Source organism: Dama dama, chromosome 25, assembly GCF_033118175.1.
Source record: "Dama dama isolate Ldn47 chromosome 25, ASM3311817v1, whole genome shotgun sequence".
Lineage (NCBI taxonomy): Eukaryota > Metazoa > Chordata > Mammalia > Artiodactyla > Cervidae > Dama > Dama dama.
Window position 1 is genome coordinate 76,135,640 of NC_083705.1, and position 137,519 is coordinate 76,273,158.

Consider the following 137,519-nt stretch of genomic DNA (forward strand, 5'->3'; position numbering starts at 1 on the left):
AAGAAGCAAATGAGCTGGTGAGGAGGCCCTGGGCAGGCAGGGATGGCCACCGGGCCAGCGCTGAAGGACTCACCCCGAGGGGACAGGCGGGCAGTGGCAGTCCCCTGGCCAGCGCTGAAGGACTCACCCCGAGGGGCAGACGGCTGGTCGGTTGGAGAGTGGCTTCCAGGGTGTGGACAGCACCCTGGCAGGAGGGCCAGCTGCCAGGACAGCCCGGCCCTGGGATCCCGGGATGGGGACCGTGGGGCTGGGGGCAGACGCCCCGGGCAGCCTCTCCACCTGCAGCTGGTGCGTGCCCACAGCCCAGTGCCCTTGGCAGAGCCGGGCAGAGGCAGACTAGGCCTGTGGGGAGGCCGCCCGGCTCAGGACACGCCCTGGGCAGAAGCGTGGGGTCGGGGGACGACTCAGGACCAGCTCAGGGCGCCAAGGAAGAGCCCCAGCTGGCCAGCCTCCTCGCCCACACCTGGCCCGGTCCCAAAGTCATTCCACCCGCCCCCAGGTGCCGCTGTTTTTAATGTGCCTTCTACGGAGCAGCAAGACCCGTTAGATGTTGGAGACAAAGCTATGGAGAAGATGTCCCCGCAGCAGTGGCCTTGCACAGCCCGTCCCACCGGGAGAGGCTGTCCAGGGTCCCTGGGGCCCTTCACATGCCCGCTCTCAGGACTGGGGAGAGGTGGCCGCTCTGTGTCTCGTGGGGCCTGGAGTTCATGCAACTGTAGGCCCTTTCTTAGAGATTCCCAGCTGGTGCTAGCAGTGAAAAAACATGCCTGCCAATGCAGGAGACGTAAGAGACGCAGGTTCAATATGTGAGTAGGGGAGATCCCCTGGAGAAGGGAATGGCAACCCACTCCAGTGTTCTTACCTGGAGAATCCCATGGATGGAGGAGCCTGAGTTCCTTGGACTGCAAGGAGATCCAACCAGTCCATCCTAAAGGAAATCAGTCCTGAATATTCATTGGAAGGAATGCTGCTGAAGCTGAAGCTCCAGTCCTTTGGCCCCCTGATGGGAAGAGCTGACCCATTGGAAAAGACCCTGATGCTGAGAAAGATTGAGAGCCAGAGGAGAAGGGGGTGACAGAGGATGAGATGGTTGGATGGCATCACCGACTCAATGGACATGAGTTTGAATAAACTCCAGGAGATTGTGAAGGACAGCGAAGCCTGGTGTGCTGCAGTCCATGGGGTCACAAGGAGTCAGACACAGCTGAGCAACTGAACAACAATGCACTTTCTCTAAAGAAAAAAGTATAAAATTATAACAATAGATGAGGGATGACACTGAACATTTGTTAAAAGTGAGCAAAGGAAGAGTGGTGCTTCACAAACATTTTAAAGCCGCAGGACAAGGTCTGAATGAAGGAGGAGCCTCCCATCCTGGGCCACAGGCCCTCCATCCCGCTGGGGCACCCCCGGGCCACAGAGGCCCCGAGCCCAGCCAGGCCACGGTCACAACAGTTCAGGGAAGCTTCCTTCTGCCTCGAGTGTCCTGGGGAAGGGCTGCCCTCTGACCTCAGCTGTGCGACCTTCTTACCTGGTCTCAGATTCCAGCTCGGCCAGGTCCCGGGTGCCTGCGGGCAGCAGAGAGTGCCTGCTTGGATCTTCGTCCTTGGGGGCGCATCACAGAGGCCCACATGGGTCTGGGGATTGGGAGTGAGGAGGTCCTGCAGCAAGCGGGACCTCACCTGGGGAGGGGGCGCCCCCCAGGGCCCCCATACTGCAGAGGACGCTCTGCAAGAGGAGGGGAGAGGGGCCCTGATGCCTGAGGGTGACGGTGCCCAGCACCCTGGGTACGGACGGTGTCCCGGGCTGATGGACACGAGCGCCTCCCGGGGAGGCTGTGCCAGTGGGGTGGGCCCCGGGCAGAGGCCGGATCCTCGGGGCTGGCCCCACGGCTTCCTGGCTGAAGGAGGAGGAAGAGGGCTTGCTTCTCCGACTCAGGCGCGCCCTCACCGCGTGGACGGTTAACACGCAGCTTTCGGCACAGGACGGCATTGTCGTCACGGCAGGGAAGACCTCTGACCCCCTGCAGCCCCCTCACGTGCTCCGAGGCCCACTCCCCTCTGCCCACCGGGGACCCCGGCCCTTACGAGGCCTTCAGGTCCTTCCTCTCAATCTCCTCAAGCTCAGTCCCCAAGGGAGGGTTGGACCCCTGGGTCTGGCGCCAGCAGCCGGCTTGGGGGTAACCCCATGTCTCCCATGTCTGCCCGCTCCATCTTCCTCTCTGGGGCTGTGTCTTCTCTGTGAACCCCGTCATCCGCCCTGTATCATTCCATCCGTGTCCCACAGCCAGACCAGACCTCCGAGCATCCCTTTCAGGCCTGGCGGAGAGGAAGCTCACTAGCTCTGAGGATCTGAAAGGGACCAGAGGCAACCTGAGTATCCCTGACGGTAACAAAGCGGTGATGTGGTGACACAGAAGATGAGATTGTGGCGGAAACGTGCGGATCCAAGACGCCGTGGGCTGTTGCACAGTTGATCGAATGAGAACCTGCAACACGAATCAAATGGTGACATGTCCACAGACTTTGTCTTCGATGGAATCTCTTGTCACTAGAAACTTTCTTTACTGCTGAGCTAAAAGAGTTTTTTTAAGGATTAAGAGAAAGATTTAGGTTGGAGCCTGAGAAATGTGTCGTATACAGCACAGAGGTGCTGACAAGCAAAGAGGAAATGGCAAGGATGTCACAAGGGTGGACACAGCTCGGCCCCTCTCACGGGGTCTCTACATTTGAACTTCGGAGACACTACAGGATACTCTAACGTCCTCTGCGGCCCCAAGGGTCCCGTCACCGGCCCGTCACCCGATGACAGGCTCCCTGCAGGAAGCCCTCGGGCCCAGGTGGTGGCCCGTCTCCAGGCCCTGACCCTGAAGATGTAATTGCTTAGACAACAGCAAGCCCCTGCTCTACATCCTTGTAATTCAGACTCACTGGGCACCCTCTGGGGGTGTGGGGAGACGCACTGCATTTCCCAGCACGGGAACCCCGTTTCACGCTTCACGCCCGTGAGGTTTGGCAGTGACTGCAGAAACGCCTGGGGGAGCAGACCGGGGCTGCACCTGCCCGTGCTTCAGAGGCCGGGGCCTGTCACCACGGCCCCGTCTGGATCCTGCAGGGATTCTTCATGGATGCTCAGGCACGTGGGACGCGGATCCTTAACCCCGGGTCACGCTGGGCACCCCGACGCGCTGCATGCCAGGAGTGAGAAAAGGCTGTAAACCGTTTGGCTGAAGTCACTTCATGAATCATCAACGTGACGGTTTAGAACAGTAAGCGACTCGTGAACACTTCATGAGTCCCTGTGCTGCTGTGCCCGGCGTTTCCCCAGATTTCCTGTTAAAAAGGAAAAAGACAGAGGACCTTACTGCCCACCTCATTGGATTCAGGGTCACGTGATTTCAGACGTGGAGGTGACTCTGGACACCCCGCCCCCGCCCCTGGGGTCACTTCCTCAGGGCAGGACCATTCACTTAGTGATTTCCTCCTTTGTGAGCCTCCCGGCAGTCATCACAGAGCAGGCAAGCAGAGAGGCAGCCCTCCCCACATCCAGCCCCAGAGAGCAGGGCCGGAGCCAGGATCCAGGCAGACCTGAGCCCCTGCCACTGCCGACAGAGCACAGCGTCCGTCAGTCACGCGTGTGAACCAACAGCTGAGAGTAAAAGTCCACGTCCCATTCAGAGACGGGAAACCAGCGCGATCTAAGCTGATAATCAGTTCAGTTCAGTAGCTCAGTCGTGTCCGACTCTTTGCGACCCCATGGACTGCAGCACGCCAGGCCTCCCTGTCCATCACCAACTCCCGGAGTTTGCTCAAACTCATGTCCATTGAGTCTGTGATGCCATCCAGCCATCTCATCCTCTGTGGTCCCCTTCTCCTCCTGCCCTCAATCTTTCCCAGCATCAAGGTCTTTCCCACTGAGTCAGTTCTTCACATCAGGTGACCAAACTATTGGAGTTTCAGCTTCAACATCAGTCCTTTCAGTGAACACCCAGGACTGATTTCCTTTAGGATGGACTGGTTGGATCTCCTTGCAGTCCAAAGGACTCTCAAGAGTCTTCTCCAACACCACAGTTCAAAAGCATCAATTCTTCAGTGCTCAGCCTTCTTTATAGTCCAACTCTCACATCCATACATGACTACTGGAAAAACCATAGCCTTGATTAGATGGACCTTTATTAGGAAAGTAATGTCTCTGCTTTTTAATATGTTAACTTCTTCCCTGGTAGCTCAGACAGTAAAGCATCTGCCTTCAATGCGGGCGACCTGGGTTCGATCCCTGGGTTGGGAAGATCCTCTGGAGAAGGAAATGGCAACCCACTCCAGTACTCTTGCCTGGAAAATTCCATCGATGGAGGAGCCTGGTAGGCTACAGTCCATGGGAACGCAAAGAGTCGGAAACAACTGAACAATTTCACTTCATTTCAGGTTGGTCATAACTTTTCTTCCAAGGAGCAAGTGTGTTTTAATTTCATGGCTGCAGTCACTATCTGTAGTGATTTTGGAGCCCCCTAAAATAATAATAATATGAATAACTTTATAAAAAGACGGCAGAACATCAACCCGACTGATTTCTGAGAGGCTACGGTGTAGACACGGACCGTGGTAATGAGCACTGGGCAGCTCCCAAGCCAAACACAGGCCATGATCTTCCACCTTAGGAGAAAAAAACGTCCATGCAGTCGGCGCAATGCATGAGAAAGACTGGGCTTCAGGCTTAGGTGCGGGGGTGGCTCCGGCTTCTGCCCACCCTAACAGCTCCGTTCACCACCAGCTTCCCTGGAGCGCAGCCTTTCCCGAGCTTCCACATGAAGACGCTACTTGCAGAAAGAACCCTGAGACACAGCCTCTCACGGACCCCGTCCGCTTGTCCAAGGCTCCCCTCGTGGCAGAGGCCTGCACCCCAACTCTCGGGCGGTGGGAGGCCGGGCTGGCAGCCTCGTTTCCGAAGCCCGAGTTGGCGAGGAGAGTCACATGTCTAAGTCCTGTCCCTGTGCTCACGTGCTGGGGATGGGCATCCAGAGAAACACGTGCGTGTCGCACAATGACAAACCCAAACTGAAAACAGAGCCTGGAGGGCACCTGGGCAGGGCGGGACCCGTGGGACCCCGTGCGAACATGGCAGAGTCGTTTGCTCAGAGAGAAGGTGGGAGATGCGCGGGGGCAAGCCCCACACCGCGTCTCCTGTGGAACAGAGACTTTCTCCTAAATACATGGTGTCGGCGCCGCTTACCCCAGCAGTGGAGTCAGTAGCAAAAGTCACATCTGACTTCCCACAAAACCCCTTCTGCCGTCTAGGACCCAACTCTCGGAGAACTGGGGCCGACTCCCTAAGCTTCATGAAGCGCTGGACGCTGCGTTTTCCTCTCCTGATCGAGACAAACCTGCCGAGAATGCAGGGGCTGCTCCTGCCCACCCGAGCGCCTGCTGCTACATGACAGGAGCGCTGGGGCTGGCAGACCAGCCGGACGGGACCTCGGGGGCTTCAGAGGTCCTGCTGCGCCAGGCGCCTTCCAGACCCTTCCAGCTGCCCTCACTCAGGCCTCACAGAACCCCGCAGAAGGGTTCAACCTCATCCCTACTTCACAGACGAGGAAGGACAGGGAGGCGGGGGGGTCCTCCCCAGGTCAGGGCAGACCCCACGCTGCTGTCTCTTCACGGCAGAGAATGTAACGCCTGTGATTGAGAAAGACTGGGGACTTGTGTCAGCTTGTCCCTGCAGTGGAGTCACCACTGGTTACGAGAGGGTTTCCGGGATAATTCTTTAATTCTGAACCTGGGTTGGGGGAGGTGACTCGCTGAGACCGAGGCCAGAAGGCAACCCTGCCCCTGTCGGGAGGGTCTGCCCTGGTCGAGCAGACTGACACGGCTGGCTGCCGGGGAAGCCTCCTGTGCAGCCTGAGGACGACGACAGCAGAAGGACTGGGTTTGCAGCACCTGCTCTAGATGGAGGCCACTCTCAAATCACAAGACAACATGGAATGTGTGCGGCTTCAACTGACTAAACGCACTTTCCGGCAACCCGGGCTGCTTACCCGGTCACACGCTCAAAGCCCTGACTCAGAAGTCCTTCTCAAACACGGGAGTCACTTTCCACCTCTTGTCTCAGGAGCCACACCCCCTCTAATGAGTCTTGACGATCAAGAGGCTCATAGAAGCCCTCTGCTCCAGGTCAAGTTCCCAGCTTAGCAATTTAAGTGCTGAGAATGGGAACCCGGATCCCGCTGTGACCGACACCCCAATGTCAAGGAGCCAGCTCGGGAGATGTTCTGGGACCAAGTGCTTCTGCTCAGCAGGACACCCTGTTTGCTGAAGCAAGAGCCTCTTGTACCAAGTGAAGTCCAGGGCCGCCATGGGCGCCAGTGCACTGGAGAGGGGAGTACAGAGGGTGGCGTGCGCAGGTACAGGCGTGCACAGGTACAGGCGTGTGCAGGCACAGGCATGCACAGGTACAGGCGTGCACAGGTACAGGTACAGGCGTGTGCAGGCACAGGCGTGTGCAGGTACAGGCGTGCACAGGTACAGGTACAGGCGTGTGCAGGTACAGGTACAAGCGTGTGCAGGTACAGGCGTGCACAGGTACAGGTACAGGCGTGTGCAGGTACAGGCGTGTGCAGGTACAGGTACAAGCGTGTGCAGGTACAGGCGTGTGCAGGCACAGGTTGTGAGCAGCACGTGCAGGGTGCACCTGCGCCCACTCCTCCAGGCTGAGAAGGGAATACGGCTCCACCACATGTGCAAGAGGCCTTGCTGAGGACTGGACGCCCCACACTCATGTGCCCTCGAGAAGAGTACAGGAAGGGCGGGGGCCAGCTTGCATGGACCCCACCTCCACCCTCTGGGCCTGAGTGGACGGCGTCCTCACCTCCTGACTCACTGCCCTCCTCCTGGGCCTCTTTCCAGACTTCCTCAAGAGTCCACTCCTCCTCCAAGAACTCCCTGACCCTCCAGCAGAAGATGCTTCTCCCTTCCTCAAGTTTCTGGACCTTTCCGGCACCTCTTTCCCCCATGCACCTGCTGGGCCCACCTGTGACAATGCAGGTGTTACCCCCACTGGGGGCAGACCCACATTCACACCCCAGGCTCCCCCTCCCAGCCAGAGCTTAGGACCTACTAAGTGCTAGTTAGATCAAGAGTATGAAGATACGTGTCACTGCACCTTCCAGAAGAAACTTTCCAGGTCTCCAAGTGAGACTATTCTCTTTCAAACAATATTATATAACCAAAATATCTCAGGAGCTGAGAGCAAAGGAGGCATATTTCTTTGAGGAATATCTCCTGAAGCCTGACAGTGTTCTAGACCTTTGAAGTGAATAAAAAGGTTCAGGAGATGTCAGACCACCCAGGGAAGGAGGCCCTCCTGAAGGAGAGTAGGGTGGTCTTTGGGGAGTGAAGTGGTGTGGGAAGGGGTGACAGAAGCCAGGCCAGAAGGTCTTACAGGAACTGGGAAGAGAAACAACAAGGGGATTGGAGAGGAAGCAGGAGAAGTCATGTTCAGAGGGGCTTAAGGGGCTTCTACATCAATACACAAAGATCAATACCTAAATCTATGTCCACACAGAAAAGATCAAAAACACATCTCATGGGTTTTGCTTAGGCTTCATTTCTGTGTGTGTGGTTTGTTTGTTTGTTTGTTTGTTTTTGGCCTGGGTTTTTTTTAGTCCAAGCATCTATATTCATTAGGATTAAGTTTATGTGCAAGTAACAGAAAAATCCCAAACAATAACTTCAAGAAAGAAGCTTACTTTTTCCCACAACCATAACTGCCAGCAGTAGCCACAGAAGATTGGGAGCATCCTTCATGTGGTCCAGGACTTGGGTTTCTTCTCTCAGATTGGTCTGCTAGCATGCAAAAAATTGTTTCATGTCCCAATATGGATGCTGTGGCTCCAGCCATTACACTCACCTTCCAACCAGGAGGAAAGCACCCTCTCATTACATTCACCCTTCAAGTTCCACAAATCTTGTGCTTGCATCCCATCTGCTGCCAGAGCTTATAGTGATCACAGCTAACTGGCAGGTAGGCCAGGGAATGCAGTCTTTACCCTGGCTGGCCAAGCTTCCCTCTGAAACGTCTGTGTTCTATTGCTAAGGAGCTGAGGATAGGTGTGGTCTGGCCTCTGCCCCCTCCTCACAGTGAATCGCCTCCTTCAGGAACATACCCTTCTTCTGAAACGTGAGGTCTCTCTTTGCAACTTCGACTATAAAAATATTTCGACACAGTATTTCTCGATGCCAACTGGAAAGAAATACTGTAAGCAATTTTTTCATAAAAGATCACTCCTTTGAGAATATGTTTTCATATTTTGCTTTTTTTGACATTTTGGGAAGCAAAATTACATGCAAACATTTGTTCTGCAATTGCAATGTGTGAAGAAGCTGTGCCTCTGAGTTTCAAAATCTAGTTTGCGCCGAGGCCCACAGAAGAGAGCCTCATCTCGGCTCAGGTTCCAAACTGAGGCGCACTTGCTCAGTGCCAAAAAATGGAACAGGTGATGCTGCTAAGGGGGAGGGTGTGGTGATGACAAGACAAATTCCCAGGGCCCTGCGTCTCTGAGAAAGAGGCTTCTGATCGCCAGCTGCAGCATCAGCGTCACCCCACATGGGCTGTAAGTGCTCACCTGAATATTAAATGACAGCTGAAAACTACACATAAGATGTAGCATCGTGTCAAGTATCCAGATCCTGACTTGAGGTCCAGGGTCTTTATCTTTGAGGAAAACGGTCTTGTCTGGAATCTGCGTGCTGTAGAGGCAGGACCTCTCCCTGGAAGGCCACCAGGGACAGGTGACTGCAGGACACAGACCACCATGGCACATCCGCTGGAGGAAGCAGCTTCGGCCTTCACCGGCCCTGGCTCGGATCTCAGCCACCGTCTCTTGGGCTGCGATTTTCGTGTCTGTGAAATGGCTCTGACCTGGTCCAGGTGAGAGGTACGTGGAGGAGGGGCGGGCAGGAAAGAGAGGCCAGGAGGGATGAGGGAGACTGAGGAAGGTGCTGTCGGGGTGGACAAGGCGGGAGGCATGCCAGCCCAGGGAGAGTGCGCAGACACTCCAGGGGCATGTGGGGGCCGGAGCGGGAAAGCTGAGGAGGAGCAGAGTCAGTGGAGAGATGCGCTCGAACGTCCAGGCGCTGAGGGCTCGGGGTGGGCCAAGTGGGCGGCGGGAGCGGCTCTGGGAGGGCAGGCAGTGCTTTCAGGGTGCTCCCGGGTGGAGCCGCTCCAGCCCATGGGGCCCACAGTCCAGAGAAGGCGCCTCCGCCACCCTGCCGCCTCCAGAGGTCTCGGGATTGCCCAGGTACCAGGGAACAGCCAAGCTGCGGGCACCAAACCAGTACAGCGGGACCGAGACACTGGTCAGGCTGGCAGCCCCTGGGCAGCCCGGCTCTGCCCGAGACAGAGGCTTCCCGGGCCCGTCCTTATCGCCGCCAGGTCTGCGGGGTAGGAAGGGCCCGAAGGCCGTCCACCCAGAACCTAGGAAACACCGAGGGAGCTGTGTTTTTTCAAGGAGACATCAGCTAACATCAGTTCCTTAGTGCACAAAAGCAGTATTTTCCTTGTGTTTCCATGTTGGATTGTGCTGAGACTGAAATGAGTACAGAGAAAACGGCTGTCTCCACCGAGCACTAGACGCTCGCAGATGTGTGCGAGAATTCTCGGCTGGCTGATGTTTATCAGCCTCCTGTGTTGACAGGTGTCAGTCCCCAAATAGGTAATATTTTCTTTTCTTCCTTCAGATTGCATCAGTGTCAAGTTGAATAAGAAAGCACAACAGGGGCTCCTTCAGGGCCTTAGAAGCCCACCCGCCCACACCGTCCCCTTCTGCCCCCTGCCCTGGGGAGGGGTCCTGGGGAGGGAGGTCCCGTGGCTCTCGGGGGGGTTTTTGCCACCCAGACACCTCCTCACTCTGAACATACCAAGGAATGGATGGCCAGTGGGTGCCCGGGGCAGCTCCGGCGGGTGAGATACGTGGTTTGGAGAAACCAGAAACACTGCCATGAGCCGGGTGGCTGGGCACGTTATGGTCGGACATGTACGGAAAACGCTCCCAAAGGGATCACTGGGCAAAGGGAGCAGGGAGAAAGTGTTTGGGGGGGAGCTGTGGTGACCCCAGGCCCCAGAGCAGGAGGGGCCCCCAGACCCACGGCAGAGCTCATCCAGGGGTGGCGCATCCCATGACTCCGAGCCGCCTTCGCGGGGCCGGTGCCGGAAGGTCGCTTTGGGGCACGGTCGTCTTTGCTGAGCAGCTTCCACTGAGGTGACCACGCCCAACCTACAGGCAAGGAACCCCGAGCCTGACCTCGGCTGGTGACGGAGGGGCCGGCCTGAGGGGCCACGCAGAGCCAACACAGGCTGTATTCCACCCTTAACATCTATTCATGCATTTTGTCAAAAATCCCCCGAGATTAGCTGGCTGCAGTGGGCTGGACTGTCCCTCCCCCCACCCCCTACCCCCTCAGAACGCCGTATCCAGGTCCTGACACCCGGTACCCTGGGAGAAGTGTGACCTTATTTAGAAACAGTGTCTTTGCAGATGTAATTAAAGTAAGACCTCAAGATAAGACCCCCCTGGGTTTAGAGAGAGCCATACATCAATGACTGGAGTCTTTCTAAGAGATTGGAGACCCACAGACACTACCCTACAGCTATAAAGGAAACTGAATCCAAGCTAAAAAACTCGCAGAAAGGAGGCGGAACACCCGGAGGACTTCACGGAAAATTCCCCCAAACTTTTAAAGAAGAGATGACGCCGGCTCCATACAAATGCTTCCAGAATTTCCAGAGACCTGAAAACCCTGTCGAAAGGCTGGCGTCACTCTGATCCCAAACCCAGACATGGACGTTACAGGAAAGGAGGCAACAGCATTTGTGAATATGGATACAAATCTTTAAAATGTCTGTGAACAGAAGCCAACAGTGTAAGAAAAGGACTGTATGTCAGCCTGTGCGGGGAAAGACAGCGCTGTCCACCGTCACCACATCTACCCAAAGTCACACTCATGAGCCCAACAGTGAGAGAGGAAGACAAGAAAGGGAGGAGTGAAACTGTCCTCATTTGCAGAGAACGTGATCGTCTGTTTAGAAAAACAGAGCCTATGAAGAAGATGCTAGAACCTGCGAGTTAATCTAGTTATATCATGACACAGAATCTGTACGAGCAATATATTGTGTTCCTATGCACTAGCAACAACAATCAAGATGGACATTCTCCAACAAGCATTTCCTGTATAACAGGGAACTGTGTTCAATATCTTGTTTTGTTGTTCAGTCGCTTAACTGTGTCCTGCTCTTTGCAACCCCATGGACTGCAGCACACCAGGTTTCCCTGGAGTTGGCTCAAATTCATGTCCAATGAGTCGGTGATGCTGTCTAACCACCTCATCCTCTGTTGCCCTCTTCTCCTTTTGCCTTCAGTCTTTCCCAGCATCAGGGTCTTTTACAGTGAGTCAGCTCTTCGCATCAGGTGGCCAAGTATTAAAGCTTCAGCTTCAGCATCAGTCCTTCCAATGAATATTCAGTGTTGATTTCCTTTAGCATTGACTGGTTTGATCTCCTTGCTCCAAGGGACTCTCAAGGGTCTTCTCCAGCAACACAGTCTGAAGGCATCAATTCTTCAATTATTGGGGAAAAAATCGGAAACTAACACAATATTGTACATCAGCTACTGTTGTTGTTCACTCAGTCACGATGGGTGATGTCACCCAGACAATCCCGAAACAGAAGCACAGGTGTGCGGTGGACTGCTGACAAAGATACAAAGGCAGGTCTGTGGGGAAAGGACAGCCTCTACAACAAATCAAACGGAATCACGTATGCCATGTGCAAAAACATGAACCATCTCGCATCACACAAAAAACGAGCTCACGGGGACTTTCCCGGGTGCCCAGTGGTTAGGGACCTGCCGTGCAATACAGGGGTCTTGGGTTTGAACCCTGAGCGGGAAAATAAGGTCCCTGTTAAGCACAGACATTTTTAGGTATGACATCAAAATGCAAGATTCACTTAAAAATGACGGATTTAAAAATAAAACAACAACAACCATGAAGGACAGAACTCAAAATAAGAATAAATATGATCAAGCAGGGGCTGTCCAGAAAAACAAGGTTGCTTTAAGGTTGGAATATCAACCCCTTTAATTCAGTATATTAGGAGGACTAAGGAGAAAAGATATGATAGATCTTTGACAAAATGACAAAAATTCTCAGCCCGCTCCAGCTGGGACTAGAAAGGAACATCCTGGACTTTACTGAAGGTGGCCATGAAAACCCGCGGCTGAGGTAGAGATGGGACGCGTTTCCCAAGACTGTCAACAAGGCCCCACTGCTGCTCAGCATCGCAACCTGACGCCACAGTCAGTGAGGTGACAGAAAATAAGAACAGAGGGCGCCCTGTTTGGAGGGGAACGTAAAACTGCCTCGACTCACAGGGAGCATGGCCGGGAACGGGGAAGTCCTGCAAACACGCCGTCAGAGCTGGGCAGTGAACTCACCAAGGGAGAAGCGCACAGATTAAACACGCAGACGTCAGCTGCACTTCGTTATACTGTCTGCGCACTCGCAGGGACCGAAATTAAAGTGCAGCCCCAGCTGGGGCTTCCTTGGTGGCCCAGTGGTTAGGACCCGGCGCCATCACTGCCAGGGCCCAGATTCATCTGTGCTCTGAGAACTAGGATCTCACAAGCTGCAAAGGGCAGTCAAGAAAAAAAGAAAAGAAAAGAAAGTCCCATTTACAAGGGCATCAAAACATAAAACACTTCGGGCAGAATTAGAAAAACATAGGCAAGACCTATAAGTGATAAGCAAAAGTTATAAAACACTGCTGAGAAAAATTAAAGAAAACCTAAATCAATGACATATATACCATGTTCAGGGACAGACAACAGTATTACTCAGATATTGATTTCCCCAGATTAATCAGTAGATTCAACAAAAATCTCATCAAAAACCCCCAGCAGATGTTTTGAGACATTAACAAATTGATTGTAACATTTATAAAGGAAGTGAAAGGCTCTGGAAGAGGGAAAACAACCCTGACAAAGAGGAACAAGGTTGCAGGACCCACGTGATCTAATTTCAAGACTTACCACCACGCTCCAGTGATCAAGGCAATGTGATGTTAGCAAAGGTTGTCGGCGTACAGGTAAACGGGACATGGGGTCCAGAAATGAACCTCAGATTCACGCCAAAAGTTGCCAAGGTGAGTCAAAGGGACAGGCACGGTCTCATCAAGAAATGGTGCTGGATACCCCGAGAGAAAAAAACATAAGCGTCTGCCTCCATCCTCTCCACAGGGCCTCACAGGATAGCAAAGCATGATCCATCAAAGACACACATAAAAAGGCTTCATCAAAATTCAAAGCATCCTTTTTGAAGAACGTTGTTGATACTCAGAAACCACGCCAACGCTCAGGGACTCACTGCTTCTTGTGAAGCTGTGGTTTTCCTGGGAGGTTTGTGCCCTGCAGAGGCTGGAGTCCCTCACTCAGCTGTGACGGTGGGGGAGTGGGGGGCTGCAGGAACCCCCACAGGGCCCCTGACTAACCTCACTCAATCTTCAAGGTCAACAGTCAGTACTGTTCCTTCGTGAGTCAGGAACAATTAGAAAAACGAATAAGAAACAAGATTCCTTTACTTTACAACTGCAAAATTACAACATATCCAGGAATCAGTCTAAGAAAATGCAGAATCTTTATGTAGAAAAAATTTATATGCTATCAAAAAATTAAAAGAAGACCAATATAAATGGAAGAATAATCATACTGTTGAAAGATAATGCTTCAAGTTGCAAAGGGTCTGTATCTTTTGCATTAATTGTCTTTTAATACAGATACTTTGATGTCTTGTGGAGAAAGAAATGGCAACCTACTTCAATATTCTTGCCTGGAAAATACCCTGGGCAGAGAAGCCTGGCGGGCTACAGTCCACAGGGTCGCAAGAGCTGGACACGACTGAGCGGCTCAGCACACTTTGATGTCTCGGGGCCCGGCTGACCCTGAAGGACCACCCTTAGGGCTACTTCCGTGGGGTCATCCTTCCAATGCAGCCGGGCCAAGCCAGAGCCCACACCCAGCCCTCCGCCACGGAGCTCAGACTCGCGGCCGCTGTCACAGCCAGCGACAGTCCACCGGGAAGCGCCAGGACCCAGGGAAGTGACCCACGCCAGCCAACTCTGAGCCTGTTCACCCCACCCGGCCCGTGCCTGCCCACGGGCACCACGAGGGAGGGGCTGGCCCTCACTTTCTCCTCGCCCTCAGCCTCCTGAGCAGCTTCCCCGGGGCCCTGAGGCTTGTCACCACTCCTGTCTCCGGGGACCCCCGGGCCACGCTTCTTCCTCCAAGCCTGTCTTCCTGCATCTGTGTATCTTACCAAGTAAAAGACAAAGTCCAGGTCCCCTTATAACACATTCTTACCAAAGTAATATAAACACTTCATGCAATTCAAAACAAAACTGTCAGTGGGAGTTTTGGGTGACTGCATAAACTGATTCTATGTTGTTCCAAAGCTAAGTCCTGTCCCACTCTTTGCGACCCCACGGGCTGCAGCACACCACGCTTCCCTGTCTTTCACCATCTCCTGGACTTTGTTCAAACTCAAGTCCATTGAGTCAGTGATGCCATCCAACTGTCTCATCCTCTGTCACCCTCTTCTCCTCCTGCCCTTGATCTTTCCCAACATAAAGGTTTTTCCAATGAATCAGCTCTTCCAATCAGATGGCCAAAGTATTGGAGCATCACCTTAAGCATCATTCCTTTCAATGAATATTCAGAACTGATTTCATTTAGGATTGACTGGTTTGATCTCCTTGCAGTCCAAGGGACTCTCAAGAGTCTTCTCCAACACCACAGTTCAAAAGCATCAATTCTTCAGCACTCAGCTTTCCCAACTCTCACATCCATACATGACCACTGGAAAAACCACAGCTCTGACAACAGGGACCTTTATCGGCAAAGCAATGTCTCTGCTTTTTAATACACTGTCCAGGTTTGTCCTAGCTTTTCTTCCAAGGAGTAAGCACCTTTTAATTTTGTGGCTGTAGTCATGAAACCGATTCTATATTTGGATGGAAAAACTAAGTTCTATGAATCATTAAGACAGCTCTTCTTTTTTAATTTGGCTGCACTGGGTCTCAGTCGTAGCACATGGGATCTTCATTGCATCACTGGGGATCTCTCGCCGTGACGTGCAGGCTCAGAGGTTGCGTGCAGGCTTAGCTGCTCTGCAGCAGGTGGGATCTGTTTCCCCACCAGGGATCGAACCTGTGTACCCTGCATTGGAAGGCGGATATTTAACCAGTGGATAGTCAGGGAAGTCCCGAGACAGTTCTTGAAACATCAAGTGGAATTCCTCCTACTGGGGACCACAGAAAGAGAGACTAGAACAGTGTGGAACCAGCACAGGAACAAGCCAACGTGGTAAAATAGAGCATCCAGAAATAGCTTTATATAGACACTTCTGTTCGTACCCAAAGCAGGACAACAGTAGGAGAGACTGATCAATGGTGTTGAGGGTATCCGCGTTCCAGGCGGAAAAGAAAAACCTGTAAATGGGTTAGAAACAACCCCGAAGGGCAGAACTAAAAACAAACATTGGAACAAAATGAAAGGACCTCTCTTCCTCTTCCTTAAATAACTCTAGAATTCAAAACATAAACAAACCCCCACCCCCACCCCACCCCCCAGGAACAGGCAAGGCCCGAGTGCGCTCGGTGGACCTGGAGCCAGAGGTGGATCGCCTCCGTCTCCAGCCCGAGCAGGCACGAGCAGGCAGCGGCAGGACGGAGCTGCGTCCCCGGAGCACAGCCAGCGCCCCTGGGTCCGAGGGTCCTGGAGGTCCCAGGCGACGGGCTTCAGTGGTTCAAGGACACACCAGGCGGTTTCACCAAAACCAAGAAGCGAGGGCCCAAAGATAGTTGAGGCTTTTCTTCCTCGTCCACTGAAAGGAACTGCTGTAACTGCCCACCAAGAGCAGCTTCTCCCGACCAAGCTTCTGCAAACTTCCACCACACCATGAGAATCAGAGCCCACCTGGGAGCAACCATTGTGAGCTGGCGAGCTTCCCGGCCCCCGCCCCAGCCCCACCCAGTTCCCAGCTCCCTCACGGGGGACCCTCACCCCCAGAGGCTCCCCCCAACCCCTTCCCCTGATCTGGGACTCTTCAGGGTTTCCACCTCCCCTGTATGGGGCTGGCTTTCTGCCTCCTCCCAGACCTTCCCCAGGGAGCCTAACCCCCTGGATCCTGACCCCCCTCCCCAGGCCTCCACCTCCTGCCTGCTCCTCCAGCCAAGCTTCCCCACTGCCCACCGCAGGCGGGTCTCCACCGTATCGACAACCACGGAGTGGCCATCCCAGCTCTATCTTGGCCGGTCCTCCCAAGGGGATGACCCCAGACTCACGCCTCAGTCCCCAGCACAGCTCTCCTGGAGGGCGGCCCTCCACCCTCCCCAGCCACTCGGGGCCAGCAGGCTTCGGCCTGTGATCAACAGGAATGCGCCTCCGCTCCCTTCCCCTCTGCCTGCCCAGACCCTTGCACCGTCCCACCAGCCGTCCCTGCCGTCAGAATAACCGGCAACTTAATGTCCAGGAGGTCAGCAGAGGGCTGATGGCCTCAGAGTTTCCCGTGTCCAGCAGCACACCAGGTCCAGCATGGCGCCCAGGGCTTTTGTGTGGTCAGTCACTGCTCCACTGGCCTCTCACAGGTGTGACTCCTGAGATTCTGAGGAGTGGTCACTCAGCCAGGGGAGGCGTGAGGCTTCGGAGAAGCCTGGACCCAAACTGCACTTTGCCTCCTGTACTAACAACTCCTGTAGGACACCAGAGACTTCAGGGGGGGATCCCCTCCCCCCAGCGTCTCTCCATGGAAACACAGAAGGGCCTTCAGTCGGCGAGTCTTCACCACGTCACCTGGTGACAGCATCCGCTGGGTCATCAGAGGGCCGACCACTCCCTGACTCACCGCCCAGACCCAGAGTGGCCCGGAGCCCGGGCCTTTGCAGAAGGCCAGCCAGGCGGGGCTGTGGTTTCAGGCATCCACATGCCCGCTGGTCCTTCCTCATCGCGCACCCACCGCCTGGCCCTCTCCATCTCCTGCTGTCTGGGCCGCAAGGACGGACCGGCAGAAATGCAGCTGTTCCTGACACTAAGGGTCTGTGGCGACTTTGAAATGTATAGATTCTGAACAGAGTGTACTTTGCATTTACCCCAGTTAGCACTGCGCCCACCATGAACCAGGGACCCCAGTGTCCCCTCTTCACCCACAAGGTCATGCCAAGAACTAGAGTCATTACCCCCTTCTCGAACCACTGGGTCCGAGTCAGCAAGCGCCTGGACCCTGTGATCGGAGTGGACCCCAGGCGTCTCGGATGAGGCCTGCCCTTCGGGGCTGCTGGTCCCCAGCCCAGAGCTAGGCAGGCAGGATCAAGCAGCGCAGCGGGGCGCATCTGAGGAGGACCGGGGTCTTCGGCGGGCATGCGGCGGACCTCACACGCGCGGCCTTGGCAGGCCCGGCCCAGCGGTGTTCCTCAGGGTCCGAGCGGACAGCCCGGAGGCTCGGCGCCCCCAGCCCGGGGAGCGAGCGCCGGCCGCGCCGGCCGCCCCCACGTGGCTGCACGGCGCCTCCTCTCCCGGCCGCGCCCCGGTGGGCGCCCTGAGCAGCGGAAGGGGACAACGTGGCGGGGACCCAGGGGGCGCGTCCCTGTGGTCCCGCCGCCGCGACGGGCTCTCGGCCAGGGCCTCGGCGCCGCTCGGGACCCGCCCCCAGCGGTTCGGTGAGCCAACCGGGAGCTGGGCCCCGGGCGCCGAGCGGGGCGCCGGGGTGGCCTCTGGGCGCCCGCGGGGCGGGGCCAGCACACGCCCCTCCCCGGCCCGCCCGCCCCTCGCCCCCCGCCCCGCCCGCCCACGTCATGCAGGCTCCCCTCCCGCGCCTGCGCGGCCGCGCGCCCGGCCCGCTCCAGCCGCCGCGCATCCTCGCCCCGCGCCCCGCGCCCCGCGCCCTGCTCCGCACCCGGCCCGGCGCCCCGCTCCCCTCGCGGCGGGCGGCGCGGCCATGAGGCTCCGGGGACGCGATCCTCGCGCCGCCCCCTCCTCCAGCGCGGGGGCCGGCGACGCGCGGAGGCAGGCGCCCCCGGGGCGGAACCCCTTCGTGCACGAGCTGCGTTTGGGCGCCCTGCAGAAGGCCCAGGTGGGTGTCCGCCGTGAGCCCAGGCCGCCCCGGGCCCGGGGCCGCGCCGAGGCTCAGTGATGCGCGGCCGGAGAGGGCCGGGAGGGGGACCTTGGGCGCGGCCCAGCAGCGCGCTCCCCGGGGCCCGCGACCGCCACCCTTCCCTGCGACCCGCAGGGCTCATCCCCCGCCGTCCGCGCCCCATCCCCGGTTCCCGCCACCGGCGCCTGGAACCTGGCTCCGCATCCCCCTTCCCCAGGTCCCCGCACCCGGCTCGTCCCCCTTTCCCCGATCCCTGGACACCCCCGTACCCCTTTTCCCTGGGCCCTGCACCCCGGCCTCGGAGCCACTCCTCGGTGGGTGGACGCCGCGCGGTCCCCCTTCCGGGCGCCCACTCCCGCCGCGTGCAGGCCCCGCGCCGGACCGGAGCGGCTCCCCCTGGATGTGAGTTTGTCACTTGATGCGCTTCGTGTGTGGGGACCTCGCTGGTCCCCAGAGTCAGTGCAGCAGCGGTGGGGGCGGACTCTGGGGTCCTGGGGTAACTAGCAGAGGGGTTTGGGGGGGGGGGTTTCTGGCCTGCCCCGGTTCCAAGTTGTTCTGGGGGATCCTGGTGCTTGTCTGGGGCCTGAATGGGTTACACACAAGCAGGTCCAGCCTGGTGAACAGTCCAGGCGCCTGCTCTCTGCATGCTCTGCCTGTGGGCTGCTCTAGCCCTGACTGGGGGGGCGCTCGGGGGTGCCCCTCACCATCGGTCCTGCCTTCCCCCGCCCCTGACCTGGCGGGCTGCTTCTCTGCCCTGGTGGGACCTCCGAGTGGACCGTGCGGACTCTGCTTGTGAGCTGTGTGTGCCTGTCTGTAGGACTGCTCACAGGCCGGCCTGTCTGTGACTCCAGAACTACCAGTAGGAGGAGCAGAGAGTTCCTGGCTGTCCCCGGTGATCTAGCTGGTGGGGAGCACGCCTCCATCGTGACAGAGCTTTTTGTGGGGAGATTGGGGTTTTTAACGTGTAGGGTAATTCATCTGAAGTAATGTTAAAGTGAAAAGTTCTTGAAGGCAGTCTAAGGTGGTCATTTCCCCAGACACCTGCCTTTTTCTCTAAGTGCCAATTCGGCGGGCCTGGTGATTGTCAGTGGGGCAGAAACCGGCAGATTGCAGGTGGGGTCGGGGAGGGGACAGAGCGGCAGTCCTCCTGGTGACGTGAAGGGACAGAGCTGTCCCCGCTGGCTCTGGGGCCTGTGCCTGCCCTTGTGGGTCCCTGGCGCCTCCCTCTGGGAGTTCTGGGGTGAAGTGGCCCCCTAGGAGGGAGTCCCCTCCGCCCTGGGGGGCCTCCTCCCTGTCCCTGCTGGCTGCCCCGTTCCCACAGGTGCCCAGAGGACAGCTCTGTGCTGACCGGGACTGTGCTCGCCGCCCCCCGTGGGGTGGGGGATTCCCCGCGAGAGCCAGCTGGCTGTTGAGGGGCAGAGGTGAGCACCATGGGCCCCGGAGGCTCCGGCCTGGCCCTTCTCCCCGGCGTGTGGCTGACGTCCGGGAAGAGCAGGCGGGCCGTGTTCTCACCTCCGGGCAGGGCAGGCATCCTTGGTGCGTCCCTGGTTGCCAGGCAGGGTTGGGACCGAGTCTGTGTTTCTGTCCAGAGGCCTGCGGCGCCAGGCCCGATGCGGGGTGTGCGGTCCACGGACCGTCCCCGTGCCAGTCCGCGGAAACGGTCTGCTTTCCGCCAGCGGTGTTCCACACGGCTCTTCCCCTTCGTGTGCTTACTTGTGGTAGAGTTTGCAGAGCCGACTGGCCTGTCCGCGCAAGGGCAGCCTTCCTCTCCAATTCAGCACGTAAACAGATCCCTCGATGTCCGAGACAACCCAGGGCCGCTCGGAAGCTCGCCTCCCTTCATCCTGAGTTGGGACCGACCAGTCTGGCGCCTGTGTTTACCTGTTGGCCTTTGCTGGGGGGGGGGGAGGGGCTGCTGCCTGTCTGGGGATTAATGACCCCTGCGCCCATCTGTCATTTAACGGCAGATTTAGTGAGGAGCTTAAGCATCTCTTAGGATGGAAAACAGCAAGTTGAGATCCGAGAGCTGTGACTCGTGGGCCGTCAGGCCCTCGCGCGGAGATGGTGTTGCTTCGCAGTCGGGCAGTGGTCTTTTGCACCTGCCCCCAGGTCTGGGGACTTCCCGCTGGAAGCCCCAGGCGAGCACGCCCCGCAGCTCTGATACTTCCCCATTTCTGAGCCCCTGCGCCGGTGTTGCGGAGAGTTTACTTCCTGGACGGCAGTCTGGTTTCCCGAACACCCTGGAACTGGGCCCCAGGGGTCACCAGGAGGGTGAGTCCAGGGCCAGGCCTGTCTGGGGGCCCTGCGTGCAGCCTGATCACCCAGGAGCGGGTGGTCTTGGTCTGGTAACAGAGCAACAGCAGGTATCTGGGGGCTCGTCTGGATGCAGCGTTAGTTGGGGGGGCCCCTCAGGGAGGGGAGCGGGGACACTCCACTCACCGGAGGTCTGATTCATATCTACGGTGGCCCCCGTGCCCCGCCCCCACAGGCACACAGACCAGGCCCCACCCTCTCCCCCAAGTCTGGGTGCTCCTTGCAGGAGCTGCCCCCACCCTGGGCAACCCTTCCTCCAGCCCCTCCTGGGACCCCCAGGCCCTGCCTGGTTGGGGCGGAGAGGATGGGTGAATGAGGAGGTGGCCTGGCCCGAAGCCCGTGTTCTCAGGGGACTGGTGATACAGCAGCTGGGAGAGAGGGCTGGGGGCCCCCTGGGAGTGCATGTGTCCCGGGGCAGGACCAGGCTGGTCCCCTGGGGGTTGGAGAGGCTCGGCCCTGAGGCCCCGTCACCTTCTGACAACAAGGAGCACGGCCCTGAGACCCGAGCAGGTGAACAGTCGGGCTGTGTGCCCTCCTCCAGGCTCGGCCCTGAGGCCCCCCTTAATCTTCTGACGACCAGGAGCGCGGCCCTGGGACCCAGGCAGGTGAAGAGTCAGGCCGTGTCCCTGCATCCAGGCGAGGGGCCGAGGCCAGGCCCCATGCTGTCCGTGGATTCCAGGCCACGTGCGCTGGCTCTGGGCAGATGTCTGACCTGCCCACTTTCTCCTCCGACCTGCCGGGAGCCTCCTGTGACCCGAGCGTCATTTTCTGCAAGGGTCTGCACTGAAGCTGAGCTGTGGTTAACGATGAGGAGTGAGGAGGGGCTTCAGGGTGGCGGGCCTCCTCCGTTCTTTTGTTTGGTTATGCTGGGTCTTGGTTGCAGCCGGTGGGATCGTGTTCCCCACCCGGGGATGGAACCCAGGCCCCCTGCATGGGGAGCATGGAATCTTAGCCTCTGGACCACCAGGGACATCCCGGGGCTTCTCCATAGTCATGCTACTCTGTCCTGGCAACATGCACGCGGACACAGTCTTCTCTCACCCCCGCTCTCATCTCTGAGCGCTAAGCTAAGCACAGTCAGCCTCACTGCTCCTTTAAAAAGCGGGGTTTTGTCCCCAGGAGTGGACCCCACCCGCCTCTCCCCACAGGCAGGACCGTCCGAGGAGGTGCCCAGGCTGTGGTGCCCGGTGTTCTCAGCAGGGCCCCCACAAGCCCCTGTCACCTGGCTGGACCTGCCCCCCACCCTGGGGCCGTCACCACACGGACAGGACAGGGCCCGCGTCCCCAGCAGCCCGGCCCGAGCGGAGTTCTCGTGTGTTTGCTGCGGCCTCAGGGCTGGGGTTTCTGAGTCCCGTAAGCCCCTCTTCTCGGTGCGAGTTACTCCGGAAGGAGCCCAGAGGCAAGTGTGTGTCAGGAAACCCCTTGTTGAAACGTGGTCCCGCTGTGTTCCCTGGAAGCCCACCTCGCCGCCCCGCCACCCATGCCCCTTTGCAGTGTCTGCTCATTCACACAGTGCTCTGAGTTTAGTCCACCTTCCAACCTGTGAGCCAGTGTGTGTGTGTGTGTGTGTGTGTGTCACCGTGGCCGAGCGCCCCCCTCACTGCGATCTCAGCCTCCCCCCAGGCCTCTGGGCCTCCCCTGGGCCTCCGGGGCTCCCTCCTTGGGCATAGTGTCCTGGGCGGTGCTTGGCACGGTTCCTGGGCAGGGGGTGTGTCCGGCGGCCTGGGGCCTTAAGAGTCCTTGTTTCCGTCTCGGAGCCGGAGGAGTGACTTCTTTTCCCTAAAACATGAGTTGTTTAAACACTGTTTTCTGGACCCTCCCATCCTGGGGGGAAGGGGACACACAGCCGGGCTTTGCCGCAGGGGGCTGCACTTGGGGTCCTGAGGTCCGGAGCGGGTCGCCTGGCTGGCCCCAGCCCTGGCCACCCTTGGAGCCCACGCTTGCAGGGCAGCCTCGGTGCCAGGACCACAGGGTGCTGACGGGCTGGGCCAGCCTGGGGTGGGGGCCTCTCCTCTGGGGTCCGTTTGCCCCCCAGGCCAGCCCTGGAGGACGACAGTCCCTCGTCCAGAGCAAGCGGCACGACCCCCCTCCGTAGCAGTGGTTGTTTCTCCCCAGCGGGGAGTCCGTGGTCACTGCTGCACCTGTGACTCTCGACCTGCACCCTGCCCCGGCCCGCAGGTCCCTCCAGCTGGACGCCTGTTCCCCCCTCCCACCAGCTCACCTCATTCTGCTGGTCAGGGGGCCTGCGACCACCCAGCGTGAAGCAGCCATGTGGGACGTGGGAGCCCGCTCCCCCCAGTTTCCCCACTGCCCCCAGAGGAATGGCTGCCTGGCGGGGGTCAGGCTGCCCGAAACCCTCCTCCCGCTGCCGTGGCCGGGGCCCCAGTGCGCCCAGCGGGCAAGGCGTTGCTGCAGCCAAGGGGGCCGAGCGGGGACGTGGGGGGTCTGTCTGCTACTGGGAAGTCCCCGCCTGGGGGTCACCTGCAGCCGGAGGAGGGGTCCCGCCGCTGCGATCAGAGCCAGGATGTGGTTGGGGGAAACTCCTTGCAGTTGGGGGTGGGGGCAGGATGTGGGCCTGGACCCAGAAATTTGGTTCGGGGCCTCTCCAGCCCCGAGATGTGGGGGTGGGGTTGAGCTGGGAGGTCCTGGCAGGGAGGCTCCGGGTACCTGAGGGCGGGTTGGTGTAGGACGTGCCCAGCCAGGAGCCCAGGACCCAGGGTAGGGGGGCTCCCACCCCTGCCCTCCTGCTCTGGGCAGGGATTTGCTAAACAGGCGAAACCCGCAGGAAAGGCTGCAGGTCCAGAACCTCGAGATTCTTTTCCTCAAACCCCGAAGTAAGGGCCCCGCAGAGCAGGCGTGTCCCACGGCACCCCTGAGATGATGGGGGAGGGGGGGCTGGTCCGAGCTTGTCAGGCCCCTCCTCTGCAGGCGGCTCTGTTGCTGGGCTGTCTCCGCACCCCCATCCCCACCCCCCCCATTCCCACGGCTCCTGCCGCTGCTGGCCACCTGCCAGGGCACCCACTCCCGACCGTAAAAGTGTGGAAGGTGTGTCCTTAGAGCCCCAAGGGCAGGGACACCGTCAGGGCCTCATAGGTTGGTAAGCACGGCCTCCGGCGCTCAGACCCCAAAGTGCCCCAGCTCCCCCCAGCCCCCTGCTCCCGTCCCCTCAGGGGGACGATCCCCGAGGCTGCGGGACACCCTGGGCCAGAGCTTCTGACATGTCTGTGAGACATGCAGCCTCCTGCATCCATTTCTGCAGGTGAGGCCATGGACCTGTGATTCCAGGGCGTCCTGGTCGCACCAGCCAGCCGCCTGTAGAAGCAGGTCAGTGGCCTCTGCGTCTCTGAGCCCCGTCTCTGGGGGACTGTCGGGTCCAGGAAGCCGGCCAGCCTTCCTGCCCCTGCCCGCCCGCCCTCCTGGGCACGGGCGATGCGGGGTGCTGGGCTCGGGGGACCGGGCAGCCGCAGGAGGGCTTCAGCCGGGGGTTGGCTTCACTGCAAATGTCACGCCCAGAGGGGGCAGGAGCTGAGGTCACAGTCACCAGGGCCTTGGGATGCAGGGGTCCTGAGAACCCATAGGAGCTGAGATTTTGTGCAGAACTTGAGTTGGGAGAGGAAGGAGAAGGCCCGAGGAGGGTGCAGGCAGAGCCTGGAGGCCAGGCCCATGGGGGCCCTGCCCACCCACTGGCCCACCCGCTCCTCCAGGCCCAGCCCCACATGGAGAGTTCTCCCCTTGCTCCTCACATACTTCCTTCCATCTCTGCTTAAATCCCACCCGTTATTATTGTAGAGAGCTTTCTCAGCTGCCCTGGAGACACGAGTCCACGTGGCAGGCGGCTGGCTCACGGTGGCCCCAGGGTTCGCTCCTGCGCAGGCTCCCGTGTCCCGAGCCCTCCAGCCTGGCCCAAGGGCTCTGCCAGCCCCTCCGTGCCTCCAGAGCTGCCGTCTCTGCTGCAGTCCCCTGGACAGCCCCAGCAGTCCCACCACGCTGACTGCAGACCCTGGGGTTGCTTTCCTGACTCCTTTCCCCATGGACCGTGGGCCCTGCTGCCCCCGGCTGCCCATGGGGTCCGGGAACTCAGGACCTGTATGCGCCAGCCCTCTGAAACCATCGTTTTGGGGCCATGGACCAGAGGGGCAGGATCAGCAGATGTGAAGGTGTGACCCCCTCGCCCCAGACCAGTGGCCGGGGCTGCAGAGTCTCACACTTCGGGGTCTGATCCCCCAGAGAAACGTACGATGGCCAGGGCTGCCCCCACAGCGACCCCACCATCAGCTGTCACGTGGCAGGAGGGGCGCGTGTGGTCGTCCGGGAAAGCCGCTCTGTGGTCTTCTCTCCTGTGGGACAGGTTTGTAAACTCCGTGAATTACTGAAAGACACCCGTTCTGTGGAAGCCTGCAGCCTGGGCGATCCGCGCTAAGATTTGAGTTGAAAGCTCTTGAATAGAGTGACTGGGATGGTGGGGAAGCTGAGCCTGCCTGAGGGTTTGAAAGAAAAAATAGCTCTTTTAGAAAAGCTATATTTAATTTTAGATTTGAGTGGGAGAGCTCAGAAGAAACAGCTTCTGTACACAGTCAGCATGGGCTCTGAGAGGAGAGTTTTCCCAAGTGGAGGCACAGGTTATCCCCATAGACACACAGCGGGGAGGAAAACCCGAGGTCAGAAGACACTCACACCTTAGTAAGAAAAAGACGGTGAACCCAGTGTGAGTTTGGGCACAGGATTTACCTCCATAGCAGACCCCAGAGGAAGCCCAGATCCCAGCAAGCATAAGGTGCCCCCTCAGCAGGGGGCGGGACTGGGATCCCTGGACCCCACTGGCCCTCCCACCCACCCTCGCTTACTGCTGACCTTGGGCCTCTGGCCACACTCGGCGTTTTGTTCGACAGTAAAGGGGAGCCTTATCTGGAGGTCAGATGTGTGTGTGATGAGGTACAGCCAACAGCCTGGGTCCAGACTGCCAGCTCTTTCTGTTTCACTTTTGCTTTCACGTGTTTGAACTATTCGAGTTACTTGTGAGGACTGCTTGTTTGCTATTTGAAAGCAGGATATGGTTTGAACTGGAAGGCATTTTACATTTAATAAAGGTGTTTTTACAGACGGGGCAGGCAGAGGGGAGGCGTCTCCAGGCCGGTTTGCTGGGTTTGCGCCTCACTGTCGGGTCCCCCACTGATGCTCCTCCTTTGCTGCTGTGAATTCGGGGGCCTGGGGGTGGGCAGTGCCAGCTGGTGGGACCTGGGACACCTCTGTCACTGTGCCTCCTCGCAGGAGAACAGTGAGGTTAGCAGACGTGTCGCTCTTCTCTCGCCGCTGCGTCCAGCAGATGAGTGTTTCCGAGGCTTTGCCCACCTCCTGCCCCGCAAGGCTGGGTGCAGCCCAAAGCTGCCAGGGCATCAGTGTTGCCTTGGCACTTTTAGCATCTTCTGTCCGCTCTAAATCAGGAGTCTCAAAGACAGCTGGCTTTATCATTTTTGATTTGTTTCTTTTTTAGTATAAAGCAAAAGTGTTAGTTGCTCAATCATGTCAGACTCTTTGCAACCCCATGGACTGTAGCCCGCCAGGCTCCTCTGTCCATGGAATTCTCCAGGCAAGACTGGAGTGAGTAGCCATTCTCTTCTCCATGGGATCTTCTCGAGCCAGGGATTGAACCCGTCTCCTGTGTTACAGGTAGATTGTTTACCATCTGAGCCACCAGGGAAGCCCTTTTTATTATGAGTAGCAGCAAAAAAAAAAAAAGGTGATTTCCAGATAAGGCTCCTGTGTCTGTCCTGCGTGCCTCGGAGATCTTTGTGCAGAATTTGCGAGTCTCGTATCTAATCTGCTCCTCTCGGGACAGCCTGAAGGTGCCCATGACCAGCTCCCGGGGAAGCACATGCCAGCCCCAAAATCCACGGCTCCCTTGCCTTCAGCACTGACCCCTAATCCCTGCTTCTTTCCGGGGGTGACCTCTGCCCAGACCACAGCCCATCCATGTGGGGGGTGGCAGGTGACTCCTCCGGTGTTTGGACAAGGGCAGGTCTGGCCCCTCACCCTCTGGGGGTCTGGCACGGCCCTTCCCTGGAGCTGATGGGTGCGGGGGTCGGCAGCCCCTGTGGCACTTTGGGGAAGGCACCCCCTGGGGAGGTACCAGCCTAGGGGAGGGGACCTGGGGCCCAAGGGTGACTGCAGCCCCGCATACAGGGCAGGGAGGGGTCTGGGCTGCACCTTGGTGTTGGGGGGATGGGATTCTGAATTTGGGGACGGAGCTGGGAGGGGTAGGAAAGAAAGGTATCAAATATGATGCCCAAGTGTGTGTCTGAGGAGCCGGCGGGGCGGGGGGCCCTAGGATGCTGGTTTGGGGCGGGTTTCCAGCGACCCTGTTGATGCCTCTGGAGCCCAGGGCAGCTGGGACGGCAGTGTGGGGACATGGTCCCCGTCAGGCCCACGTCCTGGACGCGCGAGTGCTTGCTGGAGGGAGGGGTCCTGTCCTGGGCTCCCTGGGCGGCCGCTCCTCAGACCCCGGCTTGGCTCTGACCAGCCTCCCTGGCTGGCCTCAGCCTCCCTGCCTGTCAGAGCCCGCACACTGTGGGTGCTTAACCCTGAGGGTGGCCCACACTCCGCCTGCCTGGACCCGCCTCTGAGCCCCGCTCCCCCGGCAGCCTGAGTGCTGGGTGGGGCCAGGCCTGCTTGCCTGCTTCGCACACGTGGTGCCCGGGCCGTGTGGGAGGGGGCTGACTGGGGGAGGCTGGTGTGTTTCTGAGCCGCGTCCTGGCGTCCCTCGAGCTGGTGAGCTGCCGCTGCGGCCCCCCTACCTGTCCTGGATTTCCTGGCCGGGAGCTGGGTGGGGTTGCCCGGCTCCTGTGTCGTGGGGCCCTGTCCTCCTGGGCTCGGGGAGACCCCAGGTCAGAACGCCTTCTGCCCTCCACGCCTTGGATCCGAGCATCCTGGAGGCGGTCCCAGTGTGCCCCCGGCCCCCATGTTGCCTGTGCAGGTAGCAGCCCCATTCATCCAGGCTTCACCTGCCCCCACCCCGGGCCCCCCGGCCAGGAGGGGTTGGCGCCCTCCCTGCATGTCCACTGAGGTCTGCCATCCTTGGAAACACCAGTCCAGGCTGTGAAGTCGTCCAGCTGGCTTGCAGAGTCAGTCCTGTTTCGTCTCTTACCCGTTCCCCCAAGTGTCACGTCGGGGGGTGTCCTCTGAGGCCCATGTAGCTGGTAGCTCTTCCCCGGTCTGGTCCCTGGCATCCGTCACGCAGGTGACCTTTGGTGCACCTGGCCCGGTGCTGCCCCCGAGGTCTCACCTGCTGCACAAAGGCCCCAGGGTCCTCAAGCCCGGGGCCCGGGCCTGAGCTGTTGCTCCGGGAGCCCTAGGAACACGTGGCCCCAGCTTTCCGCTCAGCGTCCACAGCGAGGCTGCGCTTTGGCCGTGTGAGTCCAGGGCCAGCGTGTCTGTGGTCCACACCCACCTGTTGGCTCGTGGACCCGACCCACCGCCCGAGGATGGTCTGTGGTGCCTGCGGGCGGATTGAGTGCCCGGTACGTCAGCTTCTATTTCTGTCGCGTGCCGCTCAGAACCACTGAGAGCAGAGATAAGGGCCGGGGACGTGGGCGCAGGGCCAGCTTCCGCAGCCAGCGGGCCTGCGTGTGGTCTTGCTGATGTTTTCCTCTCATCGCGGGAGGAGTGCTTTGCCCTCCAGCCTCTTGGAGGTGCGTTTCCCTTGGGATGGCAGGATTTCCCCACGCGGTCACGGCCAGCGCTGGGTGGGAAGAGGCCTTTGGGAGGGTCTGCCGTGCCCGCGGGTCAGCGCGCTGACGGGCGTCTGGAGCAGCACCGGCCCCCCTGTGCATCCTGACACGTGTCCTGTCAGGGTCCCATGCGCTGACTGGGGTCCCCGGGGGGGGCAGGTGCTGGAGGACACAGCCCACATGGTGCTCTGGGGCCCGCCCTCCCCAGGAGAGGGCGCAGGTCTCTGCAGAGATCTTGTCTCGTCGGTAGTACGTGGGTGCTTCCACGCTGGTTTTGCAACACAAGGCACTTGGGCCAGCTTGCACGTGGGTGATGCCAGTGACCCCGGCGGCCTGGGTTGGGGGGAGTGCTCCTCGGGCTGGTCTGAGCTGGGCGTTGGGACTGTGGGTGCTGCACTTGGAGAGCTCCGGACCCGTGGGTTCCACACACTCGCTGTGAGCTGGAGAGCGTTTTCCATCCAGAACGAACGTTGTCACTTTCATGGTTCTTACCACGGGCCGTTTGAAACACACAGCCAGTGTTTTTGCTTGGGCGACCGAATCGAAGCGCCGCAGGGGAGTGGCTTCAACAGCAGGAGTTTGTCCCTCCCCACTCTCGAGGCTGGAAGCGGAGATCCAGGGTTGTAGGGTTGGTTTCTCCCGAGGCTTCTCCCATGGGTGTGGCGGTCAGCTGTCTTTCCCTGTCCTCACATGCTTGACCTGTGCGCATCTGCATCCTGCCTGCCAGTCACGTGAGATTAGGGCCACCCCCGTGACCGTGTTTACCTTAATCTCTTCTTTAAAGACCGAGCTCCAAAGACAGTCACATTGTAAGGTGCTAGGGGTCACAGCTCAGCCCCTAACACCCCCCGCCTCCACACCCCCCATTGATGGCCTTTCTGGACCCACTGACCCCGCCCCCTCCAGCAGTGATCTGGAAGCGGTGCCCAGGTGTCATTGCGCCCGTAAAGATCCCGCGTGTATCCGCATCTCAAGGACAAGGACGTCCAGCGGCCACCGTGCGGGCGGTGTCACCCTTGAAGGCACGGTCCGCTCCTTGGCACTGGGGGCTGGCGCTGGGCTCGGCCAGCAGGCGCCCGGTGCTGGCTCTGGGCTGCGACTGCACGGCCCGCACCCACACGCACACTCTGATCAGAGGGTTTGGTTTTTTTCCCTGCGCTTGTTTGGGGTGTCTGTGTTTGCTGCTCTGTCCTGTCTTCCGTATCTTCTGGAAGCCGGTGGCCTGACCTAGAGCTGGAGGGCTTCCATTTCTGTCAGGCTTTCAGGCTGGTCTGCCTCTGAGCAGGACCCTCGGCCGTGTGGCCGTCCCTGGAGGGAGGGCTCTGGACGCACATGCCAGCCCCTTGTGGGCACGCCCCGCCCACCCCTCGGCTGGTGCCACAATCAGAAATGAGTCTCCTAGAGTCACCCAAAGGCAGTCGGTGAGGCTGGGGTGCGTGTGTGTGGATGTGGGCCTGTGCCTGTGTGGTTCCCCCCACACGTGGACTGTTCCTGTGTTCCTGTGGCTCCATCTGCGTGGGGCCCTGGGTCCTTTTGGTGGGAAGCGGAGCCCCGGGCCTGGACAGGTCACCACCGGGACCCGCTGTGCCGGGGGACTCACGGCGAAGTGTGCTGGCTGAGAGCGGGCGGTGCGCCTGCCGCTCTGGGTTAAACGGCTGACTGACCACATGGACGTGCTGGGAGCATGCACGCCCACGTCTGTTCTTGTTGAGCCCATTTTGTTTTGTTTTTCTTTTTTACACCAAAACCATTTTTTGTCGGGGTGTAGCCACTTAACAGTGTTGTTCAGGCGAACAGTGAAGGGACTCAGCCATACGTATCCACGTATCCATCCTCCCCCAAGTCCCGCTCCCACCCAAGCTGGCACGTAACATTGAGCAGAGTCCCACGTGCTGTGCGGTAGGTCTCTGTTGGTGATCCGTTTTAAATACAGCAGCATGTACATGACACTGGGACAGTTTCTCCTGAGCAGCCTCTGATAGTTCCCGCCAAGTAGGTCAGCCCAGGACCCTGAGTGCCTCCCTCGTATGGCCCTCAAGAAGGGTGACCACAAAGGCGGCCTGCCACTTTTGAGGATAGTGGGCTCCTGATGATGGCGGCGGGGAGAGACTGTGGGCTGCGCCTCAGGAGGGAGGCGGGTCCCAGCTTCTCAGGAAGCCAGGCGCTCCTGCACCTGTGGGCTCCGGAGGTGCCCGCCTCCACCAGGCAATCTTCACAGCCCAGCGTGCTTCCTGCCCCCCCAACCCTCCACGGAGCCCGGGTGGGTCTGCACCTCAGGCCACGTTCCCTCTGCACCTGCCTGTCCTCCTCTGTGGGTGGGGGCTGTGTGGTCACTCACACGTCCTCTTCCTGCTGGCTGCAGAGCTCAGACGCCAGGCCCGTGTCTCCTCAGGCACACAGAGTGGGCGCAGGGTGCATTCTCCGGGGGGCAGACATGGTCCCGCGTCACGTCCATGAGAGTGACCGGTGAGCCCTGTTGCGTTCAGGACGCTCTCTGCTCATTAACCAGCAACTTCAGCAGTGGCGCTTGTCCCAGCTTTGGGGCTGCCCCTCCAGGCCTGGTCATCACCGTCTGTCGGTCCAGATGGACTGGGCTGCTGCCTCCGAGCCCCTTTCAGCTGCAGTCCTCAAAGGCCTGAGCTGTGTCGTTCCTCTCTGTCACTTGGAGGAGCAGCCGTCCTGGGTGTGGCTGCGCCGTCTAGGCGTGTCGCTGTGCACCCGTGAGCGCGCTGAGCGTGATGGCCCCCACAGCCCCTGTCCACCGCCGCTGTCTGCTCGCGCTCTGGCACAGGCAGCAGCTTGAGGGTCCATTTGTGGGGACACACAGGGGACTCTCCAGGGACCCAACCGTCTGCACCCTGGAGGGGCTGGCAGCACAGGACGTAGGAGGAAAAGGTTCGCAGCACAGTCCCTGGCAGGCCCTGGACTGTCTCCTGGACAGGCAGCCCAAGAGGTGGGGCCAGTGATCAAGAGGCGGGGCCAGCGGCCGAGGAGGCGGGGCCAGGCAGCCCAAGAGGTGGGGCCAGTGATCAAGAGGCGGGGCCAGTGGCCGAGGAGGCGAGGCCAGGCAGCCTGAGAGGCGGGGCCAGACAGCCCAAGAGGCGGGGCCAGTGGCCGAGGAGGCGGGGCCAGGCAGCCCAAGAGGTGGGGCCAGTGATCAAGAGGCGGGGCCAGTGGCCGAGGAGGCGAGGCCAGGCAGCCTGAGAGGCGGGGCCAGACAGCCCAAGAGGCGGGGCCAGTGGCCGAGGAGGCGAGGCCAGGCAGCCCAAGAGGCGGGGCCAGTGGCCGAGGAGGCGGGGCCAGGCAACCCAAGAGGTGGGGCCAGTGATCAAGAGGCGGGGCCAGTGGCCGAGGAGGCGAGGCCAGGCAGCCCAAGAGGCGGGGCCAGTGGCCGAGGAGGCGGGGCCAGGCAGCCCAAGAGGTGGGGCCAGTGATCAAGAGGCGGGGCCAGTGGCCGAGGAGGCGAGGCCAGGCAGCCCGAGAGGCGGGGGCAGTAGCTGAGGAAGCGGGCGTCTGCCTTCTATTTCTCTGTAACGAAGTTACAAGATAATAGCAAGGGTGCAAAAGGATATAATATTTAACCTAAATTTTAACGGGAAGGAAAGGCTATGTTTTAAAACTAGTGGGGTTGAATTTAAGTACTTATAGAAAGTAGCGTTCTCTGTGTGAATTGGGGGAGATAAGGTATTTCTGAAAATAATGCTCCAGGCTCTTCCCTCAAGAAGTTAGAACAGCAGAGTAAACACGAGTGGAAGAGAGAGGCGCCTGTGAGATCCAGAGTTCATACGGCTGAATGGTCACAGCAGAGACGAGGGACAAGCTGCACGGGTGGTTCTGTGAGCAGGTTAGTAGAGGAGGGGCGAGTGTGTCCTCTCAGCCTGAAACGTCTTAGAAGCACAAACCACGCGAACCACACACCGGGGATCAGGGCAGGGCTCGTGTAACTCCAGGGCAGCGGCTACACGCGATGACCCTGACGGTGAATGACGGGAAATCCACTGGAAAGAGCACCTGCCAAGGACCCGCAGAAACTTCCTCCCAGGTGAAAACGCTGAAATAACTCCAGAAAGTGGGAAATCCAGGTAAACAATTTGAAAGCATGGGAGCAGCCATCAGAAAGCTCCGTAGGAATTCCCCCAACAAGGTGGGCTTTGGTTACGGAGTACGAGTTACCATGTGCAAGTTACTGTGCTTGCTTTGTTGTTATGAACAGAGAGCGGGGAGGTGAGGAGGTAAAGTGAAAAGGCCATTAATCTTGCAGACATCTCCTGGAAGGGCCAGTCGTGGGGAAGGCTATGTTAATTCCTTCCTTCCTGTAGCCTTCCACAGGTGGGCAGGGTTACACGAGTCAGGCCTTTATGTGTGGACAGAATCCTTTTAGTGAACAAAAGCAACAGGAAGCAAAGGTTAAAATAATAAAACAGATCCAACGGGGTGTCAGGATTGGCTCCCGTAAGCAGCACGTGGAGATGGCCCACACCGGCTGCGGGCAGTATAGGCCACTTGTGGCTGTTGGGCACCCGGAACATGGCATGTGTGATTGAGATGCGCTGTGTCTGGATCCCCGGACATGACGGGAGAGAAAGTAAAGTGGCTCATGCACACTTTGTCCTGAGTGCCTCCTCAGATGATGGAATTTCAGGGGTGTTGGCTTAAATTAACTGCGTTTTGAACTGATTTCATCACCTTTGTGTTTTTAAATGCAAGAGAAAGTAAAATGAGACAGATGGCTTGTGTTGTATTCCTGCCGGGAAGCGCTGGCCTTGATGGAGACCCCAGGAATCAGGGAAGGTGGCAGAGACCAGTGGGGGCGGGGGGTGGGGGCGCGGCAGTGAGCAGCTCAGACTTGGATCTCTTCCTGCCTCTTCTGTCTCCTGTGTGCCAAACCCACATATCTCATTTGTATATTCTTGTAAATCATCAAAAACTGCACCTGTTGCTCATGAGGCTCTGCGAGTCTTAAGTCTTTTCATCACTCCGCCCCCTCCCCATTTTCTAATCAGGCCCCCTGAAATCAAGTTCATCACAAAACTCACTGGTCCTGAGCATCCCCTTCCCCTCGCCACGTGGATCCAGAGCGTCTTTTGTGCAGAAGCACTGGACCTCCCGCACAGCTGCCCATCCACTCGGCCCTTCCTGACTCAGCCTCCACTGACCCCGTGTGTCCACCCTGACTGCTCCCCCCAGGCTTGTGGCTGTCCCCCTCACCTGCAGAGCCTCCCCTCCCCACAAGCCCCAGCCAGCCTTTCCTGTGTCCTCTGGACCAGACCTGTGGCCTTGGACGCCCCATCCCTGCTGGGCCTTCCTCCCATCCCTGACTTCTTGGGGCTGGGAAGTCCCCGGGTCCCCCTCTTCTTGCGGTCTAAGCCCTCTTCTGGCGGCTCTGTGCCTCCTATGGCATGTAAATGTGCCCATGTTGGGGTGCTGAGAGCAGGGGGCTCCAGCGGGCTGTCTGTTGGGATGGGCGGGACCGGGAGTGGGTGGGCTGTCTGCTGGGAGTGGGCGGGGCTGTGTGCTGGGATGGGCGGGGCCGGGAGTGGATAGGCTGTGTGCTGGGAGTGGGTGGGGCTGGGAGTGGGCGGGGCTGTGTGCTAGGATGGGCAGGGCCGGGAGTGGGTGGAGCTGGGAGTGGGCGGGGATGTCTGCTGGGGTGGGCGGGGCCGGGAGTGGGTAGGCTGTGTGCTGGGATGGGCGGGGCCGGGGTGGGCAGGGCTGTGTGCTGGGATGGGCGGGGCCGGGAGTGGGTGGACTGTCTGCTGGGAGTGGGCGGGGCTGTGTGCTGGGATGGGCAGGGCCGGGAGTGGGTGGGGCTGGGAGTGGATAGGCTGTGTGCTGGGAGTGGGCGGGGCCGGGAGTGGGTGGGCTGTCTGCTGGGAGTGGGCGGGGCTGTGTGCAGGGATGGGCGGGGCCGTCTGCTGGGAGTAGGTGGGGCTGGGAGTCGGCAGGGTGCCCATCTCCAGGTCGTCCCCTCGGCAGGCAGCTGGGGCAGGGCAGGCCTGGCGTGAGGAGCCCGGGGACAGCCCCCCAGTGACCGTGCCCTGTCCGCAGGTCGCCGTCTTGACGCTGACGCTCTTCCCTGTCCGGCTGCTGGTCGCCCTCCTCATGATGCTGCTCGCCTGGCCCCTGGCGCTCGTGTCTTCGCTGGGACCAGGCGGGCAGGAACCGGAGCAGCCGCCGGTGTTGTGGCGGAGGTGAGTCCGAGTCTGCGGGGGCTCCGGGGCAGTGGGGGTGTCGCAGGGCCGTTTCTCCGTGGCTCAGTCCTCTTCCCCGTCCCGGCACAGGCCACCTTCCCCCGCTGCGCCCCTGCCGCTCCTACTCGGAGGCTCCTTCCAGGACTCCGCGAGCCACTTAACCTCTGTGCGGTGTCCTGAGCACAGGCTCCCGCGTGTTTCCTGCCCGCAGCCCTCGAGGCCGCGTGTGGGCTTGCTGCCCAGGTCTGCTCTCTGCTTTTACACCATGGACGGTGATAAACCATGGCTTCATGTAGATGGACGTGTAAATGCAGCTTAACTAAAGCTCCCACAGGGATCCAGCAAAACAAAATGAAGTCACAGCCTTTTCTTGTGTTAAATACCTAAGGCTGTTCCTTAACTCTCTTTGCTGGTCTTCCCTGGGGGTTCCCAGCCTGCAGTGTCTGAGCCACAGGTTTGATCCCTGGGTGGGGAAGATCCCCGGAGGAGGAAGTGGCAACCCACTCCAGTATTCTTGCCTGGAGAATCCCATGGACAGAGGAGCCTGGTGGACTACAGTCCTTGGGGTCACAAAGAGTGGGACAGAGCGAACACATGCAAAAGCTATTCCTTAACTAACTCTTCACTGTTAGTGAAGGAAAACAAGCCAGTGGAAGGATTTTCCTGGGTGTTTTCAGTGTCTTAGAAGACACTGTTCCTGTTAAAACCAAGGTGTTCACAACCTGCTGTGTCTATATCTCTGATCCATCCTGAGGGCCCTGGGATGGTTTATTCAAAACAGATTTGTTATTAGTTTTATCATTAATTAATAATAAAAATGTTACTAGTTTAGACGAGCCCACAGCCCCAACGTGCCGCCACCTGTTCTATGAATGAGGTTTTATTGGGACGCAGTGCTGCCCACTCATTTCTGCACCAGCCCAGGCTGCTGCCCTGCACTGAGGATTCCTGTGTCCGAGCCCAAGGGCCCACACGGCCTCAGGTGCCTGCTGCCCCGCCCCTAAGATTTACAGACCAGCTCAAGGCCCTCCTCTCTCTCCCGCTGTCTGATGATGCCCTAAGAGACTGCGAAATTGGTGTCTCTCCTGGGCCTTGGTTCCCCACTGCCCACGCGCCATGGTCAGAGCAGCAGTTACCACGTGCAGGGCAGAGAAAGCCGGTTGCTAGTCCAGGGTTTTCTGAGCCGTGGATGAGCACCACGCCTGGGGGACGCCTCACCCCCCTCGCGGCATTTCTCATCCGCAGACCGTCCCCAGTTTCTAGTGAACCGTGGTTATTCTTCCTCCCTTGAAACCGGAGGCAGGTGTGGCCAGCTCCACAGGTGTGTCCCAGCACATCTGGGCCTCGGAGACTGCCTGGTGTCACGGAGCTCTCCAGAATGAATGAGCAGGTCCGTGAGTGAGCGAGCAAGGGCGAACGAGAGCGAACCAGAGGGGGACAAGGGACCAGGCTTTCTAATCTCTTTGGAAATCATACTTTACCTTGAGAGTTTTTTTTAACTAAAGTATGAGGGAGTAGGGAGTGAAAGTCGCTCAGTCATGTCCGACTCTTTGTGACCCCATGGACTACACAGTCCATAGAATTCTCCAGGCCAGGATACTGGAGTAGGTAGCCTTTCCCTTCTCCAGGGGAGCTTCCCAACCCAGGGATTGAACCCAGGTGAATTTGGTACCAAATGTATAGTCGAGGAAAATAAATCCAGGCCAAAAAGGAATCAGAATTTCAGTTTCTCTGGATTGAAAACCTACAGAAACCAGAGATCTTGTAGTTTTTACCCAGAAGGAGTGATTTGATAAAAGTATCTTTATTCCCTGTTTCCTTCCTCCACCCAGGCTGGGCTCCTTTCCCTCCTGTTCTCACTTCGCACGGCCTCCGAGTCTGTCTTTTCACATAGGTGACTCGGGGCTCCTTGCATTTCCCTATTCTGACTCCCTGTGGCTTTTCTTGTCTGCAGTGATGCACTTGATCTCATCGGGTGATAAGTGGACCACAGCCAAGTTTAGTTCCAGCAGCCCACTTCACAGAAGCATCGTGTGTGTGTGTGTGTGTGTGTGTGTGTGAAGCATCGTGTGTGTGTGTGTGTGAGAGAGAGAGAGAGAGAGAGAGAGAGAGAGACAGGCCCATGATGTGCCCCACGTGCAGAGACATGGGGTGGTTTCACGGGAGGTCTGGGTGTTCACGTCCACAGAGACTGAGCATCGTTCTGAAGGTATGCCTGTGTGTGTGCACGAGTGTGTACAAATGCGTGTTTGTGTGTATGCATGTGTGCATGTGCATACACGTGTTCGTGTACTGGCATGTACCCCAGCAGCACGCATACCTACCTTGTGTGGCTCTTCTACCGTGGCCTCCATCGCCCAGGGAAGGAGTCGGGTGCTCTGGGCCTATTGGGGTCAGAACCCAGCCCTGAGGGGTGCCAGGTGGCTGGCAGGTCTGGGGCCCCGGCTGGGCAAGGGTGGCGGTCAGGGTCACCATGGGCTTCCCTCACACATGACTTCTTGAGGTCACCTGCATATCCGCCTGCTGTGAGAGGTCTGACCTTTCCTTCCTGTATTGTCTTTTTCCGTTTTATGGAATTTCCAGTTTTATGTTGCCTTTTACCAAAAGAATGATGAGCCCTGAGTGTAGCCTCAAAATTCTCTGTCCCCAAGGTCCCGAGGCTGCGGCCTGGGGGTCGCTGTCCCCTCGGGACCCGGGGCCCTGACCCCAGCTGGTGCCTGTCCCTCTGCTGTTCTCTCGGGCGTGGTCTGCATTCCCTGGGCCTGTTTTCTTTTTGTTTGTTTGTTTTTCATCCAAGATTTTCTGGAGTACCGGATTCTTATCTCAGAAAGAAGATGCACGGAAGGAGCTCGTTCCGTTTGTGTCTGGAAGTGTCTTTATTCTGCTCTGTGTGTTGGTGGGTGTTGAGTTAGGTGTAGAACTGACTCAGCGCTTTCGTGACACGCTGCTACCTGCAGCTTAGATGCTAGAAGCCCACCTGTTCCTCTCTGGAAAGTTTCGAAGTCTCTGTTATTGGAAATTTGGAAACTTTTGAAAGGAGATTGCATGAATCTTTTTTTTTTTTTCTTTAACAAAGTGCGTTCTGGTCAGCGCCTTGACGTGGTGCTGGGAGTCTGTGCCCGCCTTCAATCTGAGAAGCTGTTTTCTTGGTGTCTTATAGTTCTGTCCTGGCTTTTTCTGGCATGTTCTGGGAGGTTCCCTCTCCATTTTCCAGCCTTTCTGAGGAGCTGACATTTCTGCAGGAGACATTGGATTTTCACACATGCTTTGTTTTTCTTGTCCTCTGGACGATTTCAGAGCACCCTGGCTCCATAATGTACTGACATGTGTGGGTCTCTTCTGATGCCTGCCCTGGGGTCTCCTCGGACCTTCCTCTTCCGCCCACACATCCGAGTCTAAGGTGTCTCCCTATGTGGGGAAGGGAGGACGGTGGGGGCGAGGGCGGGTCCCTGCCCTTGTAGATCTGCCCCCCGGCCCCCTCTCTGGAATGGCTCTGCATCTCCAGTGTGAACGGTGCCCTTGCCTCAGGAACGGGGTGCTGGCGCCAGCTGGGGTCGGCGTTGCCCCTGACAGGGTGTGGGAGGCAAGGCGCTGTCCCCGACGGCCACGCTTCTGTTGCAGGGTCGTGGACGTGCTGCTCAAGGCCATCATGCGCACCATGTGGTTTGCGGGCGGCTTCCACCACGTGGCCGTGAAGGGGCGGCGGGCACTGCCCACCGAGGCCGCCATCCTCGCCCTGGCTCCACACTCCTCCTACTTCGACGCCATCCCTGTCACCATGACGATGTCTTCCGTCGTGATGAAGGCAGAGAGCAGAGACATCCCCATATGGGGAAGTAAGTGAGCCCCCCATCCCGCTGGGGGAGTGAGCCCCATCCTGCTGGGAGAGTGACCCCCATCCTGCTGGAGAGAGTGACAGCCCCCAACCTGCTGGGGAGTGAACCCCCTGCTCGGGGAGTGAGCCCCCATCCTCCTGGGAGAGTGACCCCCATCCTGCTGGGGGAGTGACCCCCATCCTGCTGGGGGAGTGACCCCCCATCCTGCTGGGGTAGTGAGCCCCATCCTCCTGGGAGAGAGAGCCCCATCCCACTGGGAGAGTGACCCCCCCATCCTGCTGGGAGCGAGTGACCCCCCATCCTGCTGGGGTAGTGACCCCAATCTTGCTGGGGTAGTGAGCCCCATCCCACTGGGAGAGTGACCCCCCATCCTGCAGGGAGTCGGTGAGCCCCACCCCCTCAATCCTGCTGGGAGACTGCCCCCCATCCTGGTGGGAGTGCTGAGCCCCCCCTCCCCATCCTGGGGGCACTGACACCTGCCCTGCTGGCTGGTCCAGGTCACGTGACGGCAGACACGTCTGCACAGGTCCCACCCCCGTGAGCTAGGCCCTGGACCTTGACCTCTGTGTTATGATTTCTTTTGATATTACTGTGGTTTTCATTTTTTATTAGCACACAAGTACCCTCAACTGTGAGGTGTTAAAGCGCTCCTTCAAGCTCTAACACAGCGTGTTGCCCTTGGCTCACAGAAGCGCTGGAAGCTGGGGCTAGCTCAGTGCCCGTGCCGGGGGTAGCTGCTGGGCTGTACCAGTCGGTGGGCTCACTGCCTCATCCTTCTGGGTGGTTCCACCAGACCTCCCTTTCTCCCCATGGCCCTTTTTAGCAGCGTCAGGAATAATCAGTGAGGAAGGATGAAATAGTGTCAATTGCATGAAAAAGCAAACTGTTTCAAGACATGTGACAAAATGTCACTGAGATGCGCTTAGATTTTTTGAGTGCCATGGACCCAACTAGGTAGAATTTTATTCTTTTTAAAAATGTTTTCTTTTCAGTTTTGTAAGACGTCCAGGAAATAAAGGTCATGAAACATTATTATTTACAAATAGCAAAAATACTCAGAAAAGAAGCTCACAGCCCATCTTGGGCCCCATGAGGGGTGGCCCTAGGGCAGAGCAGGTGGAAACCGACCACTGTGGCCTCACCAGCCCGGGAGGGTAACCGACTTCCACGGCCTCCACTTGCCGTCAGGTCAGATTTTCTCTCCTGAGAAGTACTTCCCACCTTTAAATCCTTATTCAAGGACCAGCGTGTTGGTTGTCACCATCAGCTTTGGTCGTGGGAGTCCTGAGTGCGCTCCTGCCCCCACAAACACACACTCTCACACACACACACTCTCACACACTCACATTCTCACACTCACACACTCACATTCTCACACACACACACTCATACGCACACATTCTCACACTCAAACACACACTCAAACTCTCACACTGACACAGTCACACACATTCTCACACACATTCTCACACTCACACACATTCTCACACTCACACACACTCTCACACACACTCACACACTCACACTCTCACCCCCACACACTCTCACACACTCACACCCACACAAACACACACTCTCACACACACTCAAACTCTCACACTCACACAGTCACACACACATTCTCACTCACACACTCACACACACACTCACACACACATTCTCACACACATACACACTCGCACATACACAGTCACACACACACACACTCATACACTCTCTCACACACACACACTCACACACATACTCTTAACTCACACACTCACACACACACACTCTCGCACACACACTCACTCTCACACAGTCACACACACACACACAGTCACACACACACTCACACACAGACACATACTCTCACACACACACTTGCTGGGGGCTGAGAATGGAGTCTGCTTCTTTTGTTTTTAACCACGCCGCTTGCAGGGTTTAGCTCCCTGACCAGGGATTAAGCCCATGTCCTCGGCGGTGACAGCACAGAACTTTGACCTCTGGACCCCAGGGAACCCCTAAGAAGGGTCTCTGTGTCCTGGAATGGGGACCGAGCACCGCGGAGCCTGGGGTTTAAAATGACAGGAACGTGTGTTCGCTCATCGTTCTGGGGGCCAGACTCCAAAACCCAGGTCTCAGCAGGCTGGTCTCAAAGGAGAACCCATCCCAGGCCCCCCTCCGGTGTCCGCTGTCCTTGCCCTCCTGGGCGAACCCGGCTGTGGCCATGTCCCCTCGCCCTTGTCTCCGTCGTCACCTGGCCATCTGTCCTCCTCACGAGGACACCAGTCCTTGAGCAGGGCTCACCCTGTGCAGTGTGACCTCATCTTGACTTGGCCACATCTGCAGAGGTCCTGTTTCCCAGGAAAGTCAGCTACGGGTCTAAGGAGGTCAGCTGCAGACCCAGGGAGGTCAGCCACAGGCCCAGGGAGGTCAGCTGCGGGTCCAGAGAGATCACCCATAGGCCCAGGGAGGTCAGCTATGGGCGCAGAGAGGTCACCACAGGCCCAGGGAAGTCAGCCACGGGTCCATGGAGGTCAGCTATGGGCCCAGAGAGGTCAGCTGTGGACCCAGGGAGGTCAGATATGGGCGCAGAGAGGTCACCACAGGCCCAGAGAGGTCAGCCACAGGTCCAGGGAGGTCAGCTGTGAGTCTAGAGAGATCACCCATAGGCCCAGGGAGGTCACCGCGGGCCCGGGGAGGTCGGCCGTGGACCTGGGCTCTCTGGCTCTTCCATCAGTGACGCAGGTGACCGAGGGCTCTCCAGTCCGGCGGGTCAGCCCGTCGTCTGTCTCTCTCCCGCCTTGTCGTCTGTGGCCCGCAGGTGGTGGGGCTCCCAGTCAGTGCCGTCCCTGCTCCCTTGTGGCCGGCACAGCCCGCGGGGAACCTCCGGGGGGATCACCATGCCACAAGCCGCCCCCACCGACCCCACCCTCCACAAGCGCCCCGCCCTCTCTTTCAGCTCTGATAAAGTACATACGGCCGGTGTTCGTGTCCCGGGCAGACCAGGACTCCCGCAGGAAGACGGTGGAGGAAATTAGGAAGCGGGCGCAGTCCGGCGGGAAGTGGCCACAGGTGGGCTGCCTTGCTGTGTCCTGCACGGATTTACTCTGAAAGACCTGAACATAGGGGTCAGAGGGGAAAGAGAAACCTGAGAGCCAGAACGTGACTTCCCTGGAGACTGGGTTCATTGTGTTTCACATTATTTTTGATAAGTGCAAGCCTAAGAATGTGCTTGTATATCAGGTATTTTTGGTTCTGGCATTTTAAAAATAAGAAATGGGGGAAAATAATTTTCACACGCATCTGAAGTTCCCAAGTAATCTTTTAAGTTCTCCGTCAGAAACAGCTGACTGGCCTGTCTCTGGAGTCAGCGGCCTCGTGCCTGAGTAGGGCACTGGGCTGTGTCCACTTGCTTCTTAAAGCTCTGAGCTTGCCTGGCACGCTTTGGTTCCCTCGAGGCACCAGGAAGGCTGGCCTGGGCAGCATCCTCGGCCAGAGGCAGCCGTGGGTGCGGTGTGACCCCTGCTGTGTACACATGTAGTTTTTCTTTTCTATTGAGCCAACCTCGAGAAGCCGGAGCCCCACAGGACTCTCTGGGTTCTGGCTGCTCAGAAAACAGTGACAGCCTTGCTGTGGCCCCCTGCCCATGGACGAGCAACCCCTGGAGGGCTGTGCTTCCAGGGTCCCGGCTGCCACCCACCCCCAAGCATGGCATGACCCTGCCTCCTCCATTCAGCTCACCTGCCTGACCCAGGGTTGGACCAGCCCCCTGGAGCTGGTCTTTCCTCCAGGGCCCAGGGTTGAAAGCAGCGTTATGGGCTGTATTTTCCAGCACGTGGGGGAAGTTAGCTTCCATCCCCCTGCTGGGAGTCAGTACGAGTCAGAGAGATGGGAGATTCCGGTGACAAGGCGTTACCTTTGCTGCTGGTTCTGAGGGTGTCTGCATTGTTGGCCCGGCCCTGGTCCACGAGGCCCCGTCCTCAGCCTCACGCTTCCCATCCGTGCGCCTCTGTCCTGCCTGTGCCGTGGGCTGGTCCGTGTCTGTTCCACGCGGCAGCTCTGGAGGGCACTGTGCGTCCTGCCACTGGGAGACGTGTGCTGTTTGTGTGTCTGCGTTGCTTCCAGATTTTAGTAAAACCAGCAGTCAGAGGGGGAATTCACGAATGCTTCTGTCTGCCTCTTACCTTTCTCCACTGAATGTGATTGAAGTGCCTGAACTATTTCAGGCCCAGAAGCAGCAGGTTGGGAAGTTGGCCCCTGAACCGGCCCTTTGATGCTGAAGTTTTTTTTTTTCCCTCTCATTTCAAGATAATGATTTTTCCAGAAGGCACCTGTACCAATAGGACGTGCTTAATCACCTTCAAGCCTGGTATGTAGTGCCTTAATTATCTTTCTGTCTCTGCGAGAAGGTGGGGAAGGCCCTCACTCCCAGCAAAGTGCCTCAGCCCAGAGGTGTTCTCATATCTGTCTCCTGCGACCCTGGGGTTTGGTCTGAGTGTCCATGGCCAGCCCCCAGTGACCTCTGACCGAGAAGCCCACTCTGTGCTGAGACCCTCCCTGGCCGTACGGGCGGGGACTTGCCGCCACAGAGATGAGACGTATCCCTTCTCCATCCGCAGGTGCGTTCATCCCAGGGGTTCCCGTCCAGCCCGTGGTTTTGCGGTACCCGAACAAACTGGTGAGTGCATTCTCCTGGGCACACAGGTCCAGCGAGTGTCCTGGGCCTGAGAACGGCCTGGTGTTCCAGAGCGTTCCCCCGCACTCGCTCCTGAAGCCCTGCTCTTGTGGGTCAGAGTCCTGGCCCGTCCTTGAGCCGGACCCGTGGGTATGAGACCCCCCCCACCAGGTCTCCTCAGCATCTCTGCCACCCAGTTCACACTCAGGACATTTTAAAACTAAGTCCCGAAGGCTAGAGAGCAGGAGGGAGCGGGGTTAGCCGCCTCCGCTCTCGGTCCTCCGGGGGCACAAGCGCCCTCTTGACGGTGCTCTTGGCAGAGCCCAGCTCGGCTTCCAGGGTGAGCCCCGGACGAGGCCTCAGGCCCCGGTGCCCGTGGGCGCCTCTCCCCGGCCACCCCATCTGTAACCCGCCCTGCCCCAGGCTGCATCCTGCCTCTGCAGGGGTGTGCAGCTCTGGGGTCCCTGCCTGCCTGGTGCTGGCTGTGAGAACCTCCCTGGGGGACCCAAGGTGTATTCGCTCACACGAGCTCCCTTGGGAGCTTTGTCACGACAGGTCATGGCAGGGGGCGGGGGGCTGGTTCAGATGTGGCGGGATCCGTCTGACGTCTGTGGGCCCCAGAGGCTTTCAGCGCCCCTGCTTCCGAGCTGGGCCCGTGGGCCCCAGGTCTGTACGCTGACCCCGTGCCCGCCAGTGTAGACAGACCCGGTGTCTGAACGCCCGTAGAGCCGGCAGCCACGTGGGCTGGTGCAGCCGTCCTTACAGCCCTGAAGAGGCTCGCCCCTTGGTCTGTTTCTGAGAATGAGGATCTGTCACCGGCCTGTAGAGCTCTAGATTTCCCCCTCTCCAGTTTGTTCCATCGGCTCGTTTGAAGCAGGGCGCTGGGCGGCTCTGGGAGGAGGGGGGTCGCAGGGATGAGGGGCTCTGTCAGGACTCACAGCTCCTCTCCTGCCCCCAGGACACCATCACATGGACATGGCGAGGCCCGGGAGCGTAAGTCAGAGCCCACGCTGTCCTCCCCCCAGGCGCCACCGAGCCGCTTACTTTAGGGGTCGCCGCGCCGGCCGGCAGTTCAACCTGGCTGCCCGAGGCGGCCTTCCCCACACCGGGGATCCTGGGACTGAAGTTGATGGTCCTCCCCCCGGCGGGAGGGGAATGGATTCCTCTTCCCACCTGCGTCTGTCAGCTCGCTGGTTGAGCACACAGCTTGACCCCGGAAAGGAAGGGGGTGCACGGGGGCCTGGGCACCGGTGTGTGCTGGTGTTGGGGGGTGGGGGGGCGGCCCTCCCAGGGCCCCTGGCCTGCCCGAGTGGCGGAGGTGGCATCGCCAAGGCTGAAGGGTGGAGTGGGAGGTGAGGAGCCGGGGGGAGCTGGGAGAGAGTCTGGGAATGGGGGTCCTTCAGGTTCCTGGCGAGCTGGGCTTGGAGCGGGCCGTGAAGAGGTGGACAGTGGTAGGGGTGCCACGACCTCGGGCCTGGGGGCCCTGGAGGGGCCGGATGTTGGGGAGACGAGGCGTCCTGAGCCGGAGGCCAAGCAGGGAGTGCGGCCTCGGGTCGCGGCAGGCCGGCGTGGGCGTCTCTGAGGCGCTCAGCCTTGTCCTCAGGGCTGCATTCCCCGTTGAGATTCAGGCCCAGGAAGGCTCAGCGCCTCCTGGAGACCAGCCTGCTCAGGGGTGCCCTCTGCAGGGGAGCGGGGCGTGGAGACCCGGCATCAGAGCTGCAGGGAATTGAGACTTCACCATGCTGTAAATTTGTTCATGTTTAAGGTTGAAAATCCTGTGGCTGACGCTGTGCCAGTTTCACAATCAAGTGGAAATTGAGGTTTGTCCGGATGCGGCGTCCACAGCATCGCGTCGGAGTCTGTGCTGACGTGATGTTTCGCGGTGTCCTGTTGTGCGTGTTATTGCAATGTTGCGTTATGTCATGTTAGGGTCTCCATAGACAGTGTTACCAGGTTGAGGTCTACAGAGATACGATGTTACATCGGGATCTCTACGGGCATGATATTATACTTGATGCTGGTGTCTCTAGGAGGTTACAGGTTATCTGTCTTGCTTTGAACGCTCCATTTCTCATGGCTTCGTAGAGGGCTTCCCAGTGGTTCAGTCAATTTGTGTCTCTTGTATGACCTTTTATCCATTCAGATAGCATTTTAAATATCCGCAGGAAGCTAAGCCCCTTGTTCCCTTATTATGGTTAGCGTAGCTTGACAGCATATAAAGTTTGCACACAAGCAGTTAATGATTCTCTTGACTTACACTTTCACCTGATGCTGACGTGGCTGGCATCGTGCTGCTGAACTTATCACACTCTTGCCCTCTGTTGAATGCCCGGTCAGACCAGGCAAACTGCCCACGAGTCTTCAGCCCGTCTCCAAAGTCCCAGTACCCGTGCTCTCTGCTCAGATAAACATGCCACATTCATGCAGCCTGTAAATTTAATCATGAGGAATAGAGTCTGTTTTCTTAAAAGTGGAATTCACTTGCTACTCCTACATCTGAAAAATGAAAGACTAGTCTTACACAGCATAAAGCTTTTCATTTGTAGAGTAACGCTGAATTTACACATGATCCCAGCCTTCAGCCAGGCTTTCCACTTCAGCAGAAATAAGCCACTTAATAAAGAGCTGAGCTGAAAGGGCCATGGCCCGAGTCCAGGGGCGGCCGGCCCACAGCCCAGGGGGTTTGCTGTGGCTCGTCTGCTGGTGGCCGGGAGGCAGCGGTGGGGCAAGTCTCCGGGGAGGATGCTCTGTTTCAGCCTGGTTTCTAATTTTAAGAGTTGAAACTGTGTGGCTTTGTGACGCCGCTCTGAACTCCTTCCTGTGTCACTCTACAAGATGCCAGTGCTGAGGTCGAACTGCTGCAACTTGCAGAGTTTTTAAAAAGGTAGCAGTGAGAGCCTAGAGCCTTTCCTACGATGGAGCCTGGCCCAAGGCGTGGGACTTACGTACATAAAACACCGTGAGCTTCAGTCACACAGAGACCCGAGTTCCTGGGGCGATTTATCATGCAGTAGCTGTCCAAAAGCTGCTGAGAGCCTCTCAGATGAAACACGAAACTGAGACCATGAGGAATGGGAGCACATGTGTGATTCTTCTGCATCTAAAGACGGAGCCCCCGGGTGAAGTTACCGCACCAAGCCCTGACTCCTGTGTCGAGGGAGTGGTGCTCCTGCTGAGGCAAGGCAGTTTGGGAGTGTGCACACGTGTGTGGGTGTGGGTGTCTGTGTGTGTGCACACGTGCACCTGCTTGAGCAGGAGTGACAAGTCCAGACGATTCCAGCGGAAGGTGCTCTGCCAGGGTGGAGGTCGCGTTGTGGCGGTGATGGTGGAGGGGGGAGTCCACGCTCGTGCCGGTGACCGGCTTCTCTGTACGTGCAGTTCCTTCCGGTGTACACGCCCTCGGAGGAGGAGAGGAAGGACCCCAACCTGTACGCCAGCAACGTGCGCCGCGTGATGGCCGAGTGAGTGAGCCCCGCGCCGCCCCCGCCCCCCAGCGCCGCCGGGTCGGCGCTCCGTGGACGCCCCAGCGCCCGCGGCCTCCCCGGCTCTCATCACTCGGTGACCTTGTCCCCGGCGTCCTGGCCTCGCTGGGGACCAGCCGGCAGCCGGGGCGGGCGATGGGTTTGAACCAGCCTGGTCGAGCGTCAGCCAGAGTGTGCTTGGCCGCACGCTCTGTCTCCCCGTCCTGTTGGCGGACGTTTCTGCTTGTTCAGCCTTCAGAGGATGGGTCATTGCCCCCGAATTCTCTGCATTGCAGCCATCGCTGTGAGCCAGCAGTGCCCGCGGGGCTGTGTCCGTGCGTGCGCGTGGAGACGGGCAGCGGGGCCGTGGTCACGAGCGCACGGGAGGGCCTGGGCTGGCACGTCCTGGCTGCCCTCCTCCTGGAGAGCAGTCCTGAGGTTCTTCCTCCGCAGAGCGCGGGTTTTGTGCAGTTAATCCCGTGGCGCTTAGAGGACGGTGTGCCTGCAACCAGGAGCATGCCCGCCTGAGTTTCCCTGCAGCCCCTGGCTGGTTTCGGGCCCTGGCAGCCTCACCCCAACCCAGGCGTTCAGCCTGCCCACACGCCTCAGAGCCTTCAGCACTGGGAGCAGAGTCTGGGGGGGACACGCCCCCCACCCCGACCCCCGACGCTGACTCTGGGACACAGAGCCGCCAGGCAGCAGGAGGCGCTCGACTCTCAGCTTTTGGGAGGTCAGGGCAGTGAGGGACCCTGATCAGCCCCTGGACAGATATACTCTCCACAGAGTCAGAGGCCTGACAGTTTGGGTGTGATTGTTGTTTTTTTTTTTTTTAGTTTATATTCAGTAAATTAGCTATTAAAAATCTTAAGTACGTACCCTAAGGAAACTCCTGTGTTGTCATACGGTCCGTGTTGGCTCAGTGGAAAAGGACAGATACCCATCGGGTCCTGTCTCGCCTCACGGCTGCAGGAGGATTCCAGAACCGTGAGGGTCCCACCCAGGGTCCCACAGGCTTTGCAGGCAGCCTGGGGACCCTCCGGACCTGCAGCAGCTCTGGCTCCTCTCCCAACACGGCCAGACCTGAGTGCTCTTTAGGGGAGTTCAGCAGCCGCAGAATGGAGCCTTCAGAGTCATTGCCATGGCAACCAGGAACCACAGCCATATCCTCATACCTGCCAGGGACTGGGTCCAGGGCCCTCAGAGACCAAAGTCCAGGGAGGCTCACGCGCCTCGTGTGTGATGGCCTCGCATGCTGCCCCTGTGTCCTCGGATGTGGAACCTTGGATCCGGAGGGCCGACTGTCCCGCCGAGACGAGCGAAAGCCCCCTCGGTTACAGAGACAGGGTTGGCGGGGTCGTTCTCCATACCTGGCAAATTTCCTACTGTGAATGCACTTTCCATAAACGTCAGGAGGAGGCTGCTTTCCATGGAATCTGAGACAGCCTGTGGCATGACCGGGTCCTGCCTCCCTCTGACCCCAGGGCGGTGCCAGCCTGGAGAGCAGGGTGTTCTGCACCCCGAGGGCGGCTTCCTGTCCCTGAAGGCGCCAGATGCGGGCTCCGTCCCTCATGGGAGGAACTGCCGAGGCACCAGGCTGACCCGCGGCTGGGCAGCCCCAGGCCCCAAGTCACTGACGTGTGGGGTCAGCTATTCAGCCTTTGTGTTTAGTGCCGAGTGTGGTACTTCCTGTCATTGCTGTTATTTTGTATTTTGGCTCACTGCTTGGCGCTCGGGATGGTTCCCTGACTAGCAATCGACCCCAGACCTCTGCAGTGAAAGCGCCAAGTCCTAACCTCTAGGCTACCTGGGAGCTCCCCGGATATGCTCTACACACCTCGGCATCCAGAGCACTCAGCGCCCAGTGGCTCCTGTTAAAGGCTCCTACGTGGGGGTGGTGGGTGTTTGCGGGCTCCGTGGGCACCTCATCCCATCCTGCAGGCTTAGGGGCGCCCAGGGGGAGGGTCAGGGCCTCCGACCTCCCTCCAGGCCCAGCTTAGGACCCTCCAGATGTGGCTTCTGGGGGGACCGACAGGAGGGGCCTCACTCCGGCGGGGCTGGGGGCAGGCCTGCGGCTTTTCCCCGCATCACTCCCAGGTGGGAACGGCCGAGGGAAGCCGAGTCTGCCACGCGCCACTGGGTGGACGGGGCCGCCTGTGTCCTTAGCCCCAGGACAGGGAAAGTGGGACTTTGCCAGTGTTCTCTGCATGGCCCTCCATCTGAGCCGGCTGGGCTCCTTCCAGGCCCAGCGCTTACGCCAGAGGACTCATGGGGTGCTGCCTGCCCCGCCTCCTAGGCCGGGGGGTGGGGGTCCCCCAGAGCAGCTCGTCCCCTCACACGTGCGTGTGCCCTCATCCGGCCTTCACACCCTTCTGATGCTGCGGGGCTTTGCCCCCCGATTCCTTTCTCGCAGCTGAGTGCCGGCACACCCCGAGCCGCGCGGACACACTGGGGCCTTTGCCTGGGGAAGCCGCCCATTTCTCCAGCACCCCTGCGCCCCGCGTCTCACCCAGGGGGTCGTTCCTGTTCTTGGGGGGCTGGTTCTCTCCATGACTCTCCCCTCCACCCTGACCACCACCTGTATTCTTATCAGCTTCTACTTTTAATGTGTAACTAAAGCTTCACTGAGGCTGCAGAATGTGGAAACCTAAGCAGAAGTGCCACTTAGGGTGCAGACAGCTTGGGTTGTGTGGAGGGCAGTCTTTTGTTAAAAATGGACGCATTCGGGGGACAGACCGCTCCAGGGCGCCGCGCCCACGGGTCCCAGAGCAGGAAGCAGGACGTCTGAGTCGGCAGGCCTCGCTGTCGCGTGGGTCTCCGCCGCCAGAGCTGAGCGTGCGAGAGGGGCCGAGACCCTGGGCCTCTGCGTGTGACGCTGCTCTTTGGCCGCTCCCTCCCTGGGAAAGCCCCCCTGTTGCCCGGAGGGCAGCTGACCCGGCCCCTCCTCTCCCACAGGGCCCTGGGCGTCTCCGTGACCGACTACACGTTTGAGGACTGCCAGCTGGCCCTGGCGGAAGGCCAGCTCCGTCTCCCCGCCGACACCTGTCTTCTGGAGTTTGCCCGGCTGCTCAGGGGTCTGGGGTGAGTTCCCTGGTCCTCGCTGGCGGGCGCTGAGTCGAGGAGGCTGTCTCTCAGGCACCTGGGACAAAGGAGACCGTTCAGAGGGCACAGGCTTCATGTGGGCCCCGCAGGGTCCCCACCCGGGTACTGATGACAAACCCAGAGGTCACAGGCGGAAGCCAGTTGAAATGATTAACGGTGCTCTTTCTGAGGTTTGGGTTATTTTTTCTTTTTTGAAATGCCAGCATCATTCCACACAACTGTCTTAAACCCTGAATGGCTGGCCTGACTGTCTCTTTATGGACAGCCTCCCCGCCCCCAGCCCCGCCCCGCATCCTAGGAGGGCCGGTCCCAGGGTGGGCCCGTGCACCGTGGGGTCCCAAAGCTTGGGGTCGGGGGCACAGTTGGCCCTCAGTCTTCTAGACAAGCCCCTTTTCCCGAGGACTGACTGCTGCTCTGTCTATGAATCATCTTCAGGGTTTGCTGGGTCTTAAGACATAAAGCTTCCATTTTCAGCATTCTGTGACTTTATTGAAAACAATCCTCCCCTCATTTTTTTTCTTTAGACTAAAGCCAGAAAAACTTGAACAGGATCTGGACAGGCATGCAGAAAGTGCCAGAATGAAGCAGGGCAGGAGGGTGACGCTCCCTGAGTTCGCAGCACAGCTGGGGGTCCCTGAGTCCGAGTCGCTGGAGGACCTGTTCTCCCTGTTTGATGAGGTAGGGGTGGCGGAGGACAGCTGGTTTTCCCTGGGGGCAATTTTGGAAGCAAAGGAGAGACCAGCCTTTGTTGCCCATCTTCCTAGCCACCCTGTCTTTTGGAGTGTTTTGTCCTGTGCTGTCAAGTGCAAATAGAAATTTGGCTTTTAAGTCAATGTTTGTTGGCAAGCACGCCTGTAGTTGGGAGAATTGAAGCAGGTCGCTCAAAGACCCCTGAGTCCATGTGTGCCCTCGGGAGGTGGCGGGGCCCTTGCTAACGGTGTCTGTCCCCAGGGTGGCGGCGGGGAGGTGGACCTACGCGAGTACGTGGTCGCCCTGTCTGTCGTCTGCCGGCCGGCCCGGACCCTGGACACCATCCAGCTGGCGTTCAAGGCAAGTGCGGCGATTCTGCGACCTTAACATGACATGTGGGGTCGGGGAGACACGGGGTTGTCCAACCTGTGAGACACTTTGTAGTCCCTTAGGATGTTGGGGAACTTATTCGTGCGCCGGCTCTTTTCACGTGAGTGTGTACCAGCCATTGCTTGTAAAAAGGCCCAGAAGCGCCTCTGCCCGGTTCCTCCTAGACGAGAGCCCCGCTCACCTTCCCGAGTCCTGCTGGTGCCGAGCAGGACCGCTGGGCCATCTCTCCCCACACAGCCTCCCTGTCAGCCCACTGACTGGAGGGAAGCAGGGCTTCGGGGCTGAAGAGCCACCAGCCCCAGTGTGACTCCGGGCCAGTCTGCTCACGAGGCGGGCAGTGAGTCTGGCAGGCAGGGAAGGGTCATGCTGGGGTCCTGGCCCACCTGGATCCAGCCAGCGGCCCTGAAGGCCGCTCTTGGGGTCAGTCTGCTAGGATGGAGCGAGGCAGGCCTTGCCCGCCGAGAGACAGGCGCCATCTCACACTAGCGAGACTCACAGGCACCTGCTGTGTGTAGGTCCGGGGAGCCCTGTCCCTCGCTGGTGGGGAACGCCGTCTCTGCCTTCCAGCCCCAGCAGGCCTTTCCCACGGCTGGGAGGGACCCCACAGCGCAGGGTGGCTCCACCAGTCCGGGCAGAGGAGTTGACGGGCAGCATCAGTGCTTGGTGGACCAAGACCAGGAAAACCCGTCCTCGTTCTCTGGCCTCAGCGGGCACCTCTCGGGGCCCATCGCTCCTGTGCCAGCCCCGCCCCGTTGGGCGGCCCCGCGGCAGCTTCACTGACATGGCTGGGTAGAATCTGCCGTCACGATGGCGGCTGGTGGGGGGGCGGGCGACCTGCTTTCAGCACAGCAGCTGAGCACGAGCATGAACTGCTAGGGCGTCCACCCCGGGGCCAGATGCACGGCCGAGGGCGGCAGGGCTGCCTGAGCAGCTGACCTGAGGGTCCCGGTGGTTCTCCGCAATGGCCTCCCCTGCAGGGACTGCCCCTCCCAGGCTCCCCAGAAAGTGGGCGGCCCCTGTGTCTGGCATCCCTACAGGGTGCCCGCGTGTCCTGCTCGTGTGGACGGCCTACTCCACCTGAGGTCGACGACCCACAGGCTCCGCCTCCGTCCCCACCCACAGCCCAGGATTGGGGCGTGTGTGAGCAGGTGCGGGGCAGGCAGCCCTGAGATGTGATGAGGAGGGTCTGCGAGGTGCCCTGCCCGGGGATGCGGACACGCCTGTGCCTGTCCCCCTGGGCTGATGGTTGAGACGCAGCATTATGGCGGAGTTCAGGCTCCCAGAGGCCCTCGCCAGTGCTCGCAGGCAGCGTAACGTACTTCTGGGTCCCTTGTCTCCACCTTCTCTACTACCGTCATCGATTCAGTTCAGTCGCTCAGTCGTGTCCAACTCTGCGACCCTGTGAATCGCAGCACGCCAGGCCTCCCTGTCCATCACCAACTCCCGGAATTTACTCAAACCCATGTCTATCGAGTCAGTGATGCCATCCAGCCATCTCATCCTCTGTCGTCCCCTTCTCCTCCTGACTTCAGTCTTTCCCAGCATCAGGGTCTTTTCAAATGAGTCAGCTCTTCGCATGAGGTGGCCAAATATTGGAGTTTCAGCTTCAGCATCAGTCCTTCCAATGAACACCCAGGACTGATCTCCTTTAGGAAGGACTGGTTGGATCTCCTTGCAGTCCAAGGGACTCTTCACGAGTCTTCTCCAACCCCACTGTCCGAAAGCATCAATTCTTCGGTGCCCAGCTTTCCTTATGGTCATCATCATGTGAAACTGCAGATACGGTCGTGGTACAAACCCCACCAGCTCAGGAAGGTGAGGGGGGCAACCCGGGGCCTGGTCCTCCCGTCACAAGTCCAGTGCCTCCTGGCCTTTCTCAGACAGACGGCAGGGTCATCTCGGGACGCAGAGACAGAAGTCCCCTCGCTTTCGGCATCACAGCTTCAGGCCTCAGGCCCGCTGGTCCCCCTGCAGCAGCTCTGAGCGCTGGTGGGTGCGAGGCGCCCGCGGGCCGGGCTGGACTGTGGGGGTCTGGAGGCTGCAGAGAGGTTTGTCTGCAGGTGGTCTGGTCTGACGCATATAAAGAGCGAGATACGAGGGGACTAGGCCAGGGGCGGAGCGGGCTGGGCCCCGGGAGCGGTGGAGGCGGCCCTCCAACACAGAAGCGCCTGGCAGCGGGTCTCCCACCTGCGGAAGGCTGTGTGAGCGGGTGGCCGGCTCGTATCGCTGACAAAAGCCAGTGAGCCCCTGGGGGCGCCGGGCAGGGCCCGAGCTTTGCCTGACCCAAGGAGCAGGCGTCCTGCCCCGGGGAGCCCGCCTCCAGGCAGGAGGGTAGAGTGGACGCTCCAGAGGTTGTGGGGTCCAGGAGCAGCTGGGCCTGGGGGCCCCTGGGTCACAGTGGGGAGCTGAGCCCACAGGCAGCACGGGGACCCCCAGCTCTGCTGCAGCCCCGGTCAGCCTCGGGGGTCAGGGGGCCTCCTCCAGAACCAGGCGGGAGGGGCGTCGGGAAGGTCGGCTGCAGAGGGACGGCGGCTGCAGGCGGGTCTCAGCCCAGTGTAACCAGGGCTATGGCTGCACCGGCCCGTGTGGCCTCACTGATTGCAAGGCACCCACAGTGATGACCGTCAGGGGGCGCCCACAGCGATGACCGTCAGGGAACCTCGAGAGGACAGGCCCATCACCCTCAGGTCCTGGAGGGCCCATGGCGCGGGTATAGCCAAGTCACAGGGAGAGAATGGGTCAGGCTCTGCCTTTGTGGGGGGTAAGGATGGGGCCTGGGGCTTGGGGATTCATTCTTCAGCGGTGAATTCAAAGCCGAAGGGGGAAGTTAGAGGAGGGAGAGGGGGTCACTGCAGTGGTCCGCTGTGTGGGTCACCAGGGCTCCTTGGAAGGGACCTCGGGGGCTGAGGGCCGGCCTAGCTCCTCACCCTGCGGTTTTGCCAGTGACCACGTGTCACGGCCGTGGTGTGTTCACCCAGGGGAACGTCTGAAGCGGGCGCCTTGCAGGCACCTGCCGAATGCCAGGCGATTGCGCTGCAGTGCCCGGAGCACCGTGTCTGGTGGATTTAAGACATAAGAGCGGGGAACTGAAGGCCCGAGGGTTGGGTCGTGGAGCTGGGCGCCAACCGTCCAGACTCTGTGGGCTCTAGTGGTCCCGACCCTATGGGGTCCGGCCCAGTCCAAGAACAGGAGCAGTCCGGGGCCGTGGGGCAGATGTACGGGTCACAGGACGCCCGCCCCGCCCCGCAGATGTACGGGTCACAGGACGGCAGCGTCGACGAGCACGCCCTGTCCAGCATCCTCAAGACCGCCTTGGGGGTGGCCGAGCTGACGGTGACCGACCTCTTCCGGGCCATAGACCAAGAACGGAAGGGCAGGATCGCGTTTGGTGAGTGGCCGGGAGCCGGGGAGGACACCCCCGTGCGAGGTGGGGCGCCCCACTCCCCTGCCCCGCCCCGAAACCGGGCAGGGCTGCGGCGGGGCTCCCTGTCTCCTCCGCGGGCGGTTAACGGGCTCGTTCCGCGTCTGGCCATGAAGCAGATGCCCTCCCCAGCGTCTGCCGGGCGGAGATCAGAAGGTCCCTGGGGCCAGGAGGGGTTCCGCCCTGACGCCTAGGGCACCTCCTCTCCGGGGGGCTTGGCCCTGGCACCTGTTGCCACACACGGTGGGACAGCTGCGCGCCTCAGGCGGGAACCCACCCGGGGACGAGGCCTGGGCTGCAAGGGCAGCAGGAGCCTCCGAGGGTGGCGGGCTCATCAGAGGATGAGCGGTAATCTCCCTGAGATAAGAGCAGAGTTTGCTCAGGAAAGGTCATCGTGCGCCTCTTGTTTGGCTGTGTTTTTAAATCACAGCCAAATGTCAGGAGGAGCCGCCGGGCCTCGCTTTGGCTGCGCACGCCTGCGGTAAAGGGGCCACGCCTCGCGGGGAGCAGGGGCTGTCGCGGCTCTGAGCCCCCGAACTGCAGACCCCGTGGAGGCTGTTCCCATCAGCCGAGGGAGCACGGGCGCTTCTCTTCAGCCTCCTGGAGCCTGCGGCGCCCCGACCCGGGGCTCAGAGCATCGCCGCGCCCCCAGGGTGCCCCACCCCGAAGCTGGGACCCAGAGTCACCGGGAGACACAGCGCAGGCCCCGCGAGGGCTCGGGGGACGGTGCGCCCGGTGTCCCCAGGGCACAGCCGAGTCCATCTCAGGACGCTGCGCACCCGGGACACACCCCGGAAGTGACCCTTCAGTTCCCCCGAAGCGGGCGTGGCCGAGGCGTTGTGGCGGCCGCCAGGGTCTCCGCAGGGACTAGGGCGCCGCAGAGAAAACAGGCGCGGGGCCTCCGGGCCGTGCACGCAGATCCCAAGACGCCCCCGGGTGTGAGGGGGGCGCCCGGGAGAGACGCTGGGCTCGAGACCTTCGCCCCCGAGCTCTTAACCAAGGTGCCTGTGTCTCTCCAGCCGACTTCGAGAGGTTCGCGGAAGCGAACCCCAACTTCGCGGAGGAATACCTGTACCCCGAGCAGACGCGCCTTCGGAGCTGCGCCCGGACGCCCCCGGCTCCCACCCCCAATGGCTTCTGCGCCGATTTCAGCCCCGAAAACTCAGCCGTTGGGACGGAGCCTGTTCGCAAGAAGCTGGACTAGGGAGGCAGGGTCTGGGGAGACCAGGCCTGTGCGCAGCCGCCAGCCGGTCTCACTCTCCCGCGCGTGCTGCCCCTGCCCTGCCCTCGGGGCGGGCCGGGCCGGGCCGGCTGGACCTTGCACGCCGGAAGGAAAGCCACAGCAGCTCGCGGGGCGGCTTCCGCGCCGCTTCCAGGCAGCAGTCGGGGGCCCGCGGTTGCTTTGTCCTCACCTCGAGCCCCGGTTCTGCCCCCATTCTCTCCCTCGGGCCTTCCAGTCTGGTCCAGTCCTGTCCGGGCAGCACGGGCCGGCGGCCTCCATGGGCACTTCAAGGCGGCACTCCCGCCCGCGTGTCGATTCCAACAGTCTCCGCCGCCCTCTGCGGAGGAGGGCAGGGCTGCTGTCCGATTTTTAAACGTTTCTATATTTGCAGGAGCTCATGAGTCTTTTGTAAACTTCATTTAGATACTTCAGGAAACATTCAGCCTTTTTTTTACAAGAAGAGAATCGTTTTTCTACTTCGTTTTCCTTTGAGGGTCAGAGGATATTTATTTATAGGCCCTTTTTTGATAGATCCTGGGGCTCTTTGGAGCTTTGAGTTGACCTTCTCTCCAGCTCCTCCCATCCAGGCAGCCCCCCTGCCCCGCCCCTGCGTTGGGGCGCCACAGGCACCCCGTCTGGAGCTGCCTTCCTGCAGCACCAGCCCTTTTCAGCCCCGCTACTCTTACACCAGCTTGGGGTTTCTGTTCTGGGGTGACCGGATCCACGTCACCGACTGCAGGCTGCGACCAGAGCCCTGAGCGTGGGGAGGGGAGGCCGGCCTCGGTGGAGACCAGCAGGTGGCTCCTATCTCCCCGAGGGCACCGGCAATCCCCGGGAGGCTCCACCAGCTGCTGACTCCCCCCAGCACCCCCCTTTTGCCCCAGGTTTCCCGGGGCAAGAGCCAGAGCAGCCTCAGGGAAGGAAGGTGTGGGGAGCAGGTGGTGGGTTTCAGGGAGACCCGGGGGCTGGGGTACCTCTCTGTGCCCGGAGGTGGGGGGCGGCAGCTCCGGGCTCACAGAGGGGCTCCAGGGGCCTCCTTCACGGTCACGAAATCACCTTGATTCATTTCCTCAGGACGTGATTAGAAACGTCTCCTCAAAGCACAATGACAACCACACGGAGTGTGTTCCCGGAGCACAGCCTCTGGGTTTGTTTGGGACTTTTTTTTTTTTTTTTTTAATTTCTAAGGCGATTGGATTTTCTCTTGGGGCCATCACCATGGAAAGTGACCACCAGGGCTGGAATTGCAGAGCAAATATTTACTGACTTCCTGAGGCTCAGAGATCTGCATGTCGACCGACAGATGGACAGGCGTCAGGAAAGAAAACCCCCTTTAACTTCTGTTCATTCCAGAGCCCCTCCAGCCCCGCGCTGGGCAGAGGGCACCTGACATCATTCCAGGGCACTGGCCCGCTGGACACAACACTTCTAGCACAGCCTTGGCAGCGAACAGGACTGAGGTCGTGACCATAGAGCGCATGAAGGTTCATCTTTACAAGACAAAACCCTGCGCCCGGCTATGAAGGAGGTGAACGAGCCAAGATGTTCTGAGCAGGGGCGTCAGCCTGCGTCTGTGCATGAAGGGTTTTTGAATGAAACGCTGCCATGCGTTTTCAGGAAAAAAATCTCTGATAAACAGACCTTGAATGGATGTTTGTTCCTCCTGATTCTCTTTTCTCTTTCGTAGTGACTTAGGGTCGTGGGTTCAGAGCTGTGAATGTACAGAGCTCGGGGGTGGATGCCCCGTGCGTGGGACCAGGAGCTGCGAGGGGCCCACCGCCTGCAGGGGCCCCGCTGGGTGCTGGGGGTGGGGGGGTGGGGCAGGCAGCTCCAGAACAACCAGAGGTTTTCAACAGAACGAATAAAACATAACGTCTTAAATGCTTGAGGATGTATTTTCTTATGTGTGTTGTTTTTTTTAGAAAGACAAGAGCAGACGTGACTCAGGCTGTCACAGGAGCACCATCTGGCTGAGGTTTCTTGGTGCTTTTCTAGGAGGCTAGGAAAGCACGGTCATTGAAATTCCGTAGGAAACACTTTCTGGGTAACAGGAGGGTCTGGATGTTTCGCGCTTACATGGACAGCGGCGGACATTTCCCAGAACTCAACCTCCTAGGCTGTTTGCAGACCTGCAGTGTCAGTTTCTATTCTTTCTCTGTGAAACTCACACCTTCTTCATAGGCTGTTGAGCAGAGACAGTCAGGGATCTTGAATTCGGGCCCATTGAATCAGTAAAGGATTTAGAAATAGAAGGAAGAGCTGAGGTACTGCAGCCCCAAAAGCTGAACGTCATGAGTCTTGAACAGGGGGTGCTGCCAAGAGCAGCAGGCGCCCGGTGACCGCACTGTCCATCCCTGCGGCCACTCGGTGTCCATCCTGACCTCCCTGTGAGGCAGTGACTCCCGTGATGATATAACCCCTCCTCCACACGTTCACTTCACTTCTGCTGAGAAAGTGGGGTCCCACTGCCTCCACTTCCATTCAGGGGAGTTCTTCTTGTGCCAGCGGACAGCATCGGATGCTCTGTCACATGGGAAACTAGGTGATAAAGTTCCCACTCACCACCACTGCTGTTCCCGCTGTAAAACGAGAGGATGTGTATGTAGACACATGCATGTACATGTGTGTGCACGCACGTGTGCACACAGGTACCCACACGCATGCATGCACACATGGGCATGCATGTGTACATGCATGTGTCTACATACACATGCACACGTGTATACACAGGGACACGTGCACATACCTCTGTGTACACAGGCCTGTGCACATGTGCACACCCATGCATGCACACATGCATGTCCATACATGTGTACACGTGCGCACATACACATTTGCCTGCACATGTACACACGCATGCACACATGTGCCCGCATGCACGTGCATACATGTGTACACACAGGCACACAAACATACATGTACACATTCATGTTCACGCACACATGCCAGTCAAGAAAGCAGTCACTCAGGCACTGCAGTCCTGCCTCCCGGGGCTGGTGTGTGGCTGAGACTGGTATTCTCTGCTTCCTTCCCCCACCCCACCCCCGCCCCCGTGCCATGGTCCCCACATACCTTGACCAGTCAGGTCTTTCCCAAGAGAAAGGAGTCACATTTTCTTTCCAAAGCACCTGGAGCCTTTGTGGTCTTGCCTCCACTGGTCACGGGATCAGCTGGGAAAGAGCTGAGAGGCGCCCAGAGGGTCCCCTGCCCGCCACGCTGTCGTTAGCATCTGTCACAGGGCGCCATCCTGTTACCTCACTGGCAGGAGGACCCCCAACAGCTGTGACCACCTAAGCTTGCAGGGCAGTGGCCCCACCATGTCCCTAAGTAGGAGCATCCCAGCCGGGGGAACTGAGCCCTTGAAGACGGACGAGCCCGGAGCGGCAGAGAAGTTTCAGGGCAGTGACAGGTGACCCTCACTCACTGTCCCCAGGCGCTTCCCCCTCCGCGCATCCCCACATCCCTGTCTGCCCGCGTAGCCCCTCTCCTGGGACCCACCAGGCGGACGCTCGGGGAAGGGAGAAGAGGCTGACGCTTCTGCAGAAGCGCAACGCCAGCCCCGCTTACGTTTCCCAGCCACTGTGCACCACCTGACCCCCAAGCCCCACAGGCCAGACATGTGTCCAGCGGACGGCGAGCCAGGACATCCCCAGACAGAGCCACGCGGGTCCCTGGGGTCACCAGGAGAGAAGAGCTTCCCCTCGGCTCCTCCCAACACCCCCACCCCGTGTCACAGGCATGGGCCCTGCCGAGACCAGCTCCACACACACCCGACGTGCCACGGGCACCCGGTTAGGACCGACCCCGGCACTGAGGCGTCAGACGCTGACCCTCTGTCCATCAGGCTGGTGCTTCTGGTGGGGACCTGCTCAGAGTGCCAGGCTTCCCTTGCAGTGAACGTCCCTTGCCGACGTAACCCGAGGTGGGAGGTCAGCGGTGGTGAGCTCTGCCCTCGGTGCTGGAGGAGGCTCGGAGATGGGGGTGGGGGACAGGGACAGCATTACGACAGGACAAGCCCTTCCCCTCCAGGACACGAGGGGCCGGGGGGGTGGGTGGGGTCTGGCAACAGCCAGGCCGGCCTTGGCTGCTCTTGGCTCAGCTCTGGGTGGGGCGTGTGCATCACCCCACCCCCTCTGTCCCTTGTCACCCGTACTCGCTGGGTTGGCTGGAAAGAGAGGCCACAGCCACCACCCAAGTCCTACCCTGGACGGGGTACCTGAGATGCACGCTGCAGGGCAAACACCGTGAGCCCCTCGTGTGCATCCGACGGAGCACAGACGGAGGAGGCCGACCCAGAGCGGCACTAAGGGTCCCATCACGGGAGACGCCAGTCCCAGAGAGGGGTGTAGGACAGAAAAAACATTGAACAAATGTTAGCCAGACTTCTCCCAGATCTATCAGCTCAGACAGCCAAGAAGCTGCATTAGCCACAAACAGAAGAAATACAACAAAAATACTGCAAGGCTCATCACAAAAGGTTCTGGAAGCCGCTGGTAAAGAGAACCTTAAAGGCAGCCAGAGAAAAAGAAAATATTGCTGTGGAAACAGGTAAGCACAGGACACACGTGGGGACCCGACTCTGCAGAAAAGACGAGTGTTACCTGAAGCGGGGCTGTGAACACTTAAAACGCAGGTGAGCCTCCAGAGAAAGCAAAATAAAAACAAGAGGGAGGACTTCCCTGGTGGTCCAGTGACTAAGGATCAGTATGCCACTGCAGGGGACATGGGTTCAATCCCTGATTGGGGAAGATCCCACAACCGTGGGCAGCTCCGCCCGAGCACCAGGACTACAGACGTCCGCGGTCTAGAGCAGGCTCTGCAACGAGAGAAGCCAGTGCAGTGAGAAGACTGCACACCCCAACTCGAAAAAAGCCCGCGTAGCAACAAGAGGCCTGGCACAGCCAAAACTAAATAAACAAAAAATAAACAATTTTTTTAAAAAACATATTGCTATAACTAATAAACCTATGGTAGAAATAAAATGGAATATTTTTGGATAATAATTTCATCCAAACTAAGCAGGACAGTAAAGAAAAGAACAGGTAATACAAATAGAAGACAAACAGCAAATGGTAAAATGAAACCAACCACACTAGTAATTACATCAAATACAGACCCAAAACTCCTAAAGGACAGTTGCTAGGCCAAACTAAAAAACAAACGAAAAATTCTAACTATATGCTTTTTAAACACATACTGAAAGTTAAAAAACAGGAAATATATGTAATATGCAAACATAACTCTGAGACAGTTGATACGGCAGGATTAATACTGCACTAAGTGACCTTTAAGATGAGGCGGATTACGGTGTCAAGGCAAACACCGCAGCTGATAAAGGGTTCAGCTCCCCCGAAGGACCAGTCATCCTAAAGGTGTGCATCCCCAGCAACGCAGCTCGGAATGTGCTAAGCAAACACAGACAGCATGAACAGAGGAAACAAATAAATCAGCAAAGAGAACTGGAGATTTTTCACATAATTCTCTCAGTAATCGATAGACCCACCAAGGAAAGAAGTGCAATTATGTAGAAAATGTGAACAACCTCGTTTACCAAACTTAGTTGCTATTAAAAATGCACATGAAGCAGCTGACAAAACAGACTCTTTGCCTGGCTCAAGGGTAACTCTCATTAAACCTCAAGACATTTACGGCCGGTGCTGTCTGTCCTCTGATCAGCAGGAAGCCTCCTGTTCCAGGGGCAGAACCCAGCTCCACACTCTGACTGCACACGTGTCTGGCCAGGTCTGCGGGCCGAGGGTCGGTCTCTGTCATGGGGTCGTCAAGAGCTGCTCAGGCTCTGATTAGTTCAACTTAACAGAAGTTAATGAGTCCACAATTTCGCTTCTGGTCAAGATGGAGGAGCAGTGGCTGGTTTCACCTCTGTCCTGGAAGAGGTGATCAGTGCAAACTCAGATGGGTTTTGCCTGAACCATCAGGAAATCGTAGCCCCTCAGCCAAACAAGATGCTGGTCCCAGCACACAGAGCTTACGACCGAGACCTGAAAGAATGACCAAACTCTTTGCAAGGAGCTTGCCTGCAGCCCAAAGTTCCAGAATATTCAGAGGGATATACAACTACCCAGCACCCAAAGGGTCAAGTTCACAATGCTCTGCCTCCCATCACAGGTCACGTAGGTGCAAAACTCCAGGCAAGATGACCTGTCATCAACAGAAACAGACCCAGAAGTGACTCAGGTGATGGTATTAGTAGATGAGAGCATTGACGATCACTATGCAAAATCGCTGGACTCTGTGTTCAAATGCCGGCTGGAAGCAAGGCTGGCCACGGTGGAAATGCAAAAGGTGTCTTTTAAAAGACACAAATCTGGACTTCCCTGGCAGCTCAGCGGTAAGGGACCCACCTGCCAATGCAGAAGATATGGGTTCTGTCCCTGGTCCGGGAAGACCCCACAGGCCCCAGAGCAGCTGAGCCTTTGCACAGCTATTGACCCAGCGCTCTAGAACCCAGGAGCCTAAACCACTGAGCCCATGCGCTGTGAGCACTGAAGCCCTGGCGCCCACACTCCAGAGAGAAGCCTGAGCACTGCAAACGGGGAAACCCGCACGGCAGCGGGACTCGGCACAGCCCAATGTAGATGCAGAGACAAGATGTAAAAAGACAGATCTGAACCCTGCAGACATGAGCCACAACGTCTGCAATGCAAGACACCCCGGCTGGGAGGAAGGGAGACTGACCTCACAGAAGGGACGGCAAGTGACCTCGAAGGGCAGCAGCAGGAGCTGGCCAAACCAAAACAGAGGCAAGAGGCAACTAACCGAGCATCCGTGAGTGCGGGACTTCACGTCGCCTGACAGACCTGCCGCTGGAGTCCCCACAGGAGAAGGGCGGACAGAAAAATATGTGAAGAAATACTTTCCCAAGTTGGATACAAACTATAAAGCCCTGGGTCCAAGAAGCGTAAGGATTCCAAGCAGGAGTGCCATGGAGGAGACGCACCAGGAGCATCGTAACCAAATGCTTAGACCAGACGAGGAACAGAGAGTCAGCAGGGCCAAGGGCTCAGAGCAACAGGCGAGCAGAGAGCGGAGCCGCACCCCGCAGCATCCACGAACAGAGGACGCTTCACGCAGCAAAAGCATCTCTTTTTTTAGCGTGTATTTTAATTTTAATCTCTTTTAACACCAAAAAAAGAAAAAGAACCCAAAGAAAAACAAAAGTGTTTCTAAACTCAAAAGCTGAAAGAATCCATCGCCAGCCGGCTGGCATACCTCACGGCACAGTGAGAATGCAGGTCCTCAAGCCTGAAAGTGACTCCGCTCCGGACTCGGGCCTGCGGGGGCTCAGCCGGAACCACGTGGGGGACAGAAGCACTGCTCCTCGTTGTTCAGAGCTCTGTCCACAGTGGTTATCTGAAGCAAAGGTGACGACGCATCCCGGGGTTCATGACACACAGGTGATGATGCGACGGTGGCCAGGAGGGGTGCCGAGCAGCAGCCCCGGGTCGGCGCAGAGGCGGCGTGCAGTGGTGTGGCGTCACGGAAAGGCGACGCCGGAGCAGCACAGCAAAGAGACACGGCTCAGAGTCCAGCAGAGGAGGCAGACACGGACTCAGAAACAAAACTCCCAGCCTGAAGGACAGCAGAAACATTGGTAAAGGGGATGGAGGGCACGGTGCCGTACGTGGTGGGCTTAACCCAACTGTTTCAGCACCACGTTAAACATAAATGGTCATGGACCCTCAGTGATCAGCGGAAGTCATCAGATAGGATGTAAAATGAGACCTGACCACGTAATGCCAGCAAGCACACCTATCACGGATACCAACGGGCCAAAGGAAAAGGGCGGTGCCAACCGCATCAAGAGAAGGTGGGGTGGACATCAGGCTCAGACCCCCGGTGGTCAGCCCAGGGTCTAAGCGAGGTCATGCACAATAAGAATGTCGCTCCCAGGAGGACATGGTGACCCTGAGGTGTGCGGCTGACAAGAGGGCTTCCCCGTGAACGACACACGTCGGCAGGGCCGCAGGGACGCAGAGGCCAGCCCACACGGCCGTGCCTCAAGTTCTCAGCACGTCTCTCTGCGTGACCCACAGGACAAGGAAACGAAACCGACCTACACTTGACACCACGGGAGCGTCAAACGGGTCCTACACACAAGGGCGCAACCTAAAACTTAAAACTCTCAGAGAAAAACTTAGGAGAAAAATTTTTGCAATCTTGGGTGAAGTAAAAATTTCTCAGATACAGCACTAAAAGCAGGATTCATTTAAAAAACTGGTAAGTTGGGCTTCATCAAAAGTAATAACTTCTCTTCTTCAAAAGACTCAATTAAGAGAATGAAAAGACAATCCAAGATTGCAAAAGATGTTTGCAAGTCATCTATCTGATGAAGGACTTGTATCCAGAATATATAAAGAACTCTCAAAACTCAACAGTTGTATAAGAATCTAACCTAACAAGCGGGCCTCCCTGGTGGCTCAGAGGGTAAAGAATCCGCCTGCAATGCAGGAGACCTAGGTTCGATCCCTGAGTTGGGAAGATTACCCTGGAGAAAGGAATGGCTATCCACTGCAGTATTCTTGCCTGGAGAATCCCATGGACACAGAAGGAGCCTGGCGGGCTCCAGTCCATGGGGTCACAAAGAGTCAGACACGACTGAATGACTAACACCTTCACATAACATAACAAACAACCCGAATGTGCATAAGATTTAAACAGCCACTTGACAAGAAGTGATGAGGATGGCAACCACACACAAGAGGGACTGCAAAACACTTTAGTCACTAGAGAAATGCCAGTTTAATCTGTCCCAAGATTCTGCTGCACGCTTATTACAATGACTAAAATTTAAACATTTAAATCAAGTGGCCATTCTAAGTGTTGACAAGGACACAAAGCAAGAGAAATACTCATACACAGTGCTCACAGAAACGTCAAATGGCATCGCATCACCACTTTGCAAAACAGTTAGTTTTAAAAAACAGTTAAATGCACATCAACACAAATGGCCCAGCCATCCCACAGCTAAGCTCTTACTCAAGAGATGGAAGCACATGTCCACACAGAGGCTTGTATGCAAGTGTTCACAGGGGTTTTATTTGTAAGATCCAAATGTCCATCAACCGGTGAAGGGGTGAATAGATGACGCTCTATCTATAATGATGGAATACTAGTCAGCGACAAAAGGAAATCACTGACTCAGGAAACAGCACAGATTCAACTTAAATACGCCGGAGGGAGGAAGGGACCAAAAAAAACCAGTCCTTATGGTGTGGTGCCAATAATATAAAATTCCAGGAAGAATACAGGATCTGTAGCTGGCAGACAGTGGTTGCCTGAGTGGGGCGGGATAAAGGAGGATACACAGGGGCATGAGGAGGGTCTGAACACAAGGAATATTATCCTCACGGTGCTGTTCTGTGACCACAGAAACCTCCCAAATTGTGCATTTCACATCCGTGCAGTCATGGTTCATCGTGCAATAAAGCTGTAAAGCAAGGGCATGAATGGCAAGATAATGACAGAAAATAAGATCAGCTTTATGTGGGTGGTTGGGTCACAAAATGTCCTGCAATCTTGGTCTTTTTTCAGCAGTGTTTTGGCTATCCTGAGTCCCTATACATTTAGGAACCAACTGGTTGAGCTCTTCAAAAAAGCCAGTTAGAATTTCGGTTTGAGAAGAATTGGCATCTTCGTGACACTAAGACTTAAGATCATGGATGTGGTCTCTCCACTTCCTTCAGCCTTTTAGTTCTTCAGCAATGTTTTCAACATTTGTGTCTTGCACACACATGGCAGTTTGTTTTGGATCCTATTCAAAATGAAATTATTATGAGTTTTATTTTACGGTAGCTTGCTACTGGCACACAGAAACACAACTGATGTTTATATATCCAGGGACCTTCTAACTTCCCTTGTTAATTCTAGCATTTGTCTTGTAGATTCACTCAGACTGTCTCCATAGGTGATTACGTCATCTGCAGATAAAGCTCTTATCATTAATTTCTCAATTTCTGTGCTGTCTCCACGATACACGAGCCAATGCGAAAGAATCACGGAGGCCCACACCTCTGACCCTCCCCGCTTCTCAGCTCAGGGTGCCCTACTGGGGTGTCTGCCCCCAGGACGATTCCCCTCCCTGCTGAGTGCAGCTGCCTCGCTGGCGGGGTCAGCACACGTCGGAACCCATGTCCTTCTGCGGTCACATGGTCGTGAGACGGGCCCTGCCGCCCGGGGATGGGCTGACGGAGTGCCACCGATGGGGGCGGGGGCAGCGCGCCTCAGCTCACAGCGAGTCTCTGTCCCAGCTGGGCAGATGAGCGAGCATTCCAAATGACGGGGCTCGCTCACCTGGGGACGGGAGCTGTGGCTCGGAGCATACTCACCCCAGAGAACAAGGGTTTTCTGAAGAATGTTCTGTTATTCCCCAAAACCCCCAAGGTCTGCACTGAGCCCCTGCAGGGCTGCCAGAGGCTCCACGCGGCACCCTTGTCTTCCAGAACCTTCCGCGCCCCATGGGTCCGGCCAGGTCCCTGCTTCTCGGAGTGTGGTCCGGGACCAGCCGCAGCTCATCCCCCGGCAAGTTGTTAGGAAGGCAGGCCGCCCCCCACCCCCAGGCCCCCAGCCCAGCTGACGGGGTCTCAGGGTGAGCCCCGGCTCCACGGCACCCTCTGGGGGAGCCGCTGGCCCCGGGGTCCCCTCAACACTGAACCTTGGGAATAACTCGGGCGTGCGCCCGCCCACCCCACTCCTGCGCGGTCTCCGGAACGGCCGGCACGGACCCCGCCCAGCTCTCCACCGCAAACTCCCATCAGTGCCCTCGGGAAACGTGGTCCCGGGCTCCCAGCTTCCTGCCGGGGGCGCCCGGGGTGTGGGGGGACTCCCGGGGGTGACGGGAGGTGGGGAGGGCCGGACACCCGGCGGTGTGGGGGGGCGCCGGTCCCGGAGAAATTCAGGGGGACCGGGCGGTGACTTCTCACTCCGGCGCCCCCTCCTCCCCACCCCGCCCCCCTCCACCCGCGCCCTCGGGCTGTAGCGCAGCTCTTCCTTCTCTGCTCACGTGCCTCTGTCCGCCGCGAGAGGCAGGAGGGCGGGGCGTCCGGGCGCCCCCGAGGGCAGAAGGCTGCCGAGCAGAGAACCCCGCGCGCCCTGAAGGTCGCGCCTGAAGCCGTGGCTCTCTGGGTCTTCTTTGCACCGTGTGAGGGTGAGCAGCGAGCAGAGAGCAGAACAGAGGCCAGGACACTTCGTGAAGGTCGTGCGAGCCCGTGAACCTGGGGTCGGGCTTCAGGCGGGTACCCAGAGTCCTGCCAGCCCCGTGGGCACCGACTCTCCGAGCACCGGGTCAGGAGGATGGGGAGCCGCGTACAGATGACCCGTGGGCTCCGGGCCTCAAGGAAGGTGCAGCCACAGAGCGCTGGCCCCTCACATCTAAAGCAAGACTGGAGGGAAGGAGCCTGAGCTAGGGCCCTCGCGTCCTGCCAGCGCCCTGGGAGGGGGCATCCTCTTCCACCCTCCAGCGGCAGCGCCCCCGAGAGGCCCTTCTTCCCTGAGAGCATCAGCTCGCCGGAGGCCAGCTCTCCTGCACTGGCTCTGTCTGCCTCCAAGTCTGCACGTCCTGGCCTGAGCTGCGGGACCACGTGTCCTGTGTGTGTGTGCGCTTAGTCACTCACTCAAGTCCGATCTCTGCAACCCCATGGACTGCAGGAGGCTCTGACAAGTTCTGAGCTGCTCCCCTGGAGAATGGGCCTCTTGTTTAGTCACTAAGTCCTGTCTGACTCTTTGCAGCCGCATGGGCTGCAGCACGCTAGGGCCTGTTAAGGTTCCTCTTTGTTGTGGGTTGAACTGTGCCCCCAAATTCAGATGTCAAAATTCTAAGCCCCAAGACTTCAGACTGTGGCTTTAATTGGAGGTGAGTTCTTTACAGGGGTTGTCGAGGTAAAAGGAGGCATTAGGGCAGGCCTGATCCAACATCACACACACATTCACACGCACACATTATACCTTGTGCGTATACAGGCAGAGATGGGGTGATGCTTCTACAAGCCTGGGGTCCCAGCAAACCCTCAGAAGCTGGAGGAGCCTGGACCAGACTCCCCCCCAACGCTTGCAAGGTCCAGCCCCTCCAGGACCTTGATCTCAGACTTCTGGCTCCAGAGTCAGCCCTGGCGGCTGGAGCAAGCCAGTCACATAAAGCGGGGACCAACCCCGTCACCTGCATGGCGACTCCTGAGCACTCTAGCTCTTCCCCCTGAGCTTGAGGACACACTCGTCCCTCCAGCCAGGCACCTGCTGGCCTGTGTGGCTTGGGGACGGACCAGCATGTCCCGCGCTGCTGACCTGCTCCGCTCGGTCCCGCCCCGCTCCACCACCCTCACCTGCAGGCGGCCTTCTGATGCTCAGATAGAACCTGCATTCATCCACCAGGGCTCCAGCCTCTCAGGAACCTCAGAGGCATGACCCTGACGTCAGCACGTGGCCTTTGTCCTTTGTGGGTGGGGCAGCTGTGGGGGGGCACCCACGCGGTCCCCCGAAGTCGGGGTGCTGAGACAGGGCCACACCCAGCGGCGACCTCCAATGGGGCAGAGCCGCAGTGGGGACAGTGGCCTGGCCACAGGCCCCCCCCGCCCCAGGCCCTGCGGCTGCGGCTGGTCCACGGCAGACGGTGAGCGACTGCTCAAGGGTCAGCAGGACGGGACTGAGTCACCATCACCCGTGGAGGCCTCTGAGCCAGCAGCAGTCACTCTGAAGATAAACTCTGGGCCGAGTTCCAGTGAAGGCCGGCTGTTTATCTTAACCCCACAGGTTCTACCTGCACAGGTGCTGGCCAGGGGGCCGAGGGCGGGGGACCCCGCCCAGGATGATGCAGGTGCACCATCAGGCATCCAGCCTTCTCAGTCTTCTGCAGCCAGGCCTCAGGCCGGGCTCCCTCAGTCACTGTTCTCCAGCATCCCTGGGCCCCTCGTCCTGAGACCGGGCGGGTGTCAGCGCCCCGGGATGCCCACAGCACCCTTCTCCTCATGCAGGTTAGCAACATCATGACAGGTCGCTCCTGTCTGGGTCTGTCTGGCACAGAGGCGGTAGCCCCGTCTGGGTGGGCTCGGGCCGAGGCTGGCCCCCACAGGGATCACCCGCCTTCCCAGGTCTTTCCATCTAGTGTGTGTGCTTGCAGACATACACGTCTGAGCTGGCTGGTTCCACCCTGTGTTCCTGTGACCCTGTCCATCAAGCCCCAACCTAGGATGCCTCTTCTTTCTCGAAACTCACGATGTGGAGAGTCTGTAGGCAAAAAGCCTGCTGGGATGGCCACTGGTCCTCACAGGTTCAAGGTGGCGCGTCACCATCTTGTGAAATCCCTGTCATCTCCCTGCATGCATGTCCCCAAATCCATGCTGATGCCCTCCCCCCGGCCCAGGATGGTCCTGGAGGGTGGCTCTGGCGGGATGAGGCCCCAGCGGGGGCTGAGCCCTCATGAATGGGGCCGGTGCTCTTATAAAGGCGGCTCCAGAGTGCTTCTGGGCCCTTCTGTCCTGGGGGGACTCGACTTTGTAAGCCACCCAGCCTGAGACATCTTTGTTTCAGCAGCAGGGAGGCTGGGACGTTGAGTGTTGGGCTCTTCCCTCCTGCTGGAAGGGTGGTTCCTGCCTGGCACCAAGTATCAGCCCCGGCCCGGGCACCAATGGTGTTCTGGGCACCAGGTACCAGCCCCCGGTGGGGAGGCTGCGGGAGGGGCAGGGAGGTGTGGTCTCTGGGATGAAGCTGGAGCCATGGGCATGGTGGTACTGAGGAGCCAGGGTGGTGTACAGGCCCTGGCAGAGGGACAGTGCCGAACAGGGACATGCATGTGGCTCAGAGCGGAGAGGGCTGTGTGGACGCCCCCGGGCAGGGGCCGCCAGGTGGGAAAATCAAAGCTTACACGGAGTCGGAAGGGGAGGGTGGCTGCCGCAGCTTGGGTGTCCCAGAGGGCTCCTCCTTATGCAGAGCCAGGGTGCCACCTACCTGGACGCTGTCCTGCACCTGAGGGTCCGGGGCCTGCTTGGTGGCTTGGGAACTCCATCCCTCCACGTCCCGAATGTACAGTCTTGCGGGGAGTCATCTCGGCAAAGATCCCAGTCCGCCTGGTCAGGGAGCAGGTATTGACCGCTGTGGTTTCCGGCCGTCCGGGAAATCATTTTCCGATGCGAGCGTGATTCAAGCCCTTTGATTCCAATCGATTCGCGCTCCAGGTCGGCAAAGCGCGGGGACGCTTCTCTCCTTGCCCGACGCGCGGACACTGGCTCCTGCGCAGGCGTCTCTCGGGCCACAGAAGGACTCGCATCTCCGCAACCCGGATCCGGACGAGGATGGGTACCTCGCCGCCGGGGTGCACAGCCAGAGGAGAGAGGGCGGAGACCGGGCGGGGTCTGAGACTGCCCACCCAGGGCGAGGCCGGGGTCGCGGCAGGACCGCCGCTCCCAAGCCGCCCCAGCTCGAGAGGGACGACTGGTCAGGGAGATGTCCCCAGGGCGCCAGACGGACCTCGGGAGGGGCGGCTGCGGGGGGAGGAGACGACGGAACCGACGAGAGAGTTCCAGACGACTGGTCTGGGGAGCGGGGTGGGTACAGCGTCAGAGTGCAGGCCGGTGCAGCAGCGGCTGGGGGAGAGGAAGCGGAGGGAGGCAAGACCCCACTCGGTCCCCGCCCGCCGCCCACCTCCTTCCCCGTCGCGACTGCCCTTCCCGGGTTTCACTGGGGCGGAGCAGTGGGTGGGCCGAGGGAGCCCCAAGCTCCAAGCCAATACGGGTGCGCGGGGCAGCTCTGGGGTGCAAGCTGGGGTGGGAAGGAGACGGAAAAGCGCCCTTCCTGAAGAAGGAAATGGCTACCCACTCCAGTATTCTGGCCTGGAGAATTCCAAGAACTGTATGGTCCGTGGGGTCGCAAAAAGTCGGACACACTGAGCGACTTTCACACTTGGTCTTGCGAGGCCTGGGACCACAGGAGTCCCGGGTCCCATGCGCCCCTGGCCCCAGGACGCCTGAGGCCGCGGGCAGAGCGCGCTGCGGGCCGGGGGACCGGCGCCGCCGCCCAGACTCCGCCGAGGGTTCCCGCGGGCGGGGTGCCCGGGGCGCGGGGCGCGGCCGCGCTCACCCTCCGCCCACCGGGGCGGCACGGAGGCGGAGCCAGGGCGGGCAGGCGCCCCCGTCGGCTGGCGGGGCGGGTCCCGGAGACAAGATAAGAGCCCTGAGCGCCGCGGGCCCGGAGCTGGAGCTTTCGCGGACGCCGGGTGGCGGGTCTCCAGCGGCACAGAGGCTGGGCGCGCCGGTGAGTCCGGGCCACCCCCGTGGGCTGCGCCGCGCACCGGCGTCCCCTGAAGTCTGAGGCCGAGGGCGCGGGCCCGGGCGGGAACCGTCGGGGCGGGGTTGGGGGGGCCACAGGCAAAAGTCGCCGACAGTTGGGATGCACAGCGCACTGCAACAGGGCAACTGACCATCTGAAGGTGAGGTAGCCGAGAGGTGTGAGCCCGAGACGGGGCGCGGGGCTTGTGTGTGCTCCCCGTGGCCCCTGCCCCAGACTAGGAGAGGGCGCTGGGCAGGGGGTTGCTGTGCCCAGCTTCCCTGCCCAACTGGCGCCCTGTTAAACTAGACCTGTGCCGGTTGGGGGCCACTTGGGCAAGCGGCCCCCAGATCCAACCCCAGGTGATTTTCTCAGTGTGGCTTTTTCTCGCAGGGTTTAGTCTTTGATGTCTAAGATGGGACAGGGATGCCCAGGGAGGTGGGGGTGTGAGCAGGCTCCAGGCATGCAGGCTGGCTGTAGGAGCCCACTGCAGCTCTGTTTCTGCCCTGGGCTCAGAACCACGCTGCCTAAGCACCACGTTTTGCTTCCTGTGCCCAAGCCTGGCCTGTGAGGCCGTGGCTTCGGGCATGAGGTGGGCTCACCCCAAATCCCGAGCTGGGGTTTCCCTGGCAGGTGGTCTCTGGCCCGCCTGCGAGGGCTGCCGTCAGAGCAGTCCGCTGGGGTCTGCACAAGCCCCGCCCGCTCCCCTGGACCCTGCAGCAGGCCAGTCCCACTGCTCCTCCCCTCGAGTCCCTTCTGTGCCTCTTCATCCGTCTCAGGAATGTGCTGTGATGAGTTGTGTTGTGAGTTTCTGTTCAAACTCGGATGCAGAGGAAAGTCACCCCGTTCCCGCTGCCTCCTGCTTCAGAGTGTGTGTGTGTGTGTGTGTGTGTTGCGCGCACACACGTGCACATCTGTGAGTGTGTGCAGTTGAAACATCCAGACGCCAGAAGAAGTCATGTTTGAAGTTTCCCACGGCCTTGAGCGCCCACCTTGCTCTCTGGCGTGACTGTGTGATTTCTTCCATCCTCCCTGACTCACTACCCAGAGTGTCGTGAAGGTGACTAGGAAGTGATCTCCTGGATGAAGCCCCTCCCCGGGAACTAGTCCTGTGAGCCCAGTAAATCCCAACCGCATGCTCCCATCCCTGCCTGGGCCGTCCAGGGGCCACATGGATGTGGATGTGCAGCCGTTCCTTGAAGGAGACTTTTGTAATCGCTACTTTGAAACTTTGAATTCCTGTGGGTGACCCTGGTTTCAAATTTTGCTTCTGACTTTGGTTGCTGAGTGTAAAGAATGAGTGTGCACTGTTGTGAAGAATGACTATGGAAAACCATTTGAAGATCGTCACATTACGACGGCAGTGGGGGGTGCGTGAAGGTAGCCTCTTGCGTTATTACTAAAACCACATTAGAGGTGATGCCACCCTGCACCTTATGGAATGGACTGGGGGATGGGGAGCAGGGCAGGGGTCCGAGGCCTCCACAGCTTGTCTCCCAACCCCACGAGGGGTGTAGGTCATCTGGTTACCCCGGCTCTGTCTCCTTAGGTGCTGGGACACCTTGTTTTCTGCCCCCAAAGAAACGTCTGGAGAGCCACACCTCCCTGCTCCCCCGCCCGATGCATCATAGTTCTGGCTGCTAAACCCGTGCATCCCTGTGTGTGTTTATCTTTCATGCTGGCTGAAGACCGAGAAGGTGGAAGCACGGGATTCCCGAGTCCAGGAGGCTATGAGTGAGGGCAGGTGCTCTGTGGCCCTGATGTCTTCCGTGGTGGCTCCAGCCAAGGAGGCCAATGCCACGGGCCCGAAGGCGGTGGAACTCGTCCTGCTCAAGGAGCAAAACGGGGTGCAGCTCACGAACTCCACCCTCCTCAACCCCCCGCAGAGCCCCACGGAAGCCCAGGATCGAGAGACCTGGAGCAAGAAAGCCGACTTCCTCCTCTCCGTGATCGGCTTCGCTGTGGACCTGGCCAACGTCTGGCGGTTCCCATACCTATGCTACAAAAACGGTGGGGGTGAGTCTGTCCGCCCGCTCTCTGCCCTCCCACCTGAGGGCACTGGAAGTTGGGCTCTGGGGGGGCGGGACACGGCAGAGCGGGGCGCATGGATGTCCTGGAACCCTACAGGGTAGCGCTCAGAGTGGTCTCGTCCCCTGACGGTTCTGTCCGGTCGAGGATGCCGAGGCCAGGAAAGCAGGAGGGGGGCTGGAGGCACTGTGATTCTGCCTTCTGTTTCCCAAAAGTGGCCTTTACTTTAGAAAATTCTCCAAGGCCCAGAGAACGACCTCTTTGACCAACCCGCCCAGTGTTCACAGTATGCGGCAGCCCTTGTGCTTGGAGCCCCAGGATGCCCAGGGAACGTGTCTCCGCCCCTCCCCGGCCCCTGCCTCCCCTGCACAGCCAGCCCTAGAACTGCTCCATCTGGGTTCAAGGGAGAAAACTAAGAAATGGGCCTGGGTCACCCCCAGAATCCAAGCTGAGAAGCCAGTTGGTTGGTGCTCGTTTCCCATGAGTCTCCTAGACGTTGCCACTCATCAGGGTCATTCCATGCCCCGCCTTCGGGGCTTCAGGAGGCTTCCTTGGGGAGAGCCTGCCAGGCACCAGTGAGCAGCTGGGCATTTCGGAGCAGGCACAGAAGTTGATTCAAGACAGGCAGCCCTGTGGGGTCTCCCTACCTCCCCCGCCCCTCCCAGGAAGAGCCATGGCAGAACCACCCTCCTGTGAGGCAGAGCGAGACAGCTGAAGACGGCTGAGCCGGTGGGGCCCCAATCTCTGTGCTCAGAGCGCAGTCGCCTGGAGAGACCCCAGCCCGGCGGTGGCACCTGCCAGCAGAGAGCTCTGCCGCAGCCCGACGGAGGCAGGCTGGCTTCCTGGGGGCCAGGCTGCGTTGGACCCCAAGGATCCATGGCTCACGAGGACAGACATCCCCATGGAGAAGAGAGAGGGGACCCAAGGCCGGCCGGGCGGAGGACAGACAGCAGCGAGGAGTAGAGCAGCACCCGGCCGAGCTGGTCCGCTCTGCTCCGGGCCTGCGCGTACCTGGGGGGGCGGGGTGACGGCGGTTCCCAGAGGGATGTGTCAGGGTGCGGTGACAGGGGGGGGCCATGCACAGAGGCAGGAGGCCCAGCCCCCAGCCTGCGGGGAGCTTCGAAGAAGGGTGACAGCGGTCGAGTCTGGGACACGGGTGGACGGCGGCGCGCTCGCTGGATGACACTGGGCTGGCGCGTCCTCGGGTCCAGGCTGAGCGTGCTGTCGCGTCCCCAGGTGCCTTCCTGGTCCCCTACCTGTTCTTCATGGTCGTCGCCGGCGTGCCACTGTTCTACATGGAGCTGGCCCTCGGGCAGTTCAACAGGGAGGGGGCGGCAGGCGTCTGGAAGATCTGCCCCATCCTGAGAGGTAACGGGAGGGGACGCCCCACGTGCCTGGCAGAGGGTGGGCCAGGGCGGGGCGTGGACCGGGGCGTGGAGCGGGGCGTGGGGCGGGGCGGGGCGCGGGGCGGGGTGGGGCGGGGCGTGGGGCGGGGCGGGGCGGGGCGCGGGGCGGGGCGGGGCGAGGGCCCGGGCATGGCTGGGGTGATTGCGCAGCTGCATTCTGTGCTGCTTTCCTGGGTGTCTAGGCACTTTAATGCCAGGCCCGCTCTAAAGATCGGTCACGACCGAGCGTTTGCGAGTGTGTGTCCTTGCTCCCAGGCGAGGCCAGCCTGCAGTTCCTGGCTGGTGGTGCTTTGTCAAAGTGCTAAAACGGTAGAAAAGGTAACACAGCCTCCTATCTGTATCTCTGTGATCTACTGTCTGTCATCTGTGTTAGTTCACTGGGGCTGCTATACAGAGTGCCATAAACGGAGTGGCTTAAATAGCAGACGTTTGTTGTGTCGAAGTTCCGAGGTCCGAACTCAAGGTGCTGGTTGGTTCCTTCTGAGGCCGGGGGAGGGGGCCCTGCTCCCAGCCTCGCTGCTGGGGTCTTGGGGGGCCGTCCTCTCCCTGTGTCTTCACGTGTATCTCTTCATCCAGGCTCCCCCTTTTATGGGGACATCAGTCTCAGCGAACTAGGGCCCACCCTGACTTGATTTTCCTCTGTAAAGACCTTGCCTTCAGTAAGATCACATTCTGAAATACTGGGGGTTACTAAAACTTCAACAAATGGATTTTGGAGGCCACAATCCAACCCATAGCACTGTCTGTCCCCCACCTGTGTATCCATCCATCAGTCTATCCATAGGTCTGCCTCTCATCTGTCCGTCTGGCTATCATGTATCAGCCATCTATCATCTGCCTGCCTACCAGACTTATCAGGTCTGTTGATCTATCATCTGTCTCTCTGTATCTGCCGCCCTTCTGCCTCCGGGCTGCTGTGCTGCCGCTGAGGGACAAAGCCCACGTCCCCTGGGAGCCACGCCAGCCCCGGGTGCCCTCGTCACTCTGCTGTGACCATGAGCAACCTGGCCCACCCAGGAACAGGTTGTGCACAGCCCTGGGGTCAGAAGGACCAGCGCCTCAGGCCACTCTCCCTGGGACACAGAGCTGGGTCTGCTCTGGCGTTTGGTCAAAGGCGGCTCTGAGTTCCCCAGACCACAAGCGGAGGATTTGGTGTACAGAGTTGTCACCTTCAGGAGATCTCCGGCAGCCACCCATGGCCAGCTCACCGCCAGGGAGCAGCTTCCGAGAGGTGCTTGGAAGCCGCGTGGCTTCCCGACTCTGCGGCTGCCGGGCGAGTCCACCGTGAGCCAGCTTCTCCCGGGCAGTGCAGGGGAAGGAAGTGCAGCGAGGAATTGTTCCCCGAGGACGGGGTCCACCCTGGAGGAGGCCTTCGGAAGGGACAGCGTGGATTTTGTCATCGCCGCTACTGAGCATGTCTTCCGAGAGGGGCCATGTACCAGGGCCTGTCTGTGCTGTGTGCTCAATCACCCCAGTCGTGTCTGACTCTTCGTGACCCCACAGACTGTATACAGCCCGCCAGGCTCCCCTGTCTGTGGGGTTCTCCAGACAGAAACACTGGAGTGGGTTTTCAGTTCCTTCTCCAAGAGATCTTCCTGACCCAGGGATGGAACCCAAGTCTCCTGTGGCTCCTGCATTGCAGGCGGATTCTTTACCGCTGAGCCACCAGGGGAATCATTCCTGATACTAGATCTGTTTAATGTCTGCACATTAGTAAACCGGAGTCACTCTTTCTGCTTTCAGGGTAGGAAGAGAGTTTTAATGAAGTGTCCTGAGCAGGAAAACAGCTTTTCCTAAGGGTCAGAAAATCTATGACAAACCAAGACAGCATATTGAAAAGCAGAGATATTACTTTGCTGAAAAAGTCCCTATAGACAAAGCTATGGCTTTTCCAGTAGTCATGTACGGATTTAAGAGTTGGACCATGAAGAAGGCTGAGCGCCAAAGAATTGTTGTTTGAGAGTCCTTGGACTGCAAGATCAAACCAGTCCATCCTAAAGGAAATCAGTCCTGAATATTCGTTGGAAGGACTGATGCTAAAGCTGAAGCTCCAGTACTTTGGCCACCTGATATGAAGAGCCAGCTCATTGGAAAAGACCCTGATGCTGGGAAGGATTGAAGGCAGGAGGAGAAGGGGTCAGCAGAGATGGTTGGATGCTATCACCGGCTCAATGGACATGAACCTGAGCAAACTCTGGGAGATGGTGAAGGACAGAGGAGCCTGGCATGCTCAACCAAGGGGTCTCAGAGAGTCGGACACGACTTAACAATTAAACAACAACAAACAAGGAGGGTTAGACCCACAAAAAAAAAGCCAAGGCGCTCCCTGCAAAAGTCACCGTGAAGACAAGCTCCTCCTGGCCACAGGTAGGCAGGACAGGGCCGGTGCCCACGAGGTCCCAGGATACTGATGCCCAAGCCAGTCCCAACAGCAAAACTGGGAAAGAATGTGGAAATGAGAGAAATCTGTGTGGAGCTGGCTAAACTGAACCCCAGCAGTGGGACGCAAGAGCGCTTGTCCACCACCAAACAGGACCAGCCGTCCACCACGGGATGGACGTGCCTCCAAAGACTGCTCGCCCCTCCATTCTACTCCAGCGGCCAGGAGCCCCTCAGTGACTCTCCCAAATTCCAGGTCTTGTGACCCTGCAGAGGTCACTCTGACATGCCCAGGGGACTCTGGGTGGTCAAGCATGACCCTGGGAGACCCTGGATGGTCATGCATGGTCCTGGGTGATGTTAGGTGGACCCAGATGCCTCTGTCTGCCCTGAGTGGCTTGGGGGAGGGATGGTTAGTAAGGTGGCAGTGAATAGCCTTAGATGACTCGAGGCAGCCCAGCTGGGTGGGGCTTGTCTTAGAGGCCTGGCTGGTCCTGGATGAGCCCAGGTGGCTGTGGGCTGGTGACCATGGAGACCCTGGTCATCCTTCCATGACTGTTAGTGGTCCTATTTGGCTCTGGGAGACACAGGGTATTCCTGAGTGACCCAGGATGGCCTTCAGGGCCCTATTGGCAGGGGTGGCCCGGGGTGTCCTTAGGTGACCCTGAGTGGCTTGCGGCGGCCTTCATTGACTTGGTGTTCTGTGTTCTTGGGTCTCCCTAGATGGCTCTGGGTGGCCCAGGGTAGTGGTGAATTTTTCTGATGGTTTTATTCGGCTGGTGGCCCTGGATACCCCTGGGTTGAATTGTCTTGGTGACCCAGGGTGGTCCTAGGGGACCTTATGTGAGCCTGGGTGTCCCTGACTGGCTATGAGTGATGGTGGGCAGCCAAGGTGGCTCTTAGTTCTCCTGTGTGTCTGCAGGCGACCTCGGGTACCGGGGTGTCCCTAGATGGCCATGCAGGTCTGGTAGGCCTTGGATGCTGTTGGAAGGGGTGGCCCTTCCTCTGAGACAACGGCGGGACCCCCCCCTCTCGCTTGTCTCCGGGCGTGTTTAGAGGCACTGCCTGGCTGCAGGAAGCCAGGTGCAGCTGCGTCCCGTGGGGAGGGGCGCCGCTGACGGGCCGCGCTCTCCCCAGGCGTGGGCTACACCGTCATCCTCATCTCGCTCTACATCGGCTTCTTCTACAACGTCATCATCGCCTGGGCGCTTCACTACCTGTTCTCCTCCTTCACCACCGAGCTGCCCTGGACGCACTGCAACCACACCTGGAACAGCCCCCGCTGCTCGGATGCCCGCGCCCCCAACACCAGCTCCAGCCCCAACGACACCCTGAGGACCACGCCCGCCGCAGAGTACTTCGAGTGAGTGGGGTCTCCTCGGGGCCACCATCCCTGGGAGGGGAGGGCGCCGGCCCGGGGTCACCCACGGGTCTGTGCTGCCCCCGGGCTGCGGGGAGGCACCTCCCCAGCCTGTGTCTCATCCCACTCCCCGGGGCTCTCGAGAGGCTTCTTTCTGACCCCACCTCCCGCCGCTCAGCTCCGCTCCTAGGGGGAGACCTTGCAGGAAGGGGGACTGGACAGGAACCCCCCCACTGGCCCCCCAGGCCAGCTGCCCTTCCCCACATCCTGAGAGAGGCCACTTCTCTTGAGAAAGGCATTCGCAGTGACTACTGTGGGCTCCTGAAGTTCCCGGCAACTGCGATCTTCCTTTAGGACTGAAATCCTGGTTGGTACAGTCTGCTCATGTTTCTAGGTGGAAATGAGTGCACCGACAATTTAGAAAAGTGAACCTCAGCCCAAAATATAATTCCGGTTTTAATTGCAGGGGGGCACAATTTCAAAGCTTGTTTTCAGGTAGGAAACCGTGAGCGTAAACACGAAGGCCATCTCAGTGTGAAAGTGATAAAGTCTGTCCTGGAGGAGGTGATCACACGTCCGGGGCAGAGCCACTGGCAGAGGGGCTTCCAGAGGACCCCTTTTATCAGCAGCCGGCAGCCCAGGGTGGTCCATGAGGGGCGGGCCCTGTCCCACAGGGTCAGCAGAGCCGGGGGAGACTCCAGATGTGCAGGGCAGAGCCGAGCCCTCGGTGTCGGGAGCATCTGTCGTGTGGGTGTCGGAGCAACCCTGCCCGGGGGACGAGCGAGTCCACAGAGCCTGCGGACATCTAGGGTCTGAGGTTGTGCGTTCAGATAGTCGGGGTCTCGTGCTCAGCTCTGGGGGCCCCACGTGGGGAACATGTCTCTAGGACTGGCCGCTGTGGAAGGCTGCAGCAATGGGCAGGGACACAGTGCCAAGGCTTTGGGTGGGGGGCGCTGGGGGGCCTCCAGAGGGGGCCAGGTCCTTCCTCAGAACTTACCAGGAACAGTATGGCTAGCACGTGGCTGGTGTGCGGTGGGACCTGTTTAGCTTTTCAAAAGAGACTCCTTTTGGTGGTTTGGGATTAGCAAGTGAAGACGTCTGGAGGGAGGGGAGGGGTGTCCGTGACAGGGAGGTCAGAGGGTCACTGAACGCCCGCCTGCCTGGAGAAGGGGGGTCCAAAGCTGGGAGATGAGGGCCTGGTCTCCAGGAGCTCTCAGCAGCGGCCAGTGGGTTTCAGAGGAGGGCTGGAGACAGGGGTCCGCCTGGGGTCGTCCCCATCAGATCCACCTGAGAAATGCTGAGACAGACATCCCCACGGGAAACGGAGGCCCAGTACCGTCACCTGGGTGTGTGGTCAGGATCAGAGTGACAAGCAAGCCAGAGGTGGTAGGTTCCTCCAGGAAAGGATGGCAGAGAGTTGCCAGTCGCTCCGCCCTCTGAGGAGCTTGCCGCCTGCCGGCTCGTTGCCGCGGGTCCCAGACTTAGGAGTGTCTCATCCACAGAGCAAGGCCTGGGCTCCATGTGTGCTCCCCGAGGTCTGCTGAGCCCAGACCTGGTCTAGCCTTGACCTCAGTGTTAGCCTGTGATGGCAGAGAAGGGACCAGAAGGGGAGAGGGAGGGGGCCCTGCACCAGAAGGGGGAGAGCAGACGGGGCTATGGGCAAGTGCCTGGGGGCGCCCCACCCCCAAGACCCCCCACCCCATCCCACCACTCAGATGTCTAGAGACAGCTCCCACTGGAGCTGGGTTTGTGTTTCACCAACAAAACCGTGGCTAAGTTTCCAAGCTGGGGTGTTTCCTACAGTTCTCAGATGGATTTTGGTGTTGTCTAGAACGTTCAGAAAGCTGTCAGAGATGTGGAATGTGCCAGGTGAGGCCATCTTGGGACACTTAGGAGAAGGGCATGACTACCCACTCCAGTAGTCTTTCTGGAAAGCCCAGCGGGCAACAGTCCACGGTGTCGCAAAGAGTTGGACACAACTGAGTGACTAACACTTTCTTCACTTTCACCTTTTGTTTGGGAGGTGCTGAAAAAGTTGATTTATGTAAGTGATTTTCAGATAAGAAAAATAGAGGGGGAAAAATTGACTAGTTAGTGATTTATTATTGAGAATGCTAAAAGGAAAGAATATATGTGATAGCTGGATTTAAAAAAAAAAGAGAGAGAGAGAGCTGACTAGGGCAGTCTGTTTGGAAATCCCGTCTGGAAGAGAAGGCTTGAGATGGAAAGCTGCCCGCCCCTCCCCAGGAAGAGCTGTCAGCAGGAGCAGACATCCAACCGTAGCTGGAGGTGATCCCAGGACGGAGGCGCAGCCTGTGAAGGTTTACAACGCAGTCAAAGATCATTAATGACACAATCAATTATTAAACCACACCAAGAATACCCCCAGGTGATCCCACTAGCAGTGAAGACTGAGTTTCCCTGAGACAAGCTCCAGTGACTGTCAGGTCTGAAAAGGTTTTCTGGAATTTAAACTCACTGTATAAAGCCTGGTGGCTTTATACCATAAAGGCCAAGGAAGTTATTAATACAATCACGAAGTTGTAAAGCTGTAAGTCCTACAAAGTGCGAGCAGCCTTCAGAAATCCCAAAATAAGCCCGTGTAACTCCAGCTCCATAAACACTTATTAAAACCACCTTCACCTACTTTCTAATACACATTTGTTGCTGTTCAGTCAGTCGTGTCCAACTCTTTGTGACCCCATAGACTGCAGCACGCCAGGCTTCCCTGTCCATCACCAACTCCCAGAGCTTACTCAAACTCATGTCCATTGAGTCAGTGATGCCATCCAACCATCTCATCCTCTGTCGTCCCCTTCTCCTCCCGCCTTCAATCTTTCCCAGCATCAGGGTTTTTTCCAAGGAGTCAGTTCTTCGCATCAGGTGGCCAAAGTACTGGAGCTTCAGCTTCAGCATCAGTCCTTCCAGTAAATATTCAGGACTGGTTTCCTTTAGGATTGACTGGTTTGAAAGCTATATATTTAAAGCTACAAACTAGCCTCTAAGAGGCCACTTTAACTGCCTCCCTCATGTTTGATACGTTATGTTTTCATTTTCACTAGTTTAAAGTGTCCCCTTGTCTGCCTTGTGATTTCTTCTTTGACTCACAGGAGATGTTTAGAAGTTTGTTCTTTGATTTTGAAATATTTGGAGGTTTTCTAGGTATATTTCTGTTATTGACATCTAACTTAATTCTGACTTGGTGAACTAATATATTTTAAAACTTCATTATTTCTAAATCTACTGAGGCTTGTCTTTGCCCAGTATGTGGTTTATCCCTGTGTGTTCCACGTGCACTTAAAAACAATGTGTTTCTTGCCGCTGATGGGTGGACGTGTCAGCTGGGTCATGCCCGCTCCGACATCCTTACCCTCACCTTGTCTGTCCGCCGCTGTGACAGGCATGCTGAACTCTAGACTGTAGCTCTGCATTTGCCTGCTTCTCCTCACAGAGAGGGTAGGCCTGTGTCTCCACTAGGGCTGGGGGCCTGGCCGTTCTGGAGTGGGGGACAGGGGTCCCCAGGCAGTCAGGCCAGGGCCTTGCTGCCGTGCCTTGCATGGGAGGGCAGGTCTCTGGGCTGGCCAGCCCCCAGGCGGGGAGGCAGCCCCCAGGATCCCATCCCCTTCCTCCATAGGCGTGGCGTGCTGCACCTCCACGAGAGCCAGGGCATCGATGACCTGGGCCCTCCCCGCTGGCAGCTCACCTCCTGCCTGGTGCTGGTCATCGTCCTGCTCTACTTCAGCCTCTGGAAGGGGGTGAAGACGTCCGGGAAGGTGAGGGGGCAGGGCTCGCCAGCTGGGGAGTGGACAGGGGGCCGTGGTGCGTTGGGACAGGTGGCTGTGGTTGAGGAATGGTGTCAGGAGAGTGGTTTCAGCACAAGGGGAATCACAACAAAATATTTGTGCTGATGAAGATATTTCGGTCCTTGTCTGGGTGCCCAAAGTAATGATCGCCCAAACGCACCCATCACTTGGGCTAACACTCCTAGTCATGTTCCAGCCCCCAGAAGCCTTCCAGTGGTGCTATCCTCTGCCTCACCCATGACCCAGAGTCCATCTTTCACATGTGATCCACACGCACATTTGCACAATCAGTGAGATGCAAATCACCCGCATCTCACTCATCAGAAATCCAGCCACTGCTGCCTACAGCCACGGCCCAAATGCAGACAGAGAAGGCCCCTTCCCTGCCAGACTGTCCTGTTTCGATCCCCGGGAGAGACATACAGGAAAGAGGGTACTGGGCGGTCCCGCTCCAGGGGCGTTTGCTGAGCTGACATCCTGGGACTGTCCGGGACACCAGGCTTGCCAATCCAAGGCCCTCTGTCTGAGCGCACACCATCAGGGTAACCCTGTGCCCAGCCCTGCCCACAGTGGCCAGTGCGGTCGGGTGACGCGTGCTCTCCTCAGGTCGTGTGGATCACGGCTACCATGCCGTATGTGGTCCTCTTTGCGCTGCTTCTGCGAGGCATCACTCTCCCGGGGGCCGTGGACGGCATCAGAGCGTACCTGAGTGTGGACTTCCACCGGCTCTGCGAGGCCTCGGTGAGTGCGCCCTCCGCTCACGGCCCATCCAACAGGGCTGGCAGGGCAGGCCGTTAGTCTTTCTGCATCTCGGGCAGGAAACGCTTTGCGTGAGGTGACCTGCCCCGCCCAGCAGAGTTCACTATCCAGGTGAGAAGGCGCCGTGTGGGCACAGCACGGAGCTGAAGGGACCAGGGTAAGAGGATTAGGGGAAGGGGTCACCCCGGCCTCTGCAGGGAGCAGCCAGGGCAGCTGCCCCTTGGCCTCCTCACCTGGGCCGTCCACTCCCTGGAGGAGCCCTCCTGGGTCCTCAGACGAGCACCTGGGGGTGGGGGTGGGGCGCCGTCTGTGCCCAAGGGTGTTGGCGCCCAGCTGGACTGAAGCCTGAGCTCTGGCCCCGGCATATCCCGAGCTGGGCTGAGGTGCTGGCTTGCGTGAACCAGGCCCACCACGGGGAGCCAGACTTTGTGGTCAGACGCCCCGATGCCCACACAAGGTGGTGATGTGACCATCTCGTGAACAAGTTCAGTCCACCGTCCGGCTGCGGGTTTCCTCAGCAAAGGACGACATCATCTGGGCTGAAATACCAGGGCTCGGCGGGGCGGTGGAGGGGGGTGGCCAGGGAGGAAGAGAGAGAGGAAGAGGCGGCAGGGCGACAGCCCCGGGGGGTGGGGGTGGTCACTGGCGGGAGAAGGGGCTATTGGAAATCCAGGTGGACCACACTCGGGCAGCTCTCTAGACATGGGGCCCCAACAGCTGCCCGGGGAGACTGGGTCACTGGGAGGAGCAGTCTCGGCCAGGGCGTGGGGGCCCCAACCCTGCCAGGTTGTGAGTCAGGGGCAGCGCTCATGGAGGGGAGGAGGTTCCATGGGGTGGAGGGCTGTGGGCAATGGGAGCAAAGCGCAAGAAGGGGCAGTCGGCAAGGCTGTGAGCCCCCAGGAGCCCCGGGGGAGGGGAGATGCAGAGTGGAGGCCAGACACTGAGGAGCAGAGAGAGGAGGGCGCCTTGGCCATGGGCCCACAGGCCCACAGGGGAGGGCAGCCATGTGCGGCCCCGGGGAGCCCCCCAGGCAGCCCACCTGTGAGACCCGTGAGAGCTGCACGTGTGTCCCCACGGAACCAAGGGAGACGGACATGGGTGGCTAGGGGAGCATGAGGTCAGTGGGGGTCCCGGGGCCCCACTGTAGAGCCGGGCCCAGGGCGCCGATGCGTCAGCAGAGTGTCATCCTCGGGAAACCCTGCGATGGACAAGGTGTGCTGGTGGGAGGAGGTGGCCGTGGCATCAAAGGCCGGATGGGGTGTGACCCGGAAGTCAAAGAGTCAGGTGTCAGGGGGAAGAACGTGCAGAACAGCTATCAGCCGTGTGGACAGATGCGTCTGTGAAGCAGAAGGAAGTGGAGACCAGAGTTTGGCACAGGCGAGGTTGATAGGCAGGCGGATAAGACAGACAGACAGCAGAATTCATGTGGATGGATGACAGGGAACAGACAGGCAGACAGTGGGCGGTGGATAGATGACAGACATCGGTGGCAGGCAGTGAGGAGGGGGACTGCCCTGAGTGTCCCCTCTTCTAACTTCCCGTCAGCTTGGGCAAGAAGGGACAAAGTCAGGACAGAGCGGTGCACAACCACTGGGTTCCTGGGAGCCCTTGGGCCCAAAGGCCAGGTCCCTGCACCCCGAGCTCAGAGGTCAGAGCCGTTCCTGTCCCCCCTACAGGGTCCTGGCTGACCTTTGCACCACCACCTCCAGGACAAGGCAGGGGCTGGGCCTCACCAGCTTGGTGGCCGTCCTGTGCTGTCCCCTGGGCTGCTCCAGGCCCAAGTGCTGCCTGGACACCCTCTCCCCAGGCTCAGGGTGGCCTCCCTCAGAGGCTGAGCGGCCCTGGCATCTTCCTGGGGGCTGGGCAGTGTGAGGGCAGGTCCCATTAACTCCCCTGGGATGTGATTAGAGGCTGGTTCAGATTGGGGTTCAGGTCCCCAGCACCTTCCCAGGCTGTCTGTCCCCTGGGGGTTCAGAAGTGGCAGCTCAGTCCAGGGGCCACAGTGGGAGCCCTGGCCAGTGTCCTCTCTGGTCCAGGCCAGTGGGATCGGAGCAAGTGGTCAGGGCAGAAGGACCGTCAGCTCTGTCCCCTCTCATGTCCCTGGCACCACAGATCCTGTGCTGCTCTGATATAGAGACGGACCTCCATCTCCTGGGGGCCATTTGTAGGTCTTCATGGGAACGAGGGCACCCCCTTTGGGGTCAGCGCCACTGTGCTCGGTCTGTGTCCAGGCTCTCGGCCATTCATCTGCAGCTCTTGAGCCGCTCTGCTGGGCAGGTGGGGTCTGGGCTGGGACCCACACTGTGCTGTCCTGGGGAGGGGGGACTCCATCCCAGCAGGGGGAATGAGTCCAGGCAGTAAATGAAGGGCCGGTCTGGGTCGGCCCCAAGAGGCTACCCAGCGGGTCCCAGGGTGGGCTGTGGGCTGTGGGCGGGACCCAGGCTGGGTCCTGGGGCAGCAGTGAGCAGAGGCCTGGACAGATGGCCGGGAGGTGCCTCTGGGTGGGTGAGCCACACGTGCTAAGGCTCTGGGGTGACCACCGGCCACAGAGGACCTGGGATTGCAACAAGGCAGGAGCCCCCAGTCCCCGGGCCACCAGCCCCTGTCTGCAAAAGCCTGCTGCCCAACGACCAGCACCTTGACCCCCTGCCCACCCAGCCACTCCAGGCCTCGAGCTAAAGCCTGGTCATGCTATTCTCAGTGCTGGGGTGACCCAGAGGCTCTGGGTGTGCTGCCCAGAGGACTGAGCCACATTGGTCCTGGTGTAAGGGCTCCGTGTCCAGCCCCCTCAGTGGGTCATGCTCGCCAGCTGCCCTGTGTCCCCAGTCAGGGGCTCTGGAGTCACAGCTGGGGAACCCAGCCCACAGGCCTCATCTCGGGCTGGGGGACTTTGGGAACAGCCCCCAGGACCCGCCCATCCCCACCTTTCACGCAGCGGGCCTGGCCGACCCCCGAGGGCAGGTGTCCTCTGTCCTCCTCACCCCCGCCCCAGGCTCTGCAGGGCCCAGGGGTGCCCACGTTGTCATCACCGGGTCGTAGGGTGGTCTCTGCACCACCTGACCCGAGCAGGTCGTGTCCGAAGTCTGAAATAGCACCTCGGTCCAGTATCGACCACATGGCCTCATTTGTCACGTGTGTCAGCCGCCCGGGTGTCACCTGTGCCACCTCCAGCAAGTGCAGAGCTTTGGAGCCACGTTGGCGCCATGGGCCTTTCTGCGTGTGCCGCAGTGGGCTTCCGCGGGAAGGCTGGGAGGCGGGTGCTGGGTGGAGGCACCAGCATCACACAGCCCTGTCGTAAATCCCTGCTCTTACCCGGGTCGTGGGCCCACTGAAGTAACCTCAGGCCCCGCCCCAGGACGCAGCCCCCTTCTCCTCAGGCCCTCTCCGGTTTGTTCCCTGAGGTGACATTTGCTCACTGACAGTGACGCCAAGTTTAAGTATGACTGTTCCTCAGAGCCCATGGCGCTGAGGGCCCAACCCATGACCCTGCCTCTCCCCAGGCTGGCCGTGCCCCCACGGGGACCTCTCCCCTCGGGGACCGCTCACCCCGCTCTGTCTCCCCACGGGGAGCTCTCCCTGTGGGGCCACTCACCCCACTCTGTCTCCCCTCAGGGATGGCTCACCCCGCTCCGTCTCCCTGTGGAGACGCTCACCTTGCTCCGTCTCCCCTCAGGGCCTGCTCACCCCGCTCCATCTCCCCTCCGGGGCCTCTCCCTGTGGGGCCGCTCACCCTGTCTCTCCGCTCCTGCAGGTCTGGATCGACGCAGCCATCCAGATATGTTTCTCACTGGGCGTGGGCCTTGGGGTGCTCATCGCTTTCTCCAGTTACAATAAGTTCACTAACAACTGCTACAGGTGAGCCCCGGGCTCTGAGAGAGGCCTGTGGAGTCCGGCGGGGGCAACTGACCCGGCGGGGGAAGTGTCCCTGACTTTGGGAAACTCTGTGTCCCTGGGTGAGGGGTGGGGAAACGAGCTGTGCTTACAGCCCCTTAACCCGCACATGGAAATGAGACGGGAAGCGACGGGCCAGCACTGGTTCCTGCTGAAGGGAGGCTTTGAAGCAGGAAGACGCTGTCCCCACCCTGGGGGAGGCCTCTCGGGCCCCCCCAGGCCCCTCCTCTGCCCGGCTCAGCCGCCCCATCCTCCCAGCATCCGGGGTCCGGCTGTTCACCCCTGTCCCCCACAAGGAAGGGCCTGTTCGTGTCCCCACCCGGCCTTCACTGAGGGAGCCGGGGCCCCCGGGGCGCCCCAGACCCCGCGGAGCCCCCCGCAGACTCAGCACCAGGACAGGCACGAGCTTGGCCGTGGCACATGCCAGAGCCCCAGCAGCCTGCCAGCCGGCGTGGCCCGGCCCAGGAGGACCTGAGTGGCCTGCAGCCACTTGCCGGCCCAAAATCCTTCTAAAAACACAGAAAGGATTTCCTCCGGGACTGTTTTCTTTGACCTTTGAGCCAGTATTTGTTTTCTTTCATATTGTGAGGATAAAAACGCAGTTAAAAATACAAAGGCAGTGTGCGCAGCAGAATGGCCAGACTGACCCCTATCCAGAGGTCCACACAGAGGTGGCGTCTGCATGGCAGGCCAGACAGTGGCTCCCGAGCTCACCCTGTGCCCACCTGGGTCTGTGAAGGTCCTTGCACTTGGGCACCCGGGAGGGCTGGCCCCGCAGCGCCCCCTCCCTGCTCTGAATTCTCGGCCCTCAGAGTGGGGTCCCCGGGCCAGCAGCCCTGGACCCCCAGGCATGTAGAGGGAACACAGCATTGGGGGCCCACCAGACCCACCCCGTCAGCACCTGCATCTTAACAAGTTTCCTGGGAGGCATCTCCAAGCCCTGCCTGGCAGCCCTGTGGGTCAGGGTGGGGAGCCCGTTGTCACCTGGGCTGCCCACCGGAGCCCAGCTTTGCCTGTGGGATCGTCTCGCCATCAGCGCTGAGTCGAGAGTCCCAGGAGCCCCTTGGTCCCCAGGCAAGCGTTGTGGCCAGCGCCCAGAGCTGCTCAGCGGGGGGTCCAGGTGGGAGGCTCACCGCTGTCGCCGGGGGCCAGCCTCCCTCCCGCAGGGCAGCCCAGGACAGGCTCTGGGGTCACAGGAGGGGCCGGCCTGCCCGTCTGGGGAGCGCCCCCAGCCCGCCGGCACCAGACAGCCAATTACGAATAATGACGGGAAATTGCAGCGGCGCCCGGCCGGGCTGGGACAGCATGTCTTGTTCCTGCAGAGACGCGATCATCACCACCTCCGTCAACTCACTGACGAGCTTCTCCTCCGGCTTCGTGGTCTTCTCCTTCCTGGGGTACATGGCCCAGAAGCACAGCGTGCCCATCGGGGACGTGGCCAAGGACGGTGAGTGGTGAGGTCCCTGCCCTCCCGCTCCCGGCCGCCCAGTTCTCAAGTGCTTCCCTGGAAGCTGAGAGGGATGCGCACGGGTGCCCAGGGCCCTTCCCAGGAGCAGCTGACGCAGCGGAGAGCAGGGTACCTGGGCGCCCGGCACCCACCACCTCCACGCACTCCCAGCTCCTGCCCCCTCGGGCCCGCCTGCTGGACGTCCAAGGCCGGGTCGAGGTTGGTCCTCAGCCCAGGGCTCCGCGCAGAAGCCACTCGGGCTGCAGGGTGAGGGTCCGGTTCCCCCCACCTGGTGGGGGATGTGCAGCTGAGGGCTTGGAGCCGTTCCAAGCGGCACAGACGCCGGACCTCGGTGTGGTCAGCCAGAAAGAGGCTGGGCTGGCTTGGACGCCAGCAGTTACTCTGTTCCGAAGCTTTTTCCCCAGCCCTCCAGGGGCCTTGGCATATACACATGGGAGTAGGGTAATAGCAGAGAAACCCCCAGAGTCTCTGGCACACGGAGGCAACAGAGACCCCTGTTCCCAACCTGCTCACCCAGCCGACGCGGATAGGAGTGTCTGCAGATGAAGGGTCAGAGGAGGAGAGTGGGCAGCCGAGTCGTGGGCACCGGTGACTGGCGACATGTGGGTGACATGGGGAGCAACCTGGGCCAGCAGGAGAGGACTGGGGACCCTGGCCCAGAACAGGGTGCTGGAGGGCCCTGATTGCTGCGCCCCTGGGCATTCCATGCAGGGGGAAGGTCTGCTGGTGCTAGATCCTGGGTGGAAGGCATGACTGAGGCAGTCTGGAACTGGGTCAGTCCAGGACCTGGGCCCGAAATCACTGCTGGCCCCATTGGCCTGCAGGGTGCTCCTCTCCTCCTGGGTCTTCTTACTCTTGAGCAGGAGGGTGACGTTAGCAGAGCAACCAAGGAGAGCAGAGGGCTGATCCCACTGGCGCCCTGAGCTCTCAGCGGGTCAGCCCATCAGTCCACCTGTCGAGTGTGGGAGCCCCACTTGGAAAGAGTGGTGGACAGAGTTTGGAGCCGGGCGGACAGGCCCCTCTGAGTCTGGCAGAAAAGCTGGGGACCCGGATGAATTTCCACGTGCTTCCAAATCCACTCTTTCCTCCAGGAAAAAAAATCCAATAAAGGCAGGAAAGGGAACCTAATGCAAATAAGGACGGAGCAGTGGAATTTACTCACCGTTGCATTTATGCATTTTCACCGGCTTTTGCCCTTTATTATGATAAATAGCAATAGTTTGCAAGAATCCCCATTAACCCCTGAAAGTTAGCTGACTGTCTTCATTGCATTTCCCAGAAAAGCAAAGTAAATGTCATTTATGGCTCTAATTCTCAAGAAAACAGGGGGAAATATTAACCCAGGAGCAAAAATGAGAGGTGAGGATACTGGCCTTAGTTCAGCCAAGCTGATGGGCATCTTCCAGGCTCCTGGCGCTTAGACTTTAGGGCTTTTCAAACCATCCGCCTGTCCGCCCCCCCTCCCCGCATCAGAAACTTCACTCTTTCCTGCGGTGTTGGGAGCCCCAGAGGCCAGGTCAACACCAGGGCCCCTGACAGATCTTGGAGGTGGAGCCTGGCTCCAGCCTTCGATGCTCTAGAAGCATCAGTAAGTGCCCGTTCAGTTCCTATCGGCTGATGCCTGACCCAGGCCCCACTGAGAATGGGGAACCAGAAAAGTGGTAAGTTGTTCGTGCATGAGCAAGCTCTCAGAGGCCACGCAGCACTTCTTGTAAAACTAATCCTGAAAGTGATCAACTGGCAGTTTCCTGTGGGGATATTCTTTACTCTGGGGTCATTTGCAGTCAAAGTGCCCGAGTCCTGACGGCTCCCACCCCTCCCCACCTCCACCCAGATCCCACCTGCTGGGGGTGAGGGAGCTGGCGTGGCCCCCGGTGTCCCCACTCCCAGGAGTGTGTCTGGGGGACAGTCTGAGGGGACAGAACCACGCCGTGTTGCAGGGAGCACGTGGAGAAGGCGCGCTAAGTTGTGGCATCTCTGTAACAGCACGTGGTTTTTAAAGATCACAATTAAGAGTCGTATGCTGGCACAGAAAAGAATCTACCGTGTGGGCTGCCAGACCGCAGCGAGCGTGAGTGTGAGTGTGAGTGTGTGAGCGACAGGCACAGGAAAGCAACCGGGAGGCCCCCAGGGTCTGGAGGGAGGAAGCACAGGGCTCCCCGGGCAGCCCCTCCCGCCCTCCCCCTGCTGGGGTGCCCCCTCCTGTGGGGGCACGGGCTGTGGAAAGGGTCGAGGGCTAGCGGGGACGGAGCAGAGCCCTCGCTCCAGAGTCCTGGGCCCCGAACTCAAGGAGCGAGGGCTTTGCAAGGAGAGCAGTCTTTGCACCGCCTTAGGGCCGGGTTGTGGGTGGGGGATGCCCGGAAGGTCAGCCCGGGGTAACTGGAGGGTCTGCTCTCAGGGCCGGGGCTGATCTTCATCATCTACCCCGAGGCGCTGGCCACGCTTCCACTGTCATCCGTCTGGGCCGTGGTCTTCTTCGTCATGCTGCTGACCCTGGGCATCGACAGCGCCGTGAGTGATCGCCACGCTCCGCGTGCCCTGGGGCCCCGCCGGGGACAGCCAGCTCACCTGCCGCCCTCAGGGGCCGACCAGCCTGGAGACCCCTGGGGCCCCACAGTTCCTGGGGAGGGCTCTTCAGACCACTCTCCCCTGCTGCCCCTGGGAGCAGGGCGAATCCCAGGCAGGGGAGGAGGGAGTAGGGTGCTGCAGGAAATGGGGGCCACACAGCACCCAGCGAGGCCCGGCCTGACTCCAGCTTTGCCTGCCCCGTGGCCGCCGGCATGAAGGGGTGCCCTTTCAGGGTTGAGGGGGCAAAGGCTCCTGCCTGGCCCACTGGACGTCCATCCTGTGGTGGCCCTGTGGGCCCTGGGGAGGCAGACTCCCCCACGCTCCTCCTCCACGAGGTCTGCTGGGGACCAGCAGCTGAGATCCCAGGTCCCGTGTTCCCCCCCAGCTTCCTGGAAGGAGGAAGGAGCCCCCAATCCCTCCCCTGTGAAAGCTGCTTCTCCCAGTCAGCCTTCTCACCCGCCCCCTGGGTGGACACCACCCGTGGTGTGTGAGTCCCGCCAGCAGCACTTCCCAGAGGAGGTGGTCCCGAAAGAGCAGGGCAGAGGCTTCTTGGAGGCCAGGCTTCCTGGAGACACCCCCTCTGGACAGTGCTGAGAGTCAGGAAGGCTGCGTCAGTGAGGACACAGCCAGTGGCCAGGCCAGGCCTCCTGGGAACAGAACTCAGCTGTGCCGTGGGGCAGACACTTGCTTAGAGAAGCCGGGCGGAGCTGAGCCTTTGTGGCAATGCAGGGTGTGGTGTGACTCTGGCCCCGCAGCTCCCCACCAGAGGGCAGGACGCCAGCCCGGTCCTCCATCTCCATCGGCCATGTCGGGGGAGCAGCCCTTGGGGGCCGGGGGTGCTCTCTGTCCCCCAGACCCCGTGCGGCTCCCGACTGAGCACCTGGGTGGAGACGCCACAGGTGGCCTCCAGCCGGGCAGAGGGCCGCCCCACAGCCCCCGCTCTGTCCCGGCTGCAGATGGGCGGCATGGAGTCTGTGATCACCGGGCTCGCCGACGAGTTCCAGCTGCTTCATCGGCACCGGGAGCTCTTCACGCTGCTCGTTGTCCTGGCCACCTTCCTCCTGTCCCTCTTCTGCGTCACCAACGTGAGTGCCCGCGCTTCCCCAGACGCAGTCTCAGGAGCACCCGCTGCCGACAGAGCGGGGCGCCCCCTACCCCCACGAACAACCCATGGCCTGTGGTGATCCGCGGGTGTCCGTGCTCACACACACAGTGGCCTTGAGTCAGGCAGGGCGGCGCCCACGGTCACTCAGAGCCCCGGCGGTCGCACGCAGGCCCCGGGCGCCTGAGGGCCTGGTCTCCGGTGTTTCAGCACCTGGATAGCTCCCTGCGAGGCGCCATTGGGTTTGTGGGGCAAGAGGGTTGGGGGGCTTCCCTGGGGGCTCAGCTGGTAAAGAATCCACCTGCGATGCAGGAGACCCTAGTTCGATTCCTGAGTTGGGAAATCCCCTGGAGAAGGGAAAGACTATCCACTCCAGTATTCTTGGGCTTCCCTTGTGGCTCAGCTGGTAAAGAATCTGCCTGCACTTTGGGAGACCTGGGTTCACTCCCTGGGTTGGGAAGAACCCCCGGAGAAAGGCAAGGCTACCCACTCCAGTATTCTGGCCTGGAGAATCCCATGGACTGTATAAGCCATGTGGTCGCAAAAAGTCAGACACGACTGAGTGACTTTCACTTTCACCCAGGTTTGGGGCAGGTCTCTCTGGGGGCGGGGGTACAGGGCCTAGGGTCCCCTTCATCACAGAGGCTCTGCCATGGCTGGCATTTGCTGGTTTTCATCCCTAACTGTACCAGGAACCCTAGAAAAGCGGGGGAGAGGTTGGTTGTTTTGTAATAGCCAGATTCCCAAGTGGCTGCTCGTGGACTGAACTTTAGTTTCTTTCCTGAGTGACACTCCATAGAGAGAAAAATAGAAGGTGTCTGTAAGTTGGCACCTCAGGCCAGGTTGATGTTTTGGGAGGAGCACTTCTGTGGGCAGGCGTGAGTGCCAGGCACCCCGAGCTTAGCGGGTGCTCCCCTCCGTCCCCCTGCCCAGGGCGGCATCTACGTCTTCACGCTTCTGGACCACTTCGCGGCCGGCACATCCATCCTCTTCGGGGTGCTCATGGAGGTCATCGGGGTGGCCTGGTTCTATGGTAAGAACAGAGCCCTCAGTGGGACGGGACCAGCGGCTCTGCTGGCGTTGTGAGCGGTCAGGCCAGCATCCTCGGGTTGGTCACTGTGGCACCCAGCGGCCCTGTGTCGTGGGCAGTGTGGCATCAGAGCAGGGCTTGGCCGAGGCTGTTCGGTTGGATCCGTGAAGGCAGTTAGCTTGGACGGCACCCTGAAGCTCCCCCTGTGGTCAGGGCACTCGATGTGACCCTGGGCTGGGCCTGGAGGAGGAGGGCGCGCTCGGCTCTGGGTGCCGCTGCCGGTGGAGGCAGTCTCTGCGCCCCGCTGAGCACAGCCCCGGCACCAGGGAGGCAGGGGAGCTGGCCGAGGGGGCGTGTCACTGGGCACGGGTCACCAGGGCCCTGAGCTGATGGGAGGGAAGAGACAGTAATGTTCAGTGCGTGCGCCAACGCTCAGTCTCAGGCCGGAGCTCCTGACTCCGCACGACAGCTCCACCGGACTCCTGACCCACCTCTCCCGGGTCCAGCACTCATCCGTGCGTTAGGACTGGGAGCCCCTCAGGGTGGGGGACCAGCTGGTCGGCAGGTGGTCCCCAGAAGAGGCTGGGCCCAGCCTTCAGCCATGTGCCCCTGCCCCTCCTACGTGTCCACCGTGTTTCCCTGGATGTCCTGATTCAGGTCTGACAGCAACAGAAAGCCGCCCTGCAGAAGCTGTGTCCTTCCCGGCCCGCCGCCCGTACCCCCTGGGCTAGCTCTCCATTTCTCTCCCGGAGCTTGGGTCCTGGTACTGCTTGGCTCACCTGACCAGGCATCCTTGAGGACGTTCGCCATGAAGGCCCAAGACAACAGGCATACTGCTTGCACATGTGTGCGCTCCGGCCAAAGCCAGAGGTCTGTGCTGTTCAAGAACCGCAATCTTGAGGCATCCCTGGTGCCACGTGAGGGGTCATGGCCTCTGCTTCAGCCCTGGAGTTATAACCCGAAAAGCACTCTAGCGTTGAGAGGCTTAACCGACAAATAGTTCGTATTCCAAGAACATTTTTCCAATTACATTTCCTTTTCTACAGAAAAGGGAAACATCAGCCTCTCTGTACTTTTATTGACACCTGGAATCAATACCTAGTCTACAGTTTTAGATTGTAATTTCCCCAAATCAATCCTGAATGTCCACTGGAAGGACTGATGCTGAAGCTGAAGCTCCAATACTTTGGTCACCTGATGTGAAGAACTGACTCATTGGAAAAGACCCTGACACTGGGAAAGACTGAAGACAGGAAGAGAAGGGGACAACAGAGGATGAGATGGTGGGATGGCATCACCAACTCGATGCACCTGAGTTTGAGCAAGCTCTGGGAGATGGTGAAGGACAGGGAGGCCTCAACTGCTACAGTCCATGGGGTCGCAAAGAGTCAGACACGACTGAGTGACTGAACAACAACATCCCAAAATAAAACCTCAGAGAAAGAGAGAAAGTGCCTCAAAGGTATCCAGCAGCCATGAACACCACAGAGCTGGTGGAGGCCCAGGGGAGCTGGCCTTGCCACAACCACACGCTCCCCAAAGCCTCTGAAGGCAGAGACCGGGCTTTCTGCAGACAGCAGTTCACACCCAGAGCATGCCGGCCTCTCAGTGCCCTGAGGTCCCTGTGGTCTCCGTATGGGCCGGCGTGGGAGGGGCTGCCTGTCCCGGAGCTGCCCGAGGGGCCCCGGGGGACACCCCGTCTCTGTGGGCCTTTAGGTTCAGCCTCCACCCCGCTTCCTCACTCCCTGTCTGATCCAAGGTCTGGTGATGGGGCCGGGTGTGAAGAGGGAATCCTGCGTGGAGCTGTCTCTTTGATGTCCCTGTGTGTGACGTGAGACTGTCCGCGGGGCGGGAGAAATCAGCGTGAGATCTGGAGAAACTGGCTCATCCAGCTTCTAGCAGGAGCTTTCCCTACCACATGATGATTGTATACGTGTAATGAGATATAGTTCAGCCCCAAACAGTGGGACACTCGGACAGCTGCTCCTGCATGGGTGAGCGCGCAGGACGCTGTGCTCGGGGACACGAGCTGGTCACAGAAGGACAAATCCCCCGGGAGTCCCGGGAGGTCCCTGGACGGGCCAGGGTCACAGAGGCTGGAAGCAGGACGGGGAGGGGCCGGGCCCTCAGCTGGGGAAGGTGAGGAAGGCCTGGGGTTGGTGGCGGGCATGGCTGCACGGATGACTGTGCCTCAGGCCGCTGAGCTGTGCGCGCACAGTGGTTAACACGGAAAGCTTCAGCTTATGTATGTTTTACCGTGATTTTTGTAAAGGAAAAAAATGCTCATTACAGAGGGGAGGCGGGGGTGGCCGTGGGCCTCGGGGAGGAGGGTGGGAGCCCCACAGGCGCCCCCTTGCGGTCGTCAGTGACGCAGGGTCACCCTGGGGACGTGCACAGGGGCGGGCGCGTGAGCCCCCAGGCGGCCTGGGCAGCGCCGCGCGCCGCGCTCCGGGCGGGCCGCGCTGACGCCCTGCCTGGCCCCCTGCAGGTGTGTGGCAATTCAGCGACGACATCAAGCAGATGACCGGGCGGCGGCCGAGCCTCTACTGGCGGCTGTGCTGGAAGTTCGTCAGCCCCTGCTTCCTCCTGGTGAAGCCCCGCCCCCTGCCCCCCGCGCCCCGCCCACCCTCTGCCCACTCCGGCCCGCCCACCCTCCGGCCCCCTCCCGCCTGCCCCGCGGCCAGCGGGGGAGCATGTGCCTGAGGCTGGGGGAGGGGCTCCCCGCTGTTACAGGACACCCCCCCAGGGGCGGGAGTCCGCAGGTCACGGAGGAGCTCGGCCGGGAGGGCGGGCTGGCCCCCCAAACCCTTGGGTCTCCTGAAGGCGTGGCCCCCACCCTGGGCCCACCAAGACAGCCGCGCGGGCGGCAGGGTGGTCCTCACCCGACTGAGGCCTGTGAGCGGCTCTGCCCGGAGGTCTTCAGCCGCCCTCTGCCTGGAGGCGGGGGAGGGAAGTCAGCCTCGGGGTCAGCGGGTGCTCGGCCGCCAGGCGGGACGGGAGTGGACGGGGTTCACACAGTGCGGCCCGGGGCTCCCCGGCACGTGCAGCGGCTGCTCGTGGTCTGGGCCCGGCCGTGCAAGCTCAGGCTCGGGGGCAAGGACCCCTGCGGCCTGTTGCGTTGGAACCCAGCCGTGCGTCCACACCACGGCTGCAGGGCCGGGTGGCCGCGGCCGAGTTCCGGTGGCTCAGGAGCCCTGACTGTCCCCCCTACCCAATGGGGCCGTCCAGCCCTGAGCACAGAGGCCAGGCAGATGGGGACCAGCAGATCTCAGCCCCCGGCCCCACCCAGCCAGCCCAGCCCCCCGGATGTGAGGGGAGGCGGGCAGCCCCGACCCCCAAGGGCCAGCAGGAGAGGATGTGGAGCAGAGGCGAGGCTCCTGGTCCAAGCCCACTCAGGGGTCACCGCTCCTGCTTCCAGAGCGAGGTGTCCTGCTTCGCCCCACGTGGTAACCCGGGGATTAAGGAGGGCCGCTAGAGAGCCCCTCCCATCAGCCCTGAGACGCAGGGGGATGTGCCCCCCCAGCGCCGGGGCCGCAGCCCCAGGCCGTCGTGTGGGGCAGCCTCCTCCAGAGTCCCCGCTCGGGAGCCCCTGGCCCCAGCTGCCCCTGACCCTGTTGCTTGGTTTCAGTTTGTGGTCGTGGTCAGCATCGCGACCTTCAGGCCCCCGCACTATGGAGCCTACGTCTTCCCCGAGTGGGCCAACGCGCTGGGCTGGGCCATCGCTGCGTCCTCCATGTCTGTGGTCCCCATCTATGCCGCCTACAAGTTCTGCAGCCTGCCTGGCTCCTCTCGGGAGGTGAGTACCTGCACGGGGCCCCCTCTCCTGCCCTCCCGCCGGATGCGAGGCTGTCGGCGAGGTCAGGTGGGAGTTGCAGGCCTACTCCCACCCTCCCACCGGCTCGTCTCAGACTAGCAGGAGAGTCTGGAGTGGGCGGTGACCATGCTAGGCATGAGGGCTGGGGGAGGGGGGACGGGCACTGTGCCTGTGTGTGTGTCTACACCCGTGTGTCTCTGGGTGTGTCGTGTGTGTGAGCCTGTGTGTCCTTACGTGGGCAGGCACATGTGTGTCCTCGCCTGCGGGTGTCTCTGGGTGTGAGCACGCCCACTCTGCATTGTGCAGACGGCCATAGTCTCAGGGTAGGGACCAAGTCCGCACCATTGGTCCCTTGGGACCAAGCCCACCCAGGGCTGAGCCAGGGCAGCGGGACTGCCAGGCAGGACCCCCGTGAGGGCAGAGGTGGCTGGGCCTCTGGGTCAGGCCCACTGCTGTGTCCCCTGTGGAGCGGGGTGTGGGGGGTAACCTGTGATCCGAGCACAGGGGTCTGTCTGCCTCCCACTGTGGCGCTGGGATTCCTGGAAGAAGAGATGGAAGCCGTAGCCCCGCACATGCTCTCGGAGCCCTCAGACGCTGCTTCGTGCCCGATCCCAGTCTCTCTGAGGAACACAGGGAGTGAAGCCCCTGGCTGTACCCCAGCAGGTCCAAGCGTTCCCCAAGGGCCACGTGGCATCTCTCTGGCTTGGACGCAAAGGCGGGGTACCCTCGCGGGCTGGCCCGTCCCTCAGTGTCAGGCAGGCCCAGCCCAGGCCCCTGCAGCTGCAGCAGAGCCAGATGGTGTCAGGCAGTGGAGGCCCCGCTCACAGCCCCCTCACTGGCCTCCGGGGGGCAGCCCTGCAGAGAACTGGCCCTGGGAGAGACCCCTCTGTGTGGGCTGGGGAGGGGGGCCTGCAGGCCAGTGGGCTGGACCTCCCGCTAGCCAGACTCTGCTCCCTAGAATCTCAGCACTGAGGTGGGGGGGGTCAGTGACAACCGGGGGGGACGCCCAGCCCCAGACAGTCCATGGTCCAGCTGCTGAGAGGCCCGGGGGGAGCTGTCCAGGGGGACAGGCAGCGGGGGGGAGGGAACTAGCATCCCCTCTGGCTGTGAGAGATGGACGGTGGGGCCTCCTGACCCCCACCCCGCGGGAGCCCAAGGAGCTGCTGGAGCCTACAGGCCCCGCTGTCCGCAGGGCCCGCCACCGAGACTCCACGCCCAATCCTGGTTCCCTCCGGTCGGCCTGGACTTTGCTCCAGGGTCTAAGGAGACCTGGCTGTCAGCGCCTGCCCTGCGTGGCGGTCACCCCGGGCCTGCCCACTGCGCTGGGCCGGCACCACGGTAGCCCCTTCTCTTCTAGAAACTGGCCTACGCCATCACGCCCGAGACGGAGCACGAGCGGGTGGACAGTGGGGAGGTGCGCCAGTTCACGGTGAGTGCCGCGGGGGGCTCCTCCCGCCCCAGGACGCCAGCGGTGGCCACAGGCGCTGCTGTGGACACTGACTCAGCAACTGGACAGCAAGTGGACACTGACTTAGACACCCTGCAAGGGGCATGGCTGGGCGGGATTAATGGACAGAGAACTTGACTTACAGAGACTGCAGGGTGGCTGACTTGGCGCAGGACAGACTGTTCCAGCTTTGTCTTCTGTCTCCTTCCTTCCAACTCTGATGTCTTTATTTAGAAGAAAGTAGAAGACTTTCATTAATCTACTCTGTCACACCTTAACTAACTTCTTAATTTAGACCCTGGATCGTTAATTTTCAACCTTTCTTCTTTCCCCACATAAGCATTCAAGGCTAAGAATTTCCCACAAAATACCCTGGTGGCTGCATTCCATAGCTTTTAACATAGCATTTTGTTTATTATTTAGTTCTAAACATATTTTAGTTTTCGTTGTGACTTCTTCCACCCATGAGTAGCTTGTAACTCTGTCTGAAATCCCCAAATACATGGGGATGGCCTATTTTTTGTTATTCATTTCTAAATTAATTGTATTGTGTTCAGACACCTTTTTACCCGTTCTTTGAAGTCTGTTAATGCTCCTTTGTGGCCAAGTACCTACCCAGCTTTTATAAATGTCACTTGTATCTTTAGATGAGATGTCTTCTCCAATTGTTGATACACAATTCTCCTTCTGTCCATTAGATCAGGCTGGTATCTGTGTTGTTCAAATCTTCCACGACTTTGCCCATTTCAGCTCTGTTCAGCCATCAGTAATCAGGAGACATTTACGGAATATCCTACCGTGAAACCATATTTGTCCGTTTTCCCCTGTAGTTCTACTGGATTCCACTTTATCTGACCTGAACCAGTTTTCTGGGACTGATATGGGCTCGGGATTATCAATCTTCCTCGTAACTCAGCCTGTCCTCTCGCCCTTGAGGTGCTTTTGCTCTTAAAGTCCTTTTTGTCTAGAGGACTATAGCTGCACAAGGTGTCTTTAGAGTTTACGTAAAACGTCTTTTGTAATCTTTTAACTTCCAACTTTGCAGTCATCCTAAAATTTAGGTGTCTTTTGCAAACCTCGAATACACTGAAATATTTCAGTCTGGCAATTGGGCAGATTAGTCTATTTACCTTTGTTGGGATTACTGATATAGTTGGGCTTGATTCTGCTATCTTTTTAACTCTTCCATTTTTTGATGTTTATTTTTCTCCTCTTGTCTTTTATGATTGATTTTGGAGGATTTGTTTTCTTATTCCACTCTTTCCTCTCTATTTGTTTGAAACTTAATATGCTTTATAAATTTTATACTTGTTTTTAAAATTGTTCTATGTGTATTTCTTTTAAGATTTTTTTGATGCGGACCGTTTTTTAAGTATTTACTTATTTGGCTATGTGTGGTCTTTATTTGCTGACACAGCTCTGTCATGTGGGATCTCTCATTGCAGTGCACGGACTCTCTAGTCGTGGCAGGCGGGCTCCAGAGGGCACGGGCTCAGTAGTGGTGGCCCCCAGGTTAGTTGCTCCACAGCCTGTGGGGCCTTAGTTCCCTGACCAGGGACTGAACCCACGTCCCTTGCGTTACAAGGTGGGTCTTACCCACTGAGCCACCAGAGAAGTCCCTGCAACAAGCATGTTTCACGTCAAGTATAAAGTTAAGCATTATATGAACCCCCATCCTGATTATCACACGGACTTAAATTTTCCTCCTATTGAGTAATGATACTAATAATAATTTTGGTGTTTAGTCGCTAAGTCGTGTCTGACTCTTTGTGACCCCATGGGCTGCAGCACACCAGGCTTCCCTGTCCTTCACCATCTCCTGGAGCTTGCTCAAACTCTTGTTTGTTGAGTCAGTGATACCATCCAACCGTCTCATCCTCTGCGCCCTCTTCCTTTTGCCTTCAGTCTTTCCCAGCATCAGGGTCTTTTCCAGTGAGTGAGCTCTTAATTAATAATGAGCTATCGTTAGCCAGTGTTGCATTTATGTCTTTTTTAACCCACAAATTAGGCACTGTTGTTATTGTTATCACTGTTTTCTCCAGAAACTGCTCTGGACGAATGTGCACGTCCGGTGTTTATTTATTTGTTCACTGTACTTTTTGGCATCTACATCTTTCCTTGCAAGATCAATTTCTTGCCTCTCAAAAAGTGTCCTTCAGACATTCCTCTAAGGGAGTGTTTTTTAATCTGTTTATTTTTTTTTTTTAATTTAATTTATTTATTTATTTTTGACTGTGCTGGATCCTCACTGCTGCATGAGGGCTTTCTCTAGTTGCAGTGAGTGGGGGCTACTGTCTAGCTGCAGTGCACCAGCTTCTTGTTGTGGTGACTTCTTTTGTTCTGGAGCATGAGCTCTAGGGTGCGGGCACTTCGGTAGTTGCAGTTCCCAGGCTCTCTGAGCACAAGCTCACTAGTTGTAATGCTCCTGCTTAGTTGCTCCGAAGCATGTGGGATCTTCCTGGACCAGGGATCGAACCCATGTCTCCTACAGTGGCAGGCAGATTCTTTACCACTGAGCCACCACCCCTAATCTGTTTATTTTTAATTGAAGCATAATTGCGTTACAGTATTGTGTTGGTCTCTACCAACATCCTGTATCTGTGAGTGTCTTTACTTTGCCCTCATTTATGACAGAGTTTGTGCAGGCATGCGGTTCTCGATTGAGTCACCGTCTCTGGGCATTCTGACGACAGGGCTTCTCCACCTGCCGCCCCACAGTCCTGCTGGGACTGGAGGCCCTGTGGGGCGGGGTCTCCATGTCCTGTGGGCGGGGTCTCCATGTCCTGTGGGCGGGGTCTCCATGTCCTGTGGGAGGGGTCTCCATGTCCTGTGGGACGGGGGTCTCCAGTCCTGTGGGGCGGGATCTCCTGTGGGCGGGGTCTCCATGTCCTGTGGGGCGGGGTCTCCTGTGGGCCGGGTCTCCATGTCCTGTGGGGCGGGGTCTCCATGTCCTGTGGGGCGGGGTCTCCATGTCCTGTGGGCGGGGTCTCCATGTCCTGTGGGCGGGGTCTCCATGTCCTGTGGGGCGGGGTCTCCATGTCCTGTGGGGCGGGGTCTCCTGTGGGCGGGGTCTCCATGTCCTGTGGGCGGGGTCTCTATGTCCTGTGGGGCGGGGTCTCCATGTCCTATGGGGCGGGGTCTCCATGTCCTGTGGGCGGGGTCTCCATGTTCTGTGGGGCGGGGTCTCCTGTGGGCGGGGTCTCCATGTCCTGTGGGCAGGGTCTCCATGGCCTGTGGGGCGGGGTCTCATGTGGGCGGGATTTCCGTGTCCTGTGGGGCGGGGTCTCTGTGTTCCCGGGACCGTCCAGCTTCCTTTACCTTTGGGGCTGGTTGCAGTCTCCCTGTGATGTGTCTGAGCACAGATTTCTGTTATTTGTATTATTACAAAACTGTCCTAAGTAGTTTTATTTACGTATCCCTCCCAGAACATTTTGTGTGTCCGGGGTCTGTAAATTCTTGTTGTTAGTGAGTTCTGGGAGCTTTGCAGCTGAATGTTAAACCTCGCCCCTCGCCTCTGTGCGACCGTCCTGGGCTCTGTGTGTGATCGTCTCCCTGGCCCTTCGGGGTCTCATCCTCTGCCAGGGGTCTTTTAGGCTCTGTGTCCAGGTGCTCCATTGTGCATTGGCCCCCGCGTGGCTGTTTCTCATTTATTTAGCCACATGACAAAATACACCCTTGTGAACGACCATGCAAGCCCCCCCTTGACAGCAGTTCACACCCCCCTCCCCGCCCGCCTTCCTCTGCCCCTGGAGTCAACACCGTCTCGATGCAGATGGTCGTCTCCTGGGCCTTTTCGGCTGCGCAGTTATGTGCCATCTGTGGGTACCGCTCGATTCCTGAGAAGTGGACTGTTTGGTTTCTGTCGTTTTTAACTTTATTGAAAGGGCTTCATGCTGAGTCCTGGAGCTCATCTCTCCACTGAGCATGGTCGTGCACCAGGATTCATGCTTCTTATACACACAGTCCCTTGAGCCTCTTGGAACTGTGAGTTTACAGTTCTCAGTGTATTTGGAAATATTTGCTGTCATTTCTTCCATTTTTCCTGCCTCATCACCTTCAAGGGTTCCGGTTACACACTTTCGGCTCTTTAATTCTCTCCCTCTGTGTGTTTCATTTCGCGTGCTTTCTGTTGCTTTTAGTTCATTAGCTTTTCATCTCAGTAAAGCCCTATCTGCAGATAAGCCCACCCGGTGGATCTGTCATTTCACACACAGTAGTTTTCACCTCTAGAAGTCCACCCTGGACATTTTATGTCAGTCATGCCTCTGCTTACCTCTCTGGATGTGCAGTGCAGGTATGATCACTGTGCAAGGCCTTCATCTGCCAGTGTTAACATCTGTGTCTGTTCTGGGTCAGCATCAGTTGACTTTTCTCATAAGATGTTAAATTTTGCTGATGCCTTGCATGTCTAGTCATTTTTAACTGAATTCTAGATATTGTGAGTTTTACCATGTTAGAGCCTAGATATATTTGTGTTCCTTTATATATTCTGGGGGCTTCCCTCGTAGCTCAGTGGGTTAAGAATCTGCCTACAATGCAGGAGACCTGGGTTCAAGCCCCAGTTCGGGAAGATCCCCTGGAGAAAGAAATGGCAACCCACTCCATTATTCTTGCCTGGAGAATCCCATGGACGGAGGAGCCTGGAGGGCTGCAATCCCTATGGTCACAAGAGTCGGACACGACTTAGCGACTAAACCACCACCAGATATTCTGGAGCTCTGTTCTGGGTCATCACTGAGTTACTTGGAGACACTTTGATCTTTGGGGGACATGCTTGTGAAGACTTGTTAAGTGGGAACACCGCAGCACAGGATGTGGGGCTCACCGCGCTCCTGATACTGGGGCAAGACCTTGGGGAACACTCTAGTCAGCTCCCTGAGACCCATGAGATGCTGCCGCCTGGCTGTGGGGCAGGCTCAGCCCCCAGTCTCTAGGTTTGGGAAATGTTCCCTGAGTCCTGCTGGGAGGGTCTCTCTGGCCTCGAGTGCCTGAGCGTTCAGCTGAACCCGTGTGTCCCCGTGTAGATACCCAGGGCTCTGAGTGCTGCGCCCGCCCCTCTGGAGCTCCGGCCTGTGGACTGCAGCCCCCTGGGGCTCTCCCACGCTCACCCCATCTCACTAGCCCCCGGGTTCACTGCCCCCCCGGGCTCCCTGCCCCATGCTGCTGCTGGAAAGTCCCTGGAGGCTTCGAGAGGGGGCAGCTGGATGCCTCATCCTCCTAGTCTTTCTCGGCATCTCTGTCCTTTGTCATCCAATCTCCTGCTGTCTGAAAATGCATTATACATATATTGTTCATTTTAAGTGGTTTTGGATGGTGGAGTCTATTAGGTCCCCGTTACTCCATCTGGACCAGAAATACCATTGTTTCTCCTTCTTTTTGGCTGTGCTGCTTAGCTTATGGGATCTTACTTCCGCATCTAGGGACTGAACCCAGGCTCTCGGTAGTGAAAGCCCCTAGTCCTAACCACTGGACCACCAGGGAGTCCCTGGACCAGAAATCTCTTTGTCTGTCTCTCTGGCCATTCTCTCTGACACTGCCCTGCCCATCTCCCCGTACCCCCCATTGTGAAAGCTCCATCACCTCTGACACTGCACTGCCCACCCCCCATACCCCCACTGTGAAAGCTCCATCACCACCCCCTTCCGGTGCCCCTTCACTGGCAGGGGCCTTGTTCGCGTCTGCTCGGGAAGCAGCCTTTGGCCTCTGAGCTGTGCGGCTCTGGCCGTGTCCCCTCTAAGCCGTCTCTCACACGGCTGCCCAGCACCCTGAGGGTCGCCGGCTCTCTGGTCCAGGGGCCTGAACTGGAGTTTCTGGCTCCTGCTGCCCACTGACGTGTTTCTGGTGTCCTGGTCGCCAGCTCACGGCTCGAGCTGCCCTTGTGGGACCTCTGAGAGGCCTCTTCTCCCTCCCAAGAAGGTTGCCTTGGGCTCGTCCGTGGCTGGCACAGAGGGCCGCTTTACCCCGGGGCTGGGTCTCAGCTGGGGGTCCCCAGTGTGCCCCCCACCCAGGCCTCAGCGCTGGCCTGAGGTCACCACGCAGCCACCACCCTGGCCCCGGGCCCCGGCCCGGCCCCTGCTGCTCCGTCCCCGCCAGGCCCTGCCTTCGGGGCGGCCTTCGGGGCTGCAGTGTGTCCTAGGCCGGTCCCCAGAGGGCGGGGGGAGGGCCCTGCAGTGGAGCCCCCTCTCCCCCCGCCCCCGCCGGCGATGGCTGGCCGTATTGGAAACAAGCCCTGCTTGTCTTTGTTTGGAAATGCTTACAAACACTCGGTTCTTGCCATTCAGTGCGATCGAATGGCTTGTGCTCAGAAACAGGCTGAACTAACAGCTGGGTAATCACAGGCAATGACATCTGTGGACAGCTAAATAGGGGCCTGTCCACCTCACCCGTCCACCTCACCCGTCCCCCGAGCCGGGAACGAGGCCGCATCCCGCACCTGCGGGGTTGCACAAAGCAGCCGGCGCTGCAGGGCGCAGGGCTCCCTTGGGGCGGGACCCGGGGCCCCAGGAGAGAGGCTGCGGGGCGCGGGGCTCCCCCAGGGCGGGACCAGAGGCCCCAGGAGAGAGGATGCGGGGCATGGGGCTCCCCTGGGACGGGACGCGGGGCCCCAGGAGAGAGGCTGCGGGGCGTGGGGCTCCCCCAGGGCAGGACCAGAGGCCCCAGGAGAGAGGCTGCGGGGCGCGGGGCTCCCCTGGGACGGGACGGGGGGCCCCAGGAGAGAGGCTGCGGGGCGCAGGGCTACCCCAGGACGGGCCTGGAGGCCCCAGGATGAGGCTGCCGGGGGCCAGGGGGATCACAGGTTGCGGGTGGGCTGGCAGTGTGCGCTCTGGGACCCTCCCAGGCCTGCAGCATCTGGTGTCTGCCCACAGCAGAGGCCACGGGGCCGTGGGGCCACGTTCTGGCCCCTCGAGGCCGCCATGCTCTTTGTGAAGTGGTGACTTGCCTCCAGGAAGCGACCGGGGCGTCAGGTCTGTGGTGCCCAGGAGCTGCCCTGGTCCCCGCCCCCCCAGCTACGGCAGGGCCCCCAGCCCAGGAGCCGCCTTTGTCCAAGGGGCACCTCACTTTGTGTCTCAGCAAACACTGTTTCCTTTGCAGCTCCGCCACTGGCTTGTGGTGTAGGCGGATGGAGGAGGAAGGAAGACCTGCTGGGCGCCGTCGGCGAGGACCAGGGCGAGGAGGGCCGCCCCGGACACGCACGCGTCTTTCCCTGGACAGGCCGCACCCTCCTGGGGGCTGACCCGCCGTTCACCTGTCGCTGTGTGACCCCTAGTCTGTGCTCGTCCCGCAGGTAGAAACGACTGCGCTGTGTTCCGTGCGTTAGAGCCGCCGTCTGCCCCCGCCCCTGCCAGCCCACCAGGGCCCCCTGGAGCTCAGGCCGCGCTGCCGGTCCGAGTGTGGAGGAGAAATAACAATAATTATAGGTTACGGGTTCTCTGCTGAGAATCCCAGCGCTCGCAATAGCTTCCTAGACCCTCTGTTTTGCTCATATTAAAAAAGCCAAGTATCATGTGTGGCCTTCTTGTGCAGCCGTGAAATGGGAGAAGCCACACAAAAGGTGACGCGGCTTGTCCACACATCCCCACATCATATGGGTCCAGTCCGAGCCCCCACGGGCGGGGGCCTGGGTGGGAGGCGGAGGTGCTGCCTGTTTCCTTGTAGCTGAGAGAAGATTCGATAAAACCTGTGTGGACCCCCACAGTCCCGCCTGACGTGGGTCCCAGTCAGCTCGCGGTCACCGCACCACGGACCCCCAGCCACAGAGAAGGCGAGCTTACCAGGAGCAGGGGCGCCCCTGCGGCTTAGCCTGGACCCCCCAACCTTGGGAGGGAGGCCCAGCAGCCCAGCCGTGGCTCTGCTTTCCTTAGGGAACAGCTTTCAGAGGCGCATTGAGCCGGGGATCAAACCCGCGCTCAGCAGGCGGGGCAGATTTCTGAAGCCTATTGGCTGATGTTGCTGCTGAGGTCGCTGGAGAGGATGTCAGGCTCTGGCGGACGCCCTGCTGGCCTCGTGCCCAGGGCCACGGGGAGGCTGGCGGACAGGCCCACGGAGCCCTCTCAGCCGTCTCTGGGAGCGGCCCAGGCCTGTGGAACCGGCTGCTCAGGGGAGCCACGGGTGGACTGGCGCGCGGGTGCGGGTGTGGCCAGGAGGAGTCAGGGCCCCGTCCTTCCCAGGAGGGCTGAGCACTCATAAGAACACCCGTGGTGTCTGCATCCGTCTGCGTTCACGGTGGCCTCTTGTGTGTTCCACCAACAATAAAGAAACCTGCGGGAGACGGCCAGGGCTGTGTGGCCACGTTCCTGCCCGACGGCGTCTTGTCCAGGCAGCTGCCTCGGGCCCCAGACCCCCTCCCTCGAGAACCCCCTTCACTCACCTCTGCCTGCCTAGAGGGCACACAGCCCTGGCCTCCCAGGTCTGCTGGGCTCAACCCGACCCACCCGTGGCCCCGCTGCTGTATCCCCCTGTCCCCCCATCTGTCCTTCCTCTCTCTCAAGCCCTCGTCTGCCCAGTCAGCTCCCCTGCAGGCTCCCCGGGGGTCCAGACCCCGGCCAGGCAGGCTGACTGTGGCTACTGCCTAGCTCGAGCACCTCTTCTGGGGACACGACACCAGAATCCTGAGTGGCTCCCTGCCTTTGGTCCCTAAGGATCTCTCGTCCACTCTGGAGAAAGAGGTCCTTCTAGACGCCCGTCAGCTCTGGCCACAGCCCAGAGAGCAGCCTTGTGGTTTGTCATTCTGCTCGGATGTCACCTCTGGGGGTCTGCTCTGACCTCTGCTTCTGGGTTCTGCCCCTGGTCAGTGCTCATGAACCCCCACTCTCCCCAGCAGGTTCCCATGGAAGGGAGAGTGCTCACTGTCTCCCCAGTTTGAGCAGGAGCTCCCCCAGGAGCAGGGGCTGAGCTCATCTCGTGCATTTCTGCCAGTGTCTTAGAGCTGGTACACAGTAGGCATGGCACTCGATTTATATTTACAGATGAGTGAGTTAACAGGGAGGGGGTACGGGTGGGTGGGTGGGTGGGTGGATGAATGGGTGGATAGAAGGAAGAAATGGAGAAAGGAGGAAAGAAGAGAGGAAAAATGATGGGTGAGTGGATGGATGATGAGTGGACAGATGGAGAGATGGATGAATGGATGGATGGAGGGCTAATGGGCAAGTGGTTAGAATGATAGATGAATGTTGGATGGATAAATGGTGGATGGATGGATGGATGAGTGGGTGGGTGAATGGATGGATGGATGAGTGGGTGGGTGGGTAATTTGTGTGTACTTGAGTGGATGGACAGGTGGATGGATAGGTGGAAATAGATGGTGGAAGGTCTTCTATTACATCTAAAGGCTGTCATTCTGGTCCAGTCTCACACACCCCAGTGGGGCTAGCGACCTGAATGCTGCGTTTGATGTCTGTTCTCCAAGGGGAGGTCATGCTCTTTAACACAAGTGAAACGTGTCAGTCTTGAAACACCTGAGTACGTGTTTTCTTCCGCTCTGAGTGGGTGCGGAAACCAGCTCCTGGGCAGGAAGAGGCCGCCTGAGCCCCTGCTCTGTCGACGGGCGGCCTCGGCTCCTCCATCCACACTGTACTTCGCCATCAGACAGATGCGCTTTGCCCAGTGACCTTTAGAAACAGTCTAGGTGTTACAGCCCAGAAAAGCCATGTGATTTTTCCTTGGAGAGGAGCATTTTAATAAAGGCTGGGCAACAGTGAAATCGGTGATTTAAAGGCTAAACGGATCCCTCCGTGTTTGGCTTTCCTTGGTTTTGCTCCACAATCCCTGCTTAATCTCTGTAGATGCACCTGACCAGCATCTTTACCCATCTCCTGGTCATGGACAGCAGGAAAGGTCACCTTTTCTGAGACGGTTAATTAGCAAGCCCCGTGTTCCGTGGTCCTCCCCGAAAGATGCTGCCATGTCCTGACCTTGAGAGACTGGCCTGCTTCCCACCTCCTGCCCCCCGCAAGGACCCCCAAGGGCCCCGTTACCACCCACAGAGTCTGAGGCACCGGAACCTCCCAGCTGCCCAGGGTCCTGCAAACCAACCCCTCACCGCGCACAGGTACCAGCTGTCCACATGGAAGGTCCATTCACCTCTGAGAAAACAAAGCAAAAGCTGACAGTCACACTGGCCGCCTCCTCACCCTCTGACCTCAGGTGACAGACAGGGCCAGGCGACTGGGCTGCCCCTTCCCAGAGCCGCGGCCATTCCACAGGATGGGAGACATCAAACCACTCTGATTTAGTGGGTCTGGCTTGACTGTTTTTTTTTTTTTCATTTTAACAAAATAGAAAATATCAGAGTCGGTGCCCTTGATGGGGCAAGTTCTGCTTTGTGAAATATGTTTCAGGTGCGTACCTTATCTGCCTGATGGAGCATCAGAGAGAGAGAGAGCTGGAACGTCAGAGGCAGAGGTGACGGGATGGGGAGAGAGACAGGCCCTGCAGATCGGGGTCAAAGGCGACCCCCGCAGCCCCCTGGCCCTGCAGGAGGGCCATGTCTGCAGCCCCCTCTGCGTCCCTCCTCGAGTGCCAGCGGGCAGCTTCCATGTACACAACAGAGCTTAAGAATCGAGTCCGTATCGACTTGGTGCTGAACTCACTTATCTAGAATGTGAATAATTTTACTTATTCCAGGAACTAAGTTCCTCTTGTATGTGCTAAGGCGTTTCACTCATGCCTAACTCTTTGTGACCCCACGGACTGCAGCCCTCCAGGCTCCTCCGTCCATGGGGTTCTCCAGGCAAGGATACTGCAGTGGGTTGCTATGCCCTTCTCCAGGCGATGGTCCCAACCCAGAGATCAAACTCCAGTCTCATTGTTTCCTGCAGTGGCAGGCGGGTTCTTTACCACTAGCGCCACCTGGGAAGCCCAAGCTCCTCTTTGCTTCAGGTCATTTGTTGTGTAGGCAAGAGTTCCGTCAGAGGGGACATTTCTCTGGGTTAAAAGCCGCCTGCTTCTGTATTTACACAGCGGTGTGCTTGACTGGCTTGATCCTGCTGGATCAAAGGTTAATATCTGGAGCAGTTTTTCAAGAAACATATTCAAAGATGGTATTACGATCCATCAGCTGTTAAATGCTCTGATATCCTTTAAGCCTTTTTCACACAGAGACTAAATGTAAAATTCTAAACCGTTCTACTACACCAGAGAAACCTTAGAGATGGAGGTCTCCTGCAGGTCCAGCTCCCCGGGGAGCCAATGAAACCCCCAGGAGGGTGACCCTGTTGGCCTGGGTGCTCCAGGCTCCAGCTCCGGGGATGGGGCCAGGCCAGCTCACGCTTCACTTCCCGGCAGGGACCGTGGCTGTTTGAGGAGGAAGCCGGAGAGGAAGGTGAGGGCGGGGCTGGCCCAGCACGCGGCCTGGGTGAGGGTCCCGACCTCTGGGGCCTCGGTCTGCCCACCTGCTGCAGCGGCCGCTGAAGGGGTTAAAGTGTTAGGATGAGGGAGGTGCTGAGAAGCCGGCCTGAGCGTGGCCATGGCCGGTTACAGCGTTGTTTCCGGCGGCTCTCAGTACCCCAGATGGTGAGGCGATGCTTTGTAACTGCTTCCCGGTTACGGCGGGCACAGAGAAAAGTTGTTTTCCATCCAGTCAATTGTTCGTTTTTATGGCTCTGTCTGATGTCGGAAATACTAATGGATCTAACCCTTATCTGCCGGTTCCCCCCTCTCTGAGCGTGGCACCGCTCCCTGTGGGCACGTGGGGACGCCGGGCACTCTGGTGACATCTGTGGTCCCCACGTGGACGCAAGCGCTGCGGCCTTGGGGGCGAGGGCACGGCCTCGGTCTGGGGGGCCCTGCCCATGCATGGAGCGTCCCGACCACTGACCAGGACTGAGGAGGAGGGCGCGGGTGAGGCTGGGCGCTCGCGGGTCCAAGGCGTGGCCCCCACTCAACCCCGCACCGAGAAGCTCACTGCCTCGCCTCCAAGAGCCTGCCCCTCACACCACGACTGGGAAAGGCCCGGAGGTGACACCCGGGCAGGATGCAGGGAGCCCAGCGGCGTCTCCAGCCCTGAGGAACCCTGCGAGGCCTCTGGGTGCAGGTCTGAAGTCGGGTTTAAATACCCGCTGTCTGTGCTGAGACTCTTCAGCTGGGAAAAACCTGAGACCTCCTGGTTCTCGGATGGAAGAAAACATTCCTTGAGTGTCTGGACTCAAGTCAGGAAACTTCCTTGTTTTAGGAAAACAACAGACTTTTTACCAGGAAAAAAAAAAAAAAAGGCTTTCAAATTAAAACTGCACAAAATGAGATTCACGTGAAAGCGGAACTAGAAAATTCCAGGGGACACCGGGCTGCAAACAGTCTTTACGTTAGAGCCTCAGACAAGACCCCCCAGCCCGCACACCGGCCTCCACCCAGGACCCCGAGCAAACAGAGTCGGAGCTCGGGAACCCCCACCCCGGAAAGGCCCTGGTTGTCTCCGAGCCGCCAACCACCATCCGGCCCCTGGGGTCCCTGCGTGGCTTCTCCTCACGTCACCAGACCCGACACGCGCCTGCCTGGCCTGCCAGGGCTCTCTTTGCTGTCCCCCCAGGAGGGTGTGGCTCCCAGCCCCCCCCGCCCCACCGCCCAGGTGGCCCCACCAAAGCCCGCACCCCGGCCCTGCAGAGGTCTTCACCCCTGGGCCAGGTGGGCCAGGCCCGGCCCCCCACTGTCTCCCACTGCCCGTGGAGGAGACCATGGGACCCTCTTCCCTCCCCACACCGCAGGCCTCCTCTGTTCCTGGGGTCCTGCCGCCCCAGGGGGATCCACAGACTCTGACGGTCTGGCTTGTGGAGACGTCCCACCGCACAGACGCCCCGGCCAGAGCCGCCCCGGGCAGCGACACGCTGTGGGAACGGGGTGTGTGGCGGGGACCACAAGGCCCACGGGTGGGGGACAGACAGAGGCCCAGGGCTCAGGAGCCTCTCCCAGACACCCCAGAGGCAGGGCTGCCCGCCCACCCTCCACCCCATGGGGTCAGCTGCCCCTGGGTACAGCCCGACCCCGGGACGGGGGGCACATCACCCACCCACTGGGATCAGCGCACTGCTCCGGGATTGAGGTCGAAGACCAAAGATCACGATGTGACCTGCTCCCTGCGAGGTGCCCACACCCCACCTCCCAGAGCTCATGCCCTTGGGTGACCCCTCTACCCACAGCCCCCACAAAATCAGCTGTTGTTTCTTTAGTCGCTAAGTCATGTCTGACTCTTTTGGGACCCAATGGACTGTAGCACGCCAGGCTCCTCTGTCCGTGGGGTTTCCCAGGCAAGAAGACTGGAGTGGGTTGCCATTTCTTCCTCCAGGGGATGTTCCTGACCCAGGGTTCAAACCCGGGTCTCCTATATTGGCAGGACACAGCAAAAATTAAGGGACAGACCACTGAGGCCACGACGCCCGTTTTCCTGGAATTTCCTCCGCGGTGAGGATGGAGCTGGCCCAGGGTCACAGGCTGGCGATCAGTCGGACGCCAGCAGCCAGCAAACAGAGTCCTGAGCCCGCTGCCCCGCGGGTGGCCGGGGCGCTTAGCCACGGTCCTTCCCCAGCAGGCCTCGGCCTGAGGCCCTCTCCTGCCCCAGCCCCCAGCCCTCCTAAAGCAGCAGAGGACATGCCACAGACCAGCGGCTGAGCACCAGGAGCATGAGCCCCCGGGCTCCGGGGAAGCCATCAGGGCGCTGCAGCAGAGGAAGGACTCCCGGGGCAGGGGGGCTGTGCCTTTGAGGGGACCTGGGGACCGCCACCCTTCCTGCACGTGGGCTCCAGAGCAGGCTGGGTCTCGCAAGCCCGTGAGCCCCCGGGCTGCGGGGAGGCCAGCGGGGTGCTGCAGCAGAGGAAGGACTCCCGGGGCAGGGGGGCCGTGCCTTTGAGGGGACCCAAGGGGCCGCCACCCTTCCTGCACGTGGGCTCTGGAGCAGGCTGGGTCCTGCGAGCCCGTGAGCCCCCGGCCCGAGGACTCAGCACACCGTGGGTGCATGGAGCTGGGGCTGAAGAAAGACAAGGGGCCTCATGGAGAGGTGGGGCCTGGACACTGGCTCCCCGGGATTTCCAAGACCCCACCCCCACCTCTAGTCCTCCCCCTGGGGCTGAGCTTGTTCCCCCAAACTCGTGTTGAAGACCAAACCCCAGGCACCCGGGCGTGTGGCCTGTTTGGAAACAAGGCGTCCGTGGCTGGACCTGATGAAGCTGAGGCTGCCCTGCAGGGGCCGGGTCCCCATCCGGTAGGACTGGTGTCCAATGAAGCTGGATGATTGGAGACACACACTCGCAGGGAGACGCCATGGGGAGGGGGCAGAGCTGGTGATGCTTCCCCGAGTCCAGGCGCCACAGACGTCGGCCAAGCAGCGAAGCTGGAGGGGGCCTGGGCCGGAGTCCCCCTCGGCCGCAGAAGGAAGCCACTGCACCGACACTGTGACCTTGGACTTCCAGCCAGTGGGACAGGACACCCACATTCCTCATCCTTCTATCCAGGGAACACACACGACCTCCTGCCAGGCACCAGCACCTGGGAGGGGCTGCAGAGACGATGGGGCCGCAGACAGCCGGGCCAGGCCCTGGGGGCTCAGCAGGAAGACCCTCAGCACAGCAGTCATGGCACAAACACTCACACTGCCGTGCAAAGAGGCCGACGGCCTGGGGGGCAGCGGGGGGGGGGGGGGGGCGGTCCCAGGACAGCAGGCGGGCCCCGGATGGGATGCCGCAGTGACCCACTGAACCGAGAGGGACACCGGAGTGGGGAGGCCGCGTGGGCGCCGACACGGGCCGGTGTGGCTGGCACAGCCCCTCCTGCCCGCCCTGGGAGCCCCGCCGGGAACACGCAGGCTGCGAAGCAGGGGTTGAGGGCAGTGTGCCCCAGCCTGCGTGTTGTGACCATCAGTGGGTGCAGGAACCAACGCGAGGGCAACAGCTCTTTCTTTCAGTAAATCAGAAAATGCCACATGCACTCATGCACGAGGTAAGGTCGTTTCAGGGGGCTTCGTTCAGTTACCCACAGGCGGGTCCTGTGTGCACCAGGATGAGAACTAACCTGCTTCCTGCCAGGAACCGGGTCGACGTGACTCATGCACACATCCGTGTCCTTCCTGGGACGCTGGCTGTGCCTGGGCCCCAAGATGGCCCCAGAGCCCTTCACAGCCGGTGGGGCCAGAGCTCTGGAGCCACACGGCCATCTTCCTCCCGAGCAGTGGCACAGGGCTGATGCTGGGGCCGGGCCTCAGACCCTCACTTGTCACAGATGCCCGCTGTGCATGCCCTGGGCAGGCGGCACCCACCTAACCCTGCGTAGGACCCCAGGGCCAGCCCACTGCCCCACCCTCGGCAGCACGGGTGTCCAGGGGAAGGGAGAACTGCCACCAAGGTCACTGCCAGCACAGTCAAGAAAACAGGTCACATGTTCAAGGGCGTGGCTGAGGTGTGTGTGCACATGTGTGGATCTGCATTCACATGTGTGTGTGCAGGCATGCAGGGGTGTACACATGTGTATATGTGTGCTTGCATGTGAGCATGTGGAGGCATGTTGGGTGTGTGCACACTTGTGTGGATGTGTGCTCACATGTGAGCATGGGTGCTCATGTGAGCATGTGCAGGTGTGTGGGGGAAGTGCTCGTGTGTAGATGAGTGCTCACATGTGAGCATGTGCAGATGTGCAGGGTGTGTGCACGTGTGTGGATGTGTACTCACATACAAGCCTGGGTGCTCATGTGAGAGTGTGCAGCCATGTGGGGTGTGTTGCATGTGTGCAGGGTGTGTGCTCATGTGTGTAGATGGGTGCTCGTGTGTGCAGGCATGTGGGGTGTGTGTGTGCTCATGTGAGCATGTGCAGGTATGCACAATGTATGTATGCATATGTGGATGTGTACTCACATGTGAGTGTGGGTGCTCACATGAGCATTTGCAGGGTATGTGTACACACGTGGATGTGTGCTCACACGTGAGTGTGGGTGCTCACATGAGCGTGTGCAGGGTATGTGTACACACATGTGGATGTGTGCTCACATGAGCATGTGCAGGGTATGTGTACACACATGTGGATGTGTGCTCACATGTGAGCATGGGTGCTCACATGAGTGTGTGCAGGGTGTGTGTACACACATGTGGATGTGTGCTCACAGGTGAGCATGGGTGCTTACATGAGTGTGTGCAGGTTATGTGTGCTCACATGTGAGCGTGGGTGCTCACATGAGTGTGTGCAGGGTATGTGTACATACATGTGGATATGTGATCACATGTGAGCGTGGGTGCTCACATGAGCATGTGCAGGGTATGTGTACACGCATGTGGATGTGTGCTCACATGTGAGCATGGGTGCTCACATGAGCATGTACAGGGTATGTGTACACGCATGTGGATGTGTGCTCACAGACGAGCGTGGGTGCTCACATGAGCATGTGCAGGGTATGTGTACATGCATGTGGATGTGTGCTCACATGTGAGCATGGGTGCTCACATGAGCGTGTGCAGGGTATGTGTACACACATCTGGATGTGTGCTCACACGTGAGCATGGGTGCTCACATGAGCATGTGCAGGGTATGTGTACACACATGTGGATGGGTGCTCACACGTGAGCATGGGTGCTCACATGAGCATGTGCAGGGTATGTGTACACACATGTGGATGTGTGCTCACACGTGAGCGTGGGTGCTCACATGAGCATGTGCAGGGTATGTGTACACACATGTGGATGGGTGCTCACATGAGCGTGTGCAGGTGCGTAGGGTGTATGCCTGCACCATGTGGTGCTGACTGGGAATGGAAGGTGCTGGATCTCCTCCCCGTGGACCTCGGAACAGCAGCCAGAGAGGGGACATGAGGCTGCACAGCAGTCACAGGACGTGCCCACGAGGAGGGAGGACCCAAAGCTTCCACAGATCCTGCCCGTGGCACCGGGCCAGGCACACGGCCACACAGGCCGCGGGGGCCTCCGCAGAGCCACCCAGTGGGGCAGGCGTCCAGGCGGTCACCTCTGAGCCCAACCAGGCTGCCGGCCGCCCGTCCGGTGCGGGAGGGGCCTCGATGCTGCCAGCCACCCTCTGTCCACCCTGAGCCGCTGCCACTCGGTGAGGTCGATTCAGTTAAAGCTGAACGGCCTGGCTGACCGGGTGCAGGTGAAGCACAGCGCACGCTGCCCTGCCATTGGCCCAGAGCCCAGTACCTGCTTCCGCCCCAGCAGACGGGGGCCAGCACCCCCAAGCCCGGCCTGAGTCCCCCTCAGCGCCCCTCCCTGAAGGGCTGGCTGACCATCCCTGGGCTGAGGGCGTGTTGGGCAGCCCAGGAGGGTGGGTGGATGGGTGGACACCTGACCCGGGCCAGCCCGGGGCTCTGCAAGATGGTGTTTTGACCGAGAACCGGAAGACGTAGAACTGTGCCCTAGCTAGGCCGTTTGTTTTGCACAGAGATGAGTTAGCAACCCTGAAATTGCCCGGTGTTTATTCTAGACTTGGGCGTGCAGGGGTAATCAGAACGGCTGCATAATTTGCAGGTTCTGTACAAAAGGAGAACACGGGGCCCGTGCTCAAAACTCGTTAAGAATTTCGGGATGGTATCAGCAGAGCCGTGAACAGGCCCCTCCGAGCACGGCCTTGGATAATCCCTGGAGAGTCTGGGGATGAGGCCGTAAGTCAGGCGCGGGGAGGCAGGTGGACAGGCTCCTGCCCCACCTGGGGTCCCCACGTGCTCCGGGTTGTAACACAGACACATGTGTCTACACACACGTAGGTGGGGCAGACCTGGGTCCCGGTGTGTGGGGGAAGCATGTCTGAGCTCTGGTCTGAGAGGCGTGGCACCCAGGTAGGCCCTGAGCCCTCCCAGAGTTCAGACTACAGATCCCAAGGGCCTTGTCCTGTGAGAGGCCTCAGGACTCCCTGGAGAAACCGCTGGTTTCAGAGCCCAGACCCAGGAGGCGGCAGCGAGCAGGAGTGTCTCCTGGGGCTGCAAAGGGGGGGCGGGCCGGGGGAGGGACAGACCCCCCCCAGAGGGCTCCCAAAGGCCAGACACAGGACAGATGACCAAGGAACCACAGTAATGACCGTGGGAATGACGACCCTCTGACGCAGCCCAGGATGCCCCGACAGGCCCCACCCAGGCCCTCGACCCCTACAGCCCCCAAGGGTCAGAGCTTCACCCCACTGGCAGGGGGCTCACACCCGTGTCCCCTACAGTCCACAGGGTCACAGCCTCACCCCACGGGTGCAGGACTCACACCCACGTCCCCTGCAGCCCATGGAGGTCAGGGCCTCACTGAATGAGTGCAGGGCTCACAGACACCAGCTGGGAAAACACGCCAGACAAGGAAGAGAAGCCCAGCGCGCGTCCCGTTGGCAGAACTGCGGTTCACAAATAGAGAAGGGCCAAGGGATGCAGAGCCGCCGCTTAGCAAACACCGCAGCAATTGCGTTTCAGGTCAGAAATATCAGGGACGTAAAACCTGGGGGAAAACGACACTGAAAAGTGAGATGGTCAGCCTGCCCAAGAGCTGTCAAAGGGGAAGGAGGGCTTCAAGGGGGAGGGAGGGAGGGGCTTCAAGGGGAGGGGCTTCAGGGGAGGGAGGGGCCTCGGGGGAGGGAGGGGCCTCAGGGGGAGGGAGGGGCTTCAGGGGAAGGGAGGGGCCTCAGGGGGAGGGGCTTCAGGGGAAGGGAGGGGCCTCAGGGGGAGGGAGGGGCTTCAGGGGAAGGGAGGGGCTCAGGGGGAGGGAGGGGCTTCAGGGGAAGGGAGGGGCCTCAGGGGGAGGGAGGGGCCTAGGGGGAGGGAGGGGCTTCATAGGAAGGGCGGGGCCTCAGAGGAGGGGCTTCAGGGGAGGGAGGGGCTTCACAGGGAAGGAGGGGCTCAGAGGAGGGAGGGCCTCACGGGGAGGGGGCCTCAGGGGTAGGGAGGGGCCTCGGGGGAGGGAGGGGCCTCGGGGGAGGGAGGGGCCTCAGGGAGGGAGGGGCCTCGGGGGAGGGAGGGGCCTCAGGGGAGGGCGGGCCTTCAGGGGGAGGGGCTTCACGGGGAGGGTGGGGCTTCGAGTGGAGCCGAGCGAACAGTCCGCGCCCCGCGTGTGCACGCACGGACGGGAGGCCCCGGAAGGCCCTGCAGCTCCTGCATGTTCCTGCGTGACGGGCGCGTCCTCCGTGCCTGCGGGCGGCAGCGACGAGCCCCGGCTGAGAGGCTCGGTGTCCCTGAGACGTGCCGAGAATGAGGAGCCGTCCCTGGGAGGAGGCCCGGGAGACGTGAGAGCTGAGCACTGAGGGTGTCCGGCAGCGGGCCCTGCTCAGGGAAAGTCGATCAGACCCCCACCCCTCCAGGGCGCTACCCCAGCCGCAGGACTCACCAGTGCCGATCCCCTGCTCCTTCAGGGGTGAGAACCCAGCCTTTGCTCACCAGCGGCCGGGAGGATGCGACCCTGGCTGGGGCCATGTCCCCCTCGGAGGGACTGAGAGGGCCTCCCCAGGGACCCCCGAGGCCACCCCCACTCCGTCTCAACACCGCTCCCCGCAGCGGAGCCCTGAGCTGTGGGGCCTCCGAGGGCCACCAGCCCGGCCCCCAGCAGCCGAGCCCGGGCCCCTGGGTCACGTGACACCCTCCCTGTGGGGAGGGGGGAGCAGGAGGCACAGGTGCCTGGGGGGGGGCGGTCCCGGTGATGCCCTGCGGCTGTTGGCTCTGCAGCACGAAGGTTCCAGCACCCCTCAGGACCGGTAACTCAGGGGCTCCCCGCAGTGCAGGGGCCACAGATCCAGGGCCCAAGACCAGGAGGCGTCCTGCAAGGTGACAACATGCCCAGGCGCCCGGCCCGAGCCCCAGACCAGGGTTTCTCTGGGTGTCAGCACGTGGCCCCGGAAGCACAAATTGCTCTCATCAGGGGGACATTCCAGGCCTTGGAGTCGGGGGCAGACGGCCAGACCTCACCGGGGCCGGGCAGGCTGCCCCATGGATGTCTGCTGACTGCCTCGGTGTCCACCTCATGCTAGAGCCAGAGACGCTGCCCCACAGAGACCACGGCAGCGTGGACGGTCCTGTCAGATTCTCCGCTAATTCAAGTGGAGACAAGGGACTGGCCCCTGGGGCTTCTGACCTTCTCGAGGAAAGACAGCAAAATCTGAGACATTTGGCTCCACAAGAGAAGGAGGGGCCTTGAGTCAGCTTCCAGGGAAGCCAAACTTGAGGTCAGGTTAAGAGAGAGGTGAAAATGGGGGGCCACCAGGGAAGAATTGGAAAGCCTCAGCTCTCAACTCAGCCTGGAAAGAGAGACTTAGAGAAAGCTAACCATTCAGAACGAGACGCCCGGGTGGCCAGCGGAGGGGATTGGAGATGCCTGGTGGGGGGCGTCCAGCTGTGAGTGGCTGCACAGAGCAGCCTCGGAAGTCCAGCAGGAGGAGTGTGGCTGCAGATAGCAGGAAGGCTGCCCGGAGGAGGTGGTGTGAGGCTTCCAGGCGCTCTCTCTGCTTGCAGGGTCTCCCTTTGCTTGCAGGCCCAACACAGAACCAGGAGCTTCTGGAGGCCCAGGCCCCGCCTGAGGTTGTGTGGTTGAGCGCCAGCTCGGATGGAGGTGTGACCTGGCAACATGTCTGGGGACAGTGTCACACAGATGCAGTTTATTCAGAGAGTTGTGTTTATTTCATGAGCAGACTGTCTCCTGCTCCAAGTTCTGAATGTTGTATGAAAGGGTCGAAGTAAATGTTTATGTCCCGTCCCCTGCACACACGCGCGCGCACACACTCACAGACACACACACGGTGAACCCTGATGTCACTGGAGCCTCGAAGTCTGTTGAGCGAGGGCTGCACCCTCTCTGTGACAAGATGCGGATGAGGACCCGACCTGCCTGGCCCGGGGGAGCGCCCTGCTCCGGGCTCTAACGGGCGCAGCACGAGCCGGCCCAGCCTTGGGCAGCGGAGAGGCCAGGCAGGGATGGTGAGCAGGACCACGCCCAGCCCGCCCCAGGAGCCTGGCCCCAGCTGCCAGGCAGGCCTCACTGTGCTGCCAGGCCCCGAGCTCAGGCCACCCCTCCGTCGGGGGTCTCACACACGGGGATGCCACCATGCCACCCATGCTTGCCGGGGCTGCTCCCCTCCACTGACGCCCCGGGACCTGTTGCTTCCACCCCCGGGGCAAGGTGCGTGTGGCCCCTCCTGTGCCCTGCAGGGCTGTGGGCAGACGGGAGACCCACAGGCCCTGCGGCCTGCGCCTGCCGGCTCTGAGGGTCCAGCACCTCAGCAAGTCCTCAGACGCCTCCTCCCACCTTTGCCTTCCTCGTGGGCCTGCCTGGCCTCCACCGCCCAGCCCTTTGCACACCAGGCAGGGATGGAGGCGGCGGGCAGCACAAGAGCCACATGGACGGCTCAGGGTGGGCGGCTCGGGGTGGTCGGGCACCCAGCCTGCCGCCCCAGGCGCCTCCGGCTTCCACTTCCTCGTCAGCATGTTGCTTGTGTCTGGGGCGGTTGTGGGTGTTGAGCTCGTTTATGTACACCCACGTCCCGGGGACGGCGTTGCTGGACACACTTACACCGTTTCAGCCCGGGCCGTACCTGTCTGGGCCCCCCGCCTCTCTGCACTCAAGCCCGGCTCCCCGCGCACTGGGTGGGTGCCGTCTGCCCCTGCGGCCCGCTGCGGGGCCGCCGTGCCCTCTCCCGGGCGGGCTCTGTACCCCTGTGGCAGACTTTCCCCGAGGAAGGTCGGGGCTGCAATATGGGTCTCGATCAGTCAGGGGGTGATTAAACAGCAGCCAGGTGCAGGCCTGGAGCCCGGACAGAATGCTGGAACCTGGGGAGACAGGCAGGGCACCAGACGCGCCACCTCCAAGCAGCCTCTTCCTGCTTCCCCCTCAAACTTCTCGGCCTTCAAAAGCGGCTGGGCTCCCCTCACGTTCCAGGGAAGAGAATCTATTATTTGTTCAAAAATAGGTTGCCAGTACTGACCCGGGGCGTGTGAGCCACTCTCCAGGGGGCCCGCCTGGCTGTTTCTGTGATAACAGCCTAGCGCACTGAGGCTGAAGCCTGTCATCTCATCGATCCTCCTCCTGGGAAGCTGGTCCCTCGATGAGGGTTCAGCCGGAGTGGACTGCCCGCCAGCGCCTCCCTGGGGGCAGAGGGGTCAACCAGCCCAGCCCCCTGGAGCCCATCAGGACACGCACTGCCCTCCCCAGCCCCCGCCCAGCCAGGACACTCCCTGCTGCCTGCGGGTGAGCACGGCCCCCTGGGGCCAGGGCCAAGGCAGCCTTCAGAGGGCAGAGAGCGGTCGCCTGCTGGTCCGCGCCCTTCCCTGACCCCAGGCCCCTCACCGCCAGCTCCTCTAAGCCCCGAAGCAGCAGAGTTTGGCAGAGGATATGCAATGGAGGAGGGCTGCATGGGATGAAATGCTTCCCTCCAAACTTCCATGTGGACGCCCTAGCCCCCAGGACTCAGGATGGTTTTCAAAAACGTGATCAAGCTGAACAGGGTCGTCAGAAAGGACCCTAATCCAGCCTGCGTGCTGTCACCATGGGGGGGGGTGCTGGGGGCAGGACACAGGGACAAAGGGCGGGCAGGCGAGCTCACAGCGAGAGGCAGTCCTCAGGGGTCCCCAGCCTCCAGCACTCAGACCAGGAACGTCTGATGTCAGAGCCACCACAGGGACCCAGGGCCCTCCTGATGCCCCCTGGAGGCCGGCCACCACTCACCGGGCAGCCGTCCGACAAACCGTGGTCCAGATGGTCTTTGTGCTGGGCCACGGGCTCGCAACATCCGCTCTCCCTGACAGCGCCCCTGGCAAGGGAGTGATCCCGACTCCACCAAGGGTAACAGGAGGAGGGCGCCCATGTCTCCCCTGACGTCCAGCATCCGGGACTGACTGCTCACGGCTGTCTCACTGACCCTGCTCCCTGCCCCAGTTGTCTCGCTGCATCTCAGCGTGCACACTGTCCGCTGCACCCAGGGTAGGCAAGGTGCGAGCCGGGAAGCTGGAAAAAACTGCGAGGAGCTGTGGGAACTGCAGACACGTTTATCCTCTCCGGGCTGGCACGTCAGCCCAGCAGACACGCTGTATTCTCTCCTCTCGTGGTTGACCCAGCGGACACAGCTGTAACCACAGCTGCACAGTGCAGCCACGATGGAGCCGCAAGGGCTTTTTCAGGTGGAGCTTACACATGCTCACAGAACAAAGGTAGCCCACGGCCGAGCGAGTACCTTGTGATGTGTGTGCACAGTGCTCTAAGTGATCTTGGCGGTGACAGAACTGTGTGTTTACAAAACGTGGGGCCAGAGCAAGAGGGCATAGGCAAGAGAGCCTGACTACCGCCATCTCGGCTAATCTGCTCTCTCCCGACAATGGCCAACCTCACTCCTCTGGACGTCACCGCGCCCAGGAGCAGAAGCCGACCTGCTTCCAGGGCAGGAGGAGCCCAGAGGCCATCACCCACCCTGTCACCCCGAACCATGCCTACTGCTTCCACATTTATCCGTGGTGGCACCTCAAGCGCACTTCTGGGAGTTTCTCTTCATTTTTCCTGCAGGGACCCTGCAGAGTTGTCTCTGAATCGCTGAGGTGAGTGGGTGCGGGGCAGGGCATTCCCTGCGCTCAGGAAACACCCAAAGTTCAGCACAGAATGGGGCTCAAAACAGCCACAGTCCTGCTCCAGCGAGCCCATCATCCCTCACCTTCAGAGACACAGCCACGAAAACTCCCATCGCATGACCACATCTCGCCCGTCCCACGGGGACCCTGGACCCTGAAGGCGGAGCTCCAGAAGAGCAGGCAGGCTCACCCAGCTGCTGGGGTCCCAGCAGGGAGCCGCCAGGGGGGACGAGTCTGCGCCTGGTGAGAACACTGGGCATTTACCATCTGAATCCATGCCACCAGCTCTTACAACCCACCTCAGACACAGTCAGTATACGTGAGAAAATGTGTGCTCAAGGGTACATGTTACAGCCCTCGTTTTAATAACTGAGGGCTGGGAACAACCCAACTGCCTATCAACCTGTGCAGACCGTTGGGTAAATGGTGGTGTGTTCAAAACCACAAAACGGAGACACGTGTGGCCATGAAGAGATAGAAGGGATATCACTATTCGCTGTAGGGCATTTTCTCCAGATGCAGGGGGGAAAAAAAACCTCACTGGTGTGGGATGGGGAGGGAGCTTCCAGAGAGAGGGGACATGTGTATCCCTCTGGCTGATTCATGTTGATGTACGGCAGAAACCAACGCAGCACTGACGCAACTGTCCTTCAATAAAAAATAAAGTTTTTTAAAAACCCAATGGGACCTCTAGAGATGAAAAATATAACATCTAAAATGAAAATTCACAAGATAAGCTTAACAGCGGTTTAGAAACCTCAGAAATTTATCAAGAAGCTTAAATACATAGCTTTCAGTTCAGTTCAGTTGCTCAGTCATGTCTGACTCTTTGTGACCCCATGGACTGCAGCACGCCAGGCCTCCCTGTCCATCACCAACTCCCAGAGTTTACTCAAACTCACATCCATTGAGTTGGTGATGCCATCCAGCCATCTCATCCTCTGTCATCCCCTTCTCCTCCTACCTTCAATCTTTCCCAGCATCAGGGTCTTTTCAAATGATTCAGTTCTTCACATCAGGATTGGAGCTTCGGCATCAGTCCTTCCAATGAATATTCTTCATTGGGCTGATTGCTTTTAGGATTGACTGATTTGATCTCCTTGCAGTCTAAGGGACTCTCAAGAGTCTTCTCCAACACCACAGTTCAAAAGCATCAATTCTTCACCACTCAGCTTTATGGTCCAACTCTCACATCCATACATGACTACTGGAAAGACCATAGCTTTGACTAGGTAAACCTTTGTCAGCAAAGGTTCTCTGCTTTTTAATATGCTATCTAAGTTCATCATAGCTTTTCTTCCAAGGAGAAAGCATCATTTAATTTTAAGGCTGCAGTCACCATCTGCAGTGATTTTGGAACCCAGGAAAATAAAGTCTGTCACTGTTTCCATTGTTTCCCCATCTATTTGCCATGAAGTGATGGGACCAGATGCCGTGAGCTTCATTTTTTGAATGGTGAGTTTTAAGCCATTTTTTCACTCTCCTCTTTCACTTTCATCAAGAGACTCTTTAGTTCTTCTTCACTTTCTGCCACAAGGGTGGTGTCATCTGCATTTCTGAGGCTATTGCTATTTCTCGCAGCAATCCTGATTCCAGCTTGTGCTTCATCTAGCCCAGCATTTCTCATGATGTACTCTGCATTTAAGTTAAATAAGCAGGGTGACAATACACAGCCTTGATGTACTCCTTTCCCAATTTGGAACCAGTCTGTTGTTCCATGTCCAGTTCTAACTGTTGCTTCTTGACTTGCATAAAGATTTCTCAGGAGGCAGGTAAGGTGGTCTGGTATTCCCACCTCTAAGAATTTTCCACTCTTTGTGGTGATCCACACAGTCAAAGGCTTTGGTGTAGTCAATAAAGCAGAAGTAGATTTTGTTCTGGAATTCTTTTGCTTTTTCTAAGATCCAGTGGATGTTGGCAATTTGATCTCTGATTCCTCTGCCTTTTCTAAATCCAGCTTGAACATCTGGAAGTTCTCGGTTCACATATTGTTGAAGCCTTGCTTGGAGAATTTTGAGCATTACTTTGCTAGTATGTGAGATGAGTGCAATTTTCTGGTAGTTCGAACATTCTTTGGCATTGCCTTTTTTTGGAATTGGAATGAAAACTGACCTTTTCCAGTCCTATAGCCACTGCTGAGTTTTCCAAATTTTCTGGCGTATTAAGTGCAGCACTTTCTCAGCATCATCTTTTAGGATTTGACATAGCTCAGCTGGAATTCCATCACCTCCACTAGCTTTGTTTGTGGTGATGCTTTCTAAGGCCCACTTGACTTCACATTTCAGGATGTCTGGCTCTAGGTGAGTGATCACACCATGGTGGTTATCTGGGTCGTGAAGATCTTTTTTTATAGTTTTTCTGTGTACCCTGTGTCACCTCTTCTTAATATCTTCTGCTTCCGCTAGGGCCATATCCTTTCTGTCCTTAATCGTGCCCATCTTTGCATGAAATATTCCCTTGGTATCTCTAACTTTCTTGAAGAGATCTCTAGTCTTTCTCATTCTATTGTTTTCCTCTATTTCTTTACATTGATCACTTAGGAAGTGATACATAGCTTTAGAAGGTATTCAAACCTAAGCAAGAAGAGGGGATAAAAGCTGAGAAAATTAACACAGCTTCACCAACACTGGGACAGCAAACCATCTAATACATACACCTAACATACACCCCCAAAGAAGAGACAGATAAAACATATGTGAAGGTATCTTGGCTGCAGTGTTTTAAAATTTAATGAAACTCACAAATTGAATAAGTTCAATAGGCCTCAAGCAGGACTGTCTTGCTGATCCTGCTCACTATACCAAGTGTCTCACTGTTCCTTGAACCCAACGTAGTCAAGGCACAAGCAGGAAAGCTGGAAGAAAACTCAAGGAGTTGTGGGAACTGCAGACACATTTATTCTCTCCTGACTGGCACAGCAGTGGTAGCAGCAGACACATTGTATTCTCACCTCTCATGACTGACCCAGCGGACACAGGCATAATACAGGCATAACGCAGACCCTTCACAGCACAGCCAACACACACACATATACAGGCACAACATAGCCCCTTCACACCAAGGGCTTCCCTTGTGGCTCAGCTGGTAAAGAATCTGCCTGCAATGTGGGAGACCTGGGTCTGATCCCTGGGTTGCAAAGATCCCCTGGAGAAGGGAAAGGCTACCCACTCCAGTATTCTGGCCTTAGAGAATTCCATGGACTGTACAGTAGCAAACAGTCAGACATGACTGAGCAAGTTTCATTTCACAGCACAGCTAACACACACATGCATGCACATGCACACACAGACTTTCCAGGTGGAGCTTATATATGCTTAGAGATGAAAGGTTGCACGCGCACACGGACTTTCCAGGAGGAGCTTATATAGGCTTACAGAAGAAAGGTTGCGCACACACACACACGGACTTTCCAGGTAGAGCTTATACATGCTTACAGAAGGTTGCCTGTGACTAAGCGGGAACATCGTGACGCACACGCTCAGTGCCGTAAGTGATCTCAGCTGTTACAGAATCATTATTTACAAAACGTGGAGCAAGAGCGAGAGGATGTGGGGCGGGAGAGTCTGACCACGCCATCCTGGCTAATTTGCTCTTTCCCTACAAGAACAGACAAGGGAAACTACTACAGCAAATTGCTGAAAACCAGTGACTTTTTATATAAATTCTAAAAGCAGCCAGAAAAAAATAGACTGCACAGTTAAACAAACATAGGCATAACCGCCAATTTCTCATCAGTAACAGTGCAAACTGAAAGATAATAAAACAGTATTCAACATGCTGGAAGAATGCCCATCGACCTAGAATTTGATACTTAGTGAAAATCTTTCAAAAAGGTGAAAGCAGATTAAACGCAGTCTCATTCAAGCAGTGGTTGACAGAATTCACCACCAGCGGATCTGCTCAACAAGAAACTCCTAAGAAGTTACTGAGGCTGAAGGAGTAAACAGCAGCGAGAAGCCAGGCTATGCGCAAAAGAGCAAAGAGAGCAGAAGTAAATTTTACTTAAAAGATAATAGACTGTTTAGAGCAAAAACGATGGTGCAGCTGATGGCGTGCTTAGAAGCAAGTGAGGACTGAGGTGGCTTCTCCCCTGAAGCGGGCGCCTGCCGCAGGGAGCCCAGGTGCATGGCCTTCACCCTGAGCCGCCCATGGTATTCATCCTCAGGGGCGGTGGGTAGTAGTTCTTGGGGCCTAAAAATATGGTAAAAACTTAGGATCACACCAAGAGTCCTCTCGGCTTGGGGTTGATCGTGAATGAAGTACAGAGAAGCCCCTGGGGAAGAGGGGTGCTCCCTGCATCCCTGGATGGCTGCAGCGTCTCCTCTTCCCCGGGTGAGCCCACCCCCATGAGAAGACGATGCAGAGCACCGGCCCCTGGTGGTCCGTGGGGTGGGTACGCGCGCACAGAGGTTCTGCTCTCACACAGCGCACGGAGCCGACATTTGAGGGGCCCTGAGAATGAGTCTCACTCTGGAGAATGGTTTGCATTCGAAGAACCCAACCAAATGCCCAGGCTCACCAGGTCAGTTCTCCAAAATCACCAGCTTCATTCTCCAAATATCACCTAGGAACCAGCACCAGGAGATGCTCAGATACATGAGCGCTGGTATGAATAATTTTCCAACGGTGGGCATTTTTCTCAGGTGGGAAAGAGAACCCTGTGGGAGCCACATCCTCACCAGGAGGGCCGGGCATCAACACAGGGCGTGACCTGGAGTCTGGAACCTGGGTGGGCCCCAAGCTCCCACACGCCATAGCTGACACACAAACAGCAGGACACCTAGCTATGCAGGACAGCTCTCCTGTGTGCCAATAACTAGCTGCACCTCGGATGAGACTGGGAGAGGGGTCTGAAGCTGCACCCAGAGCTCCTCCCCGAGGCCCGCCTGCATCCTGGCCTTTGGGGGCCATGAGCCCCACCCGCCTTGGGCTTCCACGGCTGGCGCTGGTCTGTGTCCCCCACAGGTCACAGGCCTACAGTGCACCTCCCTCCACTGCAGAGCAGTGCAGCGGGGGCAAAGCTGTGAGGTGGGGAGCAGCCTGGCCCTGCAGGGGCTCCCCCAAGTGTAGTAGGAGCGCAGGGCATGACGGCCAGGGCACAACTCACTGCTAAGGAGGATGGATTTTATACTCAGGGTAACAGGGGTCAGCAAAGGGTTTCCAGCAGGGGGGTGGCTGTGCTGAACAGAAAGTGGGCTGGAGGGGAAGACGGAGAACGGGGTCCAGCTACATGCTATCCCAGTGGCTGGGGCCAGCAGGGCCACGAGCAGATGCTGCATGAGTATACAAGAGGCAGGGAAAAGTCTCCGATGTCCTCAGGGTCCCTGGCCCGTATCCCAGGGGCATGGCCCAGAGCCACTGCTGCACTCCACCCCATGCTCATTCCTGGGAGGCCTCCAGCCCTCCACTGCTCCTGATCCAGCAAATCGCTCTCCTGTCCACCCCCTTCTCTAAAACCCTGAGCAATTCACTGGGGCTTTAACAGCATCTACCACTTCTATAAATCCTTAGAAACGTTTTTGATTGCCTGAAACAGAAGGAAGAGAGAGAGAGAGTAGATGTGAATAGGAACGCAGATGGTACACTGTCCATCACAGGGAGCTGGCCACTGGGCATGGGCAGCTCCAGTGAACCAAGGGTCCTGATTCCACAGGCTCTCGGATGGAAACAGGAAGAACACGTCCCCTTCCAGAGGCCATCAGGGCATCTCTCAACAGGAAAACGTGAGCACCATCAAGCCACACAAGTTCCCTCCCTCCCTGGAGCCCCAGCTAGACTCTCCCTCCAGCAGGTGGTGGATTCTAATGGGAGCTCTTGAGGATCAGCTTCAGCCCTTGATGACGGTGGCTCCCAGGACGCACTGGAGAATGATTTTTACAAATTTCTTCAATGCTCACATATTGATATAAAGAGATCACTCTGGCTTATACATCAATTCACTTGAACTTGATCCTCACTAAATAAAATGACCTATTTGTGGTCTATCAAACATACATTGTACACCTGCTTTAATTATTAGAGAGAAGGACACACTGACCAGAAGTAAAGAACGTCCATGTTAAAAGTAAAGATTAAAAGCCGCTCTTCCTGAGACCCGGATGCGGGACTTTCTGTGATAAAAAAGACTCCCTTCCCAGAGACAAGGCCAGGTTGACTCTGTCAGCGTGCTAGTCTGTTTTTGTTTGTTTCAACCTTAAAGAAATGTATCCCTGACTTGTTTAACGTTCTTTGCTTTGATAAGATAAAATTGTGCTGAAAACCACGCTTTTCCGGAGCGGTTTCTCAGAGAAACCAGGGAAGTGAGCCTCTGGCCTGGTTCTTAGTTTGGCTCAAATCAAACCCCTTTCTAATGATTGTTTGTTGTTAGTTCTGACGGGGGGCCCCGCCTTTCTTCTAGAAAGGCTGCGTTCTTCTTCACACACGGCCCACCTGGGGGGCTCATATCTAAATACAGCGAAAATAAACACGAAACGGTCGCTGCCTTTCGCGGGCCTATTTTTTTCCGCCTCCACCTCTCACGCACGTCGTCGACCCAGCTCCAGACTCAGGCTGAGGGACCGCGCGCTCCCCTACGCCACTCGGCGCCAGCCGGCGTCCAGGGGTCCCGCCGGCTCCTCGGAAAGAGCCTGCGCGCGGCCCGGCCCGCCGCCCCGCGGCTTCGCCTCTCCGCGAGACTTTCCTCGACTCGCCGGAATCTCGGGGCACGGCGGGAGGACGGCGCGGCGGGTGACGTCACACCGCGCCCCCGACGCAGGAGCGTGCGCGAGGCCGGTGGGACTACGCTTCCCAGGGGGCCACGCGGCGCGCCCACTTCCGGGGGACGGTGAGAGGCCCGGAAGCGGCGCGGCGGCGAATCCAGCGGCGACAGGTCGGCGGCGGCGGCGGCGGCGGCGGCGGCGGCGGCGGCGGCGGCGAGCATGCGGGGCAGCCGGCGGCCCGCGGCGCGCGGCGCGTTCGTTCCCCGGCGGTGGCGGCGGCGCGCGGCGGCTCTCGCGTGAGCGGCGGCGGCCGGAGCTTCCGGCAGGGCGCCGGGCGGGCGGAGTGCCCGCGTCTGCGAGGCGGCCCGGCCGGGCCCGGCGGCGGCGCCATGTGGAGCGGCCGGAGCTCCTTCACCAGCCTGGTCGTGGGCGTGTTCGTGGTGTATGTGGTGCACACCTGCTGGGTCATGTACGGCATCGTCTACACCCGCCCGTGCTCCGGCCACGGCCGCTGCATCCAGCCCTACCTGGCGCAGAGGCCCAAGCTGCAGGTGAGCGCGGGCCCCCAGCCCGACCGCCACCCTCGGGCCGGGCGGGCCGAGCCGGGCGCCAGACTGACCCGGGCGGGGCCGCCTCCCCGCCCCGACCCCCGACGACCCTCGCCCGCAGCTGGCCCCTGTGCCCCACCCCGTCCAGCGGCCAGCCTCAGGCTTCAGCAGGTGTCCCCCTGCGGCAGGTCTGTCCCTCACAGCCATCCCGTCACCGCCGAGTTCTGTCCCCTGAGGCACGGCAGGCACTTTTTGTGCGGCGGCCGCTCAGGCCTTCCTCTGTCAGCGCCCGGCGCTTTCTGCCAGGGCCCCCGCAGGCTTGATTTTCCTGACGGTCCTTCTTCCAGCTCAGTGTCTACACCACCACGCGGTCCAACCTGGGCGCCGAGAACAACGTCGATCTGGTCTTGAACGTGGAGGACTTTGACGTGGAGTCCAAATTTGAAAGGTACCTATGTGGGCAAGGTGACAGGCAAGCCCCCGTAGCCATTGAGATTGTTGAAGAGTCAGTGTATGTGTGAGTGTGAGAGAAGTGTGCCTCAGAGAAGTGGCGTTATCGACCCTCTTATGCACGGTGGAGCATTTCAGCTGCAAACATCTGTGAAACGTAGGCAGCAAACTTCGTTTCACTTGAAAGTAGCAGCTGACCAGTTTGTCACTTAGGAAGTAGCTTACCCGGCTTCTAACCAGTTGTGGGATGCAGCTCGGCCCTGGGGAGTTTCCGGAGCGGTGGGGATGTGTGCAGACGACGTGGAGAACAGAGCTTACACATTTCCCACAGCAAAACTTGTGTTTTCCCAGCAAAACTTGTGTTTCCCCATCAGAAGTGGTTCAGTTCTGTCATCTAGAAGGGAAAAGAGAAGGGTGGAGGGAAGAATTTAGCAGAAAATCAAAATTAAGTGAAGTGTAACTTAACAGAAAAGAGCAAGCAGTATAAATATTGAAGTATGCAGCGTAACTTTTTAAAGCTGCATGTAACTGATGGTTCTAGTTTTTTAAGTTTCAATAAATGTTATTTTAAAAGCGATGTGCTCATCAGGAGTCGTCCTCTTCCGTCTTTGTTGTCTGGGAGGCATCAAGACGAGTCCTGGGGTGTGTGATGTGCAGAGCACGAGTCCTCTGGGAGAGCTGCTGTGGGGCGGGGCGGGTCATGCGTGCCTGGGGTTGGCCTGCAGCCTCAGCGGCCGGCATGCAGGCCTTTCAGCTTTGCGGCAGCTGCCCGTTCCTTCAGAGCACGCTGCACAAATGTACGTTTAGGACCTCAGTAACATCTAGGCAGGTGGGTTTCACTCTTAGTACATCTCAGCCGACAGTAATCGGTTTGTGTTCAAAACGGCATTTTGTACGGACATACTTGCATAGTCTCCACCTCCACAGAACAAAACACTTATGGGGCTACTGTCATCATTTGTGTTGTTTCAGGACAGTCAACGTCTCTGTTCCCAAAAAAACGAGGAACAATGGCACGCTGTACGCCTACATCTTTCTCCACCATGCCGGCATCCTGCCCTGGAACGACGGGAAGCAAGTGCACCTGGTGAGCCCGCTGACCACCTACATGGTCCCCAAGCCAGAAGAGGTCAACCTGCTCACTGGGGAACCGGCGGCACAGGTGAGCGGTGCCCGCGGAAGGAAGCCTGCTGGCCCCTTGGAGTCCACACGTGTCTGCACATGCGGTTATCCCCGTTCAGTTAGTGATGTGCAGTCTGAGTATCTGACGACCTTCTTTACCTGGATTCCTTCTCAAGTCACCAGGCCTCTGAGCCCTGGGAGCGTGTGTGCAGGGCAGAGAGTCGGTGCAGGGTGGCCCCCCTCGGCTATGGTCAGACTTGGAGCTGGTGATGTTGTGCTGGGGCAGGATAAGGCAGCGCTGGGGTGTCGATTCTAAGGATGTGACCTAAATAAGGAGAAAGGCAGGAGTACAAAGTGTGTCTCGTACGCCTAGAAAACCACATGTGCAGGGAAGGCTGATGGGCGCGCACTTGGCCGTGACCGCAGGGGAGGACAGAACAGGTAGCCCGGTGTTTGGGGCCGTGTGCTCTAGAAGGAGAGTTCTTCATGGCCAGCGGCGGCAGCTTGCAGGGAGGTGTCCCCACCGTCTTCTCTGTGTCCTGGAAAGGCCCCTGGGTTCCCTTCCCGTGCAGACCACACAGCGCTGCCCCAGGGCCTTCCCAGGAGCCCAGCGGCCTGTGGAGGGTGGAGGGCGGCTCTGGATCGGGCAGGTGCTGAGTCAGCGTCAGCTGTTGCTGCTTCTGGGAAGACGGTTCTGGTGTTACTGCTAGAGCTGAACTGGAGCTGGAGGGTGGAGATAAACAGAGCGTTGCTGTTCACGGGGCTGCTCAGATCCTACGTTAAGATCTCCCGCTGGAAAGGGTTTGTTCTGAATTTAGTGGATTTAGGCTTGTTGCCCAGGTGCGGACACGCCCCCTCCAGAAGGCTGGGTGGAGCTGCTTTAGAAGCATCTGGGTTCAGGCTCCTTGCCGGCTGTAGGGTTCTCCTCTCCAGACTGCCCGCGCCTCCCGCTCCTGTTCCAGGGCTTGGCCTTCCTGGGGCCTCCACTTGGGCTGCAGGCCCAGGACCCCCGCTTGGGCTGGGGGCCCGGGACAGGAGTCCGTGAGATCCAGGACCACGTGCTCTGGAACAGCAGGCCTTTTGCTTCTGCTGTGAGCAGGCTGTGGGGAGTGAGGGTCTGGGCGAGGGCCGCCAGGGTCCCCCTCGGGCCTGCTCTGGGCTGTGCTCTCTGCTCGCAGGCTCCGTGAGGGTTCCACACCCCTGCCCCAGACCCGCCGGGCCCTGCCCCTCCCAGCCTTTCCCTGCTGAGTCAGCGCTCATGATCAGCAGCAGATCGAGGCCAAGAAGAAGCCGATAAGTGCCCTGGACGAGCCCGTTTCTCACTGGAGGCCCAGACTGACCCTTAACGTGATGGTGGACAACTTCGTCTTTGACGGGGCCTCCCTGCCCGCGGACGTGCACCGCTACATGAAGATGTAGGTGCCGCAGCTTGGGCCTCGACGCTGAGGCCCAGGGCAGGGGGTCGCTGTAGTTCACGTGCCTGGCTTGAGCCTCGCTCGTCACCCCTGATCCGACAGCAGGGGGGGATCCGGTGGGTGGGGGAGCCCCCTCTTCCCGCCTCCTCGGGGGGTCTCACAGATCACAGCTGCCACCAGGACCGGGAGGGAAGAAGGGAACAGTGGGTGTTTGTCTCGGAGGGAGAGTGGAGAACCTGATTCGGCCGAGTCACCCTGCACCCTGGAGGCTCTGCCCTGTCTGCATCCCGCGAGTTTGCACTCCACTCCCTCGGCTTAAACATTGATCGTTAGGTCGTCCTGTTACCGCTACTTGCCATTGGAATCGTAACTGTTAAAACCGGCTTAGGTCACCCTGCGTCTCTGCACTTCAGGGAGCCCCTGACGCCCAGCCCGGCCCCGGGTTAACACGTAGCGTCTGGAAATGCGGATGAGAATTGTTGCCTTCCGCACTTCGCAGTGGTTCCTCTGGTGTGGTTACGACGTTTTGCCTTTTGTAAAGTCAGGATCTCGTTTTTTAACGCTGGGTGCATTCATAATTGAGAGCGTGTGGGTCACTGGGTGAGAGGCCCCTGCCCTTGCGCGCCCCCCCGCCCAGGCATGTGGCCCTCACGTCTCACCGCACCCTTGACGCCCCATGTGGGCACACGCACGGCCCCTCGTTCTTCTCTGCGTCGTGAGTGGCGTCCCACCGAGCGCCCAGTACCCAACCTCACTGCGTCCTCCTGGTGGCAGCTGTGGGGGGGGAACGTAGTGCGCGGGCCCCTCCACTCCCTGTGGGAATGCGAGTCCTGGGCCTGTCAGCGACCAGAAGCCGCTGGCGTCGCGGCAGGGGGAGCGGTCTGTGAGGTAGACCCAGCATCTTGGGGCTTCAGTCCTCTTGGGTGCGGGAGCCCCCCGGTGACCTGGAGACGGCTCTGCCCCCAGGATCCAGCTGGGGAAGACGGTGCACTACCTGCCCATCCTGTTCATTGACCAGCTGAGCAACCGCGTCAAGGACCTCATGGTGAGTCGGCCGACCCCCGACCCCAGCACAGCTCACACACTGCGAGCGGGCGGGCCCTACCCGTGATGAGCGTGGAGCCTTGGACAGCTGCTCATCCCCCGAGTGGCTGTGGCCGTGGCTCCATGGGGGCCCAGGTGTCTGGTGTGGAGGCCCGGCCTGTCCCCGAGTATCTGGAGCAGAGCCTGCCTCCTCCAGGCTGGCCCCCAGTCACCTGCTGCCCCTGGGGTGGGCTGGGCTGACCGCAGCGGTAACAGCTGACACCTGAGGTTGCTTAGCGCTGCAGGCATCGTTCTGGGCGCCTTGCAGCACCCGAACAGGCATGTCACAGTGTCCCCGACCCGCAGGGACTCGTTTAGGGTCTGGGAGGTGACCTCTCTGTGGAGGTCTCCTGCTCAGTGTCTGCTGGACAGAGCTCAGCTGTGTGGGGCCCGCTGACCCACACGTGCTTGCCTGGGGCTGCAGGGTCGGGTGTCACGGGACACCTCCCCTCTACACACAGTCACACATCAATTCCAAGTGTCCTCAAGGGCCCCATTGAGGGCCACCCCTCCCTGCAGCTCCCGCCGCCCCCGTGAGTGTGGCCGCCCCACCATGTTCTCCTCAGGGCAGCTCGGCATCTGCTCCTCTGGACGGGCGCAGGCTCCCATGGTCTCTGCTTGACTCAGCTGCCCAAGTGGGTCCCCACTCCTGCCCAGGAGGCACCGGCACCCAGGGCTGTGGTCACGAGAGACACATAGGGTTCGGGTGATGGAAAGGAGCTTGAGGAGTGAGGGCTTCCTGGAGGAGACACCTGCAGGTCCTCAGAGCACGGTGTGGTGCCGGGCCCATGGGGGCCCAGCTTGGCGCAGGGCCGGATCTTCACTGCTCCCCCCCGCAGGTCATCAACCGCTCCAGCACCGAGCTGCCGCTCACCGTGTCCTATGACAAGATCTCGCTGGGGCGGCTGCGCTTCTGGATCCACATGCAGGACGCTGTGTACTCGCTGCAGCAGTTTGGTGAGGGTGCCGGGCGTGCCCCAGGAGCGGGGAGTCGGGGGAGCCCAGAACTCGGTGCCTGTCCACCTGTGAGGCCGTCGCCCTTGGGCCCCATGGGGTCCGAGGAGCTCCTCTGCAGACGAGGTGACCCCTCGGGGCTCTGTAGCGTGGGTCCACGTGACCCTTCACTTGGGGCCTTGGTTCTCTCCAGGGTTCTCAGAGAAGGATGCTGATGAAGTGAAGGGGATCTTTGTCGACACCAACTTGTATTTCTTGGCGCTGACCTTCTTCGTGGCTGCGTTCCACGTGAGTGCTCCTGGTTTTCCAGTTTTCCTGGTTTCCTTCCCTCTCCCCACCCCCCAGGAGAGGGGTCTGCACTCGGGCTCGACCAGCTGAAGGGCTTGGCTTCGTCTGTTTGGAGCCATTTTGAAAATAAATCAAAATCAATGAGATTAGCAAAATACGCGTTTCCTTGTTCAAGGTCTGGCCCGGCGATTCCCAAGAGTTACAGTCTGGTCCTGCTGGGAGGGTCTCCGTTAGACGCAGCAGCTGGCGGCTGCCAGGAAAGCCCGTGTGGGGCTGTGCTTGAGGCTAGAGGGCAGGGGTGAGGCCCGTGCGCCCGGCTGTAACAGCGGGTCCACAGGCCAGGGGAGCCGGAACTTGTCAGAGCCGTGCCAGGGCCGAGGTCTCCCTGAGTGGACAGCATCTCCAACCAAGCCTGTGCTCTCCCACACAGCGTGGGGGCTCATCACTGTTCTGTCGTCTTTCAGCTGCTTTTTGATTTCCTGGCATTTAAAAACGACATCAGTTTCTGGAAGAAGAAGAAGAGCATGATCGGCATGTCCACCAAAGCAGGTAGCAGCTCAGGACTTGCCCGTGTCCTCCGAGGTGCCCCCCGCTGGACCGCACGGGCGGGTGACGAGCTTGCTCTGACTCCCACAGGGGTGTTCGCCCAGGACCACGCAGCTCTTGCTTGGGACGGGTTTTAGGTCCCCATGGGAGCAGCCTGGGAGGGCGAGGGCAGCCTCCTGGCGGTGGTGAGCATCTCGTTCGCCGGGGGCAGGGGCTGCGGGGGCCGGTTCTCGCACTCGTCTGCGTGGACTCATGGTCCCGCGGGGCGCCAAGCTGGCTCCCAGCAGGGAGTGGTTCTTCAGCTCCTGTGGCAGTCACTCCCGAGGGAGGGGCCGGGGGTGCTTGAGTGGCCCCTGCGTCCAGGGTCCAAGTCTCCGGGTCTTCTGTGCTGACCCCTGACTTCCTCGGAGGGGAGGACCCCGCTGAGCCCCCCGGTCCCCGCTGGCCTTTCCCGGTGGTGGTGTGAGCAGGGTTTGTGGGGCCTGGGACCCGAGTTGCTGGAGGGCACTGCCCTGCAGGGGGCGTTCCCACAGCCCTGGTGGCTCCTGAGCCTCCGCTGGGAAGACAGGCGCGGGCACTGTGGGGTCCCGTCAGGAACCTGGTCCCCGCACCCCATCTGTGTCGTTGTGTCAGCGAGTGTGGCTCACTCACCTCCCAGCCCCTCACGGTCGTTCTGCGGTTTCCACGGCTCCCTTTCAGTGGACAGAGGGGAGACGTGCTTGAAGGTGCTGGTGCTTTGGGGCCGAATGCCTGTGCATGTGTGTGCCTGTGTAGGTGTGGGCATGAGTGTGCACCTGTGTGGGTGTGTGTGTGGACGCCCCGCCCGTCCGTCCCCAGCCTCTGTGCCTGGGTGCGTGTGGGCGTGGTGGGCTGGCCCCGCCCCGCGCTCAGCCCCGCCCTCCCGTCCCCAGTGCTGTGGCGCTGCTTCAGCACCGTGGTCATCTTCCTGTTCTTGCTGGACGAGCAGACGAGCCTCCTGGTGCTGGTACCCGCGGGCATCGGAGCCGCCATCGAGGTGAGAGGCCCACCTGGGTGCCAGTCTGCGTGCTGCCTCGAAAGTCCTGGGGCCCAGGTGCTCAGTGTGGGTCGGGACCGGCGTCTCCCTGGGGACTGGCCGGCCTGGCTTGGGTGAGGGCGCCGCTGCCTGGCTCCTCCGGTGGAGCTCCGCACAGCCCCGCTTGAGTCCACCTGGAAGTCCCGCATTCCGTCCGCCCGCGGAACGTGGTAACTCGGTGGGTGGACCCCGTGACTCTCGCTGAACTGATGCTGTGTGGATCAGGATGTGTGATGGGGCGGTGTGGGGGTGATGGGCCAGGGCGCCCCGTTTCTGGAGTCCAGGGCCCCTTGGGCCTCCGGCACCACCCTCACCAGGACCCTCAGCATGGCTGTGTCCAGGCCCTTGCCTGTGGGCGCCCCTGGGGAAGTGCTGGTGGGGCCCTCCCGCAGCCACAAGTCATGTGGAGACCGACTTCATGGCTGTTGCGCTGACCGCACCTCAGGGAGGCGGCCACCTGGAGACACCTGGCCATGGCAGGACGTGGGGCTCTGGGCTGTGTGGAAGAAGGTGCCAGGGCAAGTCTGGAGGTGGCTGGGGGTGGCTAGGCATAGGTGAACTAGGTGGGGACTTGGTGGTCCCCAAGGGTGGACAGGCTGGGTCTGTGCTGGAGATGGGCATTGGTCAGGGGCCCGCCGAGTGGTCAGGCTTAGCTGGGGTGCAGTGCAGCCCATGTCCTGATCAGTCTCCATCCAAGGAGCGGCCATGGCTGCTTCTGGGTCCTGGAACCTCAGGTGTGGGTTTTCCCTTCTCAGCTGTGGAAAGTGAAAAAGGCCTTGAAGATGACCATCGTCTGGAGAGGCCTGCGGCCCACGTTTCAGGTAGGGACCCCACCCCGCCCCCCGTGTCCTCTCGGGGACCCATCACCTTCGTCCTTTTGCAGCCGGCCTGTGGTGCAGGCTGACCACTGCACGCGTCCCTTGGCTGCATTCCCGCGACGTATAGTCCTGAGGGCAGGTGACCATCTCGTGGTCACCTATAGGCCCGCAGGGAGACGCAGGGGTCTTGGTGTGAGCGGGGCGGCTCACCCCTCCGCAGCTCTGCCCTCAAGCCCCCTGGGCTCTGACTCCCCTGGGGTCCCCCATCCCCAGCTGTAGGAGCAGCAACCCCCACCACCCCATGACCAGGCAGGATGCTGGTTAGCCCAGCTCAAGTGGAGTGTCCCGTGGGGGTGGGGTCCCCCCGACCACACCTCGAGGGGCTCTCTGGTGTCGAGCTTCCTGGGGCATCAGTGGGAGATTACGGCCGGGCGGCTGCTCCACTTGGTGTGGCGGGCCTCATGTGAAGACCCCTGGGACTGTGAGGCTCCAGGCGTGCAGGTCAAGGGTGGGTCACACGGCGGTGGGGTGCAGCTTCTCCTGGTCCTGGTCACCCCAGCGTGTCTGCCCAGGCTGATGGAGAGCAGGGTGTTTACTAAGAGCCCAGCAGGACCAGGGCAGGAAGCGGCCGTGCCGCGTGACATCCAGGTCGACGGGCCTGCGTCCCAGGCTGTGTGTTCACGGCTGTAGGTGACCTCATGCCTGGCTGGGTTCCCCCTGCTCAGCCTGCAGCCTGGTCCCCTCTCGGTCGCAGCCGGGCTGAGCCCAGGTGCCTGCCTGGCCCCTGGGGTGACGTGCTTGTGTGGAACTCCTTTGCAGTTTGGCACTTACAGTGAATCTGAGAAGAAGACAGAGGAGTACGACACCCAGGTGAGCGGCGTGCTCCTGTCTGTGGCCACCCGCAGAGAAGACCCATCCTGGGTGTGGGGCTTGCCCCACCTTAGCCGAGACCCTGGGAAGCTGCCTGCTGGGTTTCTGACCCAGGAGGGGGCGCTGGGGGCTCCCGGGCCCCAGTCTTGTGGGCCCCTGTGCCACGTCCTGTCCTGTTGGGAGACGTCTTCCTCCCCGTGGGGCTGTGGGGCTGTAAGCCAGGTCCCTTTTGCGACGTGGGGTTTCCCCCCACGTGGTTTTCGGGTTCCCCCTCCCATGGGGTTTTCGGGTTGATTCACAGATTCCCTGTGCAGGGATTTTGTGTTCTGGTTTCACGGGCATCGGCTGCATCCCAGTCTTCACTGGGTTTCGGTAAAGCCCAGATCGGAATCAAGGGTGGTGAGTTGCCTTAGTCGGCAGGCAGCCCCAGCGTGGAGCCCGGAGCCTTCCCTCAGAGTCCTTTGCTGGACATCTGGGCCCCCGCCTGCCCCCAGTCGGGCTGTGAGTCTGGTTGTGTCGGGGGCGAGTGTGGATCCGTCACACATTGGTGGTGGACGTCCTGTGGGTAGATGCTCGCCAGCCTGTGTCCTCCACTCAGCCTGGCTTCATTGCCCTCGACGTCCCGCTGCTGTGCCCTTGGGTCTGTGGGTCTAGGCGGC

The 137,519-nt window shown here is 59.3% G+C and overlaps 3 protein-coding genes and 1 long non-coding RNA gene across 9 annotated transcripts in view; 3 read left to right on the forward strand and 1 right to left on the reverse strand.

The window, feature by feature from the left end:
* Positions 1 to 10,656: 10,656 nt before the first annotated feature.
* On the reverse strand, positions 10,657 to 20,395 carry LOC133046520 (uncharacterized). 4 transcript variants are annotated; one of them, XR_009690524.1, is made up of 4 exons: positions 19,704 to 20,395; positions 13,079 to 13,232; positions 12,485 to 12,675; positions 10,657 to 11,781 (listed from the first exon to the last, which is right to left on the reverse strand). It is a non-coding gene; the product is annotated as an uncharacterized LOC133046520 (long non-coding RNA). The 4 variants fall into 4 exon arrangements; XR_009690525.1 differs by lacking the exon at positions 19,704 to 20,395 and adding an exon at positions 18,461 to 18,489; XR_009690523.1 differs by lacking the exon at positions 19,704 to 20,395 and adding an exon at positions 17,278 to 17,468.
* On the forward strand, positions 18,018 to 57,024 carry LPCAT1 (lysophosphatidylcholine acyltransferase 1). The gene is made up of 14 exons (XM_061129360.1): positions 18,018 to 18,170; positions 34,277 to 34,419; positions 38,041 to 38,255; positions 41,200 to 41,312; positions 42,549 to 42,609; positions 42,860 to 42,918; positions 43,874 to 43,908; positions 44,681 to 44,735; positions 46,294 to 46,376; positions 49,329 to 49,454; positions 50,000 to 50,153; positions 50,427 to 50,525; positions 53,805 to 53,943; positions 54,996 to 57,024. Exons 1-14 carry the CDS (start codon positions 18,036 to 18,038, stop codon positions 55,178 to 55,180), a joined length of 1,602 nt encoding a protein of 533 aa, XP_060985343.1. The 5' UTR covers positions 18,018 to 18,035; the 3' UTR covers positions 55,181 to 57,024.
* Positions 57,025 to 69,174: 12,150 nt separating this feature from the next.
* SLC6A3 (solute carrier family 6 member 3) lies at positions 69,175 to 104,785 on the forward strand. The gene is made up of 15 exons (XM_061129359.1): positions 69,175 to 69,750; positions 72,157 to 72,484; positions 73,733 to 73,864; positions 77,419 to 77,644; positions 81,276 to 81,414; positions 82,051 to 82,185; positions 85,955 to 86,058; positions 87,417 to 87,541; positions 89,961 to 90,073; positions 91,087 to 91,215; positions 92,166 to 92,265; positions 94,751 to 94,851; positions 95,891 to 96,058; positions 97,434 to 97,505; positions 104,616 to 104,785. The coding sequence occupies exons 1-15, from the start codon at positions 69,499 to 69,501 to the stop codon at positions 104,637 to 104,639; spliced, it is 2,148 nt and encodes a 715-aa protein (XP_060985342.1). The 5' UTR covers positions 69,175 to 69,498; the 3' UTR covers positions 104,640 to 104,785.
* Positions 104,786 to 128,043: 23,258 nt separating this feature from the next.
* Positions 128,044 to 137,519, forward strand: part of CLPTM1L (CLPTM1 like) — a 12,386-nt gene continuing 2,910 nt past the window's right edge. The window contains exons 1-11 of one of the 3 annotated variants that reach the window (XM_061129364.1): positions 128,044 to 128,263; positions 128,608 to 128,708; positions 129,683 to 129,872; positions 131,099 to 131,247; positions 132,214 to 132,292; positions 133,170 to 133,287; positions 133,478 to 133,572; positions 134,037 to 134,121; positions 135,030 to 135,133; positions 135,928 to 135,993; positions 136,810 to 136,860. In XM_061129364.1, coding sequence (XP_060985347.1) covers positions 128,102 to 128,263; positions 128,608 to 128,708; positions 129,683 to 129,872; positions 131,099 to 131,247; positions 132,214 to 132,292; positions 133,170 to 133,287; positions 133,478 to 133,572; positions 134,037 to 134,121; positions 135,030 to 135,133; positions 135,928 to 135,993; positions 136,810 to 136,860 — 1,200 coding nt within the window. In that variant the 5' untranslated portion in view covers positions 128,044 to 128,101. The remainder of the gene's footprint in view (positions 128,264 to 128,607; positions 128,709 to 129,682; positions 129,873 to 131,098; positions 131,248 to 132,213; positions 132,293 to 133,169; positions 133,288 to 133,477; positions 133,573 to 134,036; positions 134,122 to 135,029; positions 135,134 to 135,927; positions 135,994 to 136,809; positions 136,861 to 137,519) is intronic. The other 2 variants (XM_061129362.1, XM_061129363.1) reach the window with 2 other exon arrangements.

What these genes read in the sequence shown, in the direction of transcription:
- LPCAT1 (XM_061129360.1), top strand. Translation starts at nt 18,036, where the DNA reads ATGAGGCTCCGGGGACGCGATCCTCGCGCCGCCCCCTCCTCCAGCGCG. An exon ending in CCGGCGGGAAGTGGCCACAG is followed by an intron (nt 41,313 to 42,548) that starts GTGGGCTGCCTT and finishes TCTCATTTCAAG; the next exon opens with ATAATGATTTTTCCAGAAGG. An exon ending in ACAATCAAGTGGAAATTGAG is followed by an intron (nt 44,736 to 46,293) that starts GTTTGTCCGGAT and finishes CTGTACGTGCAG; the next exon opens with TTCCTTCCGGTGTACACGCC.
- SLC6A3 (XM_061129359.1), top strand. Translation starts at nt 69,499, where the DNA reads ATGGGTACCTCGCCGCCGGGGTGCACAGCCAGAGGAGAGAGGGCGGAG. An exon ending in CGACTGGTCTGGGGAGCGGG is followed by an intron (nt 69,751 to 72,156) that starts GTGGGTACAGCG and finishes TGCTGGCTGAAG; the next exon opens with ACCGAGAAGGTGGAAGCACG. An exon ending in GATCTGCCCCATCCTGAGAG is followed by an intron (nt 73,865 to 77,418) that starts GTAACGGGAGGG and finishes CGCTCTCCCCAG; the next exon opens with GCGTGGGCTACACCGTCATC.